A 144,179-nucleotide genomic window follows, 5' to 3' on the forward strand; every position below is an offset into this window, starting at 1 on the left:
AAACTTAAACATAAGAAAGGAAATTCAATTTCAATAATAAGAAAACAAATAAGAATTAAAACTACATTGATCTCCTGGATGGATGTTTCAAGAATTTCAGTTGTGAAAGGGTAAGTTATGGGCTAACATGAGTCTGTTGGATTTGGGAACTGAGTAGTCACTGCTGACTTCGGTAACAGCAGTTTCTGAAATATGATGAAAGGAAAAGGCCAAAGGGTTGAATAAGGGTGGGAAAGAAAGATGGGCAGAGTCGTAGTCTACTCTGAGGAATCTGGCTGTGAAGAAAAAGTATGCAATCAAGCAGGTTTAGAAAAGGCACAGAGACAAGGAAAGGGTTTTCTCCTTTAAATTTTAATGTTAGATGTGAACATATTTGTAGACTAGAGTACAAGAGCTATGAGACAAAAGTTCAATTTGTGGTAATAATCGTTAGGAAATTCAGATCAACCTCTCTATGAAGACTAGAAAAGTTAGACCCAAAATAATCTGCTTAAAGAGCTAACAAAACATGGAAGATTATGCAGCCAAAATCTGATAGAAGATGGCAACTCAGAAAGGTGATCGCAGTTTTTCCAGTACGGACATCCATAATTCCAGGAGAGTGAGAGGCTGAGAACCTGACCAGAATTTCTAGACTCTTACAACTAGATGCAAAATAGAATCTAGGTACCACTGAAGTTAAGGGTGTCTGGTAACTCCTAAGGGTTTAAGTAGGAAACTAGAAGGACATCATGTTAGGAGTAAGAGATAAGTTAAATTGACCTGCATTGCCAATACTTTAAGCCACCTGCCAGAAACTTAAATTGTCCCTAGATGAAGGCAGCACCATCGTGGCCTCAAATTATTTCTATTTATTTTAAATAAAATGTGAAAAATGTCATCAAAATAGGGAGACAATCAAGGAGACATGACAATAGAAACAAAATCCAAGAGAAACAGACATGGGAAAAAATTAAATAAGATAATGAAGTAATCATCAGAAATAGACTTTTAAATAACTATTCTTAATATTTTGAAAGATAGAGCAGATAAGGAGATTTAAGGTTGAGAATTATGGCAGAGAAAATGAAATTAAAAATAGAAATTTTAGGCCTGAAAAATGCAGTAATCACAGTTAAGATTTCAATAAATGAGTTTAACAACATTTTAGACACAACTGAAGAGAGAATGAATTAGAAGACAGATTTTGATAACTTTGTCTAGAAAGGTGCTAAGAGTGCAAAATAACTTTAGATTTTTATATGTCAAGGATGTTTTTATCTCTAGATTAACTCCCTAATAATAAAAAAAAATATATAACTACAAAATTAGTAGAGAGGAGAAAGCAGAATAATAAAAAAAATTTTAAGAGAGAAAAAGTATATAATTGATGATACAAATATGTGGAGCAAATAGTAAGATACTAGTGTTAAAAAAAATATCGACAAACTATATTAAACGTAAATGGAGACTAAATGATTCAATAAAAATGCAAAAATCGATAGACTAAATTTTTAACCCTTTTCCTGTTTAGAAAAAAGTATTGCAGCTAGCTGCCAGCGTTCATTTAACATCATGTGTAGGAATGCCACGTTCTCTAGGATTTGGCATTTTTAGCTATCAAACTACTAAAAATAGAATGCTATAAATAGAATTATGTCATTTGTTTAAAAAGACTAGCAACATACTAGAGCAATGTGAAAATAACAGTAAAAGTGAAATATTTTATGGTAAACTTTAGGGGTTAGTTTAGAACTATAATCTGAAAATTATCTCAGGATACACACTGCAGCCGCAAGTACTCTCAGGGCAAATGAGAAATGAGTTAAAAACACACGTGCTTTTTACAAAAGACATACCCAACATATTAGGATACAAAAACATTAAGAGTAGAAACAGAAAAAGTATTTCATGCAAACGCTGACTAAAATGGAGCTGATTTAGAAACAGTAGTATCAATTGGGCTTAAAGGAAAAAATCATTAGTAAAGATAAATGGGAATATTTGATAATGATAAAATATTTGATTCACCAAAAATACAACAATCTTAAGTTTTGGATAGGTAGGTAGGTAGGTAGATAGATAGATAGATAGATAGATAGATAGATAGATAGATAGATAGATAGATAGATATAGATAGGTTGTATGTATAACAAAATCACAAAATACGTAAAGCAAAAATGAACAGAGCTAAAGGAGAAGGAGACAAATTCACAATCACAGTGGGAGATTTTTAGCACGTCTCTGAGTAAGTGAGAGAATACTCACATATAAAACTACTGTACCAACAAATGCATTCTTTTCAAAAACCAGATAGGGGTTGAAACGATACGAGGAGAGCCCTGTGACAGCAGATGCCTCAGCCACATGGGACCTCGCGGCTCCCTTAAATATGCCAGTCTTTCACATTTTCCGCTTTGTGTTCTCTATTACTTGAATGCCCTACCCTTCCGTAACTGGTGAATTCTTACTAATTTTTTTTTTTAAAGACTCAGTTCAAGTGTAATTTCCCTCTTTTGGACTTTTACAGAACTTGAATTATATTACAGCACATTGCAGTAAAGGATTTATTTTGACCTTGTACCATACACTCTTTGAAGGAAGGCACTGTGGCTTAAAGGTAGACACACATAGAGCAGTTCTTGATGTGTAGAAGTTCTCTAAGTATGTAGTGAAATATTTGCTGGATCATAATCAACACTCTTTCTCCCTTTTGCCCTCTATTTTCAGAGTAAACATACACCTGCAATACGTTCCATACATAGCCTTGATTAAAGCTAAGGTGACAGAATTTTTAGAAATATTTAGAAATGTGAAGTCCCTGTGAGTGCCTGGAGTATGTGGAAATGCCTGGCTGCTTTATGAAACCAAGGTTACAGCCCAAATGCCAGTCAATATAAAATGTGAAGGTTGAATAATTAGAAAATTAGTTAATTGTATCATTTAAAAGTTTTTATTGTCAAGGCTTACTATTTAAGTAAGGCCTCCTGCTTTTGACAGAAAACAATTAATTATGATTAATAGTTCTCAAAAATGTGTTTTCAAGGTTTGAAAAGCTGACATGAAATGAAATGTGTCACAGTTTGTCAGCTGCTCTGTGTGTAACTTGGTTCTATGATTTTAGCCCACAAAGAAGAGAATATTCTCTTTTGGTTAGCTCACTCAGGAGTATTTCAACAGTAAGTGAGCTATTTAGATCTTAGAAAATGATGGCAGTCCTATCTTCTTTCGAAATAGTCTAGGGAAATAATAAAAACAAAATAGCAAGTTATAAAATGATACCTTCACTTTTTTTGCTACAACTTACCTCATTTGTAATCATTAAAGTGAGTCATTTTTTAAATTGTTTTCTTTCTACTGTATCTGCTCACTGTATCCCAAGGTAAGTACATGGCAAGATTTGTAGTTTTGTGCTTAAAAATGTTTGACTGAATGAATAAATGAGTAAATGAACCTCACTCTATATTACCATAAAAGACCTTGATTTGAAATCAGAAAAATGGAAAGATAAATAAATGTTCTCTCCCACCCCCCCAAAACAAATATAAACAATAACAGTTATAATATCATTAACTAGGATATGAACTTTTGTTCCCAATTTTATTTTTGAATGCTTTTCATTTTTCTAATCCAAATTTTGAACATGGCAAGTATCAAAGCCAAAAACTTCTATACCAATCAGTCATAAATCTCCATTAAATTTTTATTTTTTTGGAGAAGAGTTTATCTCCTCCTTACTCTATCATTGAAATTTTAAATATCCAAAGAAAAACTGGTTAAATTTTCAGAACTAAAAGATCTGAGAACTAGAAAAAAACAGACTTCAACTTGTTTATTTTCCTAAGACTTGTGAAATTCAATCCCAGCTGCAAAGTGAAAAGCTTTTTCACACTTTATGCTGTCTGGACATGTAGGTATAATCTTTTAGTAAAATAAATAGAGAATTAATTCTCTTGATTGGTATATAAACATTAGGCTACTTTTTTTTATGTGCTGCAGGAGATATTTCAAGCTATTTGTCTTTTCAAGCTTTGCAAATGTAAAATACATTAATATAGGTTACCCAGTCTATTACAAATTCACCTCACTGTCTATTAACATATTTCAGCTCTAACTTAATGGCACTTCTACCTGTATTATTTATTTTTCATTATCTCATAATCTAGGACTCTCTGCTGAAACTCTATAAAATACAACTATCAGTTCCAAACTCAGGGATATCCATCTGTTGGGACATGGATTATGTCATCAAGTTATTTCAGTGGGCTGAAGTAACTGCCACTCAATTGTAGTGTGAATCTCCCACCTGAGCCTATTCAGCCATAATACATGATTTAAAATTTCTGTATTCATTTTAGATTGCCTCTAGCACCAACTCAAACTAACTTACCCAGGTACCATGCATTTTTAGTTACTTAGCCAGTAAAGTGGCAGCCTAGGTCTCCTGTATATTTTCCTCGAAATAAGGCTTTACAAACCACAATTTTCCCAAAGAGAGTTCACACTGAACTGAAGACAAAAATTTCACATTTTATCAATCTCAGGTCTGAATGTCATCTGTCAAAGTTAATTGTCTTTCTTCTCACCTTTCTCCTTGTTAAGGATTCCAGTAAAATATGTATGAGGTGAAACCACAGAACAAACATGGTAGCCTAGAAAGTTTTAGTGTCTTAGAGTTGGCTTAGAGTCAGGACAAAAAGCAATAGACTATAGGCTTGAAATTACTGGGTTTTACCACAGCATCTTTTACAATGTTAGTAAATTAGAAAAACCTAACTGTCCAGCAATAGGGGACAGAGTTAAATAGATAATACTCCGTCAATTCACTAGACTGTTATGTAATCATTAAAACTGATGATAACGTACCTATCTTTATTGACCTAAAAGGCAAGTTATGAAATGTTTTATTAACTATGTATATATAAAAAATTAAGGAATGTTATTAATGGTGATCATTTCTAGGTTAGAAAATTTCATGTGAACGTTTTTTATTTTACTTGTCTGCATTACCGATTTTTATTTTTATTAAAAATGAACACATAAAATTTTGCTTCCAGCCATGATGGATATATAGAGGTTAAATTTTCCCTCCCACTGTAAATAACTGAAAAACTAGACAAAATATATAATATAATGGTTTCAGTCTTTGGAAAACAGGCAGGGCAAGACAGTAATTCTCGAGAGGAGGAAAACAAATGAAGTGAAATTAACACAGTCTCAGCTGACTGCTTAGAATGAGCTTCTACTTTGCAAAATAAGAAAGAGGAACCTAAACCAAATCTGGCAGTATCCCTCAGTTACAGAGATAAAGTTGCAAATTTGAGGAGCAGAAGGTGGGTAGACCTTGCAAGCCGAGGACTAGAGATAAAAGAATGGCAGAGAGTAATCTCCAAAGAAGTGGCTATTCCTCCAGAGTCTTCAGCTCAGTGCTAGTGAACACATGCCATGAGGAAACTACTTGAAGTCAGGAAAAGAATCATGAGAAAGGAGAGTCACACCAAGATAGAAACTGTTCTTGTTCCCAACAACCAGAGTGGGAAAACCTCAGAATGTACAGGTATTGGTTTTAGTACTTAGGAGGATATTATCTCAGTGGTAAGGCCAAATCAACCCAAGACTGTTGTTCTCCGGCCTATCAAAGTGTGCAAACAAGATTCAGAAGGATCGCTCTTTTTCTAGGTACCTAAACTGCATCCCAAAACAAAGCTCAAAGAATTAAAAAAGAATTTAGTATCCAACAGAATAAATTCATAATGTCTATTCAGAAATTAGGAGGCAAGTTTAGAAGCAGGTGGGAAAAAAGAACTGTAATTAGTATAAAACTCAGTTTTTAGAAAAGACACAGAAGAGACAAACCTGATAGGATCAGTAGACAAAGAGATTTAAAAAAATTGTAAATGTACTCCATACATTCACAAAGATAGAGGAAAGTATAGGCATGTTAAGGGAAATATAAAGATAAAAAGGGACACGAATTGGATTTCTAGAATTGAAAATAAAATGTCTGAGATAAAAAATTCATTGGTTGGCATTAACGGCTAATAATTGTGATAAAATCAAATCATTAAAAATAATTAATTTGAAAGAAGGCAGAAAAAAGAAAAAAAGGGAACAAAGAATAGATAGAATAAATTAAAACTATAGCAGAACAGTAGATTGATACACACACAAATTAGTACTCATATTCAAGGTATATGCTTTAAACAACTCAATAAGAAGGTAGACATTATCAGATTGGATTTTTAAAAGCTTGCCTATAAAATACCTGTTTTAATTTAACAAATAAGTTAAAAGTAAATGCATGAAAATTGTTATTATGATATTAATATTTACCAAAAAAAAGTTGAAGTAGCTACATTAAAATTAGGCGAAGTAAATTTCAGAGTAAAGAATACTACCAAAGACAAAGAAGATCATTTCATGGTGATAAAGAGATTGATTCATTAAGAGGTGATTCATTATTTAGCTAGCAACACAGCTTCCTAAAGGAAAACTGATAGAACTGAAAAAAGAAGTAGACGAATCAGCAATCATAGCCAAAGATTTCAGCATCTTTTTCTCAATAATTAATTGGCTAAGTGGGCAGATAAACCAATAATATTGAAGATTTTAACAATATTGGGAAACAATTGGACCTGACATTTATAGAACCTTATAACAACCAATAGTAGAACGTACACTATTATCAATTGCACATAGGACATTCACTGAGATAGGACATATCAGAGCCATAAAAAACTCCCTCCAAATTGTAAAGTATTGAAATTATTAAAAGTATCTTTTCTGATCAAAATAGAATTAAATTAGAAACCAGTAACAGAAATATATCTGGAAATTTCTCAAATATTGGAAAATAAATTACCTACTTCTAAATAACTCATGAGTCAAGGAAATTATGATATATTTTGAATTGAGTGAAAATTGAAATATTACATTAAAAATTATGGGGGATGCAGTTATTCAGTGCTTAAAGGAATTTTATAACACTAAATGCTTATATTAGAAATGAAGAAAAAATTTAAATCAGTGACCTCTCTATCCCCTATGAACATAGACATATATTTTAACAAGATGTTAATGAATAAATTGCAACAATATATATAAAAGGATAATATATCATAACCACATAGAGGTTATCTCAGATATTCAGGGTTGATTTAATATGTAATTCATTATATTAACAGACTAACACAATATAATTCACCATATCAAGAGTTGAAAGAAGATAAAATCACACGATTACAATAGATGTAGAAAAAACATTTGACGAAATCCAACACTTATTTATAATTAAAAAAAAAACTCTCAACAAACACAAAGGAGGGGAATTTCCTTGATCTGAAAAAGGCATCTAGGCAAAGTCTACAACTATATTACACTTAAAATTGAAAGCCTGGTTTCTTTCCTCATGAGACTGGGAATTAGTTAATAATGTCTATTCTTACCATTTCTAGTCCATCGTGCATTGCTGGTCTTAGCCAGTGCAACAGAAAAGAAAAAGAAATTAAAAATATTCATATCAGAAAGTAAAAAAATAAGTTGAATTTTTATTTACTATCCATAAACAAAAAAATTGAAATTAAAAAACAATACCATCAAAAATAGAAAATAAATTGATAAGGGACTTGCAAAACATGCACACTAAAAACCTCAAAATTTCATGGTGAAAAATAAAAGGCCAAAATAAATAGAAAGATATAGCATATTCATTAGTCAGAACACTCAATAGTCTTAGGATGCCAGTTTTACCCAAATCGATCCATAGATTTATCACAATTTCAATCAAGATCCCAGCATGCTTTCTACAGGAATTCGCATGCTGATTCTAAAATTTACACGTAAATAAAAAATATTTAGAAGAACCAGAATTGTTCCGAAAAAGAAAAGCAAAGTAAAGAACTGACATCACCTGATTTCAAGACTTATAAAGCAACCAGTAATTAAGACAATGCTGTATTGGCATAATGCTATTTGCATGGATCAGAGGAACAGAATATAGTCAGATGTCAATCTACACAGATATGAACAATTGATTTTCAAAACAAGTGGCAAAGCAATTCAATAAGGAAAGAGTATCTTTTCAATAAATGGCTCTAAAATAATTAGGTATCCATATGCAAATTATGAACTTTGATCCTTTCCTTATATCACATACGGAAATTAATTCAAAATAGATCTTAGACCTAACTGTTACACCTAAAACTATAAAACTTGTGCCAAAAAAAAAAAAAAAGAAGAAAATTAATGACTTTGGTTTTGGCAAAGATATCTTATACATGACACAAACCCCTACAAACTATAAAAGAACAAAACATTAACAAATAAGGCTTTATCAAAATTAAAAAGTTTTGTTTTTTAAAGACACTGTTGTAGAAATGAAAAGCAAGCCAAAGACTGGGAGAAAAATGTATGCAAACATACATATGACAAAAGATTTGCATTTATAATATATAAAGAACTTTTTAAAATAAATAATAAGACAACAGAACTAAAAAAAAATAGGTAAAGTTTTGAACAGATACTTTACCTAAGGAGATAATCATATTATAAGTAAAAAGATGAAAAGATGCTTAATCTCATTAGTCATGTGGGGAATGCAAATCAAAAATCACCCTAAAATGTGACTACAATAAAATTAAAAATACTGTGATAGGCAGAATTTTAAGATGACCCCTAGTCGTCCTTGACCTTGTATAATGCCTGAGTATAACTTCTTCCCTTTGACTAAGATGAAATGTTATTCCTGTGGTGGAAGGACTTCCATGGATGTAAGTTCCCAAGTCAGTTGACCTCATGATAAGGAGATTATCTAAAGGAGCCTGACCTAGTCACATGAGCCCTTTAAATTTGAATCTAGAGGTCAGTATGGGGAAGTTAGAGAGATCAGAAGCAAGAAAGGAATGTAGTCACATGTCAGGGAACACAAGCAGCTGGTAGGAGTTAAGAGCAGCCCATGGCTGACAGCCAGCCAGGACATGGGGACCTCAAGCCTACCTCTTCTACAACATCAGGAAACCAAGCAATTCTGCCACACCCTGTGGGCTTAGAAGAGGAACTTGACCTCCAGATCAGAATGCAAGCTAGATGACGTTTTAATTTCAACCTTGTGAGAATCTGAGACTTGAATCCCAACACATGGGCCTTGACTTCTGGCCTACAAGACTGAGCTAATAACTGTAGTTATTTTAAGCCACTAAGTTTCTGGAAATTTGTCACGCTGCAATAGAAAATTAATACACTGACTATTCCACGTGTCTGCAGACGTGTGGAACAATTGGAACTCTCAGACACTGCGGGCAGGAATGTGGAAAGAAAAATCACTGAGGAAAACGGGTTGGCAGTTTCTTCAAAAGCTAAACACCCACCGACCATAAGACACAGCTCATCTATGCTTGGTGTTTACCCAAGAAAAATAAAAACATATCCCCCACAAAGACTTGTACACAATTGTTCATAGCAGATTTATTTTCAATAGCCACAAGCTTGAAACAACTAAAATATCTATCAACAGGTAAATGGATGAACAAATTGTGGTATGAAAGGAATGCTGCTCAGGAATAAAATTGAGTGAAATATAAAAAATGTGAATAAATCTCAAATAATTTTTTAAGGGAAAGAAATCAGACAAGAAAGGACAGTGTACTATATAGGTATATACTATTTGATTCAATTTATGTAAAATCCTAGAAAATAAAAGATAATCTACGATGACAGAAGGTGGACCAGTCATTCATAGGCAATAAAGGAAGATGGAAATGGATTACACGGGATGAGGAAGAAAATGTTGGAGTGAAAGATATGTTCATTATCTTGATTGTGGTGATCATGTCATGGGCACGTATATATGCGCCAAAGTTTGTCAAATTGTAAGCTTTAAATCATTATGGATTGCTGTATAACAATTATACTTCAATAAAGCTAAAATTTTAACGACAGGTATTGTCTATACAATAAAATACAAATAGGGAGAAGAGTTTATGGTCTCCCGTTCCATCTAGGTCTTTTTCTAATGAGTTGTGTGAGCTCAGGCAAGTAACAGTACATCTCCAGTCTCAATAGTCTATTCTGTAAAATGGGTTGGTAGGATGAGATGATATTTAAGAATCTTTTTTGGTGAATCTGTAATAACATCAACTATCTTCTACTGTATGTTTATTAAGTACCAAGCACTATGCTCACTTCATGTCATGAGATGTGACTCAGAAAAATCGATGCCTGTTCCAAGATTGTCAAGTGAGTCAATGGAAGATTCAGGGTCAAACAGTTCTGCCTGAGTCACGCACAGTCTGAGCTTTCAGCCTATCTATCCTACATCTATAAATGCAATTGTCTGACCACTATTCACTTCCTAGTAACCTTTCTTTCAGTTTAACTTTGATATGCTTTATTACCTATCATTTGACCTAACCAGTCTCCTCCTATTTGCTATCTTTTCCCATGGTTTAACACCAGTGTAGATAATTTGTCATGCGATTTGCAGAATTAAGCAGCACAGTTCTTAATAATGTTAATGTGAGTCATTGAGCAGAACTACATCCATTGTGCTGAGAATTTATACTAGGTACAATTTCATCACTAACTTAACAGCTCACAAATTACAAGGGTTTAATATAATTCTGAACCTCACTTTCTATTTTCTATCATTACCTTTTCACTCAAGAAAAAGGAAAGAAAAAATCCATTGTATATAGGAAAATGCATAATTCCTTCTCTTATGAAATTTAACTTCACTTGAAAGAAGAGATGATATCAATCCCTGAAGAGGCCTCACATACGAGAGATCAGTTATAAGCTTTCTCTATCTTTTGCTTGCATATATTTCTTGAGAGAGCATGTATGTATTATATGTAATCAAATGAAAAATACTGTGCTAATTAATTAGCTAATTAAGTTAGCTTATGAAATAAGAAAATAAGCTCATTGGAAGATTTGATCACCATACACCAGCCCTGGCCCCTCGTCCTGTCTCACGCAGGCACATCGCTGCTGAATGTGTACCAACGTGGAGAGCGAGCCGGTTAACGATAACCTCGGCTTCAGGGTAAGAGTTGTTCTTTATTCCCGTTACGGTTTTACACCCTTTGTGATGGGTCCAAAACAAAGGCTTCAAGAGGTCTGTGGAGGAAAGTAGCACCAAACAAATTCCGTAGACACAGCACAGGACGAGGAAACTACCCAGGTCTTCCATCTACCTTCCGAGTTTCCTCTACCTATGTTTTGTCTTTCTTTTCCTGCATTGTATGATTCTCTTACTTCTTAATGAATAAGAAACTAGAGACTAAAGAAACGCAAAAATCGGGGTTTGTGTCTTCCACTCTCTCCATTCTTTTCGTTCCAAGTTGCTCTCAGGATGAGCGGGTCCCAGATGCTCACCAGTAAAAGGCTTCATTCAGTCCGTCACCTGGTGTTCTTTAACCTCGAGCTGTCTTGAATCAAGTGTGCTGTGCAAGTGATGCTGGAAAGCCTTTGCAATTCGGAAACATATTTACGTTAATTTTATTATTTTCTATATTGGAAGACATATATCTTTTTCTGTCACTTTTAAGAATAGCTCTATCAAATACAGTTGATAAAGTACATACATTTAAAGCGTACAGTAATTTCTGAAATAGAGACAGGTGGTGAAACCATCACCACGAACAAGATAATGAACATCTTCATCACCTGCAAAAGCAAAACATATTTATGAGTTTATTTTTCCCTTTGACAACTTGTTCCCAACCCACCTTCTCAGGCTTGTCGTCTGCGTGAGAAGATTCTGGCCCTGGTCATCTGCAGGTCAGATTTAGCCCACAAATGCCATTTGTTTTACTATTACATAGTCTTAAAATTTTAAATCAGTTCTCGAAAATTAGAAATTAATAGATTCTATATTTAAAAAATCAGATTTCCATTTTTTCTTCTTTTTTTTTTTGAAAGCCCCATTTCTGTCAAGTCTGAGCTGACATGTCAGATGGCATCCACCTGTTTGTCACAGCCGTGCAGGTACCAGCGTCTCTAGACAGACAAGACACACCTCTCCAGCTTGCCTCAGTCCCCACAAGACTTGCTTTACTTATTGATGCCATTTGTCTGGCTTTTGATTTTACCACTCCCGCCACTCAATTTTCTTTCTATCCCAATGCAAGCATGCATCCGTCTCCTTGAACACCGTAACTTTTCTTATTTCTGTACTGTAATTCTTGCAAAGCGGCCTGCCGTTTTCTGCCTAGCCGGAGCAACAGTTAGCCTTTAGCTCTGCTCGTCTTATTTTAAATCTCATTAGGAAGGATAAATGGCTCCTGCGGCGTTCTCCTCACCGTTATTACAGAGCGCATCACACTGCTAGTCTTCCGCACATCTGGCCCTCCTGCAAGTCTGTGAGTTCCTCAAATCCAGGACAGACATTTTTGTTTTTGCTTTTGGCTCCTCAGCATTCAACCCAGTGCCCTACACAAGGCAGAGACTGGGAATAACTTGTTTTAATGTCAAATTTAATTGATTCTTTAAAATACAATGCATTATTTTATCCTGTTCTAGAGAAAAAAAATCCCATAAAAACTCCAAATAAAAAAAAAGACTAAATATTTTATCTGTAATTCCAATTTTAAAATTTTATATGTATTCGATTATATATCTATTTCATATATGTGCATATATACTTTTATATGTTTGATATATTTCGTACACACAAATATAGATATATGAGCTATAGTTTTGCTGCCCGTTGACTGAGTTAGTTGCAATAATCACTGGGCCTCACACGTGGAATCATTGAAACAGAGAGATCATCTGGTTCATAGGTGGGACATTTTATAATCTAATTTTCCACATTTTGTAAGGTGTAAGGTTTTACTCACACATATAAGATTGATCCTTTCATGTATGAGCACAGAAAAGCATAGCACATATGTACGTAGAACTTTTCTAATTGGGAGATTCTTATCAGGAAGTTTGTGGACAAGTTCTTTTATTAAAAAATAAAATCCTGTCTAGTTTTCCTACATTTTGGTAAATCCCTGACTAGAATCCATCCATCCTATTTCTGACCAGAAACCATATTTATATTGGATCACATACAAAATTTTTTTGAAAAAAAAATTTCCATGCTACGAATCCTATCCATAGATTAAAATTGTTGGGGTTCAGTGCCATTTCTCAGTAGCAGGCATGAAAAACAAACAAACAAAAGCCTGACTTTTTCTTTGCAATTCAATTCTTGTTAAAAAAGCATTTTGTGACTGCCTATCAAGTTCAAAGGCTCTGTGTGTCAGGGCATCAGGACTCACACACACACACACACACACTCTCTCTCCCTCTCTCTCTCTCTCTCTCTTTCTCTTTCTCTCTCTCATATTTATGGAAGATCTCAAGGGTAGTTTTAAATTAGTAAAAGGGTACCGAAACCGCATGGAAAATAAGCCATCTCTACAGCCTAGAAAATCCGGTCCCCAAGGCTATTTTTGTAGCATGTTCCAGATTTATGTGACCATATAAACCTGAGCACATTTTATTATTTAAGTAAAGTTCGTTACGTTTGTTTTGCTTCCAACTTGGTGAGCTCACTGAAGATGTAGACCAGCATCCCGACACCTCAGTGAATCAGGTTGTATTTAAAAACTGGCCAGCGGATCCAAGTAACAGCAAGAGAAAGCAGAGCTAAGACCCACAGGGTGAGCGCACCAAACTCTTTTCCTGTCTTTTTCACAGCTCTAATGGATGGTAATAATTTTCTCTTTCCCTGCTGATAATAAATTTATGCTTTTTTTTTTTTCTACCAGCATGTGAATGTTTCCAGAGTTTTCTCAGCTCAGCTTTGATAAAATTAGCCTTTGGAGAAAGGCAATAGAGCTCTCTGCTCTAGACCCTCAGCAATGGACACCCTTGGGGACTGGCTTCCAAGGTATGAAGCAAAGACCAGCCTTGAGACCCTTAGCAAAGCCGAGTAGTCCCTACATAGGGCAAAGACACCAAGGCTACAGTGAAGGAGCAAAAAGGCAAGCGAATGACAGACAGCATCCTCTGCTGAGGAGGTGCCAGGGTGCGTCAGGAAGCCAATGATGCAGCGGCGAATGGTTCATCTGGGTTTTGACACGGGGCAGCTTGATTGGCCATTGTGCTTCCAGCAGGGAGCCAACACTGACCAACGAACCTTCTCGGGCACCATCTCTCCAAGAGCAGCCAGACCGCCCCTCGGGTCTGCATTGTTAGTACCTGGCCGCATGGACCTGCGCATGCTCATCGTAATGACGTCAGACTGAAATGGTACCGTGTTCTGTGGTTGGGAGAGGACGTTTGAAGCGGGGGTTGTGCAGGAGTGGGAAGGCAAACGTGACATTGTAGACGGTTTAAACATCATACCTGAAGAATTGGAATTTTTATCGTACATAGGTCATAGGAAACTATTAGTTATTGTAGCATGAACACACCCGCGGCCCCCCCCCGTGGGGGATGTTTCCTGGTTCAAGCTATTTCATTTTGAATCAAAGGGCATTCTTGTGACACCGTCTTAGATGGATAAATATTAAGTATGGAGCTTGTTTTTTTATTTAAATTTTTTAATTTTTTTAAATTAAAAATTTTTTTTCCATTACAGTTGACATTCAATATTAGTGTCCAGTGGTACATAGCACAGTGGTTAGGCATTTATATAATCCAGGAAGTGATCCCCTGTGGGGTTTGTTTTTTGCGGTCACCTGATCGTGTCAGTGTGTGATCCGCAGGGGTGGGGGACTGGGGACGACAGCAGGAGGGCAAGAATCAAGACATTTCCAGATTTAAAAGGACCTCTGCTCTCCTGCTAGTTGGCCATCTCCAGTCTCGACAGCTAACAAGTAGAGTATCACTGACGGATCGCAGCTGAGAGATTCCTGCCTGGGTATGCTGGCAAGCTCACCGGGCATGAAAGAACCTTCGAGTAAATAGCCATCATTGAGAACTCCTCGCTGGAAAAGTTAAAATACTGATGAATACAATTCTATAACTGAAGAAACCCTGAGCTGAAACTACTCACAATGATAATTTGAGGTTTAATTAATTGATGACTGAAGTACTTTGGAAACACAAAGGGCTATATAAATGCTAAATATTATTAAATGTTAATAGCCATGTTCTCAAATAACACCGATATTAATTTAAATTCCTAAACCTTATTATCGGAATGAATGCATGCTAATGAGGCTTTCCTAATAAATATTTTGTTTATGATATATTCGGAGTGGTATTACTTATCTCGCTAGAGCAAGTATAAATTACAGCATATGGCAAAAGGGTTGCTACCTTTTCTTCATGATAATTAAAATGGAAATGTAGAGAAATATAATGAATATATTAGGGGGAAAAAAAAAATCTTTGCGTTGGCACCACTATGACCCAGCCAGTGATTCCATTTTTAATTCACATAGTGGGTCCAGTATTTTGTTTGCCTTTTTTTGCCTTCTTAGACTCACCTAACATTACTAAATACATGTTTAAGTTTTGAACAAATTGGTTTAAAAGCCAATTTTTCAAGGAATTTTCTGAAAATCTCATGTCTTCGAGATCCCTGGAGATACCCTGGCACACTTTCAATCAGGCTTGGGGATTCCTTTCCATACTGCTTCTTTCTCCTCTGGAATGGCTGACAAGCCACTGTGGTCGCCATGCAGATGGGAGGTGGGGTTGCCTCGCTCTTCATTCCTGGCATGGAATGCTTCTTGGGGCATTGAATCACTTGTGTTTCAATTAGTGACGATCCGAGCGAAATCCTCAGGTAAAACGCATTCACGCATTGATTCACACCTGGTGTTTTCAAACTGCTGTGGCTCTTTCTATTTAGGATACAGTTGGCTTAGTCCAGACTCCCTGTTTAGAAGTCTAAAATTATACATACTCTGGAGTCACAGGAAACAGAAAACTTTTAATCCTCTTCTTACTAGAAGGGTGCTATACTTTGCATGCATTATTTAATTCAATCCTCACAAAAAGTCTATGAAGCAGGTAATGATATTATCCCATTTAAAAAAATAAAAAGCCCAAATGTACACATTTATTTAGTTTGATAGCTCTCTAAGGATTTTGAACAGCCTGATTTTGAAAATAAATAATATTGACACTCTTTAGCTTTGGTTTAGAACAATCCATTTATAATTTAAAATAAAATAATTTTATTATATGTTTGTAAAGGTGCTTTATAAATTAGGTATAGTAAACTTTTCCTGTCTTTTTTGAGCAAATACTTTTCTAATTTTTCTTCTAATTCTAAATTTTTTCAAAATATTGAAGTTAAAAAAGAACATATTATAGTTATTCATATCTGGCCATATTTTCCTTTGGGATCTCTTCCATTGTTTCTGAGTTTAGAAAACCTTTCTCCATCCAAAGGTCAGAAAACTATCTGAAAGTAATTTTTTTCTAGCTCTTGAATTACTTGAAATTTTTGAACTTTTTTTCACAATTAAGTCATTAATCTACCTGAAATTTATGATAATATATAGTATATATAGCTAAACTCCGAATAGACTTTTTTTTTCCCCAAAGGATTAACCATTATTTTTAGAATTTATATAAAGCATGATTAGGGCTTAATAAAGAAATGAGGCTTATCTATGCTCCAATAATACTTATCTGTGTAAAGTATCTCTAAATTGCATTTGACCAGCGTGTTTTTGTAGCACAGAATATGTCTTCCTGAAACATAGTCTTTCTCTAAATAGCTGCCCAGGCTTGGGGTGCTTGGTTAAGCCTGTGGGAGAGGCATGTGTGAAACCTGCAGGAGAGGCATGTGTGTTCTTAAGTCATTAGCTTGAATGTGTGAATTGCTTGGATGTGAGCAGCAGAAATGTCTGCCCTTCAAGACCAAGAACCTTGACCTTGTAGGTGTTCCTATCATGCTTAAAGTCGCGTACTGATATAGATACCTGAGGAAAGCCCCCAGATGGTATGCTAGCAATTCATCCACCCATCATGGGGCTACAGGATAGATGGTCTTTATATCCATGCCACTTAATGCAGCCAGAATATTGGCTACCATCTAGTCAAATAGGAAACGGACTCTGTTGCCTTTGGGAAATTGAATACTTCCCAAACAGTGGCAATTTTAAGGCCTCTAGATAATAGGCTTACTATTGAACTTTAATAGAAAAAAATATGCTGATTTCTGGAATTATAGCTGAGAGGAGAGGAAAGAGAAATAAATGTACATCACATCGCATCTAGCAGCCAGCAGCATTGATAATGGGTGGTAACACTCTGGGCACTCACTCTGTGTTTGCACTAAAAAACACATTTTACATGTGTTTTTTGGTCGACCTTCACAATAATTCTAGGAAGGAGTGACTATGACTGCTGGGAATAATTTATCTTCGTTTTACAGACACCTACCTAGGAAGTGGAGAACTGAGTATTTGAACTTGATTCTAGAGTGTTAACTTAATCATTTTATTGCCTGTTTGAATTAGGTACAATAAGTACTTGATAAGATTTTGAATAAATAAGTAAATGAATAAGTTAATTATTGGAAAAGCATGTAAAATGATATGATTTACATGTAGAAAGATTTACTCATTTAATATAACTTATAAAATTTATTTCAACAACTTTAAAAATATTTTGGTATTCAGTAAAAATACATTTTTGGAGATAGAATAATTAAGTAAACACAGAGAAACATCTCCCAGAAAATACCATGTACTATCCTTATAGTTTAATAACGATTATGAAGAATATAATTTAGTTTAATCTGTTCATTTACAGATTTTTAAATATAGATTATGAAAAGCTACATGACAATAAAGAAACTGAACTTACTCTTAGAAATGGTCATGAAATTTAGCTCCTGAAAACAGTCGATAATTCGTATTGGGTTTTCTCTTATTACATTTATGTATACTTTCAAAGAAATAAAGGCCTATGAGAAATACAACCCAAAAAGTCTTCATAGAAACAAATTATCTATAACCTTTCATACTGGAAGACTAATCAAAAAGTAAAGGCTGATAATCTTAAAGCAATATGTATAATTCTACATAATTTAAATATTTTCAGTTTCTATTTGTAAAAATATAGCATGTAAACAATAATTATGTAAACAAATAATTAGTAAATTCCACAGGTAATAATTGAAGAAGAGTTAGCTCTATTTACATAACCTAAAAAACTTTCAAGGAGTATAAAATTATGATACAAAATACAATGTCATTAGATTTTTATAAATTCAAATTTTACAAAACATCAATTTTACATTATATAAATAATTTAGAAAATTAAAACAAAAAGAAAACAAAGGGCCATTATCTTACTGTTTATTATTTGTCTATAAACATCACAGATTTGCAGACTGGGGATAACAGTAAAGAATATAAGTAAATCTACAGAAAAGTTAAGGTCCCTAGCATGGTAGATGACATTGGACAGAGAGATACAGATATGAGAAAAATATTAAAGATCGAAAGCATCATGATAAATAATGACAAATAATCTCGACAGAGTGGTGATGGGTTAGTGATGCCACCATCTGATTATCAAGAAAGTAAAGGTCACAGCATCCTGACTAAAGTGTTTAAGCACAGCATAAGCAAAGCATTTTTCCATATTAGCATAGCATTTTTCTCAACATATAATACATTGAAGAAGCCACAAAACTTTAAAGGTGCTGTATGAAAAGAAAGATGCATGAGATGAATAATGTGTCTAAGAAAACTGTCATGTTATTAAAATCTTGGCCACATTCTTCTTTCTGCTCTTCTATTTTTCCTAAAATTTATGTAGCGAAATGTGTTTTGGCTAATAATTTAAAAGAATAAATGTGTCTTTTCATATAAATTATTAGTCTTTTACATCATTATAAAGAAAATGACACAGTTGAACTCTAAAATTAAATTTAAAAAATTCCTAACCCAAGTCTTTCTAATCAATTGTAGTATTTCATTTATTCATTCATTTACTCATTCAAAAATTTTGTTAAGGATATACAATGTGCCAGATTTTACTGTATCCTTGGGGTAGAAATTTACATAAGACAAAATTCCTGTCATCCAGGAGTCACAGTTTACTAGGGAAAATAGACATAAAGTAATCAGAATAAACTAAGCATAATTAAAGATGCTGCCTTAGACCCAATTATAAAACAATGCAGGTGTGGACAGTTCCATTTAGATACTCCAAGGAAGGGTCTACAGAGGGGAAGGCCATTGAGCTGGATAGGAATGATGTGTTAATCATTGACCATGGTTGAAAGATTTCCAACAGCTGGAACACCATACTCAGCCTTGTGGCAGGAGGCAGAAGGGTGTGGAGGAGGCAGGAGGACTATAAGGTGCTCTTTGTGGCCTGAACAAAAGGTATATTTAGGAGAGTGTTGAGCAGCAATGGTAGAGAGACAGGCTGCTTAAAGAATACTCATGGCTTCCACTCCCATCACAACCTACCCACTTCAAAGGAGCAAATGAATTAGAAACGTTTGCAGAAAAGTTTGGGGGTCTTAGTGCCAGGTGCTGGAGGATTTCCTGATCTGGGCCATAGGGGCCATGTAAAGCAAGAACTGCATTGCTACACCCGCTTGGGAGAGGGCTCGCCATCTTTCTTCTGCCATGCCCTTCCGTTGCTCGCTCCCTTCCAGCACTTGGCATATGCTTCTTTACACGTAGCTAGAGTGCAAAGGGTCTTGGGGCTACTTATCTTTGGCAGGAGGCTTGGCTCTCTGCCTCTCCATTGCCTCCCTTCTCACCAGACTGGAGGTCTTGATGGACACAGGGCACATTTCTTTTGTAAAGAAATGCTCCCCTTGACCACCCCATCCCTCTCCTCTCAGTGCCCCTTAACCCTTGCAGAAATGTAAGCAGAAGATAGAAGAGATTTGGGAAAGGGAGTTCAGCCCACCTAACCGGGGCAACAGGGTCCTCCCTGGCTCCCTACCATCCAGCCCAGTTCTCCAATTACCACATTAGTGTTGGGGCCAGAGTCCCTGCTAGTGTAAAATGTGCTTTTGTATTATACTGATCTCTATTCATGTATTTCTCCCTGGGAAGCTCTCAGAGAGTGGTGGTCATGATTCAGAACTTGGATGCTCATAAGTGTCCTATCATACAATATCTGTCTGTCTTTTTTTTCTATGCATGTGCCCCAAGCAAAGGCAATGTCATAATGGCTTATATGTCATTCTGGATGGCTTATATAAGTGTCCACTAAAAAGCTTTTAGGACACATGATCAGAAAAGAGTTTCTAAAAGGGCATTTGGGCAGCTGTAATGATTGTGAGGAGTGGCAGGGTAGGGTAACGATGCAAAAGGCAGAGAACTAGGTAAAAGATGGTAAGGGAAAAGAGGATGAAGGAAGACACATTTCAGTCTGACTACTGGATGATACTACACACCAGCTAGAGAAGTTGTTCAATATGGAGAAAGACAATGTGATATTTTGAAGGTGAACAGCTTGGGCTGCCTCTAGGAAATAAATATGCTGACCTTCAGTTAGAGAATTCTATGCAAGGTTCTGGTCCTTGTGAGAGAGATCTAAGCATATGGGGTGTCATTGAGGCCATACATTTAGGTGACCTCGACCAGGGAGGGTATTTGGAATACAAAATCCACAGAGCTGAGAATGGAAATGTTGGAAACATACTTGTAAGGCGAGTAGAGAGAGAGGAAGAGAGTCAAGTAAAGAAGACTGAGAGCAATTTTCCAAGATATAAAATTCTTCTAGAATTTCTCTATGATATTAGACCAGGGATCAGAAAACTATGGCTAGTATGGCAAATCCAGCCTGTCGACCATTTTTGTAAAATAAATATATAAGTTGTTTTGGAACACAGCCACATCCATTCATCTGCATATCGCCTACAGCTGTTTTCACACTGCTACCACAGAGCTGAGTAGTTGTTTAGTTGTGATACAAGCTGTGTGGCCTGTGAAGGAGCCTGAAATATTTATGGCCCTTTACAGAAATCTCACAGACTCCTACTTAGACCACAGAGGCATGACATAGTCATTATTTCTACGAAATGTCATCTATAGAAAGAGCAAAAGGGTCTTTAAGATCTTGTCTATCTCTGTCGATCTTTGCAACTATTAGGAGAACAAAACTCTGATCGTTATAAAATCAGTTCCAGTGTAGACAGGAAACAACAAATGGGAAAAAAACCCCACATGATATTTCATCAAGATGGATGGCATCCTCACTGATCAATGTCCCATTACAAGAAAAAATAAAGAGAATCTAATCTTCGGTTTGGAAGCATTCATTCAACTTGTGGCAACTATGCTTGGAGATGCTAAAACATTGAGGGAGGGCGGTGTCAGAAAACACTGAATGCCCACAGAAATGTCAGAGCAAGAGACTAAGAACGTTCAAAAGATGCCTATATAGAGAAATTCAGGAACTAGGGAAAAAAACCGGCCGTGAAATTAATATATGCATATCTAAAGGCACAGATTACTTCTTGAAAGACAAAAAACTGGTGAGAAGATTGAAGACAGTCGCTGTGGACAGAGGCCTGAATCGAGCTAGCAGCTAAACAGTGTAGGAAACCCTCACGGCCATCTTCCCCGAGGTCCGGCTTCCCAGTGATGCGTTTAACCATCGGGTACCAATAAAAATAGTGGATGCTGTTAGGAGAAACGATGACTATTTGCACATTACGTCTGAAATAGCTAAACTTTCCTATTTAATATCAATATCTAAAGGTATTCGGAGCAACATTTGTAAGTTTAAGAGAAACAAAATAATCTGGGAAAGGCTCAGGAAAATTAACGGGAACTCAAGGAGCGGGACTTGAACTTTAGCCCCTCTTCTCCCACATCTGCTGTAAATACCTACTCTTAGAAGGTGGTATTATTGGTTGGGAGGAAAGAATCCTAATGAATTCATTCTGTTGAGAACCTTTATGTAATCATATATTTTATCATATATTTTATCACACCATAAAGGAATAAGTAGGTGTTTTCTTAGTGTGTCTTCCTGACAAGGGTGGCTATGGGATTTTCAAGACAATGCGAAATGAAAATGTGGGGCTCCTTGTTCAAAGACGGGGGTGAGGGTGGGGGAAGTGCCATTTAAGTTCCTAAAATATATAGTTTTCTCTGTTTTCCATGATCTGTCTCTCAACTTGTCATGACAATTTTTTTTTGTTATTTAATGTTTTTCTAAGTAAAGAAAAATTAAAATTTTAAATCATTACCATGTACTGTTTATCTTCATAGTGTGCATTACCAGTTTTAAATGTAAATATAAGAGCATTTAAATAGTGTGTGAAATCGCTTAAATTACAAAAATCGTATTACATATGTATTTTGTTCTTACCAGGAAAGGAGAAATTCTGCACAAAACAAAATCAACCGTTTTTATTTCACTTTTTTGATATATACGCATATTCTACAAAACTCTACCCTCACCTTGCTGATGAGGAAGGAAGGATGGAAAGGGAAGGGGACTATGGGTTTCCTTGTTCTTCTGTTACCACATGTAGTTGGCTAACATAAGGAATTAACACATGTAAGAAGAATACGACAGAGTTCCTGGGTGGTTCGTGTTTCTTAGAAACCACCATCACCTTCTCTCCATGTTTGAAGCAAGCTCCGATCTCTTCAGAACTGTCAGCATTCTGACACTTAAATACTCATAGGCATAACAGGCTGAATGTACTCACGTTGAATCTCCTCCAACTCCCACCCACCACGGGTCTGCTGGAATTCTGTGCTCATGGAACGTTGTGGATGCTCTGTGTCAAAGGCAGACGTGCATATTACTCTGTGAGTCCCCTGCTCATGCACGAGCTGCATTGTCCCAGTGGGCTTCACTTATAAAACACAAGTTCAAAGATAAAATTATGAAGAATTGGAACAGTAACAGGAGAGCATTAAGCTATGTGGGGCCGTCCTAAGTGGGTGCCCTGTGGCACTGTAGAGGTCATATGTCCTAAGAGACCAGCTGCGTTTCAGGGTTTCAGCGAGACTCCTACTCATACAAGTCGGTGTCCTGTCACCTCTAGGGGCAGCCAGTAGCAGCAGGAGCTGATTATACATGGTCTTCAGATCATTCTAAGCCTCACACTCAGTTTCTGCTCAGTCCACATCCTGCTGCAGCCATGACAGTACGTAGCCTCCCCCAGGCTCACGGCCGCTCTCTGCTCAGTCCTAGCAGCTCATTCAGTCACCTAACTGACCTTCCGAAATATGATTTGTTTCTTGCTCAAGTGGGTCTGATGAGGGAGAGGCCAGGCATTCAGAACACCCAGCTGTCAAACATCAACGAGGCTTTTTCTGTCCTCAGGAGCTCAGTTCCTCCAAAGAGAGGTGCAGCCCCGTGCCTGGCCCTGAAACCAAGAAGTGCAGGGCTACGCGGGCACTTTGTCACTCCTGTCCCACCCAGCTGGACTTCGTTCTGTCGGGATGCAGTGCTGCTTTTGTAAATGCACACATGCTGAGCGCTCAGATGACAGAGCCTGTGAAGGTGGCTATTTTCCCACCAGGCTCCTCGAATCTCCCACAAACACCCATGTTTGGTTCACTTTGTATTAGATACATCACAGGCCTCAAACCCCATCCGAACTCAGAACATTGTTCCTCCTGGACTTTAAGTGTCTAGGATTTACCCATATTGTCACTTCCCTCTTCTAGGGGACCAGAATATGCCATCCCAGATATGCCCTTTTGGCATAAGGATTATTTTGAGCTGCTGGCAAATGAAAATCAATAGATGCAGAATAACCCCTTCCTGGAGATTCCCTATCTAACTAAGAGCAGAAACTTCTGAAAAGTGGAGACCGCCATAAAACTCATCTCCGGGGGCAGTTTTACAGCCATGGGGAGAAGAAAAAAAAGTTGCCGTTGAGATGGACCCGCACAAACAAACCTTGCTCCATTCCTTTCCCCAAGGTAGTTACCTTTCTACAGTTTGCCTCCCTGGGAACCCTAAAACCCTTTGCTTTGTTCATCATCCAAGATTCCAACCACCCCTTTGAGTCAGTCTTCGTGAGGTTTCTCCCATGAGATGTGCAACGCACGCATCAATAAACTATTTTTCCCTTATGAATCTGTCTTTTGTCAGTCTAATTTTACAGTGATTCAGCTGGAGAACCAAGGATGGGGAAAAATAAAAAAGAATATTTTTCTTACCGTTTGCTTTCTCCTAGATCACCTAACCTAGTGCCTTTGAATATGCCCGTGTGCAAGTGTGTGCCACGGCCCAGGCACGAGGGGAACAAGGCAGGTCCTTCACTCCGAAACATTTGTTGAATTGTCAAATGCCTGTCACGTGATCATAAGTCCATCTTCTTTGAGTCTCGTCCTGCACAAGGGTCATCTACTCTGTAATCCAGTTATTTATATACAGTCTAGCATCAGTCAGGATGAAGTATGAAGGTAAAATTCTAATTTCATTAGAACCACAAAATACCCTGCTATTTTGTATTTTCAATAACAAGCTCGTAAAAGGCAAGAACTCTGGCCTTCTGCAACTACTCATTCAGTGGTCTTCCCATTCCAGTACTGACACTAACGCTCTTAAAAAAGAAAATGTTCACACAGTTGGCTGGGGCGAGTAGGAAGTGGGATTGAAGACAAGAAAAGAAAAAAAAAAAAGAAAGAAAGAAAGTTTATTGCCGTAGCTAGAGTTTCAGTACAGATTCATTAGTACAAATGAACTACCTCCTTGGTCAACTGAACTGAGCTTAATCACTATCAAATAATTCAGTGCCGACAGACACGATGAACCAGATGACCTTGTTCCTTGTATTCCATTTCTGGATTTTTATGAGACTTTTCCACCTCACTGGAAAGTCATCTTAGTCAATCAATTTTACGTGTTCGGTTTGGATCACTTTCCTTTGGTAGATTAAGATCCAAGTACACTTTTGTGTTTTTAACTATATTAATTGCTTGATCAACTCCCATTTCTGAGAGGCTCAGTGAAATGCTTCATGCTCGCATCTCTGCTTCTCTGAAAAGCGGTTTCTCTGCGTTTTTCTTTGTATGTTAACCCTGCACTTGCCATGCAAATCATACAAATTTTGCTCTCTGGCACTAGTAAATTACATTTATATTCGAATTCCATTAGAAGCTTTCATGCATGTTTGAGTTTGTTTATGTTGTTTTTTTTAATGATCAAACAAGTTTGATCTAAAATCTGTTCCTGATTCAATGGCAAATAAGTTTTATCTTTACAAAATAATTTCTAACTAATTCAAAATGGGAAAAGAGGAGGGGAAAAGTGCTCCCCAAATTAAAACTATTTTTTTTTTAATTTTAGGAACAAAAGAATTTCTAGAATTGATAAAGTTTTAATTAATAATCACCAATCACCAATGAGAAAATAATATATACAAAATCATTTGTGTATTTGCAATTCCTATACCAAAGCTCGCAATGTTGACCCTTTAAAAAAAAAAAAAACATGTTTTTGTAAGGGTAAAACAAACAATCAAATAGTTCCAAATGGATCTGAATATTCAAGAGTCCATGCAATCAACAAGAATTGACCTCAATCTTGCCATGAATAAAATACCATTCCCTCGTATATATGTAGACCTTTTAAAGCAGGTAACAAAGCATGGTATTAAGTGGAAATGAACAAATTCTTTCTGAAGAATTATAAGTAATGAGACTACAAAAACAATCCATCAATTTGGTACAATATTTCTAGGTATGTTAAATATATTTTTAATATTCTAAAACATCGCACAATTAAGAATTAATTGATTTACTAAAGCATTTTAAAATTTCATATTCTCTTACTAAAGAATACAAATTACTTCGGAGATCTCTCCCTACAGTAATGACTGTTCACTTGAGAAGAAAAACAAAGAACATTAAAAACATAATTGGCCTCAGATGATAATTTGAGATTTCATAAAACTCCAGTTATGTAGGGCTCCATTTTTATTAAGTACTTATGTCCTACCTCTAATTTCTCAAATTCCTAATAAATGAACATACATCACATATTAAAAACTACCCGTCGTGTTTCCTTTTGTCCCATTCAGGTTTTCCAGGCCACTGCACTCTAACTAAACTGGACTAGCTGTTGGTCCCCAAACATCTCTACACTTCTAACCTCATGCTTTGGTTTGTATATTTCCAGCTTCCTAAAATAGACTCCCCAGGATCAATGCCTACCATCATTAATTCTATGTCTGCCTTTCATATCTCAACACAAACACCAGCTTCTCTGTGAAGTTGTCCCTAAAAGTGTTGTCTCTCATCTATGAAAACCTACATTAAAAATATTCCGAAATGTAACATTAACAAAAAATATAAAAACATAGGCTTTGACATCAGACGTAGATGTAAACTGTAGCAGAGCACTGGCTGTTTGTCCTTGGGCAAACTACCTGAACGCTGAGACTCTGTTTTCTCATCTGTAGGAGAGGAAGAACAATATTCTTATTACTGTAGTGAGCATCAGTGAGGTGATTTATGTAGAGCTTTTGGTCCAGAGTCAGTCCAGTAGAGAGGGTTCAAGTTTAGAAGCTGTTGTTATTATTACTCCTTACATTTCATTCGTGAGACATTGTTTTAGTTGGGAGAGGACAAGTCTATTTCTCTTAGATGGTTATGGTAAGCAAATGTCATGTTTTCTTTTTTTTTCCATCACAATGTATAATACCATGTTATAGTGCTTAATAAATGTTTATTAATTGACAGTTTATTTTGTACTTTAAATGACTATAATTAGAAAAAAAAGAAGAAAAAAAGAAATCCAATCATTCCTCTTTCTCACCTAAATGTGTGTGTGTATGTGTGTGTGTATGTGAATGTTTCTAAAGATTGGTCATTTCATCAATAAACAAAATATAATTAGACATGTCGGTATCTTAATGCATCAGCTAGAAAATAACTCAAAACAAGTTTTCTTAGTAATAACTTCTTAACAATTTAATCTAGTCAATGATATTTAGCTCAGTATCAAGTTTTCAAGCTTTTTTTAGCTTTGGAAAATTATAATTTCTGAGTAACTAAAACTTGAGAAATAAGAAGACATCTTGCTAGCATAATTTGTAAAGCATTCAGTGTTTAAATTTTTTTTTTTTTTAAAAAATTAGCCTTTGAGTGAAACTTAAAACACGTTTGTCAAAAGCTAGCAGCCAAAACACAGGAAAGCAATTTATCCAAAATTAGATTGCTTTGAAATCCTAAAGTTAATGGAATCAAGGGAGAGAAAAGGTGGCGAGATAATTTGGCATCGTTAAAACCTTCAACTTAGATGGAAGATAATCTAAGTTAACTATGTGAACATTAATTCATGTCTTAAAATACTCCAAACAATTGGGAGCTGTTAGGAAAAATATTCCAAGAAAAAGAAGAGTGTAGAGCAATTTTTGCATCTGTCTTTTAGAAGGATAATTGAGAAGCCCATTGAAATCCTTTTCTGGTGAATCTGCTTTTAACTTACAAAAAAATTGACTGAAAATCCAAGTCTACAAAGAGAAAATGAGTTAATACTAATATCAGCACAAGTCTAATTTGTAGAATAACTTGATAAATACTGATTTTTTAAAAAAAAGTTCGAGTCATAGAAATATATCTCTGGGTATTACTTAGGGATTTTGGAATGACAGATAGAAATGGCTCAGCAGTAAAACTCAAAAGAGTTCAGAAGTAAAACCAGGGGATTAGGCCATAAGGCTGCCTCATAGAATCTGCGTCATTTACTTATAATTTCATTCTTCATTTTATTTATATTATTCATATTCACACATATAAAATGTGTCCTAAGAAGTATGACCTTTGCCACAACAACAATAACAAAACTCAATTATGAATTCTGCTTTACTTAAATAGGAATGAGTGGTAATCATGTTTATTATGATAGGTCTCCTTGTGCTTAGTATTTAACATTTTTTAAGTCGGATAATTCCGGTGGAGTGATTTGTCCTTTGGAACCCTAAGAAACCAGAAAAGTGTAAATTAAATGTACCAGTATCCAAAGAGATAGCATTTATAGTTTTTGAAAAGAATAATATTATTTGTTAGAGATCTTGTTCGGTCATTTATAAATAGCCACCTTTGTAAAGCAAGAAATAACCTTGTTTAAAAAAACCACTGACATTGTTGTTCTATTGTCACCTGCTGGTAATTGAAAATGTGTTTCTGTCAGTTCTACCTAAGATGGAATGTAATTCCTTCTAAGATCTTGATCTTAAATTGGTAGCACGAAAGCCAAAGAGGAAAAGCAAGAAGTCTTTACTTGTTCTTTGCACGAGTAATTTTGTTCTGCCCTTTCTGATAATGTGAGTTATTATTCTTACTGACTCTTGGAAGGCAGCAATAGGCTTCTATTTTTTTTTTTTTTTACAGCTCTCAGCTCTGTTTTACTCAATTGATATGGAAGTGGGTTTCTGCCTGGCTTTGGAACACATATTTGTAATGTTTATTTTAAAATAAAATCCAGATTGCTTTGTTAGAACAAACATCTACTCACAGTAAATAGCTAAATCCTTGCCACACTCTCCTCAGCTTCATTTTTTTTTTTTTCTGCAAGACCACAAACTTGTTCTAGAACCTGTGTAACCTGAGTGTAAAGTTGAACAACGATTACAGGAAATTAGTCTTAGTTTCAAACTCGGGGATCCAGAATAATTTAGACTCGACTTGGATAACGATGTTTCACAATGATCACGCTCTGTGATGCTTATCTATATTTCAAGGAATGCAAACAGAATTTTAATTACACTTGTAACACCGCCTGAGGTAATCGTATCACAGAAAATACTGAAGAGCTCTTCTGAAATTCTTTTTTTTTCCCCATTCGAGGGAATGCAGAGGACAGATGGAAATGAGTCAAATTCTTTCTTAATCATGAGAGAATTTGAAAAATAAGCTGATTTAGAAGAGATTATACCTTCTCATCAACCAAGTACAAGGAGTCACTTAATCTTGGAATAAATTTGTGAGGTCACATAAGCAAGTCTTTGTACTAGAACAACAATTCCATCTATATTATTCTGGATAGAGGTCACCTTGACTCTGTTAAACACTTCCAGAAACTGGGAGCTTCCTACTTAGCAAAGTAGACCAGCTCAACCATTTATAGAGCTCTAAATGTTCAAGATTTCTCTGTATCAAGGCAAAAAATTACCCTCCCTTAGTCTTTCTTTTTATTGTTCTTTGTGCTGTCCTGTGGAATAAATGGAGTGAATCTAATTAACTCCTGCTTCAGAGAATAGTCTTTCAAATATTTGAAGATACCTACCAGGACCAGGGGTGTGGTTCTGTGGTTCATCAGTATTCATTGATTTCTTTTGATTTTCTGAACACTGTAGGGGGCCAGAGATGGGGTTAGCACCTTCTTTTTCTTTTTTAACTATAATAAAGGAGTCTTTTAAAAAGGATACTCTTCCATTGCTTTTGTATAAACTCTTTGCTAAATTATCATGCCTGCGTTAGCACTTCAATATACATGATATTTTATATCTAAATATATATGCACTTTGATGTCTCAAATTTGTAATTATTAGGCAGATAAGCACTTTGACGTTTTAACAAAAGACCATCTTGATGATAGCATGTATGAAATAAGCACACTTACAGTGTTAAAAACTAGAATCTTATATGCCATAGCTTATTGACTTAAGTGTCGGTTCTGTGGCATATGGATGTGGGAAACATAAATCTGAAGCTAAACCATTACGTGTTCAACTATTTCAAAGTAGTATGATAAATAAGAAGCAGCACTTATCTGCATACTCATTTATCTAGCTGTTAGTATAAGGAAGTGGGTGGGTGTTAGACCTGTAATATGTCATTCTCAAAAATTCAAATAAATTTTCAGTGCATGGTTGGGAAGTCTTCTTGGTGAATTTATTTGCTGAGGCATTCTGACATCAGCATGTTGTCGTAGGTGAATAAATGAACTAACTGAGCCTGCAGACACTTCTGAAACCCGAGAAACCCTTTCATGCTATGCACCTAGGAGACATGGGTGTGTGGGGGGGCGGGCATGGGGAGGGGGATTCAGCGATAGTTTGAACTTGAAAAGATCAAAAGGAAACTCTAAATTCCAGATTGTGATAGGTGGGTATGCATTCATCAGACTACTCGATCAACGCATTTCACTGTATATAAACCAGACTTCAACTGGAAAATAAAGGGAAAAAGCAAATAAATTGTAAAGGAAACTATCTGAGACCACATTACAATATCTGAATGCGGCTTTGCTTCTTTCCAGGTGAATCATCATGACGTGGTTTTCCAAATGTTCATATCTGAAGACTGAAATCCCCAAGATAGGAGCAGGGAAAGGAGGAAACTTTAATTTATTAGGGCCCTTCCACACATTAGGAGGATGAAACTTGATTTTGTGGCTGCAGCGGTGCATAAATCCCATAAAGCTAGTCAGCCATTGGCTAATGGCCTAAAATCCCTAAAGCATCAGTTAGAGCCCGAGAAAGAAGCCCCATTTAACTGGGCATCTAAGATGCTTTACTGATAAAGCAGGACCAACGGCTCCATCTGAGGCATTGCAGCAGAGAGTTCCCCTGAAACTGATGGGATCCCCATACTTTTATTAGCCTTTCTTACAAAGCGTCCGTTTAATGAAGCTTCGGGCAGGAATTAACTTTTCTTTTTCTTCCCCCCTTTGGTGCCCAAAGAACGTCTATCTCATTAAGGTCACTCACTTAAAAGGATTTTCCTGACCGCCCCTCAAAAGCATCAACAAAACAGAGGTCTCGGTTTCTTGCCTCGATAGAATGGTGCAATCTCAAATGGGAGAGCCCGAGAAACACTGCGTGAAGAGCACAGAAAATATGCAGAACCTAGCCTTTCCTGGACCAACTGTACATAAAGTCTCATAAAAATTAAGGATTATAGAAAACATTCAGTCGAGATAAAGCAGGAAGGGCAAGGGCAACAATTGTCTTCCATATAAAACTGTAAATAAAAAATTCCCAGATGGTACACATATCTAAGATAGTCTCTTTCTTCGATGTTACTTAAAATATGAGGTCAAAAACATACTAACATTAGTATTTTCATTAGGTTACCCAATCAGAATTTGGGAGAGCAGAATGTTAATATTAATTTAGCATCATTACAAGTACATGGCTTGCTCTTTATCCACCTAAAGGTTATAGCCAAAAGGTTAGAAAATTAAGAAATAATCAATGATCAGTCATCAAAGTATGTATTTAAATGTGCAAAATAGAAAAAAAATCTATGACAAAATCCTTACTTTAAAGATATTATGATCTAGTTAGGAGAATAAAAGTAACACTCATAGCCAACCTTTAAATGATAACAAGATAAGTAGTGCTAAATAATCTGGTATAAAGTATACATGCTAAGGTGACGGAAATTCTAAGAAAGGAGGTATTGGGATGGACTACAGTTGTCAAAGAGGGTATCGCAGAGGACCAAGGCTCTAAAAAACCTATGAGGATAGCAAGATCGGCATTGGCGAGAATGAGGAAAAGGGTATTTATCTGGGTAGCTTTCTGAGGTGGTAGTGAAGGGGCAAAGTTTATCGATGCTATGGAACAGTGGGAGGTCTAGATATTTTAGAGAAAAAATGATAGGAAGGTGGAGGGTCTTCAATGCCAAGGATCCGGTTTACTGTGAGAAGTAATAGTTAACTCGGGAAGATTTTTGAGTAGGACAGAAATAGAATGGCCATAGGGGAAGGAGGCAAAACAGAGTAGTAGGACAAGTCCTAGGCTAAAATCCCAAAATCTGCACGGCGCCCTCTGTCTGTGTCTCATGACCAGCATCCCGCAGGAAGAGCTACCTAACACCTTGGCATTGAGCAATGCACATACAGGATGTAGAAGTGTTTGATGACCTATAAATCATCATAAACAAATAAGGTGGTGGTGTTTTAATATTACTCTGAGAATAGTGTTGACGGGAATCGAGTAGAGAGGCAGTTGTTAAGTATTCACGGGTGAGGGAACAAGAACCTGGACTGTATTTATTAATGACTCAAGGTGGAACTCAGGACTTAAATATAAGAGCTGAAATTATTTAATCCTGCTATATTCTAACTTCTGATTTCCATCTAATGGGGTAAATAGCTTTTCTAATTTACTAGTCTCAAAATATACTTCAGGTCATAAATGTGTGACTCTGTATTAGCTGATATTTTATATAAAAATATCGTTTGTCATAATTTGCTCAATTATTGCTGAACCAAACACCGCATAACTAACACTCAGTAACACGTTAAACGATGACAACTGCGATTATGCCTAACAAAAATACTTATGCTAACGAGGTCTTAAAATGAGCTAAAATGCCTACCAAATAGTGATAAGTTAATAATGCTCTAGTTTTGTTTTGTTTTGTTTTGTTTTTTCATTTGGAGGAGGGAAGTGGGAAAATTTCCAAATTTAGGTTGCTCATCAGACATGGCATGGGAAGAGATGAAGCATCTTTTAAGGTTCTTCTACCTGACCAGCCAAGAAAATTGAGATGATTATAAGACCTTATAAAAAGAAAGTGAACATTTTATCCCTAAAAGAAAACCAACAAAGACTACTTTTAAAAATTCCATTAATAAACAGAGATAAACAAAGTTTTGTTTCAAATCCACATAAACTGCAGTGAGGTTGATAGTTAGGAATATAATTTGATGGCCTCTGTATATTTGTATGTGCAACGTTAGCAGCAAAAAGAAAAAAAAATCGGATGTGTCTATTTTCTCCTTACTCGAGAGAACCCTATGAATTTAAGGCTAGCAAAGTCTATCACACAAGCTTGTGATAGCAATAAGAGATAAGGGCATGAGGAAAGGACGGCCTTCCTGTAAAAAGCGCCTTCGAAATTTCTCGTCCCACGAAACTGATAAAAACTCTACATGCGGAGCACATGGAGAATGCTGAGGGCTGAAACGAGATTGCTCCCCAAACAGAGTGATATCCGGGAGGGTCGGTTTGCAATAAAGAATGAGGTAAGGTGAGCAAGCCGGATAGCAGAGACGTGTCCTTAGTGGAAAAGTAGCACAGGTAAAACTTCTCAGAGCTTCGTCAACGGGGACCTGTTCCCGAAGCAATTACTAAGAGGCAAACCAGTGAGGCGGGCTCCTCAGTGAGGCTCGACCTTTTTCTTTCAGAACCTTTTCAATTTTCTGCTCTATGATTCTTGGTACTTATTTACACACCAATGGTGTGGGTTGAATTACATCCCCCAAAAAGACGTGTTGAAGTTCTAACCCCTGGTACCTTTATGAGTGTGACCTTCTTTGAAAACCAGAGTCTTTACACATGTAATTAATACACAAGTAAGGATGAAGTCACACTAGAGTGGGGTGAGTCCTTAATCTAATATGAATGGTGTTTTTATGAGAAGAGATAAGATGCAGAGAGACACAGGGAGAGAACTCCATGTGATGATGAAGGCAGAGATTTTACTGATGAGTCAATAAGCCAAGAAACACCAAGGGTGTCTGGAAACTCCAGAAGCTAAGAGAAGGGCACGGAGCAGATTCTCCTCTAGAACCTTCAGAGAGAGCATGGCCCTACAGATGCCTCATGTTTGGACTTCTGGGCTTCCTCTCTAACTCTCAGAAAATGCATTTTGATTGTTTTAAGCCACCCAGTTTGCAGCTCTCTGCTACCGCAGCCCTGGGAAGCTAATACAGCAAACCATGCTTTATTATTAATCGCGTTGTGTAAATGTCTCGTTTTCCTCAATGAGATGGTAACCTCTGTGAAGGCAGGGTCCTCATACTTGTCTCTCCTTATCCATCCCGTGATCCCAAGTGCCTATTATCCATCCCCCGATCCCAAGCGCCTGGCTCACCGTTACAACAGAAACCAAGCCCGTCACTGTAACCACTAACACCAGGCAGTGTTCCCAAGTGCGAAGCGAAGACGGCTGAACAGGTGGCAAATGGGTGCTCAAACCTGCTGGATGCTAATTGCCAAATGGATGAAGCCTCTGGAGTGTATTTGTCCTAAGGCAAATTGCTGTATATTTTACTTGATAATTGTTTTCTAATGATTTCTATGTTGCTTGCTTCCATAAAATATTTTACTTGAGTGACACAACTAACAAGCATAAAACAGGACAATTAAAACAAAATGGAAAATGTCGGAGAAGAAAAAGGCAGGATAAGGAAAACTCTAGTTTTCGGCAATGAGTTAATTATTACAATTGAGTACTAAATATACCTCTGAGCTTACTGGCAGCCAAGGAAAAAAAAGTTTTATGGTTGGTGTTGGCAAAAAGGGAAAACAGTTAACTCCATCTGAAAAGCAGAATTTTCTCTTAATGAAATCTATAAAACTTGTACGTGAATCCTGCATGGAACCTTTTATGTGAACTTAATATATTATTCAAGAAATTAAATCATTGGTTTCTTTAATCACTATTTTGTGAGAGACATTGACATAGTTTGCAAACAAACATTTCCTAAGTAACTCCTGAAAAGACATCAAGGATATTATGGATTTAGTCATTGATTCATCCCACGGAACTTTCAGGACCCTGAAATGTATCAGGCCCTGTACAAGGTGCTGAGATCTACATTCAGTCCTCAAAGAACGCCCTGATTAGGGAAGACAACTCCTAAGAAAGACATAATAAAATGTGAAAGGTACAATAGTTAAAACAACGGATAGATTACTGAGCAACATGAAACTTGGCCCCAGCCCGTAGCATTAGAATGTGATTTAAAATAAAAATCTATCTGAGCTAACACTGCACAGTCCAGTTGCAATTCCTCCTGGTAAGCTGGCAGTCCTGGGAGAGATCTAGAGAACAAAGTAGAGGTTGGAAATTAATGGCTTATGGGCCTAATCCAAAAAGCAGATGTGTTTTGTTTTGCTCACACAGTAGTTGAGCATTTTTTGGTCCACTTAAACTTTTAAAATTATTTAAAGATTGAGTTTCTGGCTTCTTTGAAAATCAGAAGACCTGGACCACACAGCAGTTGATTGTCTAAGGTTGGAAAACTACTGCCTTGTCGTACTTGTGGGGAGCAGATTCACTCAATGGGAAAATTCTTCAACAAGCTCCATGTTAAAACTCTTGTTTTCTCAGAAGTGAATCATGTTTATAGATCAGAGATATGCAAGTTGCGCAGTTGTCATTCTGTTGTAAAAAAAAGTTTAAGACTACGTTTTTATTGTTATCTGAGTGGAATGTCAAGCAGCTGTTTACCAAAATGAACTCCCAGGCTACTTGCGAGATATGCATATCTTATTTTTCTTTCAAAAAGTGAGGTTCGATGTGTTCCAACAACTGAATGAACAAGTGTTTCAAACTCCAGAGTTATGTAGCACCTAATGTGACAAGTGGATCTGAAATCAGAAAGAACAGTAATGATGAAAATCACCACTTATTGAGCATTGAATAATGTATCAGGCATTGTGTTTCATGCTTTATCTACGTTTTCTCATTTAATTTTTACAACGTTTGTGGTCTAAGTTATCATCGTCATTCTACCAGCAAGGGCCTGAGGCTCAGAAATTCAACAACTCACCCAAAGACATGGAGCCGGTAAATGGCAAAGCTGGAATTCAAATCTGAGTCTGTCTGACACCAAAACCTGAACTCTTAGATACTGGATTGTACTCTCCCTAAAAGCAAAGTTCACCACAAAATGACAGTACACATAAATGAAATATATATGTGTGTATGTATGTACACAATACACACTTAGTATGTGTGTCCAATATTTTAACAATTATGACAGACATCTTGTCTAAAATATACTCAGAAGTATATGTTTGATGAGATGTTGCAAAGTAAAAGGAATTATTAGATTCCAGTTACAAACGGCTTGGCAATCTACAGGACTGTGTATCAATGAGAAAAGGTCCAATTATTTAGAAGACAGTACTGGGAAAACTGGTGTCTTATATTGAAAACAATAAAAATTCCTACAGATTACATGCAGATTAAAATAATAAGAATAGCACACTTAACGCCTATTATAGCGACAAAATTAGAAAGCTGGACAAAGCCAAGTGAGGGTGTGGAAATAGAGCGATCTTATCTGCATATTGGAATCACCTAGAAAACCTAAAGCACTATAGCTGCCTCAGGTCCACCCCCAAGATTCTGATTTAGTGAATAAGATTTATAGCAGGAGTTTAAAATCCCCCCACAAGAGTCTAATATGCAGCCAGGCTTGAGCACCACTGAGATTAAGAGAAAAAAAAAAAACTTTCAGGGGATACCGGGGGATGTGCAGCCATACTAGAGAACAATTGGCAGTACTTAAATTAGGTTTACACAAACCTTATGATCCAGCTCCTGAATACACACCCCAGAGAAGTTCTCACAGTGGCCTAGAAAACACACGTGCAATGATGTCCATCTCAGTGTGGCAATACTATGACTGGAAACAATCTTCTCATTTGTCGCAGAGGGGAATGGATACCCAGTGCACACATTTAGCAGGAGGTTCCATACGAGTGTCTGGCATAGAGGGAAGATGCCTGGTTATGATATAGAGAGTCATCAGTATATAGGCGTCATATAAGGCCACAGGGCTTAACGAGATCACTTAGGGTGTAGAGAGATAAGAGAGGCAAAGCCCACGCCTTAGATACTCCTACCTTTAGGGAGAAGCTATGAAGGAGCTAACAAGGGGGATTAAATGGAGTGGCTGATGAAGAGGGAGAAAAGGGGGACGTGGTGGCAGGGAAGCCTAGAGAAGCAGAGAGTGGGCGACCACGTCACCTGATACCTAGATGTTCAGCAGGCTATGCCTCAGGCAAGATGCAGGTTATCCCTCACCTTGATAAGAGCTGCTTCTATTTCATGGTGGAGACAAAGGGCAATTAAAATGGACAGAGAAGAAAATGAGAGGTGAGGATAGAAGGCAATGAGTTGATCCTTTTAAGGAATTTGCTAGGAAAGTAAAAGACAGGATAATATCTAAATGTCTAGAAAGAGATGTGCAAAAGGTAAATCTCGTTTCAAAAGATAGTTATTATTAAGACACGATTGACAAGCCTGCGGAAGGAACTAGTAATGTCGATTTGATTAAAGTTGCAAGAAAGGAAGGGAGTGAGGTTCTAGAGAGCATGTGAGGGGACAGATTCCAGCACACATGTTTAGGGCGGGCTACATGGCTGCAGACACAGGTCGGTTGGTGGAATTGGGGATGAGAAGTAATAACTATTTGTTTCCCTTTCTTCGGAGAGTATAAAATACAGCCATCCACCTAAAGTGAAAGAATCAGAGTGTTGGAGATTTGATAAAGATAATTATTGCTGTTGGCCGGATCATTTCTACTATAATAGATGTTACAGATTAGATGCTATTTTCCTAAGAAATCTCTTAGCTGCTGTAACAACTGCCACATTATGTTGTCCTTCTGTTTACTTACCTCTCGCCACTTCCTCAATCAGAGTCCAGGTTTAGAGTTTGAACCCAGCGCCTGGCTTGGTGTTCTTCACAAACGTTTGTTAAGTGAGTCATTGCGTGTACGGAAAGGCCCTGTGTCAACAGAGTTGATACTTTAAGTAGATTCCAAGGCATAAATGATTGTTTTCAACCAAGTCTACAAGTACCTTCTCAAGGAAGGAAGTGACTATAAGCTAATTATTAAACAAAGAGTAATACTGTTATCTAGATTAGAAATTTAAGTATAGTAGCTCCTAGAACAATCCCACAAGTTGTTTTTAAATAATCAGAGAAATGATTTTATACTAACAAATACTTGCCTTTAAAAATCAGAGAGTTGTTAATAGAGAAATGACTTACAAAGACACATTCTTCCCAGTGCAGACTTTGAAGGGAGAAGATCTCAGCAAAATCAATGCCTCTCAGATTTAATCAGTGAGATGATACTTAGAATGAAATAGCTTCAGAAATATATTATTTTGTTCTAAACCTCTCTGGGTTCTATGTGCTCTCGTTAGACTACTTCCCCCCCTCCCCCCCCGCCCCCCAAGAAGCTATATTAAGATTTAGAGGAATAAATTCTCATTACATGTCTCAGCTCTAATTTTTCAATAACTGACATCAGTGTAGCTGACGCTCAGACACAGTTTTCCTGAAAATGTAGCATTCCTTCATTTCACTTCAGCCTGAACAACTATTTTTTAGTTATTTGTAGTGAAGGTCCGCTGGTGATAAATTCTCCTAGCCCTAGTTGATCTGCAAATTTCTTTAATTTTTCTTAACGTATGAAGGATATTTTTGCTAGACATATAATTTGGGGTTGACAGTTCCTCTTCTTTTCCCCCAGCTCCTTGAGGAGATCATTCCACTGTGTTCTGGCCATCCCTATTGTGTTATTCTATATGGGATATATCTTTCATCTCTGGCCTTTTTGAAGCTTTTCTCCTTATCCTTAGTGTCCACTAGTTTGGCTATGATGTGCTAGGATGTGATATGGGTTTCTTGGTCTTTTTGCATCTAGTCTGCCTGGGATTCACTCAGCTTCTTCATCTATTTCATCATATTTATAAAACTGTGGCTATTTTTAAAAATATTTTTCTCTACTTTTCTCTATTTTTGGGACTCCAAGTACACTTTTCATTGTTATCTTTTTCCTTTTTTACTGTTTGTTTAGATAATTGCTATTGATCAATCAGTAAGCTAGCTGACTGATTCTTTTGCCATCACCAATGTATCAATTTTTAATTATATTTTCAGTTCTAGAAATTACAATTAGTTATTTCTCTAATAACTTTATTGAGGTGTAGTTTATATAGAATAAAATTCACTCATTTTAACTATACAAGGTGATGATTTTTTAAATAAGTTTACAAAGTTGTGTAACTATCACCACAAGCTAATTTTAGAACATTTTCATCATCTGTTAAATGGGATCATATTACATGTGGTCTCTTGTCTCTGGCCTCTTTGACTTACCATAGTGTTCTTGAGGTTCATTTATGTTGTGTGTGTATCAATACTTCATTTCTTTTGATTGCTAAATAGAAGCCAATGAATAGACCACATTTCATTTATCCCTTCTCAACTTGGTGGACATTTGATTGTTTCCATTTTTTGTCGATTATGAATAATACTGCTATGGTCCTTCATGTACAGCTCTTCTTATGGGCATATGTTTTTGTTTCTATTGACTAGATTCTTAGGAGTAGAAGTGCTGAGCCATATGATAAATCTACTTTTAACATTTTTAAAAAATTGTAACACTCTTTTCCATAGTTACTATATCACTTTCTGGTCCCATTCACATGTATGAAGGCTATAGTTTCTCTTTATCCTATCAAACACTTGTTATTATCTGTTTTTTTTTTAATTATGATTCGTGTGGATGTGAAGTGATATCTATTGTGGTTTTAATATGCATTTCCCTAATAACTAATAATATTGAGCATCTTTTCACGTGCTTAATGAGCATTTTTTAATATGTTCCTATCTTTCAACCATTTTTAATTGGGATATTTGTCTTCTTATTATTGAGGTATAAGAGGTTTTTTTAAAAATGTATTTTGTGTACAGGTCTTTTATCAGATATATAATTTGCAAATATTTTTCTCCTCTAGGTCTGTGGCTTACTTTTTTCTGTCTTAATAATATGTACAAGTTTTCTTGATTACGTCTACTTTATCAATAGTTTTCTGATATTGCTTGCGAGTTTGGTGTCATGTCTAAGACATTTTGCCTAATTCTAGGTCATGAAGATTTTCCCTTAGTTTTCTTCTAAGAGTTTAATCTTACTTTTAGATCTATGATCTATTTTAAATTAATTTGTGTGAATTCTCACATGTGTATATCCAAATTGTCTCAGCATCATTTGTTGCAAAGGCCGTCCTTTCTTCATTGAATTGCCTTAACATGTTTGTTGAAAATCAATTGACCATAAAAGGAAAGGTGTAATTCTGGACTCAATTTTGTTCCATTTATCTAGATGTGCATTCATATGCCAGTACTCTACTCTCTCTATTGTAGTAAGTTCTGAAAGTGGGAACTGTTAGTACTCCGTATTTGTTCTTTTTAAATATTTTTAATAGTTTTAAAAATAGTTTTTGTTTTTCTGATGCAATTTTCTGTTTGTTCATCATAAGCTATCTGTATGTTCTTGAGCATGATTGTATTAGCTGCTTTATGACTCTTGTCTGATAATTACAGGATCTCAGAGTTGATCCCCATGACTTCCTTTCCTTTTAAGTACAAGTCATATTTTCTATTTCTTTGTATGTCAGCTAATTTTGAACTGTGGGTTGGATATGTTCATGCTACATGTGGAAACCTTGGATTCTGTTATACTCTTTAACAAATAACTGTAGAAATAATAATAAAATTAGAAAATCACTCTTTGCAACTCCTAATAAGTAATCGATTGAGGTACCAGTCTTTAATGCATGATATATCCATTGGAGTAGGAAAGTTGCATAGAATCTATATATAGGCCCACAGATTTTTTGCTAATTACGAAATTAAAAATCTACAGTGAAATGATCTTAATTCCTAACTCAAGTGAGCAAACTAGTGTCACCAACAATAAGGGACAGTATTCTATTGTATGCTTCCTGATACGATGTGAAGCACACAGCTTAATATAAATCTAATTGAAACTTTAGCCAGCTAATAGAAAATACAACAGAGCAAAGCAAGTTAAAATATCAGGAAGAAACAATAAAACAAATTCAAAATACAGTACATTCTACAAGACAATTGGTCAGGACTCATCAGAGTTAATTTTTTTAAGTTAAATAATTCGGGGACCTCTTCTAGAAAAAATAGACCAAATGTGGTGTAAGAACTTTGATTGGAACTAGATTCCAAAAACCAGCTTTAGAAATCATTTTTAAAACAAATCAATTGAAATTGGTATAGGGAAGTTTATATAATATTAAGATTTTGTTGTTGTTAATTTTATCAAGTATAAATAATGATAATTTGTTGATATAAAAAGTTTTTCTTCTTTTTGGAGAGGCAAACTATACCACACCATTTTCAAGTGGTTCAGAAAAATATAGAGACAGAGATTGATAATCTGTCTAAATAAATCATATGTAAAATCAGGTACATAATAGCTGAATCTAGGCGATGGGTATATGAGTGTTCATTGTAATGTTAACTTTACTATATGTTTGAAAATTTTCTCAACAAAAGATCAAATTAAAACACCCCTTGCCTACCCAACAGATTATCAGACTTCTGGGTAGAAACAGATCCCAACACATTTCTGCTAATCTGCCTCCTACCAAAATTTTGTCATTTTCTTTTGCTTTGGAAAAAATGCAAGACAGTTTCCATACCACTATCTGCCTGTATCTCTCATACCTGGGAATTCTTTCTTTACCCAGATATAACATCAGATAGAGAAAAAAAAAATTGAGATGGGGCAAAAGGCAGAAGCTTCCATTGTCTCTGAGGCCTTCCATTGCAGTGGATGATGAAGAGCTGAGCTTATCTCCCAGATCTGGGTGCAAACATCCAATCCAGCGTCTGCAGCATCCTTGACCTGATAAGGCACAGCCCAAGCTTATGCTGACCCCCGAATGTGACAGCATTATTCCAACTCAGCAGTTCGAAGAGAGCTCCTTTTGAGGGTATTCTATTAGTGATTCCGTCTTGCCACTGCCCACGGAGGTCTTTTGCATCCCACCCCTCCACCTCATTTCCGAAATAAAAGCTGTCGAATAGTTCAATCGGCTTCATTAGGTGTCTGGTGTCAAGAACTATTATAATCTCTGCTGTGATTTGATGATATTCCCTCGCTTTGTTATTTTTCAGCTCCTAATTGCACCCTATACTTTTGACATCTCTATTGGACTGATGTTAATGTCAACTTGTCCTGATTCATGTGCTCTATTGAAATCTGGTACTGAGGCAGTGGAAATATGAAGCGGCTGAGGACTTTTTGAAGTGCTCTGCCTACGAGCCTTTCTTTTTGACTTCTGTAGCACCGAGAAGTAATTTTATTTTCGAGAAAAGAATAAAGGCGTATGAGTTTGAAATTTTACATGATGTTAAAAGTGCACCAACTAATGTTCAATTTAGAAAGGGAAGAGGCATGAAAGGTAGTGCAGTAATACTTGATAGTAAGTTTTGGGAAAAATTAAAATAACTTAAAAAAATGTACACTCAAACACATCCTGAAAATGCAAACAGGTTCAAAGAAGAAAATAAAAATCAGCCATAAACAAACCCTTGTTTGTTATCTTTTGGCTATACAACTTTAAAGATTTTTTTTGCACACAGATATCTACTTTTTTAGTTTTTATAAAGTGCAATGAGACAATCAGCATTTATTTTACATCCTGCTTTATATATACATCATATGCCACTGACTTCTTGTCATTACATTAAATATATGCTTATATTTTTATAGTCTTGTTATATTCCATTCTTTAACAATTTGTTTAAATAATCCCCTACTTATGAAAATGTATATTATTTGAAAAATGTTTCCTTAATGGCATCATGTGTATAAAAACCCACTGTTCCAACCTGAGCCAACCACTTTGACAGTCACATCTCTAGTTCTACTTTGGAAAATTCCAGCCTCCTGCCTCCCAAGATGACAAATAAATGTAAATGTCCTTCAACAGATAAATTTGGGAAACATGAGTAACAAAGCAAACAATTTTTATTACTCATGAATTCTTGAAGTTCTTAATATCGCTGTAATTCTTTATAATCTATAAGAGAAAAATGTGGCGATCACCCTTTCCCAAACTCATCTCCTTACAGAGCAGTTTAAGGGCATAGTATTCCATGGAAAACCCTTAAAGAAACTGTGTTCCATCTACTGCCATGCTGCTCTGAACAAGTTTGATCCCATCTAATCTTGGAAGTTAAGCAGGGTATGGCCTGGTTAGTGCTTGGATGGGAGACCACCTAGGAAGACCAGGTGCTGTAGGCATAAAAAATAAAATAATAAGGGATTGTAAGCTGACAAGGTCCTTGCAACCTGTGAGATCAACCAAAGATTGCCTCACCTAAAAGGGAAAAAGTAAAGAAGAAAAGAAACAGTATTTCGATCCTCTGTAATTATTATCTTTCATCAATTTCTGTTTGGGTGTTCTGCTACCAATTTAAAGTCAACATTTTCCCCCAACATATTTAGTATATTTATAATTATTAATTAATTTTAAAAAAACAATTCAATTCACTTCAATAAAGGAGACATTTATGGTATATTTACTATATGCCAGGTATTGTATTAAGTGGTAGAGATAAGAATATCTGGAAGAACCAAGCCCATGAGCTTCTTTATCATTGGGCCCAAAGAACAATTAATAGTTTTAGTGGACACTTAGTGTTTTGCTGTCCCAGTTCTGACCAATCAGACAGTCATAATCTCCTAAGCACAGACTCAATTCAAGCCAGTCAGATGTCATCTGGGGCTATTGTGACTGCTGAGAAAGAAGTACCCACTCCTTCCTCTGGATTTGAACTTGGGTAAAGCTGATTTGAGAGGTGCTGGGTCTCAGGATCAAGTCCAATGGATAAATGCTTAGCCAAAAGATAAAGGTTAGGTTCCAGTGAGCTGAATGCAACTGTTCTTGATCCACGTGGAGTTTAGTTATATGAGCAAATTCGGGTGACTTACATCCCAAAGGGTCCTTGCTCATATAATATTGTGTTTCTTCCCTTGTGAAAAATCATTCAAAATATGTTAGGAAACTTTGTTGGCTGAGCATAAATATAATTTGGTATAAATGAATTCTTTTTTGATGATTTAGAAAAACACACAGTGAATTCTAAATGTTGTTTTTTAACTAAATCTTTGATCTCAGTTTGTTTCCTTATGATTGACCTATTTTTCTTTCAAGTGAAAGTACAATGAATTATGATTAATTGAAAGTTTCATTTAGGTTTGGTTTTAGTCGATCAGGCCCTTACTATATATATATAAAGCCATTCTAGTAAATGACCAAATAACCTAGATAAGTTTAAGCAATACTTGTTTCTCCAAAATTGAGGGGATTATTATTACATGATCCTACATGAACTATGTTTGTTTCACTGAAGCCTGAAGAAATCTACTTTTAGGTTATACCAGAGAAGTCTCTGATTTGGAACCCAGATTAAACTAGGGTCCCCCAATATGATCTTAATAACATTTTCATTGATTGCTTATATATTCCTACCATCCTGAGGATCCTTCTGAGTGAGAACTCTCTCCCCCACCTGGGATCTGCCAAATTTCTTTCCCAATCAGTGATAACATTTCTAATCTCATCCACAGAGTGAATTTTCCTTGATCTTGCTGCTCAAATCTTAGATCCTTGGGCTGTTTCTCTCTCCCAAGTTCAAACCCAGCATCTCTAGCAATGGTATGCTATTGCTGAAGTTTAGCCTGGCCTTTTGCAGAGAGATTGGTCTAGCAAATTTTCAATAATAAAAAAAATAATCAGTTGTGATAGATGTCAGCGCGGAGGACATAGACCTGCAAGTTTTAATGGTATTATTCAAACAGCTGTAATAAGTATATAATTATGTTATGTAAGTCTATAATATTATCTGGGTAAATCAAATGATGGCATCTTTTTAGGTATGACAACCAGCTGAAAACGCCCCCTGATGCATGTGCCCAGAGAAGGCTCAGAATGCCACGCTTCTTCTCTACTAGTTTTATTTAGGCTACAAGAGTTGCCTTCGAGAGATAGATACTAAAATAAAATAAATAATCCCCGTCCCCCAACACACACACACACACACACACACACTCCATGTCTTTTTATCTTTCTCCTTTTCTGATTCATGATGGAAAGACGCGGAACTTTTGTGTGAGGACAAACTAGCCCTGAGCCTTGATGTTCATAAAACCATATTGATTTGATTTCCCAGAATGAAAAAACATGCAGTAATCTTTTTGTCCTGTTCACCAATTTACAAGAAAAAAATAATGTGTAGGTTTCTGGTCTGAATTTGACTGTCTTCAAAACTGTATATACTTCATGTGCTCGTTGGCTCTATGAGGTCTGAATATCAGAATCGAGACCAATGGCCTCTCTGGAACAATAGGAAAAGAAAAAGTGGTTTTGCTGATGGGCTATTTCTTTAAGACAGAATTTCCCAAAGTATACTCTATGGGATGTTAGCTTTTGGTTTGATCAGGAATCAAAGGGAACAACAATACCTATAAAATAGAGGACAAAATAGAACTTGCAATAAAAGCAGAACGGCATAGCAAAGGGAACACAGAAATATACGAGGGGATGCTCGGGGTTGCTTAGGAAATTTTAACACGATCTTTTTTTCCCTTTAGAAACTCGACAGTGCACTAACTGAGCCTGGTGAGAAGCCGTGGCCTTATTGTTGCATGAAAGTTATATTTGAGGATAGAGTTGGGCATGGTATGATTTCAAAAGGTTGTAGAAACACAGTCCTTATCAACAGTGAAAGGCTAATTTTTCCAAAAATTTTGCTCCTATTTCCATTTACTAACATAAAAGTTGTGCCTTGTGTTAGCAGGCTAAAATTCTTTTTAAAAAGTGGGTATAAATTAGTTTATAAATGTAACATTGTCTGTCTAAAACAGTTAGTAAAATAATGTTACATATGTACATCATTACCGATTAATACTTTAATTCGCTCATTTGCGATGTCTGAAACACTATTTACTGAAATTGATAAGCTGACAAAGAGCAGAACTAATATACAATAGGTCCAACCATGGACAAATCTGAATTAATACTGATCAATTCAATCAATGCATGGGAACCTGAGATTAAATTAAATTGAACGAGTAAATGCCTACTTGGATTAGTTTACATAAGAGGATAAGTTTATTTGGTAGTCGTCGATATCCTATTTTTCATGCAAATCATCAGCTTATTTTCAGTGTCTGTCTTCCGTCTTTAGCCCACGTAGGAGATGGAAGTGGCTAGGTGGATGGGGAAACACAGGTGGAGCACAGGCATCGATCAGAGATTAGAAGAAACTGCCTCCTCAGTTCAGAAGGGAAATACGTCAAGTGCTCATCACGCTTCATGAGCCATCGCGCCTAGATTGGTGGAAGATGCTGGTATCAAAGTTTTAGTGGAATAATCTCAGTCACATGCTTGATTGGCTCTATTCAATGAGCCTGCTCAGTCGTTTAGTTTGCTTGACCCTAGACAGATGACTTACAGTGTATTGGACAGGTGTGGGCACGATTGTGCTTCCGAAAGCAAATAACACTGTGAGAAGCTTTTCTTGAAGTTTGATTATATACCACGTGCCTCCTCAGTGTTGATCAGGTATCTCTCCCCTTTGTGCTAAAAACTTCCTTCTGGGTATAGATAAGATGTGGTTCCATAGGGTGGCCTCTAGTTTTTGGTTAGTTACTGAGAAAAATCAGTGTTTTAGTAGAAAAAGCGTGGGAATTGTCATCGCAAGAACTGAACTTACAAACATTTCAACTTGCGCAAGTCACTTAGCTTGAGCTTCAGATTCCTCATGGGTAATTTCAGGCTAATAGCAACATCTTTCCAGGTTTTGTACAGATCAAATTAAGACATGCACTTGAAATGTCTTTGTAAACTGGGAAGCGAGCCAGGCATTTTGTTTTTGTTAGTTAAAACACTTTAACTTGCTTATCACTCATAGGCATTTACATATGGCATATTTTAATATAAAATAAGTTGCTGAAAATCAACTAATGCAATACTAAAGTTATATTTAAGTTTAATCTTCAAGATTTCAAATACTTGAAATACGTTATTGAATTACGTTCTGTAGAAACACAGGAAAGAATGAGCATATTGGTGAAGTGTGAGACACAGGGCCAGAATTCTTTTCTACATCTTAATAATAAAATAGCTGCAAAATCCAGGAAAGCCAAATAAGAGGAGTTTTCTGACTGCGAACACTTTTTTGGAAAAGGCACAAAGTCCTCAGTGTTACAGTATTTATAGTGTTATAAAAGTAAAGTTATTTAAAACTTTGCCATAGTTGAAAAACTGCCATATGTATAGACAACTCCTCTGGCATTAAACCTGTTTCCTTTTTTCCTCCCCCTGCAAAAGAAGATATTTAGTGATTTTAAAGAGGTTTCGCCTGGTTGAAATCTTCTGTACAATACTTGCTTAATGAGCTGATTAACAACTGTTACCGAGAATTAATGAATCAAATCACAGTGGTAATCACCATATTGCAAATGGCTGTGTTGTAACAGGTTATGATGGAGCCATTCATTTTACAGTGACGACTCTTTTGTATAATGAAGGTATCTGAACAGATTGTATCCCAGGTCTCATTGAAGGAACTCCCATAATGTTTTGGAGACAGGAAAGTCTTTTGGAATTCCCTCAACAGTAAGCAACAAAAGACTCTATTAGTAGAATATTATTCTATTAAGCACAGGAAGCATTTTGATCTTAAATAATTATTCAGAGTGCTTTAAAAATCTATTTTAGCCTTCATATATTTATCATAATCCAAACACAGAGAAATCGTGCCATCTGATTAGGCATCTGCTTTAACGTAATTTGCAGTGGAATGGCAGATAAAACATAAATGGCTGCTGCAAGGGGATTTTAGTTTTGACAATTTGCTGTTTGTCAGATAGCTTCCAGTTCAAAATATTTAATAAAATAATTTTTTTTTTTTGCACTTAAGGTAGTTCTTGAAATCTCGTAGTCTTGAGTTCTGAATTCCGTTAGAGAATGCTTTAATAATGAATAGGTATCTCAATAAAGCTATTATAAAAATAACGAATAACTATGATTCTGTTATATAGGCAGCAGATAATGTGTTGTCATGTGCTAATATTGAAATTAGAGATATAACTAACTGATTTTGTGTAGTTGGTTTTCTAAATATTTATTTAAAAACTAGAATTACTCATTAGTCTATGTAAGCTACATCATTCCCTTTGCAGTATAGCCTCATGATTCAAGTGTTTAAGAAAATAATTCAAATGGCTTATCAATCTCATGTTGGGGAAAAATGGCTAAATGGATTAAAATATCATTCCTTAATTATTCTATTCAAACTAGATATGCAGGTTAAATAGAGTTTAGAAGGAAATTAATCAAATTCAGAATATGTTTAAACAACTTTACCATTTATAATTTATTCTAAGAAACATAAGATTATGTAATAAAAATTGCACAGAAGCCTGGATCTCAACTTGGATTTATTGGGGAGGACTCACGTATAGTGTAAGTTTTCCAGTTGAAGGTCAATTCATTTCGGCTGGCTACAAGTCCCACATATACAGATTTTTAAATAACTATACTCGTTTACTATACAGATATTACTTCTAATGGGCTTTCAATAGGCTTTATGTAAATGAGGCAGCCAACACACTTATTGCTTAAACATACCAAATACTGAGTAAGCATTGTCTGTTAAAAAAGAAACGAGAAGCTAATATGTGGCAATTATAAGCCTACTACATTATTTCTAATTCTCGCGAGAAGCCTGTAATCTAGAAAGTATTTCATTTTACAGATACAGAAACTAAGTTTCACTAAAAATTCTAAAAAGTATAATTGATATGCTTAGGAAATAAAATGGAATCATATACAGAATGCTCAGTTAAAATCAGAGAAGACAGGAGGGGAAAGAGGAGAAAAAGGAAACAAACAAAGAATAACAAAGTTAAAAGCATGGTGGATCAACTACATCAATGCTCGCTTTAAACAAGAACGTTGTAGATGCACCGACTAAGAGAGACATTGGTCCTTAGAGCGAATTAAAAAACAAAATCCAGCTATATGTTGTCAACAGGAAACCAGTTTCTCATATTTTCCTAGCTTTGGGTAACCCTGACGGTTTTGAGAAGTCAAGTGGCATTTCCTCATAGCATAGTCAAGGTACAGTCCATCAACCTGACTCACTGCTGCAGATGCCAGCAGCCTTCATCACCTGCCTGATTGCGATGATTCTCACGGGCAGTGGGGCTGGGAATGCTAGCCTCTGAGGGTCTGCCTTGTCTCCCCTGTTTGCCAAACCATAGTGGCACGTCTCCTCTCATTCTTTCTGTTAATCCAATCATTTCAAACACCAGTTCGAAGTCTTCAAATTTGCAAAGATTTTTGTCACCTGCAGCCAGGGCCAGCTTCTGTGTATATGTGGCCTGTGTAGTAACAGAACTCCTCCCTTAAAAGAGCCCATGCTCAGTTGAACACACTGTTGACTCTGTTTTGGAATTCTTGACAATTTCTGAATGAGGGACCCAGTAGATTATACAGGTGGTCCTGACTAGCACGACCCTATGGCATTTCTCCTCTTTGAACTCCTAGTCAATTCAGTTGCTATTATCACATGCTCACTTGTAGCCTCCTCTTAAATTCTTAGGTCTCTGTTCTCTCTTCTAAATGAATTACAAAATTCTTAACATCTGTGCTCTAATTCATTGTTGTATTCTATCGGCATTCAGTCCAGAGTTTGAATGTAATAGGTGCTCAATAAATGTTTGCATACTGTTGGGCTGTTGCGCTAATATTTAACTCAGTGGAAACAGTGTCATTCAGAATAAAATGTCCTGTAAATCACAGTGCAGAAGTAGACAATCCTGAGGCATCACTAAAAATCTGAGGATTCCACAGGGAGCAATTAACACAGAACGATGATCTTCATGAAATTCAATCAGGGGGCGTACAAAAAAAAGTGAATTAACACATGACTTGCACATAAGAATTTTAAATGTGTGCATTGCGTCAAGAACTGGATAAGCGGTTCCTTCTCTCTGAAGCCTTCCCCTTGTCACTGCGGAGGAGAAATAGGGCTTGTCCTACTGTGCACACTCCTAGCGCCCTCCAGTGTCTGCTCTACGGCTCCGTGGTCTTCCCAAAGCAGTGTGTAGGAATCAGCTAGAAGACTGGCCCCATCTGTACTTGATGTGATGCAGGTCAGGTGTCAGCATTTCAGGTGACGCCTGTACCGTAGTCGGTAGTTCTCATGATGATGATGAGATGATGAGTCGGGTTATGATTCTCAAAGGAAGACTGAGGGAATCTGCATTTGGGCAAGTGGTTTACGTAATTCTCACGATCAGGAAAGTTTGGGACGTGCTGCCCCAGCAACAGGCCATGCTGGGGGATGTTTCTTGCTAGAACAGAATACGGCCGCTTGCGTTCTAAAGGGGTCTCCATTTCGGGGTGGGCTTCTCAGGTCACCAAACCTTTCCTCGCTGTGCTGCTCCTTCGGCTGCCACAACCACTGGCCACAACACGTTGCGGTTCGCAGGCATGTATTGGGCCCGACGTCGTTTACATTACTATTCTGTCCTCATCTGCTGACCTGTCCACAGTAATTCACGTTGAACCTTAGAGCTGTTTCATTTTCTTCAGATATGATCAAATATTGCATTCTCTCAATCTCACTAGACCTTTTCCCCGAGGCTCTGCGGGCCTCCGGGCCTGTGCTTTGAAAGTTTTGCCCAGCTGCTCCGAGCCAACCTCATCCAGCTCTCATTAATGGGGTTAGAAGGGTTGGGGCTCAGCATTTATCACAAGCACCTTGAAAGACATTTGTATCAATGTCAGTACATTTTTTTCATTGCAGATCTATATTATTTCGGTTCTACCACCTGGCTTTTTTATAGGCTGAACTGAGGACTTAACCAACATTTCTTACTTTGTCTGTAGTGGAAAATTTTGTTGACGCTTCAACAGATTTACAAATTATCTTCAAAACATACCTCTTTTTTTTAAACTAAGAACTCTCTGCATTTACCAGTTCAAAACTATACGGAGAAGAAAGAGCATGAAGCAGCCACGTGGCCCAGCCATCAAATGAGAAAGCATATGATTGGCTAACCTTGTGCCTCCAGGTGCCCACCCACTGGCGCGCTATGTCTGGGGACAGAGCAAGAAACAGTCCCCCAAGGACACGGGAAGGCAGTCCGGAGACAAGTGGCACAGCTGATGAAGGCTCTGGTGGCCGGCCAGCAATCAGCCACACGGTGGTTTGGTTGCACAGACACCTCATGTTGACTACATAGCAAGAATGAGGAGGCAGGAGGGGCTGGGAGTGGCAATAGCTCTTCACCGAAGGGCTGATGATGCCCGAATCGGTGTGGGGGAGGGGCGGGAGGGAGCAGGGGAGCATCAGCAAGCGATCTTTTCAGGACCCATTCCTTACGCCAGAAGAAGTAACAGCAGTCATTCAGTGGCTTCTCAGTATAAAAAATGACTTTACGCACCAAAATTTCAAAAATAAAAAAAAAAGATAATTTAGAATCCGTTGCCCCTTTCGTAGCTAAGCAAGTTATAAATTATAGTGCTTCATAATGTAGCCATTTTATTTCCCAGTGATTCTGGTTCTTTGCGTGTATATTTATCCAATTGTCCATTCACTTACGTTTATAACTACAGGGTCTCGCTCTGGGTTTTAGAAATGAAAAGCACTAAAAAAGTCAAAGCAACAATCAATTCTTTAAAATCCAGATTCGCCCTGCTTGGAGTCGCATCAAGATAGCTGCATGATTATCCAGAACAGCACTGACCTAGAGACCGTGGTGACTTCCCATGGCAACGGAAATTGTGATGTTTCCCTTTGCTTTGTGTGGGGCTCAGTCAGCGAAGATGTACTCCAGGTGAGTGAGCCTCATTCAGAGTGAGGTGGCTGGAGTCTGTTTTGGTCTGTACGTAGATAAGGACTGTGAATTCACCTTGAGAATAAATAAAACCAGCTCATCTGAACTTATATTTATCTCTCACAATAAGAGGAAGTTACCCTACTTAATGGGAAGGAATTGTCTTTCCTGCTCAAGCATGATGATGGCTTATAGACCTCAAAACCTGCTTTCTGATCGAATTTTAATCATTTTTAAGCCACTAAAAGAATCACGGATCCTATTTTTCTCCTAGTGTCTGCCTCAGTCTGTGCTAAGAATCATCACGGCAGATTTCCGAAAGAGATCACATGAGCTGTGCAACTAGGACCGAACTCGATATTTATAGTAAAGCCCCCTGCACCATCCAGATTCCAAAACACCTGCTACGTCTTTTCATTTGTGAGTTTCAAGCCACTAACATACATTCAATCTAACTTTTACAGATTGCGCAAAAGAATGCCTGCAAATCTGGGCTGCAATTAAATGAGAAGAGTAAGCAGTGTGATTTTGATCATCTCCTGGCCTCTCTTCCTTGCTTACTGTGTCTACACATGTGTGTTGAGCACCTGCTGTGGGCCGGGCATTAACCAGAGTCTTGAAACCATCTGAGGAAAGAGCAGACACACCCCCTCCCCTCACACAGGTACAGTACCAGTGACGAGAGGGAAGCAGAAGCCAGCCAGCAATTGCAGTGGCTTCTGTTGTGTGCTCTGATGAGATGAGTTCAGAATGTTCTAGAAGCACAAAGAAAAGGCACCACTACGCGCTGGTCAAGGAAGGCCTCCTGAGCCTAATGTGTGTGGGAACTAGAAAGAGTTCAGCGAATTTCAGGCACCCTAAACTCAGCAGCGAGGGTCATCTATTCCCTTAGCTACGGACTTAAAAAAAAAAAAAATCCTATTAGAAACCAAATAAGGTGAAGATTACAGGGAAACCTCTTTGTCCTATTTTTGCAAGTTCTTATGAATCTATAATTACTTCAAATTAAAAAGTGAAGGAAAAAAAAACACGAATAGCACAGAAAAGGTAACACTTAAGGAAATATCTTAAAACAGCCTGGTTTTGTCCAGATCTGACTTTGGGGGTTTGTGACCACTGAAGCCAACAGGGTCGCCAATCAGAAGGGCCTTATGACAAAAAAGAACCCAGAATAGTGTTAAACTAGGTACCCAAAGGCACATGTTTATTTCTGCCTGCCGTAGTTGTATTCGGGGCTGACTCTTTCAACACAGAATTATTTAAAAAGAAACTCTGAGAAACTATAATTATTCCTCATAATGATACCTGTGGCTTGTTTTTGTAATATATATTTCACTTTTATAAGTGAAACGTTATATAATTGGATTGTTAATTAGCCAGTAATAGCTACCTTCCGCCATCCTGGTCATGGCCATGTAACTTTTCATGTATTTTCTATAATGGGAAAGGTTTACTGTAAACAGAGAAGGTTCCTTTTAGAAGTTCCCTTTGGAGATGTTAGTGATTTTATAGAAAGAAGAGATGCATGGCAGGCGCATAACGGTGGTGGGAGGAGGGGTTGGTGAGAGAGGAGAAGATGGGAAAGAGATGAGGAGAACGAGAAAGGGCTCTCCCCAGGAGAGAAGGTGTCTAGAGATGGCTTCTCAGGGGAGGCGACGTTTCATAGAGAACCGGATGGGGTGAGGGAACAAGTTCCCAGCCCCGGTAGCTAGAGCAGCAGAGGAGCCAGTGTGCCTGGGGCACAGTGGGAGGACAGGTGAGAGTGTGGCGGGGAATGAGCTCAGAGGTGTCCCAGAGACCTGGAGGACCTCGGCTTTATTCTAATTCACGTGTTGAGACATGGGGTTGTAGATAGGTGCTTTTGACTTATCGCCTCTAGTAAGCTAAAAAAAAATACCCACAAAGACGTTGAGTCCTACTCCCTGGATCCAGTAAATGTCATCTTTTAAGGAAAAAGTGTCTTTGCAGATGGCATTGGGGGTCTTGAAATGGAGGGACTGCCATGGATTGTCTAGTAGGTCCTAAGTGCTATAACAAGTGTTCTTTTTAAAATAATTTTTATATTTCAATTAGAGTCGCATGCACTCTTTCATTAGTTTCAGGCATACAACATGGTGATAGGCTATTTACACACATTCCAAAGTGTTCCCCCCCAAGTAATCTAGTACTCACCTTATTATTTACAATATTACGGACCGTATTACCTATGCTGTACTTTACATCCCCATGACTATTTACAAGTGTCTTTATGAGAGAAGCAGAGGGAGATTGCTCACACGCAGAGGAGGAGGAGGCAATGTGACCAAAGGGACGTGGAGACTGGAGTGCTGTGGCCACAAGCAAAGGAGTGCCGGCAAGCCCGGCAGCTGGAAGAGGCGAGCGATGGCTTCTCTCCTAGAGCCTCCGGAGGCAACACAGCCCTGGCAACTCCTCGATTTCAGCCCAGGGATACTTATCTTGAACTTCTGGCCTCCAGAACTGTGAGAGAATTAATTCTGTTGTTGTAAACCACTACGTTTGTGGTCATTTGTTACAGCAGCGATAGGACATTAACACATCGGCGTATGGATGATATTATTTAAAGACATACACTAGATGAGATCACCAAAAAAAAAAAAAAAAAAAAGGTGTAGATGGAGAAGAGAAGCTATCAGAAAGTGAGCTCCGGGGCAGCAAACATTTAGAAACCAGAGAGGAAGAACTGAGATGAACTGACAAATGACTTTCCAGATGTGCGTGATACCATATGCGTGGAATGGGAAAATGGTCAAACAGAACTAAATCAACAAAACAGAGGTGGTCATAAAACCCTAACTTCTTTAGGAACTTACGGAACTCTGGGGAAATGCACAGACTCCCCCCAAATTATGTGCAATGAAATTAAATCAATCTCATATATCCTAAAGAGTACGTCATTCTCGCCAACATCTTAGAGACACGAGGGTGCCAATATCTTGTTTTCTTTTCGTGACGGATGTGTGTATAAATTTGTATAATCCAAAACATTTATACCCAGTTTGAAAAAAAAAGCATAAGGAAAATGATCCATTATAGTTGGTTGGATTCTATCTCAAGAATTAATTAGAGCCTATAGAATATGTTTTTAAATATTGGGTTTAAGTCGTCGTTTGAGATGGGAGTTAGGATGATGTAATTGATCTGACAGCTTCGTGCATGTCATCATTTGATTTACGATTGAGCAGACAGTAATCTCTGACAAATCTAATCTTCACCAAGAAAATACAAGTCTTTTTGCCTGAGTCAACGGAGACTTCCTTAAACTTGGATAACGCATCATGTCACTTTCAGTAATTTGGGTTGATGTTTTCTTTGTGCAAAGCAAAATTAAATGATGAAATACGCAGTTCTTGTATGAAAGAATGTGCTTAGGAACAAAATGCCACGAATAAAAATCAAATGAGTAGAAATCTAAATTAAAGGAGTCAAATTACTTCAACAGAAATAAGGGATGAAGTGATGGGGGCTTCGGGTCCGTCCATCTGAGCAAAACTGAATGTTTTGTTTAAGATAATCAGTAACTTATGATGTAGGAAACCCATACAGATTCCTGGTATCAAAACGTTTAATCAAAACAGACACCAACAGGAATGACATGCTGGATCCACGTGACAGTGTCAAATTGTTAAATTTATCCTTTTGCTTCTTTCCCTTCATCCATACTCCTTTTCTCTGCTTCCTTCTCCCAAAAGGTCCCTTTAGCACAGACAAATGAGGCAAGTCAATAACATACACAACATCCACCCAAACGGACAGGAAATATCAAGCCAATTCCAAGCCGGGTGGACAGCAGCTGTGGTCTTGCCTGTGAAATTAGTTCATCGGTGGCTTCTGGGCCGTGAAACATCAGAACTCTTTCATTTACACGTCCCTATAAACAAGGAAAAATGTGGACGTAGGTGAAAACCTGTCTGCTGAGATTTTAGCATCTAAGTCTGTGTGTATATTGCGCAAGAGAGAGGAAGAGGAAGAGAAAGGGAGAGAGAAGATACTTCTCAGTATATCTTGAGGATTTTTAAAGCAGGCAGCAATGAAACAGATTGACCTTTTATTACCTCCGAATTGAGACAGCTTCCTCCCTTTAAAGCTTCAATTATATTGCAGGTTTTTATGATTTGGGAAGACACCATGGTAACTTAGGCAATGAACCCAAACCGGGCTGTCTGATATGTCGAACTGTGTACCATACACTTCTGCGGCTTTACCAACCTGGCATCAGAAATTACCCAATTGCGTGTTTTTAGATTACTTTTCCAAATGCAGTTAGTATCCATGGCTTATAGGAAATACTAGATCAGATGAGAAGAAAAAAAAACATACTTATATGTAAATTATAGATTAATATACTTGAAATATGTATTTTAAATTTTGAAGGAAAACCTCAGAGTTTTATCAGAAATTGAACCATTTATGATTCTACTGGTGATATCTGCATTCAGGAAGGGTTTAGTTGTCTAAAATTTTGCTATGTTATTGGTCGTGGAAATTTTTATGACAAGAAAAAGTGTTCACAATAAAGTTGACGTGGGAAACAGGTTATAAAAACAGTAGATGTTATGAGTCCAATTTTATTTACTTACACTCATATGTTTATATATGCTTACACATACACTAAAAAGACAGATATGAAAGAGTTACAGTCGTTATCTCTGAATGTTAGCATTACCAAAGATTTTCTTTTCCATGCTTTTGTTTGTTTTATCTGGCAGTATGAAATTTAAAGTGCCTGCATGCACACGTGTACGTGCGCGCGCGCGCACACACACACACACACACACACACACACTTCCCAACTCATTTGGAAAGAAAATAACTCCAAGTTTCAGTGATATTAGAAAAATGAGGATAGGACTTACCTACAATTAAAAAAATTCTTTAGATGACATACATTAAACGACTATTTTCAGGGAAAACAAGGGTGTGATCTTTGAAAGAATGGAAACACGTAAAGTAAGCCCAACGCTAACCTCAGCTTTCTTCCTAGGAGTTCTTTGAAAATCCAAGAACTGAAGCCCAAACAGAAAGTAGTGGTCTCTCTGGGTGGAGGAAACAGGGGTCAGTATTGAGGAAGGTGAGACAGCTGTTGAGGGGCAGGTTCCCAGAGAGAAAGAAGCCATGCAGAGCAGGAACCCCGAAAAGTTACGTGGGGGCCTTTGAATCTTTAGCCAAACGCTAAGCTTAGCATGTGCGGAATGTTAAGATCCAGTGGAGAACAGTTTCTGGAAGACAATCACCTAGGGGAGGAAAAAAAAAAAAAAAAAAAAGATGTAGCATTTGGACAATGCTGGGAGATGTAAGCTTCCAAGTAGCCAGAGTGGAGACCGAGAGATCAGAAAGGCTGTCCCTTAAGAGTAGGGCTGCAAGGGACACAGCCGCAGAGCAAAGCCCCAAACCAAATCCCAGCTGGGTAAAAGCATGCCAGATAAAAAGGCGACACATCTGTCTTTTTACGAGACCCAAACTGACATACCTGTTTTTAAATTCATTGATCTTTGTTCATGGGCGTTTGTTTGTAAACGAGGGGTAAGCAATAAATTCATAGAATAAAAAAATGCACGGACGAGGCACAACTAAGTATTTGACTTGATTAAATTTACAGCATATGTATTTTTAAAAGGTCGTATATCCAGAAAATATAAAAAATGCTAATAACTCAGTATTTAAAAAGACGAAATGATCTTGCAAAATGGGCAAAAGATTTAAACAGGCACTTCAAGAAGAAAGATATACAAATGGTCAGTAAGCACATAAATATGTGATCAAAATTATTAGTTTCCAGAGAAATTTAAATTAAAACCATAACCAGATACCACTAAAAACTTATTAGCATGACTGCTATTAAAATACCACATGTGAGTAAGCGCAGGACTGGAACTCTGCTACGCGGATGGTAGGGGGGTACGATGGCCATTTCGGAAAACAATTTGACAGTTTCTTTAAAAAATATGTACACTATGACCCAGTAATTCTATTCTTACATATTTTCTCGAAAGAAATAAAAATACATGTCCATAGGAATTCTTGTACAAGAATGTTTATAGATGCTTTTGTCATACCAGTCAAAAAAAAAAAAAAGTCTATCGACAGATGGATGAGTAAAAACTCTGCGGTATAGTAATAAAACGAAGAGCTAATTATTAATAAAAAGGAATCGACTACTGACACACACAATATCACGGATGATTCTCAAGAATATTACGCTGAGTGAAAGAAGCCAGACACGAAGGAAGTACAGATTGAGATTCCATTTATATTAGTCCAAACCAGTGAAATCAATGCATAGTGGAAAAAAAAAATATCAGAAAAGTGGCTGCTTTTCAGTGGGAAGGGGCATGAGTTAATGTTAAGAGAAGCTGGTTATTTTCTGTATTATTTACACAGGTGTACGCCCACAGGAAAACAAATTGAATTATACCCCTCGAATTTGTGCATTTCTCTCTGAGCATATAGCTATGTTACCTTTAAAAGGAACTGTAAAATAAAAATGAAATTCTTATTAGTAGATTTATTTCTGTTGTATAATGGGTTAGCGGTTCTGAAACTACTTTTTGTATTTTCTCGACTTAAAAAAAATGAGTGCTTATATTAAAAAGAATGAGAGACTGGTTTCTCGCTGTGGGAGTGCGGATTTTAAATTTGAAAGTACAGGATGTATGCAGTGGTGTCAAATTGGAACTGAAGGCATCAGTATGAATTCCTGATTATAAAGAGACAATTATAGCTAGGTGTAGGTGTGTGTGCATGTGTGTACAAATTTCCTGAATCGCATTCATTTTCTGAGTCTTCCTAATAGAAAGACCTGGAAACAATGAGTTGCCCGTGACAATGAGCATACTTGATGCTGAGATCTTGGTTCTCAAATACGATCCTCTTCTGAAAGGTACAAGGGCTCCTTAATTAATAGACTGAGTCCAAGGATGGAGCAGGGAAGGACAAAAAAATCTGGAAATTTCTTCGTGCCACCAAGTTAAGAAAGGGCTCAAAGAATTGACAATCTGGAACAATTTAAGAATCTAAATAAATAATGATAGTAATGGATCATAAGTCACTGAATAAAAAACTCAGGAATCCATTCTCATACAAATAATAAGTGAATAAACAAATCAGCAAATGAGGAAGGCAAAAGCAAGCATCTTCTTACAGTAGAATGTCAATTTATAAATATTAAAGGGATGATAGATTAAAAGAATCATCGATTGATGGACGCTACAACAGTTAAGTGAAGGTTTCATGAGGAACAGGATATTTACACAGTCTCGAGGTATCTTCCCACAAATTATTTATTATCACCCAAAGGAAAAAGGTTATGTTTTTAGTATAGAAACATGCCGGTTACCACTTTACCCAAGCAAGCTAAGTTATCGTCAGTAATATGGGGACCAATGGACATCATCTGTCTCCTGATATTAGTCACTGAGAAGATCACAACACTTCAGGGGGTATTCCTGACCAAAAAAAAAAAAAAATACATAATCATAATATTATGTATGATGCAAGGTGCTCCTCCGAAGGGCTGGCCTGTGTCTTAGAGGAGACCTTCCACACCTCTCTACTCAGATTCCCTCACTTCTTCCTCCGACTCAAAGCCCTTCGTTGGAATCGTGGGAACATGTCTCGAGAGGACTGCCTTTTCCTTCTCCTCCTACAGAAAACAGGTCCGAATCACCTGGAGAATGCTTAATAGCAAGGGAGAGTTCTCATCTACGGCAGCATGCAATAGTAGTAGAAAAATCCTATACTCCGAAGAGTTCCTGACCCCCCCACCCCACCCCACCCCACACACATACTGGCTTTACCCTCAATCCTGACAAAATGGCACAACAGCCACTGGCCTGCAGGGTTGATCCAGTTTCAAACAAACCTGCTACGGAAGCGAGTAACTTGAGACGTTCATCTCTCTTGAAAAGTAAGTGCTAGGTGGAGAGCCAGAGGAGAGAGACAGCGATCAGGGGGATTGTTTCATAAACTATATAAATGTCTAACGAAGCACTGTATACTTGAAACTAATAATAATTTTTTTTTAAAGTACGTTTTAAATTTCTCATTTTAGCTTAGGGAAATGCCATTTTTGAGAGTGTGCTTTTGCCCAAATGGAAGCTTTAGGGAACTATAACTCTTAGGAGACTGTTTTACAGACAAAACGTATATAAATATTATTAAAAGCAAATAATGATACCACGTGGAAGAGTAGGTGAGGTCTCGCAGGATTTCACTTGCGTCGGGTTTTTATAGGAGGTTTTAAAGCCCACAAGCAAACTCAGCTCTGGCCAAGTCCTGTGTCTGGGCGTCACTAGGGACCGGCTGACTGTGGCTGTGTGCCTTGGCTGGGTGCATGCGGGTTCGATGTGCCGAGGGGTCTCCCTGTAAGAAACGGCCGCAGGGGAGCTGGCGCTCCAGCTGGTGCGGTGGCTGGTTCTACATGAGTGCGGCCTTTGTGACTCATTTACAAGCACTTGCCCACTGAGATTTAAATCCCGAGGTGCTGAATCTGAGGACTAAAATAAGGACGAACTAGCGGAGCTGACTCACTCGAACGAAGGGGTCTATTAACCTATTTATTCATAAGGCAGAAAACAGTTGTCTTTCAAATGATGTCACTACAATAGGTATTTCTGTGTGCGTGTGTGTGTGTGTGTGTATCATATTATAATTTAGTTTTCCTTCCTCGATTACGTTACTTATCTTTGATTTCCTCCAAAATGTTGTCATAAATTCAAGTGGACTATCAACCCGCATATAAAATTTGTGGGATTACATGAATTATATTAGTTGCTCATCTAATTAATTTCATGTAAATGAGTAAATTAGTATATTTAAAGTGTAAGATCTAGAACTTAATAAATGTAGAGTATCAATATTATTATTATTAGTACTACTAACTACTACCAAAAAAAGAGACAGTTTAAACAACTAGAGCCTCTCCAAGAAAAAGAAGTACTCCATGAGCACAATGGTTTTATTCCTTCCGATTGCTAAGATTTCCCCGCGGTTCTGAGTAGTTGGGGGTGGGAAGGACAACGACTTCGAAAGAGAAAGGGCTTTGCTGAACTACAGCAAAGAATTCTTAGAGGAGCAGAGGAACAGATAGATGGCTGGGAAGGCAATGGATAAGATAGTTTCCCGTATCGGCCTTCAGGTGGCGCTATAATCCCTTCAGAACCGAGTTCCTGTCCAGCTGGTCCTAGCTCTGAGCTGGAGAAGAGTGTGAGAGGAAGAGGGAAAAAAGGTGTGGCGAAAGGAGGGGAGAAGTGAGAAGTATTCATCTGGTGGGAAATATTAACAAATTGTATGTCTGAGACTTGGGGGGAGTGTCTGTAAACAGAAAGAGGAAATGTGTATATGCAAGGAGAGAGAAGGGTTCTGTAACATGTATGAGTAAAACGGTCTTTTTTCTGATTGAGGCAAAATGAGTTTTTTTGGAGAGAAAATGTTGGTGTTGCTTGTCTGAGGTTTCACGTGTTGGAGCTGGCAGGTAGAGCCCTGTGAGCAAAATAATGCACGGCTGAATTTCTATGCTCACGCGACTAAGTAGCACTGGCGAGCATCTCTCTCTCTAACCTCTGTGCAAACCAATATTACACACAAATGAATATATAACTACACAAACAGCCTCTTTCTTTTCTACCTTCTTGCCCACTTGCCTATCCTGAAAGGAGGGATGGATCAGCCATTTTTAAAATCCATTTCAAGAGGGATTGTCACAATTACCTATTCAGTTGGTCTGTGTCATCAAGTGTAAATGAGTCTGTGATGAGAAAAGCCAAAGCTCTGTTTTATTAGTCCTAATTTTGATTTTGATTTTCAGATGCCTAATTGGCTTTTACTTTTGATACTTTAGACAAAAGCGAAGTCAACCGCTGCTGATCTCTTGGTTTTCCTGCGGCGAGTGTAATTGGACTCTCTTTAGCAGTGGCGCGACTGTTTGCATAGATGTGACAGAGCAATGAAGATGGCTAGACTTAAAAGAAATCTCTTAATATATTTGTGATTAACCGGCACCTACAATAAGAAATTACAGAGAAATAGAAATCGACAGAAAAGATTGACATGGTAGGACACAGAAGAAAAAGGCAAACAAATACCCGAGCTTGCGATCTGCCGTCAACTTGTTTGATAAATAAGTGAGGCAGAGAAAGAATTTCCGCCCTTAGTTTTACACAGTTTGTACTCTTCTAGCTCTGACCTTTGTGCAGGGCCACACATCTGATGCTAAAGGAGCAAATTTACGAATTATGGAAAACAAGAGGTGACTCGGAGAACTTGCGTTAGGAATAGGCAGCCCTGTTCTCTTTCCCTCTGTTGAAGATAAAATTCTCCCGTAGTGTCTTCTTTCCTACAGAGTTTTGAAGATATATATCTTCATTTTCTTGACAATTTTGTTCATCCACTTATCAGCCAAAACATTGCTCAAAAGAAAGCCATTCTGCCTGAAGGATAGCAGAGCTAATTGTCTGAATAAAAAAATTATAGCCAAAATCACACTACGGTTAATTAATATCATAAACTAACCTTTAGGTTGATATCTTTGAGGGAAAAGTGAAATGTAGCCAAACTCGTTAAAGGAGGAATACAAGACCTTGAAAATAAGAAAATTAGTAAAGACTGACTAAATAGATATGAGTTCTGTGAAGCACAAGGCCTCTAAAGTAACCCACCACTTGCCTAAATGGTCATAAACACTCCTACTTTTGAAGAGGATGATGCATAAAAAGAGTGAGTCTTCTTAACATTAACCCTTTGTTTCTTTAATTATAATAATATTGTCTTTTTTATTTTTTTTTTTGAGAATTTAATGGGCCAAGTGCTAAATTTTACACACGCAATCTCTTTAATGTTTTCAGCTTCACTCAGGTATAATTGACAAATAAAATTGTAAACTACTTAAGTGTACAACACGATGATTTGATACATGTATACATTGTAAAAGGATTCTCCAGCAAGTCACTATATCCACCAATTCACTGATTTACCAAGTTTGACTGGTTTTTTTTTTCAGATTCTGCATATAAGTGATACTACGCAATTTCTGTTTTCTCTGACTTATTTCAGTTATACCCTTCAGTTTCATCCACGTTGTTGCAAATGACAGAATTTTTTTCTATTTAACGGCTGAACATCATTGACATATATACCACATTTTCTTTATCTATTCATCCATCAACAGACGCTTAGATTGTTCCCATACCTTGGTACGTTGAATTATGCTCCAATGATCACGGGGGTGCAGATGTCTCTTCAAGGTAATGATTTTGTTTCCTTTGTATACATATCCAGAAATGGGATTCCTAGATCACGTGGCAGGTCATTTCTTGAGGTCATTTCCATAGCAGCTGTAGCAGTTCTATTCTCATAAACAGTACACAAGAGTTTCCTTTTCTCCACGTTTTTGTCAGCAATTATCTCTTGTTTTCTTTTTTGATAGTAGACATCCTGATAGGTATGAGGTGATGTCTCATTGTGGTATACACCTGATCTCATGCAGTCTTTCTGAGAACTCTTTGAGGTACTTACAGATAAGAAACTGAACCACAAAGAACTAAAGGAAGTTCCTCAAAGCCAATTAGATAGAATTAGAATTCATACCCAGGCCAAAACCAGAATTCATAACCAATGCGGCCTCTCGTCTCTAAGCCTTATATTCCAAGAGAGCTTAACTTTACAGTCTGGGCCCAAATACCTGGTTTCCTATCATGCAGTCAGTCATGTTAGAATTTAGGAAGACCGGAATTTTAGGGTCTCAGCGTAGCTTTGTTCTCATAATAAGCCTAGCGATTGTTGTGTTTTGTCACGGCAAGGTGGGTACGGCTTCTTCTCTTTCTTTGCTTTCCTTACCTGAGACTTTTATTATCAATATATTTATCCTAGACCAGCTGCAATTCTCGTCCTCTCTGCATCACGTCTTTATTGCATCTGTGACACCTCTGTGCTTCAGGCCCACAGTGGGTAGGAAATACTCCCTCGCCTGCAAAGATACATGGACTTTTCACTCATTAATTCTACGGCACTTTAAATGACCTGCCCGTGTCTGTGGCCTTTGAAACATGGCTCCATTAGATTTGTGTAAGGGCCAAACTTTGATTATGGACTTTGAAAAAGTCAAAATCTATAATTAGACTGAAATAAAACCTGGGGGTTTCTAAAGTCTCTATGGAGAAAACCACAAATCTATTAACTTGTTCCATTTAGTTTTGACTCCGCCGGTAATATTTATAGAGAGGTCATTCTGCTCACGAAACTGTCTACTAGGAGTCTGAATCATGATTTCTAATAATGGTGGGTTTCAAACACTCTAAATCCTGTGAGAATAATCAGGTGATTTCAAAACATTTATTAGCACAACAAAATGTTTGCGAGATATCGAGAATTTCCATCCTATGTATTAACATCAAGCTCTTACAGCATAGTCAGTCAATACGATATATTATATTAAACTTTCTTGTTTGCTTGTATAATTATGAATTACCTGGCAACACATAAATCATAAGTGCTCCCTATTTTGACACTGGCTGTAAAACTCCAGGATTGACCGGCTCAGCAAGGGTCCTCAGGCCTTGACTGCAAATTTATGACCATGTGATCTTGTGGTCCACCTGGATTTCAGTGTCTCTGATTCTGAGTGGAGTTTAACTTGTGGCCCTGTAAACAAAAGATTGAGGACTAAGATAATACTATAGGAAATATATTCTGGAGTTTTCCACCCAGGAAATGGCCTCATGTCTGTCCCCACGATGTCTAAACGTAGGTATGATTTAGTCTGGTCGCCGGCAGCACTCTGCCAAGGCCGCGGGGGTAATCACATGTAATCTCAGTGTCTGGAAGTAAGCTCTAAGTCTTGTTCCTGGTCTTCTTCCTCCTCTCCTTGGATGATATGACCAGATGGCCATCTTCTGTGTTACGTTAATGATTCCAAAATGAGAAGCGGAACTTATTAATGAGTTTTAACTACTAAAGTTCGGTAACAACTGTCATTAAAACTGTTGAGTTTTGATGTTATGTTATGTTCATTATGTTTATCATGTTGTTTTATGTTATGACCAAACCGATGCTTAGAGGAATAAAAAGATTTGCTCACAGTAACGAGGGTACTACATAATAATCCGATTTAGATTTTAAGCCCAGTCTACATCTCTCTGAAGCCCATAGTGGTTCCTCTGCTAAATCAAATGCTTCAGGATAGTCTCAGGCTTTAAAAAAAAATTGTTTTACTACATATATATCCATGGCTAGTTTTTGAGCTTTTACAAAATAGTACCATACAATATGGAAGCTTAAGTAACTTGCTTTATTTCAATATTATGTTTCCAAGTTTCATCCGGATTGTTGCATATAGCTATCATTTATTGAATTTTTAGTCCTGTTTAATATTTCATCACATGACTATAACACAATTTTATGTTCTCAATTCCTTGCTGATTCCCCCCTCCCAAATTTTACTGTGAAGAACAATGATTTTAGAACATTTTTATAAATATCCATTCAAGTCACATGTGCAAGTATTTTTCTAGGTCATATACCTAGGAATGAAATTACTGGGTCAAAGGGTACGCATCTATATAACTTTGAAAAGATATACCAAATTGCTTTCCCAAGCGGGTATACCAATTTACACTCATACCAGCTGTGTGTAAGCATTCCAACTGTTCCACGTCCTTGCCAACACATACTTTGTATTTTTAAGACTTCTTAATTTCCTTTTTCTACGGTAAAAAGTGATTTCTTCTTCTGTGAGATGCCTGCTCATATTACTTGCCTATTTTTTTCTTTTGGGTTGTCTTTTTATTAGTGTTTTTCTAAATTACTTCTTCATATATTTGGGGGACAAATTCTTAAACATTTCCGTTGGAAAATATCTTCTAGTCTGCGGCACGTTCTCACAGATACACAGTGATCATTTGACGTCTCAGCCTTACCTCATATTTTCCTCTTTGCTTTTATATTTTGAGACCATATTTTTCTTAGTCATTTGGCCAGCAAAGGCCAGACCCAGGCTGCCTTCTGTTCTGAAAGTTCTCTCACTCCTTCCTGTCATTTATTTGATGAACTTTTCTCTGGTCACATCTTCCTTTTGTCCCCTGAGTCCCATAAGCTACACTAAAACCTGTGGCCTTGAATAATCCAAGCCTTTTTTTTGATGCCCTAGCCACCAGGCCCCACTGAGAAGGCAATTCAGCACTGTGAGAGATGGGGGACACCCCTTACAGAGTTCTCAGTCGGTAGACTGATTTCCACGATGTCGCCCCTGGAGCACTATCCTCTGAGAACAGACCATTTTTTTCTATAATTTTCGTTGGTGCTGCTCATGACTCAAAAAAATACAAAACTGTCCTCTTCCCAGGAAACGAAATGGTTGAACTCAATAAGCAAAAACTGTCTCAAACAAACAAACAAAATAAACCCTGCTGCCTTTTGAGGTAAAATGTGCTTTCCAGCACTTTTACATCATTTAGCTCCTTCCTGCTTCATTGCATGGGAGTTCCATTCGTGCTTGAGATCATTTGCCCTTGCTTCTCTACATACTTTTCCCTCTGCTTGAATGTCCTTTGAGTTAGCTAGTTTAAAATTTTTCTCTTTTTGTGTGCCTGGATTGTATCAGCTTGATTTACCTCACACACAAAAACCCGAGAAAACACCACAGGTGGTTAAGCACTTAATAAATAAACGCTTCTTTATAGTGATAAAAATACACTAACATATTTAACAGCATTAGGTTTTCATAGGTTCTGAAAGTCCTTTCTGAACCATGAATAAAAGAAAACAAATAATTAAGTCTAAAGAAATATTAACCTTTTATAAGATGGTGGTAAAACTAACAAATCTGTGTGCTCTCTGCCAATGTGCAATTTTCTATTATCCAACAGGTCTTTCTTTTGTTCCTCTGGCTAACTGCAGACTTCTGCGGGCACGTCGCTATGATGGGCCGCTCTTACCTGTGCATCGCTGACACTCTCCCACCTGCTCTGGGTTCTCCCATTGAGGTGGCACCTGTGCAGGTGAAAGAGTTGTGTGGCTAAGACCGAGGAAAGCGATCCCGCCCTCTGGTCCTGGCCCGAGAAGAGATGCACCTGGGGAAGGCTGGTAGCGATGCCCCTCCGTGTCTTGAGAAAGGAACAGATGAGTTTTCAATGTCCCAGGTGTGTCTCACTCTCCTGATCTTACCACTGTCAGGATTTAGACATGTACTTTGTTTAATATGAAAATTCTGGGAAAAGGACTCATCCTACGTGTAGGCCTGTTGAGGTTTCAGAATAACTGGGTCTCAATTATATGCTTCACTCCAAAAGAAAGGGGGGAAGGAAGAGGGGAGAGGGAGGGACTGAGGGTGGAAGAGAGAAGGGGAAGTGAGGAAGAGGGAAGAAGGGAAAGGAGGGAGGAGATAGAGAAACAAAGAAAGTGCAAGTCTCTTATAAAAGTAAGTGGCTGCCTAGAATTTCAATTGGTACTTAATCCTTTCAGTCTGAGATCCCGATTTGTTTAAAAATGAAAATATCACATGCTGTTTGGTTAAATAACTCTTTATTGTCATGTCATTCACCCTTTAATATGACAAAGGAATTAGAAATCCTGTTTGGGTAGGGGATGAAGAAAGAGTTGGGGACACTGGGCAGCTGAGACTTGAGCAGAGGAAGGACAGAATGAAATGGTGAGATCGGCAAAGACGCACCTCCCCCCCATTCACACAGGGACTCCAGTCTATTACCTTTGCATTATCTCTGGGCTGAATGTTTACCTCTTCATTTTCTAGGACTGTCCATGCCATGACAGCAGCCACAATCTTTCCCTTATGCTTGAACCTCTCATTTCCTCGCACACTTTTTACACTAACAGATACTCTGATGCACACTAGAGGTGGGTGTTGTATAGTGGTGGCCTTTGTAGACTGACAGACCTGGATTTGAGTCAAAGCTTTGCCAAGTACTAGTTGTTAAGGCCTTGGTTTGCATAAGTATCCCAAGCCCTGGTTTGCCCATCTGTTTAATGGATGATTCTTAGGCCCGCGTCACAAGAGGGGTTTAAGAAATTTATGCACATAAAGTACTTACCACAGTGCTTGGCACATAGAGAGACCCCAGTAAATGTTTGCTGTTATTTACATAAACAGTATCAACAAATAAAAAAGATAATGACCTAAGGAGGATTTTATTTTGACATCTGAGCTAGATAGTATTCTGGAATCTGCTGTCTGTCTTGGTCACTAGTCTATTGTGAACCTGAACACTAGACCTTTTCTCTCCGCGAGCCTCCCCTGACTCCTCACGTATAAAATGAAGGGATTTTGTGGGAGGTCTAGTCTACTTCTAAAAGTTTATTGCTCTCTGTCCTCTCTTATTCTTTTCTTCTAAATATGACATACGCTTCCAAATGACAAACTGAGGATTAAAAAAGTTGCACAATATGATAAAATTGTCAATAGCCTTTCCATGTTAAACCTCGTGAAATAGAGACTCACACTAGAAATGTATGCTTCCGAGGGGTGGGAAATTTTGCTCATTTTGTTCACTAATAAATCCTCAGTACCTGGAATATTTGTGGCACATAGTAGATGCTTAGAAAATATTTATTGAGTGAAAAATATTAAATCCTATAAAAATAGGCATTTCAGAAAGGACAGTAACTGTCATTTTTAAAGACCTTTTATATTTTGGTAATCGAAGACATCCAGTTAAAACAGTGGCATGTAATTTGTCACCTGTTAAACTGGCAGTTGTTAAAAAATAACAGTACTCATATCATTGGTGAGTGATACAGAAATGATCACCATAACTCTGTCATACTATAATATTTCTAGAATTCGATGTCTTAAAAATGTGTGCATAAAAAAGTGTGCATATGCTTTGACCTGGTGATTCACAACCAGAGATGTATCTTGAGGACATAATTAAGGGTATTCAGAGGTTCAGCCAGAGGAATACTGTTCACACTATCAACGTTTGAAAACAACCAAAACGTTAAACTCTATAGGCAATTTGTTAAATAAAAGACAATACGATCTTTTAATGAAATACAAATTAGCCATTAAACACATTTCAAATAAATATTTATTGACAAAAATGCTCACAATAAACATAGTAAAAGGCAAATTGTGACCTAATATGCGCAGTATAATTCCTTATAAAAATCGATACAGATCTAAAGAAAAGATTCCTTTGGTTCATATCTACAAAATGATAGACTCTTATTGTGTGTGTGTGTGTGTGTGTGTGTGTGTGCACACGCATGTGTCTAGACTGTTCTTTGCTCATTTAGACTCTTACGCTATCATTCGCGTGGCTAAATTAATCAGACTTTAAGCTCCTTCAGGGCAGGGTTTACACTTTTCTTCATCTTTTAGGGGATCTTGTACCCTTTTGGCTGCTTAATGACAATTCACTGCTCTGAACTGAGTCAAGTGCAATTTTCAACCCTTACTCTCATTAACCGTCCCTATAAATCAATTCAAACAGTCCTAAGAGTCATAAGAGTATCTCCCAAGGTTTCCTTTTTTATCGTAATCCAGTCCTAGTGGACACTTGGGGACATTGCCTCATGCACTCGGCACATGTGTAGAAGCAGAAAGGTGTTTATTTTGCGTTGCTCCAGGGTGGCCGAACTGAATGACGGGAAGGAGTGTTCAGCTCACCTAAAGAAGAACTTTCTAACAGTCACAGATGATCATCACTAGGAGATGGCTGGATAATAAGTTTATAAACTCCTTTTCTCTAGAGCTACCCAAGTTGAGGAGGAAAAATAGCCCCGGCATGTGGACTCAACACTGAGACTAGGTGACCTTGAACAGTTTCTCCAAATCTAATTGTGCCTCACTTCTCTTAGGCCTCATCTGCTAAGAAATCAAAGGTAAGGGAAAGTATACGGATGAGTGTTTTGTTTGGGTCAATGCTGCACATGGCTTACCTTTAAATTCCAGACCCAGAACCCCCTTCCCAAGGCACCGTGCCATCTTTCCCTCCTTGTAGTGGGCACCTCTCTCATTGTGCACCTGTGAAGAATGCTTTCTTTCCTTTCTCCAGACCTGAGATGAGCATGAGCTGCCATCTATTGAATTCTTTAATTATTATTTTTGTGCTCTATTATATTTCTGAGCATTATGGCAAGTGGGTAAGCATTTGATAGTAATTATTTCACTTTTTACTCCCAAAACCACCCAAGGAGGTAGAATTAGACACATGAAAAAACTGAGGCCAATGAAGTTAGAATCATGCACTGACGGTCATGCCCCTAGTAAAAGCAAAGACAGATTTTAAACCCACTTAGGTATGAGTTCAAAACAATGGACATAGGAATATCCCACGGTGGTGGATGAATGCCATCAGGATCTTCAGGAGCTGTGTTGCACACTGAGCTCTGCCCCTGTTTCTGGGTCCCATCCATGTCCCCTCTCGGCCTCCCCTATACCGCAGCCCAACACCAACTCTCCTCTCTACCGCTGATGCTCTTCTTGCTGCAGGCATCAGAGGTCTCCAAGTGCTGCTGCCCAGTGTGTTCCTTGGAATTCCCAGCTGCCAGGAGCATCCACAGTTGTCTAACCCATACTGACTCTCTGAGGGGCCCTGGGAAGCTGAGGCTCGTGGACTGTGGATTGGGCGCTCGATGCCACTCTGTTGTCCCTTCTTGTTGTAGGACTTTCAGCAAACCTCCAGCCAAAACCTTCGGCTGCACCTTCTTCCGCAGGCAACCCCTGAAGGACTTCAGTGTCACCCAGCATTCTCTGAGGCAGGAGACCTTCGTCACTAAGACACCGGGGTTCACTTTAGGAATTCCTTACTTTTTCGTGCTTTCACAACTGCACATTGCCTTGCTGTCTGGCTGTTCTCAGGTTTCTGCCCTGTGAGCACTCTGTGTTCATCCGCTCACATTTTCTTCGCTGGGACAGCCCGGCTCTCTTCTGCCGGGAACTTCTGCCCTTTCTTTTACTCTGTATGCAGTCCCAGAATCCTGGGCCGCGGCACACAAAGATATGCTTGGTTTATCTATCACAGCCAGAGGAGCCTGGAGGATGCTCATTTCATAGCTAACGCTGGACGGAGAAACTTGTTTATAAATATTGATGGATACTGATGTCTTGTTACTGGGTACTTTCGAGGAGACTGCATAACTTCCCTCTAGGTGTTTTTTAGGTGTTTTTTTTTTTTTTTATAGTGATCTCATGAAATTAATGCAACAGATTTTCTATAATACTGCTTATACCCATACCACAAACCATAAAGAAAAACGTCCAAAGAACATCTTTAAGAAGCATGAAACCGAAAAGTAACTTAAGGAATTCTAATTTGGTTTGACCACCATTTTGGAGTATATAACATGCGGCCCTCCCTACTTATCTCCTCAGTTGATGCACTTTTGCAGCGTTGTTTCTCTATGTTCTTTTTGCTCATCTGCACTTATAATGGTCTCTGAAATCAGGCATGTCGTGCGCCATGCTTTCTAGCACAATGTCATGTTCAGATACATGTGCAAGGTATCCTTTTCAGGATCTCAGTTGGATTAGCAGATATCTTTTTGGTCTTGTGACAAACAGGGTGGTTAATATCTGTGTCTTTTCCCGAATACCAGTACCTGATATTGCACAATACATCCAAAAGTTCATTTATTTATCGTTTTCTCTTCCTAACTCACACCAAAGTGTAACTCTGTAAAAGCAAAACATTTCCTGTTTTATTTGCTGGTATAAACTTATTGCCCAGGAAAGTAGACTATCGTGAATGACTCATGTTTATCAAAGTAACACAAATGTTTCACATCAAAAAATATAAAGTTATACACACATACACACACACACATATATAAACAACTGTTTAAAACAGATGAAGGCTATAAAGAGTCATTTTTGCAAATGCAAATACTTAATTAGTTTATATGCAGATGTTCTATCCCATTAGCAATTAAAGAAATACAACTCTTTTTAAAAATACCATGTAACACTCACCCGACTGGCAAAAGTTTAAAACTCTGACCATATAACAGGATATTGGGCAAGGGAACCTCTAATACTCTGGTGATACAAATTTAATCTGGAACACCCACTTTAGACAGTAACTTATCATCGTCTTGCAAAGTTTACCTTGTACATACTTCATGTAGTCGAGACCATCATGTCCTCCCTTCTTCCCTTGACCAGCCCTTGAGGTGAGCTGCAGCTTAGATGAACAGGCACCAGACACGCTGACGGCTTCTTAAGCATCTCCCAGGAGTTGGCTCAGCCCGCACTTGGATCAGGCTGGAAGTACCAAGGTGTTCATTTCTCCCAGAGCAACCCTGAATGGTGAGGACAGGAAGTGATGGATAAATAATCTTGCTTTCTCACCCCTTGGCCGGACAATTTTGAGGGAGGTCCAACATTCTCTTGAAGGTCCCCCATGGAATTGCGTCGTGGTTGCCTGTAGCAGTAACCACTCATTAATACACCATTTATTGGCATTCCTTCTTTCCCTCATTTCCTCTCGCCCTTGCCATGCTTCCAGAACAACCGCTCGGATAAACTCCTGCGCACAAATTCTTCTCTCAGGATCTGAATTTGGCGGGATCCAACCTAAAGCACCCTATGATCTAGCAGATCTGCTCCTAGATAAATACCCTAGAGAAATTCGTGCATGATAGTACCAACAGAGAGTTCTAACACTGTTTATTTGTGATAAAAAAAAAATTAGTAACAACTAAGCACCCATTAATAGAAGACTGGATAAATACATTGGGATATACATTGCGATATATTCATCTAATGAAATACCATACATAAGTAAAAATTAGTGAACTGTAGTCATATGATTGACTTCAGCAAGTTTTAGAAACATAATATTTAGTGAGAAAGCTGCTGAGAGCACATATAGTATTTTTATTAAACTCAAAAACAAGGAAATTAAACAGTATACTGGCAAGGGTTTATAAATAAATGTAGTGGAATCTTAAAGAAAAGCAGAAGATTGATACTAAACCAAAATTTAGGTCAGAAGTTACCTTGAAAACTGTAAGCAACAAACGAACAAGACAAACAAAAAAATACCTCATAGACACAGACAACAGCTTAGTGGTTACCATAGGGAAGGGGGTGAAACGTGGTGACGGAAGGTAATTTCACTTTGGGTGGTGAACACACAAGGCAACATACCTATGGTGTATTGTTGAACCGTACACTCGAAACCTATATAGTTTTATTAACCAATGGCACCTCAATAAATTCAATTAGAAAAAAAGGAGGCAGGGGAGTGGGTTGGGGAAGGAGCCTATAAAACCACTGCGTAGGTTGTATTTCTTAGGCTAGGTGGTGGGTTCATGGGTGCTTGTTTTTATATCACGCTGCGTGGCTCCTATGTTAATTTAAAAAATGGAAAAAAAAACTAACGATATTTCAGATACAATAAAAACATTTATTAAATCTTGCATTTTGCTTTGTGGAAGGTATGTGACAAAACGCTATGCTAAAATGCATCAATTAGTTGAGGGATATGATTATTACACCCAAAGGCTTCATATATTTTCATGGATTTTTTTTTTTGTTCATGTTTTATGTCTGTGAAATCTGTAACATGTATAAAGACTCCTTCATAGGGAAAATCTACTTTAAACATTTCCTTAGGTTTCTTTGAGTAGAATTTCAGTATAACTTAAATTTCACAGATTGGGAACTAACCTATTCTATAGATATTCTAGTAAGTGATAACACATCCAAATTAGTGATAATGCATTTTGATGTCTTATATTTCTTAGTCCCAGGTGATATCAACCTACCTTTGTCATGCTCAGGATTTGTGTGACATTACACACCATGTGTATTACTAAAACTCTGCAGAGCAAAATAACTTACACATGAAAGGTACACCTTGGCAATGAATTTTCTTTTTTTAACTTAAAAGTACATGGTGATAGACTAGGTATTTATATACCTTGTAGATAAAAATCTCTATCCTTTTATCATAGCTATAAATTACTGAGCCATATTTAATGAAAAATCATCTGGTCTAACTTTCTAAATTTAAATCAACTTAGAAAATTTGCAATTCTATATGATGAGAATGAAGCCCAATGCTGCATACAAAAGCAGGTGGCTGAAATTACAAGGGAATTATGTAGAAATGACAGATACGATGTGAAGGAAAGACTACACGTGTGATCTTTTTCCAAAATATCATCGCCATTTATAAAAAGCCACCAAGCAAGCCGATTAATAAATAGTAAATTAAAATGTTTCTTTTGAAATCATGTATCCTACAATGATGAGATAGGATGTGCATAAAATAAAGATATGGAGCTTACTTAAAAAATCTACCTAGTGACTTCCTTGTTTCTGCACAAATAGTTATACAGTGATTAATATGGATTGCGAATCTCGGATTTGTGATCTTAATAGTGATGATAGAGCCAAGAAAATTGCTTAGAAAGCACATATGTCCACATTGACTTTGTACAAGATAATCACTGTAGACCTGTCCTGTCTAATTTCTATAAGGATGGAAAAATGAAAACATGACCAGTAGTTGCAAACATAGAGATGCCTGTCTCCTTTGAGAAGTACACACATGGGGCTAAAGATTGCACTGGATAGATCAGGATACCTTTTTAATTTTTCCTTTGTATTTCAGATAGATACATATTGATTTTTGTCTAAGAGAGAAAAGCTTTAGATTTAGTATTTCTTTCCTACCGTATTTATGACCCTTCAAAAGGATATTTTTGATGTTAGAAAAGAAAGACAAAACAAAGGAAGAAAAATTGCTTTGATGTAGGAAAATCTTTTGTTCTATATACCACATCTGTACTAATAAGTGCCAAAAAGTTTGGAAAATGGAAAGAAAGATGACTTTTATTGTGTACTTACGTGATTCCAGGAATTGTAAGACAACGACTAAATTTCTTTTCTTTTTATAAAACTCTTCTGAATCCGGAAGCAACATGATATTAATAAAAATGTCTTGCATTCACATGAAGCTTTTATAATTCATTAAGCAGTTCTTCTTACCTAAGGAGAAGGAAACCAACATTCATTGTATGCCGACTACAAGCAGTTCAGGGGCATGGAGATTTTATACATAAAAAATTTACTCCTCATAATACATTTAAGAGGTGGGTATTATTTCTCCTAATTTCAGATGAGGAAACAGAAATATTAAAAAATGTGAGGGGTTGTCTAAAGACATGTTCCGAAAGTGTTGAAGCTGAGTTTCTAATTCAGAACTTGTCCTCCAGGATAGCCTTTATCTTGCGTGGGCTATTCCTCAGTCATGAGGTGGCTATTAAGATCTCCAACATCTGCATCTTATAAAAAGGCAACACTGCAAGGTTTTGCTGTCCAAGTATTTGTGCTTAGCATCGAAAGCACCCAAGAAGATTGACTCACTCCATTCTATGCATACCTACAGCAAAAGACACAAATGTGACTTTTAAGAAGGAAATGCCCTTTATTTTTCATTGCAGATGAGGCTCCTTTCTCTTTAGGTAATGACAATGACTCATAAGAAAGTTATTCCAACCAGTACAAAGCCCATGATGGTAGAAACGATCAGAGACTAGGCCCAAAAGAGAAACACTAATAATAATGAGAAAAACAACTAGATTTTATCACTGAAAATATGAAAGAATTTGAGACAAAGGGAATCCACAGAGTTCTTTTTAAAGTAATAACTGAAAACAAATGAGCCTAGAAAAATAGAGGACAAAGTTTGATATTTCAGGGGTTGGGTTCCCATCTTGGGTGAATTCTTTTACAAATTCATACTGCTGCTCATAACCTTCAAATATTGATTGGAATGAGCTTTGAAAAGACTTTACTCACTTGTTCAACCACGATCCATAATGTACTTAATTTGGCACAACTCAAAGACTATTTCCTGTACTAAAAAGAAAAACCAGGAAAATATCCTTTTTCATAAGATGATAGCACCAAAATGACATTGAGAAATCCTGCAGCAAGACAGGTCTGTTTGTTCCTGGAATGTACCTAGGTTTCCTACTTGGTAACATGGATTCCTTTCTCTTTATATTTGGATTTTCCTAACATGGAAGTTTCTAGAAAGTAAACTGAAATGATTCTAAAAACATTCCCTTTCACATTTTCCTGAATTTAACCTCAGGACTGCACCATAGAACTCAAGTTTATGTAAGTATTTAAATGTTATCTATGCTGCCAAGTACACACCACATTTTGAAAGAAACAACTGGAACATTTTTTCACTGCTCATCTGTTTGATGAACCATACTTCAACTGAAGGAGACGGAGTGGTATGAAATGATGAAAGACAGGAACCACAGAGGCTGAAAAGTGACCTAGAAATCTTAATTTTAGCAATCATAGCTGTAGCTGAATTCAAGTTTACAGCAGCAGGGGTGAAATTATAGCACAAATTACCATGCTAGGCCAGAGAAATTATTCTCTGCTGCACGGTTATTAAGTGATAGATAAATAAATAACACTGTCGGACTGATTGACAAAATATAAGTGACCTAAAAGCTAAAAGGGGCACCATGCAAATAGCACTGTGTAATCACTAGGCATTTTAAACTGAAATGAGATTTGTCACAGAAGAGAAATCTTAAAATGGTGTCTGCTTGAGCCATCGCTAAAGTCACTCATAGGAGTCCTTAATCCCAAGGAATGTGTAACTTAAACAGCCATATATTGGACATTTTTTTTCATTTTTGAAGAAGACCACTAACAATCCATGGTGAATAAAGCCATGCGCCAGAATTGTTTTTTGAATACTGTATTTCAGCAGTTTCAAGAGGCTTCCTCCCACACGCACTTTAATATGTCTGATAGCCATTGATTTCTTAGCCTCGATGAAATGTGGTTATAACGACAACATGCATGTGTTCTTCCAGCTCTTCCCTCTTGCCAGTTCAAGTATGGGAAACTAATTAGCATTAAAGATAAAATTTTCTGCCACCCAAGACAGCATGTCCATGTGTTGCACCTGGTGCTCAACCTCCACAGGCTTTGCTGGCTGACGGAGCTCTCTGTCCCAGACAACCTTGCAATGCAATGACATGGCGATCTGTGGTAGGAAATGGAACTGATATTCACTTTTTAAAACGCTGCTCCCTGGGCTGTGAGAATAATCACCTGAAAAAGCACCCAGTTGGTACTGTTGAACAATCTGTTTCTCCTTTTTTTTAACTTTTTTTTTAAAAAGTTAAATTTATTGGGGGTAACATTGGTTAATAACAATATATAAATTTCAGGTGTATATGTTTCCTTCTTAAATTTTCTGATTTTCAAAACTGTCTAATAATACTAAATCTTCACAGATGAGGTAGCCTCTGAATTTAACCAATGTCTCTTTAATTTAGCTTATTGATAAAAAATGATTTAGATACTCGGAAGTTATAATATTCCCTACAATCTCTGTTTTCCCAAAGCTGGTCAGATAGGGACAAAAGACAGATCCATATGTATTCAAAATGGCACAGCATTTACAACAGTAAAATAAAAAGTGGTAGCTCAAAGATTAGTCCCCTGCACTATAGAATGGGTGCATTTAATGAAGCAAAGCTTCGGTAATGGCTCTTTCTGGGAGCTAAAACCTTCACTTCCGGTAGGAGCGTTGAGGCTCACGTCTTACAGCTTTACCATTCCAGAATCAGGAGCAGTTGGAATAGTTCATTAATTTGTCAAATTGAAGAAGTTCCAAAAACTCAAAATTACCAGTTGTACCAACTCTAATAAAATATTAAACTGATGTTTTAAAAAAACAACTCTCTGAAGGACAAGATATGGGACAAAATGATATTTGTTGAATCTTCTTCATTAACTACAGAATACAAATTATCTTCCATGGCCTGGTCCAATTTCCCTTCCCCTGCCCTCCAAAGACAGGCACATAGTACAGGTGAGGATGTGTCTGGACGAAACGATGTGCCCAAGGTCACCCAGAGGCAGCAGCCTAGAGAGCAGGGTGAGGATGGCGGCATGTCTCTGACTCTGGGCCTAGTACTTCTGATTGTGATATCAAGTTGGGAGCTGGAAATGCATACCAATTTTGTCCACATGAAAAATGTGGAATATTTGAGCAACTTGTGCATTTGTTCTCTCCGTGCTGTTTCTTGTATAATCAAGAATAGAGCTTAATAATTTATAACTTTCAGCCTCACTTTAAATTCCTCTTGTTATTTTTTTATTATTTGCCAACAAATTGTCTTCTCAACGAAACGTTTAAATGCATTTTCCTGAGAAATTATAGCTCATTGTTTGTGTCAACTTCTTCCCTTCTCCAGGAAAAGGTTCAGTTTGCTACTGGGAATAACACAATTTCACTCAGGTTCTGGAAACCCATAGTGATAGACAATGCCGCAGAGGACAGCCCTGGGACAGCCCCTCCTCCCCGTCCCCCTCCCGCCCGCTGTATGTGTCCGATATTTGACACACAAGCTTGGCCAAGCACGATTTAGGGCTTGAAATACTATACTTACATTGCTTATTTAGTATAAAAATCTAGACTTTTAAAAATTAGTTTTGAATTAACTGTTGAGGACAAGTCTTAGTAGAACTTATAAACTAATAGAAGATTGTCTTGAGGGCTGTTTCTACTTCTGTATTGAGTTCCCTCCTTCTTTGCTTTATAGTAACCCCAGTCCTCTCAAATTTCCAAATGCCTTTATTCTTTCTGTGATTGACCCCGTCTCCTACTGAATTAGCTAGAATATCACCCCTGAAATCAATGTTTAGAAACCCTTTGCCTTGTTCTCTTAGAGTTTTGATTTCCTACTAGCTAATTGGACAGATTCAGCAGTTATAACAGCATAACACTGGATGACATACACTCTTATATATTATAGTTATGTTTTACGTTTGAGTTTATAGATCTGAAACTTAGAGGACTATAGATCGTGTCTAGTGCAAACTTCTTCTCTGCAGGTGACACACTAGGACCAGGGCACTTGCCTTAAGTTGTGACCTTAATATAGAACCTTCATAGTAGGTTGTAAGTTTGTAAGAACAGTGACAGTGGGCCTGGAACATTTTGGAACCTTCCACCCTACCATGGAAGCAGTTGAATGATCACCAGTTTGGCCAGTAAGTTAAAAGAAGGATATCATTGCAGAAGACCACAAAGATTCTAATTGCACCAGACTTGGTTCATAGGTTTCAGTAACTCTATTTTCTATACCTCTCAAACATTTTTTCCCCAAATATTATGTTTCACAATCTCAATAAGCATGTAAATGTCCCTGAAAATAGAACATTTTTAGCATTCATCCACCAGTCCCAAACTGGCCCTTAGATTTAGAAGTTTGTTTATTTGTGTATCTATCAAAACAATACATGCATACAGTTTAGAAAGGAAGCCAGAAAGAACACAAATAGCACTAAAATCTGATAGCAAATATTGAGTCAGCTCTGTGTCACTCTTCCTCAAGTCTAAATTTTATTCCCTAGAAGCATGTTTGTAATATTGTTGCTATCGTATAATCTATTTATTTTTGACATTACTATTGACTTCTTGTTTTACCGGAAGAGGGAAAAAATCATCTCTCTCCAATTACCTATCTTTTCATCTAAAAAAATTACATTACCATTTGGGTTGAAACATTGTTAAAGATTTAGTTTATTTTGACCTCGAAACATAGTTTTCCATTGATCCAAGTAGTATATGATTACCACTTATTCTTCCTCCTGGTCCGGTTCTCCCTTGCTGTGTTTGCTTCTTGCCTTCCCTTTCTTCTTGCTTCCTCTTACCCTACTGGAGTTAGCAGTTACTTCATTTTTTTTCCAGTTTTCTATATGCCCATTGGAATTATTTCCCAATATATCTGTTAAATGACTATTAAAAATTTGTCTCTGAATATCTTTTATCAGCTTTTATTTTTTCATTTAATAAATTAATATGCTCTTTTATTTCTATTCCAATATCAATGAGTAATTGGAAACTCCCTGGATTGTTACTATTTCTTGAGTCTCTTTATAGCCTTTGCTTATTTTGGTCTCTGCCTGTTAGGTTGGAGTCTTCCCTATAATCCATGATTATCTTGCTTGTCATTTATATTAAAGAAGAGGCCTTAAAAAGATAACTGGAAAAGCCTGTTTACATGAACAGGGTTTGTTATCAGTGAGCCGTGCTCTGGAGTGATAAAAACACAAGCTGGTATTTTCACGAAGGCATGTAAATGTCGATTTCTGTGGGTCTGCTCAGGCAAATCAGTTTCTCCAAAGAAGAATCCTTGCTACCCATTGTGAAAACCCCAACCATAACAGGACTGGATATCCCCAAATCCAGAATCTACTTTGGTTCATTTTTTTTCCAGAGCATAAAGTTATGGTCTGCTGCAGTGTGTAGGGAGTTTTTGTTACTGGCTGTGTGAAAGGGGATCTATCTAACCATTTATGGGTATCTAACCCATTCCTTACATAGACACCAGTTGGCGCTTCTAGATTCAGCTTTGAATCTCCCACCACTTTTCAGTTCACCTGGTTCTTGACATACCTGAGCCTTTCTGTGACACTGTAGGGTACATTGTCTTGATTTTTCTTCTGCAAAAATGTAGGGTTTCATGTGTTTTGTTCTGCTATGTCAATTACTAATCTTCAATATCTTCTCCAAATTTGGTGATATCTCTTAATAGCCCTTGGCTCCATATCCATACTCTCTGTTCTTGAGAGTTTATTATTTTTTAAAAATTCTCTACTTATTATTTTAGTTGAGTTTCATGAAAGAATACAAATTAAGACATGTGCTCACTTGACAATCTTTTACTGGCAGTCCCAACATGTATTTTTAATTGCCTAAAAAGTCTCCAGCGGTATCTGTTTTTTTGCATGAGCTTTTAGCAACTTGTATAGCAATGTGTCCTGATAGTAACTTGTGTGATTGTAGGCAACTGATAACTTACTGTGTTAGAATAATATCAAATTATTTGTGATTATAAACAGTGCTATATGTTTTGGATGTTTTTGTTTGATTTTTATATTTAGAATAAGGACTAAAGTAGCAGTTAAAAAATTTTAGTGATTCTACTTTGAAATAAATTTTTTAATTACTCGTATTTTAGATTTTCGAATCATTTTAAAGATATGCTAAAATAACAAGATAATTTATTTAGCCACAATACTAATTGATATGAATGATAATTATTTCCAGTACTATGCAAAAAAAAATGGAAATAAACAGAAAATAAAACTTATTCACAAATAAAGTAAGTTAAGGAGGCTTTTGTGCAAAAATATAATATGCCTACTAACACTGATCACCAATTTGAAAGTCTGGATTTGTCAAAGCAGTCTAATTGTTCTCACATTGATTTGATAAATAAAAAGTATTTAATTGTTCTCACATTGATTTGATAAATAAAAAGTATTATAAATTCGAACTTAAAAAATCTTTCCTGGGCAATGAAAGCAAAAGAAGAAAAAGGAAAAAAAAATATTTGAGAGCTACATGATGATCTCTAAATCCCATTCTGCACTACAATGCTATCATTGTAAATCTCTAAAATTACTGTTTTACCTCATCTGTAAAATTGCAATAATCATACCTGCTCTCCCAGAATTGTGAATATCAAATTAGGTACCGTATGAAGGACTACAAATTCCTTTAGCTATATAATTTATTATTATTAATCAAATCTCTGGAAATGATAAGTAAAAAGTCTATGAAATTTATCCCAATTTACAATTCCCTCCTTCTCCTAATAACATTTCTATACAGAGTTGTCCTTATATGTGTTCTTATCATTTTTAATCCTAGCTCAAATAGTTATGTAGCCCTATAAACATGGTTAAATTGTTTGCTGTCAAGAGCTGCCTCCCATATAAGAAGCTCATGAGATATAATTATCAATTATCAAATTGCTAACAGTGGTGCCATTCCTTTGCTAGATTTCAGAGGAAACTGAACCCAGAAGGTGGAAGTCTTATGTCATTTCAGCTGAGCTCCTTTATATCATACATTTAGGGGGGATGCTAAGAATATAGTCATACACAAAATGTTTATGAAATACAGCTTCCAATTTCACTCCAATCTAGTTTTTAAACTAATATCTGTAACCTCAAAACTCTCCCTACAAGAGTATGGAAGATCAGAAGTATTCATTCAGTGAATATTTTATGGCCTTTCATGAATCTGCCAGAATTTCTGAGCATGTATGAATTCATTTCATATTTTCTTTGTCAGTTCCTTATGAGAAGAAAAATGGTACTAGAACTTCTTTTGGTCCATGAGAGTCTAAATAAAATTTGCTAGAGGAAGAAAAACTTGTAGAGACAATATCACCTTCATTTCTGAGAGTCAATTAAAATCTCATACAAACGTATGCAAGCTATTGTCATTACACTGTAAATACATGCACTATAACAACAAAAATAATTAAGTCCACTGTCAAAAAAATTCTAAAACATGCTATCCCGTTATGAGAAAGTGTCCCTTATGGTGTCTGTCTAGGCTAACGTTTCACCTAGATCTTTTCTAGCTTAACACCATTTTATTCTTCCTTCTGTCCTTGCATTTTGAGGTGCGTTGACTCTGTGATGTAATGACAGGCAGATCGGATCTTTCCTTAATTGCCAGTGACATGTCAAGTACGAAAAATGAGTAAGCAATCTTCACCGAACTACAACCTTTAAGCACTATGTTTATAATGGAAATGTATAAAATGAACACGGTAACTGTAGTTGGCATTTTTAAAAAAGACAATGAAATTTCTAACTTCTGTGAGCTGCCTGCTTTTCGGAAAAGTAAGTAGGAAAAATGCCAGTGCAAGTGACATGTGTCACTGAACTAGAATACTCTACTCCACGTGTAGCCTCTTAACGTCTGTTTTACACGACAAGTATGCATCAATTTCAGAAGCCCAATGTTACATTTTAAAGACATTCCTGAAAAGCTTTTCATTATTAAGCCCAAAATAGAAAAGAGGAGATTCCGCTAAGTGGTTTGATATTTAGAAAAAACATCTGCTCTTCATACACAGAACCAAATCATTCACAACCATGAAGAGGTTTTAACTCTGGCATGGAATTCTACAAACTCTATCTTACTTAACACAGAAGTTGAAGATGGGCTCTCAGGTTAATATTAATTTACTGTATCACTAATGGTAATTAAGTAGACGATTAAAAGGCACTCAGGACTACACTAGACATTTTATTTGGGCGTTTCTTTTTCGGTTTTGTGATGCAAAAGATATATCAGGTTATTTCAGTGTTTATTATAGGCATTTTTATTACATACGTGTGTGTAGGTACCCATCACCAGGATTAGATAAACTTAATTCTAGAAAATTAAATAACACTTACATATAGTGTTTCTTACTATAGAACATCATTAGAGCAAGACACGAGCCTCATTTAACATGCTTTTAGCTCCTCAAAAGTGAGTCTCAACTTTAATTGATAGACAAATGGACACACACACACACACACACATATATATACATATATATTTTTTTTTTTACCTAAAATGTGAACCTCATTTAAAACTGATCTAAAAATTGACCACATGGTCTCTATTGTTGTGATGGATGCCCTGTTACCTCACAACACACTCTTTTCCAGTTTGGACAACTCTAAGCATTTAAAATATATTTACTATTAAAAGTCTTTCTCACAAAGGCTTGTGAATTTAGCTCCTTGTTTTCGTCCTCCTTTCTTCCTTTCCTGATATTCTTTATCCAAATATAATTTGAATTTTTTTTTTTTTTTTTTTTTAGAAATAACTACTGGAAGTTAGGCGACTAAATAAGAGTGAAAAAAAAATGGAAGAAGGGGAAATAAGGTGAACCTTGAGGTTAAGTAAGTCAGAGAAAAGCAGGGCACAGGGCTTCCATAGCACAGGGAGGCTGCGATTGGGCTCTGAGCTTCTGTGCTTCTGGAACTAATGGGAAAACATGATCAAATACTTGATTCGCAGACTGTGTTGAATAAGTAAAGCATTTGCCCAGAAAAATTATAATTACTTAGGTACTGAGGCCTGAGAAACATCACTTTAAAGTGTGCACTATAGCACCCTTAAATGAAATGGGGGCGGGGCAAAACGGGTTGCTGCGGCATCACGAATGTCACAGAATGTGACCCCAAATCTTAATGACTGTTTTCTCCCTTCCGTTTTTATCTGCAGTTCCAGTAGGATTGACTGAACTCAATAAATGCCACTGAGTGGCTGGTCAGTTGCCAGGTCTCACATCTACAATGAGCTCCAACTCAAATACAATGAATGATTAAGAAAGTCAGACAAGCGCACTCGGGTTTTCTCCTTAGTATAAGAAAAACTGTTGCTAAGCAGCTAGACCTCAGATTCCAAACTTTGTTAGACCACCCAAATGGGAAATACTGGTGACTTCCAGACCGAGGAACTTTTGAGGCCTCCTGGTAGATTTTAAGAAATAAAGCGGCATCTCAATTGCTCTGTGGCTTGTTAGAGGGACAGGACAAGTGGCTGTTTGTCTTAGGTTCTACAGTCATGAGCATCTTTCGATTTATGATTGTCAGAGTATCTTCAAAAGACATGATAAATACAATTGTTATATTGGTGTGTATTTGTTAAAAGCATTAACTAATTAAATAGAAACATTTAAAATATACCATAGTTTTTGTGACTCTCTTGGCTCTTCATTTCTCACTATTTTGTAAGCTTCAAGGAAATACTTTTGACTTTTCTGAACCAATGAGAAATCTGATATAACTGCAAAGATTTAGAAGTACTTTACATGATTTCCCCCAGCAGCTTGAATTCCAAGATTACAGCTACAGTATTAAGCTAGTCATAAATAAAGTGACTTGGCCTAGAATGGGAATGTTCATATCAGTTTAGAGAACATAGTACAGACCAAGCAATGATGTGGTGGTTAGACTTCAAAATGATCCCCAATGAGCCCTACAGTCCCCTTCAAGCATTACCAGGGTCAATCTGTGTGACAAATGTCATATGGATAAAGTTATGAAGTAATGGTATGTCATTTCTGAAGATAAGTTATAAAAAGATTGCAGCTTCTTCCTTTGTCTGCCTCACTCTCTCCTCACTCACTCTGGTAGGGAGCAAGCTAACATATTGTGAGCAGCCCTGTGGATAATGCTACCAGATGAGAAACTGAGGCTCCCTCTCTAACAGACCATAATAAAGCGAGGTCTGCCAACAACCACATAAGTGAGTTTGAAAGCAGATGTTTTGACCTCAACTGAGTCATGAGATGACTGCAGTCTTATGAGCAACCCTGAGTCAAAATACCCTGGCTAAGCTGGCATAACCACTAAAACATCTCTATAAAAAGATCTGATTAAAATAATAGATAAATTAAAATGTTATGTTACAAAATGTTCAAAATAAACAGAAAGAAGGTAGAAAATGGGGGAAAGGAGAACAAAACAATAATGAACAAACATAAAACAAGTAATAAAATGTTATAATTGAATCAAAACACACGAATATATATGTTAAATGTGAATGGTCAGAAAATAAGAATTAAAACACAGATTATCAAGTGGATAAAAACAAAGGTCTAGCTATATGTGGGCCCCGAGAAACTGATTTGAAATATAAGGACATAGGTAGGTAAAACGTAAAAGGATGGGAAAAGATATACCATGCAAATACTAAGCAAAAGGAAGGTTGAGTGATCACATTAATATCAGACAAGGTAGACTTCAGAGCAAAGAAAATTAGAGACAGAGAGGGTTATTGCATAATAATAGGTGTTAATCAGGAAAACATACCAATCGTATATATATATATACACCTAACAACAGAGCTCAGAACATGTAAAGCAAAAACTGACAGAATTAAAAGAATTTAGATGTCTCTAAATTGACACTCCTTTCACAGTAATCTATAGACATAAGAGAGAAAATCATCAGTCACAGGAGAAATGAATATTACCATTGGCCAATAGTATCTAATTGACATTATAGAATATTCTACCCAACAACAGCTATACCAAGAGACAAAGAAGGACCAGTAATTCCACTTCTGGATATTTATCCAAAGAAACTCAAAACACTAATTCAAAAAGACATATGCATCCATATGTCCATATGGTCATTGCAGTATTATTTACAATAACTAATATTGGAGGCAACCTAAGTATACATCAGTAAATGAATGGATAAAGAAGAAGTGAGATATGTATATAATGGAATACTTCTCAGCCGTTAAAAAAAAAAAAAGAAATCTTGCCATCTCCAATAACATGGAAGGGCCTAGAGGGTATTATGCTAAGTGAAATAAGTCAGACAGAGAAAGACAAGTACCATATGATTCCATTCATATGTGGAATCTAATAAACAATAAATAAACAAGCAAAATGGAAACAAACTCATAGATACAGAGACTATTTTGATGGTTGTCAGATGGGAGGGGCATTGATAAGGCTGGGTGTAGAAGGGGAAAGGATTAAGAAGTACAAATTGGTAGTTGGAGATGTAAAGCATAGCATAAAGAATATTGTCAATAATATTGTAATAACTATGTATGTTGCCAGATGAGTACTGTGTTTATTGGGGCGATCACTTTGCAAATTATATAAATGTTTAATCACTATGTTGTACACCTGAAACTAACATAATGTTATATGTCAAGTGCAAACAAAAAATAAAAAAATATTTTAAAAATACATTTATCATAGTTCCCAAACAAATGAAAGGCTTTTGTGTATAAATCTAAGGAAATTTGTGGAGGATATGTATGCTAAAAACATAATATTTTACTAAAGCAATCAGAAAATGCCTAAATAAATAAAGAGACATACCTTTTTCATGAATTGGAAGATACAACATAATAAAGATGTTCATTCTTCCCAAATTTGTCTACAAATTTGATGTAATTCCCAATAGAATTTCTTTCCAATATAGAAATGTTGATTCTAAAATTTATGTGTAAAGTGAAAGAACTAGAATAGCCAAAGCAATTTTGGAAAAGGAGAATAAAGTTGGGGAATCAGATTACTCTGTAAGACTTACTACAAACCTAAGTAAATAAGACAGTGGGAAATTGGCAAGGGGATAGCCCATAGATCAGTGGAACAGAATGTAGAGTCTAGATTTAGACTCATAGCAATGTGGCCGATTGATTTTTGACAAAAGTGCAAATGTTATTTAACAGAGGATAGTCTTTTCAACAAATTAAATTGGAAATCAAAATTGGGTATGTAAATTATATGCAAAAGAATGAACCTTCACTTAAACTTCACATTTTATGGAAAATTTGACTTAAAATAGGTCAGAAATGGACACCTAGAGCTTAATATTATAAAAGATTTAGAATAAAACATAGGAGAAAATCTTTCTAATCTTGATTTAGGCAAAAGTTCTTAGACATGAAACAAAAACACAATAATATATCATAATGTAATTGATAAATTGGACTCGAAATGAAATATTTTCCTGTGTGGAAGCAACTACTAAGAAAATTTTTTAAAAACCCTCAAAACTGAAAGTAATATTTGAAAATCATATATCTGACGAAGGATAGATATTGGTATGATTTTGCCTAATAGCTTTATGTTGCTCAAAGAGCATTTTGTTCTGAATGGATCACTTTCTGTTTAAAAATAATTTTTGTGAACTATATATAACATATGTAATAATATAGAGATATAGATTATATAGGTGTATGTGTATTTAAGTATAAGAAAAACAAGAAATGTGAATGGCATTATCTTAACGGTGGGCTTACTTGTAGGGAGCATATAAAGGGGAAAAGGGAAGCCTTTCATATTTTTCTAATTTAAGAAAATACTGCCCATTCCAAATCTAAGTATGCACAGTTATCATTTTTTTAACATGAAAGAAAAGGCAAAATTATGCACATCGAATGTTAACATTGGTTCTCTTAGTCTGATAAAGAGAGAATAAATATTACCTTCTTCTTTGTGCTTTTCTGTGTTGCCAAAATTTCTATACTAAATAAATATAACTTTGAAGACATTATTAACATTATTATTGAATTAAAAACTACATTTATGCCATATACTTTTATTATAAAACACCTCCACTACTATTAAAAATTAAGTTTATTTTGCAAATTCTACTCTATACGTATTCTCATCCTAAACTTTTTTTTATTAGATAAACCTAATCTTCTAAAGTATCAAAAAGGCTTACAGAAACATTAGAGGTTTTTCCCAAACATGAACTGAGTAGAAATGTCTTCCTAACACCTAAAATATCACTTTTACCATTTCCATTCCCTCACTAATAGATCCAAGCCCGCCCTCCTCCCCAACAGTCCAGCTATTGTGGTTCACAGCTACACAGCTCTTAATATGGTCATGTGGTCAGGACATGCTGAGCTAGGGTTTTACAAAGAGCAACATCCAATCTCAGTGCCTTAAAGGAACACATGTGGACTTGTTGCTCATGCTACCTGGTTATGCTACACGCCCATCAATGGTTTCCTAGAATTCTGCTCTAACTTCCCTTCACTCAGGAACCCAGACTGAGGAAGGCTCCGTCTCTGTGCTTCACATTTGCTGGAGAAAGGGAGCGTCATTTTAAATACTCCACCTGGAAGTTACCTGAGTGACTTTCTATCATGTTTCATGGGTTAAAGGCAGTCAAATGACCATATCTAACCTCAGAGGGGTGGAATAATCAAATCTCACCATTAGCTCTGAAGGAGAAGGGCCAAAAAGGCTTGATGAACAGAAATAATGCCAACCTGGTCAGAATCACAGGCTAAGTAAAAGATGCCATCAGTAAGAGTTCAATGAATTTGGCCCATTAGACTTACATTTTTCACATAGCAATTCAAGTTGCACGGTAAAAAAAATATTTACACTTCTTCTAGTGCCCCCAAACTGTTGTTCTTAGAAAAGGAACTTGACAGATACTAGTTCATTTTTTTTTTAAAGAAAGAAAGAAAGGAAGAAAGAAAGGAAGAGAAAGAAAGAAAGAAAGAAAGAAAGAAAGAAAGAAAGAAAGAAAGAAAGAAAGAAAGAAAGAAAGAAAGAAAGAAAGAAAGAAAAAGAAAAAAGAGAAACCTTAAAGTGATTGTCTGTTTTCAGGCACTACCAAGTAAAGGTAAAAAAGTGTTAGAGAAAAAAAGATAATCACTAGGCTTAACCAGAGTACTGTCATTAGCAAGATTTTTTAGAGTATTTTCATTATTCTAGTTTATTTCCCTAGCTGTATTTATTCACTTTACCAAAGTATTTTTGAACGCCTATTAAGAGCTGTGGATTTTGCCAGGCATGGATGACCCAATGTCAATCCTTTGAACTCTTCTGATCAATGCTAATATTTAAGCTCCATCAGTATATAAGGTGTAATCCAAATCTGCCTGGAAATGTGCAGAAGCTAGCTTTATTTTGCAATTTTAAAGCTGGGTTGCTTTAGCATAGTTTCCATGCCTGGGGAATTTGCTATATGACTGGAACATAGCTCATTGAGGTTTAATTAGCACTTGCCTCAGAAACTTAAAATTCAGAACCAATATTTATGAAAATGTGTGTGATCTCAGAAGTTAAGAAGCTATGGTTTTTGTCCTTGAAAGTAAGTTCTATCTTTTCTTAAAGTGTTGATGGTAAATCATTATGCATTCCCTCCTTCCTGGCCACTCCACTACTCACCACCACTTTAGAATTTCCATTTCTATACACCATCCTCATGGTCACGCTCACCCGTCTCTGGAGAAAAGACCTCTGATTTCAGCTGTGAGGAAACTATGTTTTCTAATCCCCCAAGAACCTATAGAAGACCAGAGCTCTTTACTTACATCTAAGAAATAGATGTGTTGCACATTCGCAAACATCAGAGAAATCAATTGCTCAAAAGAGGTTCGCATTTTCAATAGTCTACACTATGGCCACTTAAAACCGGTGCATTTTAGGTGTAACAAGATCACTTTTGAAAACGCTCCACAGTCCAGTTTTGAAATCGATCATTAATACAATAGTTAAATCCTGGCATTTGGGGGATAATTTTTCTTTAAAAAAAAAAAAGATCATCCATTGAATTTTTAAAAAAAGATATAATGGAGAATAATGTGTATCTAATTATTAATGTACTATAGAAATTAGCTTTTATATTGCAATTTATATTGCAATTACCTTCTTTGTGTTATAAAGCAGAACAATACAGAGAACTTCTTTATTAATGCCTAATAGCATGGTAATTTAAAATATTCAAGTTTCTTTAATAAGAGTGTATGAAATGTTACTTAATTTGACAAGATTAATTATACAATTAATTTAAGACTGCTCTCAATTAAATTAGTAAAAACTCTTAAGCTTGCTGTTTTTGAAAAGAGTGCTGGAACCTAAGATGAAGCGAAATACCTATTAAGCATGATATTAATTAGACTAAGATGGAATAATGCATGTTTTGTTAATATAAAAGGGCATTGTCAGAGAGTTGGTAAAGAGGCATTAATTCATTACTTTAATAATCATGATACCCTAACCCTCTAAACAATTTGGAAGGGTCTTCAACAATACTGGAAAACACAGTGGCTTCAGATAGAGCTCGGAAGTACTTGAGACAATAATAGAACTCTCCCGGTGGTCCAGACGCCAAGCATTTGAAGTTCTGTTTAGATAAAAGAGTACTGCCAAGGGGCACTGACTGACGGTCAGAATGCCTGCAATGTGACATTATCTTGATGAATTCACCGTGGTCCAGGGGCTAATCCTCAGCTTTTCAGGTTCAAAGACTTAAGTGTGTCGCAGTCTCAGGGTTACTCAGATCCAAGTCAACTGAGAGATACTAATTAAACTCATAATTCACTGAACTATAATCACAAAATCCTCATTTATACATTCACAGTGGAGAAATCTACCTTTTGGGGGGCCTGAGGGCCCCATTCCTGTATTTACAGTGAGCTCTTTCATGATATCAGAGTACCTGGGAAATAGTTTCAGTGATGTCCTTTGGTGTACAAAGAAGTGTTGAGTGTAAATCATTCAGGCCATGACCGAGTCAAAAGCATCATTCCTACTCCACCTCATAAAATACCTCTCTAGTAACTAGAACGTTCCTGTTGCTCAAATTTTCTATACATCTGTCTCTGCATCCCCAAACCTGGGCCCTCTCCATGGGGCTGGATTCTGTGCTAATTCTATGGCTAAAGGACAAAAGAATGGAGGTTAAGGCACAGGTCATAGTGTCTGGTTGGCCACACTGTGCCAGCCAAGTAGCAAGGGGGTGGGGGTGGCTAAAAAATTGAGAGAAAACACATTGATCTGGGTAAAATTAAGTCGTATCCTGGGCTGAGAATTATCATGAATATTTTATGTAACTTTGCATGCTTTATAGTCAGTGTCGAATTTATTAATTCAAGTCTCATACTTCTGGGGGAACCAGAAGCACTGAGCATATTGACCTCTATGGTTCCCTGAGCTGGGGTTAGGGTTGGGAGAAACACGGGGTCTCTATTAACTTATAAGGAAGAAGGAGGAACTCGTGTCTTTGAGCCAACGCTGAACTGCATCAGGGCTATCGGGGAAGAGGACAGCCTGGATGCATCCCCTAATCCAGCTGAGTTTCAGCTCTTCTTTGACTCTAGATGAGGGAGCCATCGAACGCTACACAAAATGCAACAAGGGATCTCGCTGGAGAAGACTCGTGGAGGCAGATGACACATAATAGGACTACCACGGATTTTCCCCGGACGACACATAAGAATGAGGGGAAGATCTGCAGGTAAAGCAAAAGGAAAAAGGAAAAGAGAGAGGAAAAAATATTTTCTTGTGAAAGTTCGAATGAATCACATGGGCATCTTGGCTTCTAAATGCAGATTGACTCTAATTTACAAATAATAATCAGAATTTCTGGTGAAAACAACTATGGAAATAATTTCTCCTAAACTCATCATTTTCAGATGAGTGTTCAGAGAAAAGGAAGTTGTATGCAAATCAACCTCACACAATTAGTGGGTGAGCTGGAGCGCAAGCCTGGGTTTTTGATACAGAATCCAAAGCACTTTTATATTATATTTTATCATTTACTAACTCCTGTAAAGTTGCAAACTATAAATTACTTTAAATAGACAATCTCCTAAATTCCAAAACCACTGAAAAAATATTCTTTTAATTCATATAACGCATATTCAAAAGGTAGTTGTCCCATCGCGATGATTATTACAGAAACTGTATCTTTCATTTTTTTGAGTTTTTACTATGTGCCTGTCATCACTCTAAAGATAGGTCACTTTCCTGTTGATTTCCACTGTAAATTGGGAATTCATTTCCTCCAAAACAAGTGATGCTTCTAAGACACCTAAAATAAAATTAAGATTCCTAACATACAGTAAAAAGAACATTATATTAGTATTCACAGTCTACATGCACTTAACTCTTCTAGTCAGCCTTCATTTAAATACTTCGCAGGTATTTAAAAGTGAACTGATTAAAATGCACTACACATGTATTAAAATTTCCATCTCACAGAGAGTTCTTGCTGACTCCACCCGAGTGGAATGCTTAAGTAAAAACAATATAACCATCTTTAATTAAAATTTAATAGGAAATAAAAAGAGGTTTTTTAAATGAAGTTGCTTATCCATCATCTATCTATCTATCTATCTATCTATCTATCTATCTATCATCTATCTACCTATCATCATCTATAAACGTCTGTTGACCTTAATCAGTATTTTACATGCATACACATACACATACACACTCACACACACTTGCTTCTGATCAAACCAGTCATGATCCTCTCAAGTGTCCAGAGAGCAGTCCTTTCTGAGAATAATGGGTTACCTACAGGGACATTAAATATTTAGCAGCAACCCGCCAAGATACTGTTGCCTACGGATGTTTAATGGGGTTAAACAGGAAGTGCCATGATGTTACACAAATATAGCATTTGTTTTCAGGAAAGACTCTAAGCAGGAATTTACTCTTTCTATCAAAAGCCATGTAAAGAGTCTTTACAGTGCCACAAGGTAGAGAAAGGCATGGCTTCCTCAGGACAAAGCAGCCCCCAGGGGAAGGAGGGACTGGTGTTTACTACTATCAGGCTCACTGTATATCCTTCATAGTTTGACGTTCACATGTATCATGTGCATAATGGGGCACTTACATTTATAATGGAAGCCTCTTCGAAAGCTGATTTCAAACACCCCTGAAAAATGTTCTTTTAATTCATATGCTACATAATCAATGAATGGTTGTCCCAAGGTTATGGTCATTATGTAAATAATAGCATGAGTTTAGCGAATGCTTACCGTGTGCCTGGCATCATTTATTCTAAGCACTTTTTGTATATTTTATTTAATTTCCACAACAACCCTATGTGGTAGGTGTTACGGTCATCTCCATTTTATAAAAGAGACAATTCTACCTAAGTTATGCACTGTGCTCAAGATTATTCAACTAGAAAGTGGTGGAACTCCTTTCAAAATCAGATAGTCTACTTCAAATTCTAAATTCTTAACCACTATGCACCAGCAGAAAGCCACCCGCAGACTCATGCAAAGACACACATTTCTTTAATATAGGAAAAGGAGATGAGAATACATGTGGGCACAAATAGCTACAGAGAGCAAAGCGTCCAAGGGCATACTCCCAAGTTCTAGGGTAAACGCATCTTGCCACTAAGTCCCTATAAGGATCCTGTTTGGCCCTTTAAGAAGCGCTAGTCTACACACTGTCTCTGGGATCTTCAAAATCTGCTATCAACTGGCAACTCTGTTGGAGATTCTGACTAACAGCTTGCCTTTTCATTAGGTACAGTTAGGTGGTTATGACCCCAGCATATTCCTGACATTAATCAGAGGTTGTTTCACAGGTGAAGTACCCGCTAGAAGGCCCAGGGATCGGGATCCTTGAGATCTATCTATTCCTGGGTCCTACAAAAAATAATCTATGAAACTGTATTGCTATGTATTGGCAAGACAGTAGGTTAGACTAATTCATTTGCCCAGGAACATAAAACTAAACGTTTGCATTGTCCAACATTGGGCTGCATCAAAATAACAAATGATCATATCACACTCTTTCGAGGTTGCCCCAAAATAGCTAAAATAAAGAATGTTAAGTTTGGGAATACCAGTATTTAGAACATTTACCTAAGCATTTCTCTTTTAACATTATCATCAATCCTCCTTCTAGAAATCTATATCAAAGATCAACTGTCAAAAATATGAAATGATTTATGGATAAGATTATTCACTGTGATATTATTTGTAATAGTGAAAGAAAGGAAACAACATGAATGTCCCATCAATATGTTGCTGATTCAATAAGTTCTGATACAACTTATTCTGCGAATGATAAAATATCTATACACCAATGTACAATGAATGAATGATAAAATCTAGATGTACCAATATATTGTTAAGGAAAGAAAGAAAAATGCACAAAGCTGTAATTCAGGGGCTAAGGTAGGGGGAAACATACACACATAAAAACACATTTTCTTATATTTGTGCATTTTCTTATATTTATTTAGTACAAAGGAGCACTAAAATATCACACACACACACACACACACAAAAAACCTGATACAAATGACTACCTATTCGAGGAGGCAGGAAGCAGATAGGAGGAACTTGATTAAAAGTGAGACTTTTCTGAAAATAACTTATTACATCTTTTTTTTTTTTGGCTTAAAAAGCTTGACATGCACTGAACATATTATTAACCTATAATAATTAACGTATAAAAACAGCACATATGTAAAGGCACAATTTTACATTTTGACTAATTGAACCACATCATAATCAAGATAACATATTCATCAACCTACAAAGTCTTCTCCTGTCCCTTTGTAATTCCCCCCCACCCCAATTTCTTCCCCTGCTCTGATCTTTCCTCCTCCATCCATTCACCTATAGTCTCCAGAGAACGATCGCTCTGCTTTCTTTCACTATAGATCAGTTTTCATTTTCTAAAATCGCCCAAAAATGGAATCCTACAACATGTAATTCATTCTCTCGGGCTTCTTTCATTCAGTGTAATTATTTTCAGATTCATTCATACTGTCGCATATATTCATAGTTTATTCTTTCCTATTGCAGAGTAATATTCCGTTGTATAGAAATATCACAATTTGTTTATAATTTCTCTGCCTGCTGGGCATTTTCTGACTCTCCCCTTCTCCCTGAAATTGGCTCTTGCAAATAAAGCTGCTATGAACTTTCACATGGAAGTTTTCTATGGACAGACATTTATTTCTCTTGAGTAAATACTAAAGAGTAGAATATGAGATCACATGGTAAGTCTATGTCGAACTTTTTAAGAAACTGTGAAATGTTTTACAGAGTCATTGTACTGCTTGACACTAACAATAACAGTGTGTGAGAGTTTCAGTTCCTCTATATTCTGCCAATACTTGGATTGTCACTTTTTAATTTTAGATGTTCTCATAGGTGTTTAATGTCATATGGTTCTAATTTGCATTTCTCAAATGACTAATCATATTGATAATGTTTTCATGTACTTACTTGGAAAACTTTTTTTTTTTTGGTAAAGTATCTATTTTAATCTTTTGCCCATCTCTCAATTAGATCGTTCTATTTCTTATTACTGAGTTTTTGAAGAGCTTTTATATATTCTGGACACGAGTCCCTTATTAGATATGTGTTATCCAAATATTTCCCCCTGCTTTTATGCTATTATTGTCATATATTTCACTTTACATATGTTATAAATCCTACATTACATATTATTTTTGTTTAAATAGTGAATTATCTTTTTAAAAGCTTTTATGCATAAAGATAAATATAATAAACATTAATTAACCATGGAGTTACCATTTTCAGTATTTTTTGTCCCTTTTTTACTGACCCCATTTTCATCTGGTCTTATTTTCCTTCTGTCCAAAAGAGTTCTTTTAACATTTTGGTGGTGTGTTCTACTGGAGATGAATTCTGAAAATCCATCTGACTGAAAAAAATGTTTATTTTTCTCTTGTTTTTGAAAAATATTTTGGTTGAATATAAAATTGTGGATTGACAGTTTCCCTCCTCAGTATTTTAAATTAGTTGTTCCGTTGCCTTCTTAAATGCATTGTTTCAGGTGAGAAATCCGCTCTTATCCTTTCCTTTGTTCCTCTACACATGGCCTTTTATTTTGGGGGGAGGGGGTTTCCTTTAAGATCTTTTTGTCATTAGTTTTGTGTTTTATAATTATAATGTGCCTTGTTATAGTCTTCTTTGCGTTTCTTGTTCTCGGACTTCATTGAGCTTCTAGAATATGCAGGTTTATAACTGTCATCAAATTTACAAAATATCTGTCTATTACTTCTTTAACTATTATTTCTAAATCCCTCTCTCTTTTCTTCCTCAATAACTCCACTATATTTATATTAGTCTGCTGAAGTTGTTCCACTGATCACTCATATTTAATTTATTTCCTCTATGTATTTCATTTGTTATGGATTCTACTACTATGTTTAACTCACTAATTTTTTTCTGCAATGTCTAACTTGACATTAATTTCATCCAGTGTACTTTAAATATAAAATATTGACATTTTTATCCTTAGCAATTCAAAGTGGGTCTTAAAATGTTTTCTATGCCATCCATTAACTTTTTAAACCTATGATGGAACATACTTAAAATATCTTTATTAAAGTTCTTGACTGCTAATTTTAACATCTTTGTCATTTTCACATCAGTTTCAATTGCATTTTTTTTCTGACAGATTATATGTTCCTACTTGTTTGCATGCCTGGTAACTTTTGACTGGATGCCAAAAATTGTGACTTTTACATTTTGGGGTGCTTGATATCTTTGCATTTTTACAGATATCCTTAAACTTTGTTCTGGGATACTGTTAAATTACTTGAAAAAAGTTTGATCCTTTGCATCTTGCTTTTTAAGATTATTAGGCAGAGCTAGACCAGAGTTTAGTTTAGGACTAATTATTCCCAACTACTGAGGCAAGATTCTTTAGAGTACTCTAATGTCCTGTGCATTTTGAGGTCCTGCAGGCTGGTTGGGAATAGGCCTTGTTTGCTTTAGAGATTGTTGACTCTAATCCTTTGGATGGTTGTATCCCAGGCTTGCATAATGTTTCCCACACTCACACACGGGCCAACATTCTGTTGATTCCTTAGAGGGGGATCCTCTGTAGATATCAGGGGTCTCTCTTCACACAGCTCTCTTGTCTTCCATACTCTGTACTAAAATATCAAGCTACTTAGGTCTTCCTGGGTTCATAGCTCTCTTTCATTAACTGAGGAAGTCTGTCACACTCTGCCTATGTTACCCCATTTTAGGCAGTGAGCTTGGGCAATCATCGAGCTCAACTCATTTGTTTTCTGTCTCTCAGGGATCAATGTCCTAAAATGTCTGATATCCAGTATCTTGAAAGCATTCTTTTTATGTTTTGTTTATTGCTTAGTTGTTTCAGGATGAAAGTGAATCTAGTTCCTGTTTCTCTAACTTTGCCAGAACCAGAGTTTTCTGTTATGTAGTTTAGCCTATTAAAAGAGTATGAAATTCAAAAGACAAAAGCAGTCTCTTAAAATTGATAAAAAACTGAGATAAATGAGGATAATTATACATTCAATTAATGTCATAGAAAATACTTATTCCAAGTCGCTTTAAAGCCCACAAGTTGTTTGTATATCCTTATTAGTATATATTTTAGAAACTCACATAGATACGAAAAATCTTAGACTTTTTTTGGAAATGTAATTGTTAATGATAATTAAGCTAATATTGTTTAATTGAAGTATATATAATAGGATACTACAAATAAAAAATTAAGTTGATATGGTTAGTAAAAAAAGTTTTTAGCATGAAGGAAAAGAGATATATTTATTAAAAAGTAGAATTTTTATAATATTTACTTAGAGATGAAAATAGTAAAATAAACTTAATTGATTTTTTTTTAAATACTTATTTCCTAGCTTTGTTGATTTAGAGGCCTAGAAAAAAAGAACAATTCAGTAGCAATTAGCATGCCAATGACCGAAATTTTGGATTTTAAATACCCTTTCTTTCTAAAAGAACCTGGGCTCCTTGGAAGAATGGCTGATCCCTTCGGGTTTGAGCAGGTAAAATTCAAGGTGGGCCTGGGACCTTTAATTATGCCCCGAAGCAGGGAGGCTTTCAAGCAGCAACAAGTCATGTAAAAAATAAATTTAAGGCCTCCCATTAGCCAAAGTTGGAACAGTTTCAACATCAATAAGAATAATAAACACTGAAACTATGCAAAAACCCTGTGAGTTCAGGTTAAAAAAAAAGGAGAGAGAAAGAAAGCAATTAAAAAAAAAATACCTACAATTATATACTAATAAGAAATAAATAGGGCACTAACTCTTTGCTCTTAATTCTAGGAAAGAACTAAACATTTATTATACTTTTTCCTATGTAGACTGTATTTGTAAATAACTAATAGAAGGTAAAGTCTTCTTCACAGTAATCTTCCAACTAACTGTAATCCTAGACTTGTTGAAACCAGATAACATACATGCAAATTAGGGTTAGGTTACCCTTTATTAATGGCATAAATATAAATATGGACTGAATAAGACCAAATGAGGTTTTTATCTGGTTATTCTCATAAAAATGCCACATACCATCTGTCAAAATGAAAATGTGGCTATTACAAATAGGCAAGGCATATTAAACCTATGAATCTGATTTCTCTTTCTATGTTGTTGTAACCATTCGTGGGTAATCATAATAGCTAATCTATGTTTCAGCACATTGGGGGTGAAGAAAGATGATGGTGTACTTCATAGCACTTAAAAACAAACAAACAAACAAACAAAAAAACACTTATTAGGAGGTCCTGAGCAGAACTATGCCTTTCCCATGGGTTTCGAGCAATAGTGGCTCTAGCCAACTTGGTAACCAAACCAAACCAAATCAAATAAAACTAAACAAAACAAAATAAAATGATTGCGTATACATTTGATATAAGTAAGATAAAAATGAGAGAATAAAGAGTAGAAATGTATTTTGAACATAACCTAATCATATTTGGAGAAAGTATTGTAGCGAAGTTCTAATTGAAGTAAAAATCAGATGTAGAAAAAAATTAATAAATTTTGAAAAGACAAGGAGGAGAAAAATGGCAAACACAAAACGTCTTTCCAGAAAATTCCTTGCAATACAGCAATATAAGAGTGTTTCCATCACAGAGATTTTGAAAAGCCAGCTGCAAATCAGCTGTGTGACTAGTCTGAGGAAGTTACTTGGGCCTCAGTATTCTCGCCTATCATATAAGGCCATCAATTGCATCTACAACACAAGGTAGTTGAGAGGATTAATGAGTTGATGTGAGCAAGTACTTAAAATAAAGAATGTCCCACGTGAATTTCGGAAAAAAAAATCTTAGCTGAGATTATTCTTTTGATTTAAGATTTTGCAAAAGCCTAACAACTTGCGGGTATGTCTGGGTGAAACTGTACATTACTCATTCACACCTTAGGGGCTGGAGTATTAAACAAACAAATGAGTCCCTAAAGGTGGGGAGAAAGCCTCTTGGGGAAGAAAGTGATAGGGAAAGGGTAGACTTGGGAAATGTGACAGCTGCAAATATGAGCGATATTTTTGTGTTAAAGATAAAAAAAAATGACCTCCTTTGTAATTTTGCTGATAGCCAGCCTAATTTTCAGTTTCATAAGACACCATATTCTGTGCAACACCAATGATAAACAGGAAAAGCAGTTCCTGGTTATAGCTAGATTGCTGGTCAGATAATTTGAAGAAAGAACTCCTTCTGACTTCTTGTCACTAGGTCTTAACATCTCTCTGTGTTTCAAAATTAATCTCTTGCATGCCTCTAGTTTTGTAAGAAAAAAGTCAGGTCACCTTTATTGCTACATTTCCTATTTAATTTACTGCTGACTCTCCTTCTCCTCTGTTTGTTCCCTAGAGTATAACCGAATGCAAGATTTTATTCTTTGATGTTTTCATATTAACCAGTTATAATCATGAATTTCTGCAAGAATTTGCCGTTGATGCACAATGGGTATCATTGATTGTAAGGATGATCTTAAATAGAGAGTTTTGATAGTTCCAAAAAAAGATGTTATTGAACAGAAATGATAGTTGTAGACTGAAGGGCAGGAAACCATGTTACTCTAGATAAGAACAGACGGCAGATTACTTAGATACGCAGTCTATTCTCTCCACAGTCCCTGATGACTTGCCGACAAGGAACTCTAAGTATTGGTGAAAATCATCCTAAGCCTAATAGCTGCCATTTTTAAGAATTCCTAGTGAGATGTCCTATGCCAAGAAAGAAATGTGATAATCTATCATGCTTCTTAAAAATAAATAAATAAAAGTCAGAGGAAAGAGAACCCAAAGAATTATTAGCTAATAATTTCTAGACTGAAAAGACTATATAATTAATCATCCAAAAATCAATTTGAAAACATCTACAGAAGAACAGGTTGCTGGCATTGTTATGAACTGGTCTAGACTGATCTAATCTTCTCCTATGACAGAATGGCAGGGCCGCTGGATTAAGGAAAAATAATGGACATAATCTATCTTGACTTTAGCAAAGTGTAGATCCTGGCTCATATGACATACTCATTAATAATTTCAGCATGGTATTCTACATCAGTGTTCTCTTCCCCATACTTTGATACAGGTTTCTGTTGGTCCCTGTAGCTTCTTTAGATAGTTTATTTCTATATCCTTGAGACCAGACGTTGGGTCCTAAGAGTGTCCTGCATTTGCTCAAGCTGTGCCCTCTGGTGGGAGGTCCTGTTCTACCTCATCACTTCCTCAGACATGACATTTAACTCCGACTTCTGAGTTTCAACACAAATGTCACTAAGTCTCCTTGAATCACCCACTATTTCCCATGTGCTCCTCCAGCTTTGTTTAGCCTTCTATACTCAATTAGAGATTCATATGCTCTTGACTGTATCAACTGTTTAAAAATCATGCCATCTGTAGGGAGATAATTAATGTGTCAGTTTTGGTTACTGGCTCTGTATTGGTAGATGAATTCTGTGGATATGGTTTAATAAGAAGACTCTAAAATGTTTTAAATGGTATGGAAGCAAATTAACAAGAGATAAAAATATATAACAACACATTTAATTATATCAAGTAGAAGCAGCACAGATTCATATTGGTTAAGAACACAGGCTCTAGAACCTGTTTGGGTTTGAGTCCTCATGCTACCCTACCAGCTGTGTGTCCTTGGATAACTTACGTAGCCTCTTTGTGCTACGGTTTACTTATCCACACCCTGCTTCCCACGGCATGCCTCCTCTCTTTGCTCACTCCACAAGCTCCTTGAATTGGGACTACGTCAATGTCACCCAATAAACATTGAATGAATGAATAGACAGATGGGTAAATGGACAAAAGAAAACTATTAGCATCCGTCTCAGCTAGGCCACCCCATTACAAAGTGTTTAAATTGGTTTGGTTTGATGGGACTTTCACTATATTATGAAATAATCCCAGTTTAGATGTTCATTAATGTTGGAAATTGATCATTGGATATCATTATAAAATTATTTCGATATATATGTTTGAGGAGATTTTTGAATCGTATTTGTCTCTAAGTTTAAGAACCACCATCGTAATGTATAGCCATTTCTCAAAGAGGTTGTAGGGGCCACATAGAACAGAGATGCCCCTTACCAAGAGAAATTTGGTTTGGGCTTTTCTTCGTGTTTACAATTAAAAGCAGTTTTCACCGAGTAGCCTGTTTTAGTTATGCTTGTTTTAGAGCCTCTCATTTTTTTTTTTTTTTTTTTTTTTCTGGTAGACTAGAGGTACTGCTTTAATAAATGCGAACCAAAGTGCACTTTTCTACGTTTGAAATTTAAAAGCCGAAGGTGAATTAAAGAATCTTTGTGGTTGTTGTGGTCCCTGCAGGTTACAAACTTGGTAAAAGGCTTTGGCCTTGGACATGCGGCTACCCTCCCATGAAGGAAAGGACCATCTCCTTATATGAGTGAGTTTATCCTCTGCAGTGGGATGTGGCTCCATCAGTTAGCATCAGGGCCATTACTTCCAGGAGTGGGAACAGCCCAACGTTGGGGACGTCAGAGAGCAGGATCCGATCTGGGTTGCTTTGCTCGCATTTGGTTCCCACTTCCCCTTCCCCACTCACCTTGTATTTAGGTGGATTCTTTTCCGTAGATTTGCACGGGGCTGGAAACAGACATTCACAAATACATTTCCAGGAGGACTCAAGTGTTTCTAGTACTTCCAGAATAAAGGCTGCAGAGAGTACAAGGAGTCTGATGGAAAAGTGAATCCTCAGGATTCTCGAGCACGCGTTTTAAGACTCAGAACAAAGACAGATTGGAATTAACGTTTGGAAACAAAGGGTTTTCCCTCACCCCCCCCCCCCATCTAACTTAAATCTCTTCTTATTCAGCATTCTTTCAGGCACAGAAAAGGGAGTCTAGGCCTCTCACAGGGAGGTCCCCCTGCTCATGGTGATCGCTGCATGTAGTTGAGAATCAAAATCAAACATTACAGGAGCAGTTGGGGTGGTTGGGGGGTGGGGCTTGTAGCTTACCTAGTTGATCAGAAGGCCAGTGGTGAGGTTCTAGCCAGAAGCAGAGATAGCAACAGGAAGCAAGGCTGGGACAGAGTGAATTTGGGTAGAACTGCTGCGCCTGGGCTCAGGAGGGTCAGAGACAGCGGAAGTGAGAGGATTCTGAGACGCACTTCAGAGGGGGCGTGGGGTAGCCCTCCAGCAGGAAGCTGTGCCCAAAGATCTGAAATACCTCTGTGCCCACCCCACCCACCCCTGCACTGACTATACAGGGCTTACTTACTAACATTACCACATATACTCGTTTCTAAATTTGAGAACAAATACATCAGATTGAAAAAAACTAATATTTTCCAAATATGTTAGCCGGAGGTGGTAGATATGAAACTCTGATGAATCTAGTCTTTTGACAACAACTTATAACAGTGATGAGAAGGCCAAGAGTACGAACTCACCCCGTGCTATGTTTTTATTGATCAGCTTGGAACTGAGCTGCATGCTCTGCATACTGCAAGTCGACTCTAAACAGAGCAGAGTTGCTGCTGTATCGCATGCGGGAGGCACACGCGAGGTTTAGGGTCGTGCTCACGGGATGTGAGAGCATCTCAGACTCACCCCACCGTGTTCCTTTAGTGCCCTCCGTGGGCTCCTGTGAAGCCAGGGAGGCTCGCTAGGAGACCAGGGGGGAAATAATGTGATAACTTTTCAAAACTTACAACAACTTTTAGAGCGATCACTTAAGAGTAGGAAGCAGAACACGATGGTTGCATGGGAAAGGCTCCACTAGTGACTAGCTATGTGGCCTTGGGAAGACGCTTAACCTCTCTGCGCCTCGCAACACCTCCCTCAGAATGTAGCTGTGAGGATTCAATGAGAAAAGCCTTGTCAAGTGCTTAGCATGGTGCTTGGTATTTAGGACGTTCTCAATAAACAGTACTATTTTTAAGAGTTGAAGATCACTGGAGGGTTTAATAAAAGCAATTCGCAATTTGTAGTGTTTTCACAATAGCACATAATATAATAGAGGAAAAAGGGAGGAGGAGAAATAAATTTTTTTCCCTCCCTGAGAATGTCCGATACCTCTACCTTCGAAAACAGAGAAATTGAGGGATGTGACTTTTGGTCTAATCAGTACTAAAAAGTATTGAGATCCACAGAAATAAAAATGTGCACACACAAAAATAAGTGAACTAGTACTTCTTTAACTTTCAAGAGATTTTTGTGAGACATGTTGAAGTGAAGAGGAAAGCAGAAGATTTTCTAAGTAACCTCGCTAGCGAAGGTTTCCTAAGTTCTTCAAACTCTGAAAAAGAGAATGAGATATCATTGAAACTTTCCATCTAATTCAAGAACTATTTCAGAAAGAAAAATGAGTAGGCAAGCCATTTTTACATTAGTCAATTAAAAAGAAAAAATTGTCGAAAAGTCTAGCCGCCCTCTTTGAAGTATTTTATTTTTGCAGCATAGAACTAGGATGTTGGAATGCATTTCCCCTGCCTGTGTAGGCAGGGTCTTGTCACAGAAGGTTATTGCAAACCAGTTTTTGTCTTTTGAGAGCACTCGCTTTTCTTCCACTGATGCTGGTAGTTGACAGCGAGCATGTTTTAAAAGTTTTTATTCATGTATTTATTTTTAACTCTTTATTTTTAAAATAATAATAGATTGATTTGAAGTTGCAAAGAGAGTGAGAGGGAGGTTCAGTTTCCCAGTCTCTCTGAATGGTTACATCTCACATAATGTTGCTGCGATAGCAAAACAATAGTTTTATTTTTAATAGAAATTCACTAGAGGAATCTCAGAAAACCTCCCAACTACACACATGGCCACACACACATGCACTCACACACACACACGCACACATACACACACGCACACACGCGCACACACCAGCTATTGTGTCTAAGAGCTTCAGCCGGGGGGCGACTTTAATCACTAGCAGCCTACTCACTGAAAGGGAAGGAGGCTGGGAAGTCTCTGACAGCTGGAAGGGAGAGGATTCTGAGATGCACTGGGGGGTGGGGGTAGGAGGGGAGGTAGCCCTCTGACAGTGACAGCAGTGACAGCAGTCCTGCTTAAAACCAGATCAAGCCCAAGGGGCTGAGACAAATGGAAGAATAATCTGGAGTCACAACCGAGACCCCTGTATCAAAGTCTTCAACTCTCAGTAACAAGCAAAACAACCTGACAGATTGGAAGAACATTTATATCATATATAGATTTTCACCCATTAGTCCTCTTCATTCTTACAGAGAAAATGGCACAATGGCTCTGTGGTTCTTAAGGGGTTTGGGTCCTTAAATTCCACCAGAAAATACAGTACAAATGCAATACTTCTCTGTCTGCTTGTTTTATATCTTTGTGATCTTTACTATGGATACTCTGTGAGGACAAAATATTTTTTAGGCCATGATTTGAAAAGGGAAATGCATTAATGAAAAAATTAAGTAATCTGGAGCCACAGTTGGCTGGAGGCAATGGGATGAAATGCAGCGGATGGTACAATCGCTGATGCTTCTCCATCCGGTGGTCTTGCTAGACATCACTAATCAAGTACGGCATCGTTTCCCAAGATACCATTTCATATGGAGTTCCAGGCAGCTACCACTAGCTGATTACACTTGGCATTAGCAATGGAACCTAATAAGGCGTTATTGGTGATAAAGGAAGCTTTCCCTGAGAAGGCAGTTTTGAAAGCAATTTGACGGAATTGAAGGAAGATTGGACAAAAGAGGACAGTCAAACGTTTCATGAACAGATTGTAATCGTATTAATCATCTTAGAATGTTTGTTCATAGATATATTCCTGGGACCTAACAAGGTGTGTTGTATAATTTACTCTTAGTGCATTTTTGGCCGAATTAATAAGTGAATAGTTTTTTGTTTGTTTGTCTGTTTGTTTATTTGTTTGATTGATTGATTTTTGGCCATCAATGAATAACACAGAAGGCAGGCAGCTGATTCTGTGAAACAGATTTTCATAAGAGGTTAGCCCCTTAAAGGCTAAGATGTAGTGTGGGTTTGGTCCTTAGTTCTATGTCCAAAAATATAATTCTATTATTTGCAGTTTCTGTACCATTGTTTTCCCAGTCACAAAACTTTGAAACATTTTGCTTTGCCTTCCTCCTAGACATGATCAATTAGATTCTAGGTCTTACTGCACAATAAATCTTATTTTCATAATTTCAAATTGAATATGTCTGCCTGCACTGAAATTATACCACATAATGTCTTACTTGCTACATTAGCTTCTTAAAGTTTCAATAAGCTTGATTTTCTCTTTGCTTAAAACTATTCTGTGTCCTATTAAAATATGAACACTATAAAAACAAAGTTATTGTTTTATTGTTACAAAAAAATTTTAAGTATTCTAGAATTTTTTAAAAAATAATATGTAAAACGGTAACAATAATTCTTAATTTCATCAACCAAAAATGATTGATGTGAGTCTGTTGATTTATATCCTAATAGCATTTTTCTTGCTAAATGTTTTTCTTTCACAAAAATGTGTTGTATTAGCCATATTCCTTTTAATATGCTCTACCATACCTAAAATATAATAGTTTTCCATAACATTTTTTCAGTGACATTATTGTCTGAATGGTATTTCTTCTCATAGATAATGACTGGCTTATTAACCATTCCCTTACTAATAGACATTTCATTTCATACAATTAGGAACAGTGAAATAAGTACCGTTGTTACATTATTACAATGAGCAAACTGTCCAATGAATTCCTTAGAAAAATTTCTACAAGATTTTTGCATAATTTCAAGAGATGAAAACATTTCAGTTTTTAAATACATATTAGTCTACAGCCATGCTACCCTGAGCAAGCCCGATCTCATCTGATCTTGGAAGCTAAGCAAGGTTAGTACTTGAATAGGAGACCATCAAGGAAGACCAGGTGCTGTAGGCTTAACAAAATAATAATAATAAGGAAATGTAAGCTGACAAGCTCCTTGCAATCTTTGAGGTTAGTCAAGTTTGCCTCGCCTAGAAAAAATAAAATAAAAAAATAAATACATATTGTCACATTGTCTGTCAGAGAAGTCATATCAACTTAAACTCCCACCAGCAAAATGTGAAGAATTGGCAATTCAGTAGATAAACAACAGATTAGATATACTTGAAGAAAAACCTGATAAAATGAAAAATAAAATTGAGGTATTTACCCAAAATACAAAGCACAACGTAAAATATAGAAAATATTTAAGACAGGTTAAAGGGTATGGAAGATAGAATTAAAAATTCATAATCTAACAAGAGTTTCTAAGGAGATAATAATGAAGAATTGGAAGAGGTAATATTCTAAGATGCAGTGCTGAAAATTTTCCAAAGTCAATGAAAGATATGAATCATCAGATTAAAGATCACAATCAGTCCTGAAGAGGATAAATAAATCCCAAACAGTGAAAGGAAAATACTGAAAATAACCAGAGACAAGGCAATTTATCTTGAATGGACTAGAAACTAGCATGACTTAAGCCTTATCAACAGAAACAACACAGATACAAAAATAACGGAATCATATACTCGAAGGTTTGAGGAACACTGGATTCTATACTTAGCAAAACTATTATTCAAAATTTTTTTCAGACAAAAAAAAATGTGTGCGACTATTATAATCTAAAGGTTTTTTTAGCAAAAGAAAAGAAAATAAATGAGGAATAAAAGAGTAATATTTCAGGAAAAATATTGAACTTGGAAAATTTGTATGCATGTGGGTAAATACAAGCAAATATTGATTAACTAAAACAATAATAATGGTAATGATTACCTTTGGAAGTTAAAAATGCAGAATATAACTAAAATACCAGAGATTAACATTTAAGAAGGGAGAAGAGTATTTGGAATTAAAACTTTCTGAAGTATTTTTATTGTTCAGAAACCTAGCAGACATATTGTTTATATTAAACTTTTTAAATTCAAATTGACAGGTTAAAATTTTCAGCATAATTTCTAGATTAAATGAAATAGAAAATAACTTAGAAAGAAAAGGGCGGGGCGGGGGGGGGGAAGAATATAAAAAAACCCAAGATAAATCCTGTAAAATTAAATATGTGCATATTTTAGGACAAGTAATTCTACCCTTGAAAACTTGTATGCAAATATAAACAAACAAATAATACAACAATTTCATTAAAACACTGCAGTAGTAAGAAAACTGACAATTAAGTGGATAAACTTATAGCTTATTCATGAGAGGAAATACTATATGCAATGAAAATAAATGAACTATATGTAGATATATTTCATAGCTAACTACCCAAAATATTGAGTAAAATGATAAGAAAATGTAGAGTAGGGCACTATTTTTGTAAAATTTTCAGAGAGAATCGTACTGTATCCTACATATGGTATGGAAAAAGTAAAGTATGGAATATGAAAAAGAATGTACTTTTTAGCATCAGAATGCAAGTTCCCACTGAGAATGGAACAAAAGAATTGGCTGAAGCTTTAGCTACATAAAACACTTTGTTTCTTATAAAAACGCCAATTTGAAAGAAGTACGATTAATATTGTTAAATCTGGTTTGGTGGATACATGGGTATCTTATATAGTATTTCTGTACTTTGCTGTATATTTTAATCAATTCAGACTTTAACATTTAAAAGAAACTTCATATTCAAATTACATAAATTAGATAAATGTTTTTAAACAGGTTGCTTGAAACAGTTTGCTACTCAAAACTACTTAGCCAAACTTACACATCAAAAGCAAATAATATCCTTTTTAATGTAATTTGGCTAAAGACTAAAATAAACACTTCTTCCAATGATACTCCAATTGTTCAAAAACAACCTTAAAAATTTATCTTTTCTAATTTCCTAAAACACTTTGCTGTGATGAATTGCCATGAAAACAATATTATTTTATTCAGATTGTGTGTATTACTGTGTGAACACCAATCACCATTTCTGAGATGTGAGTTGTGCTCAGGCTCTGAATAGACGGACACCCAGCACTCAACGCTGAGCAGGACACAGTCCCTGCCCTCATGAGGTGTATAGTCTACAAGTCTCCAAATAACTGCAAACTGTTCTGGACACGAAATTCACCCTAAAGGGGAAACTACGAGCCATTGCGGGGCGAGGAGAGGGAGTAGTATAGTTTCACGTATGAGCAAAGAATCGGAAAAAAAGTGTGTAAACATGAAATAGTCCAAAAGTCCAAAGAATAAAAGGAAAGAAATTTTGAGGTTTATGAAGATTGCAAGGGTAGAATGAAACAAGACAAAAATAAACCAAAACCTATGATGTGTAGGGCTTAGAATTCAGAAAGAGACCTATAGAGAGGCAGACAGACAAAGAGATACGCAGAGAGATTGTCACAGAGACACTAAGTGATGGCAGTAGCTAAGGCTCAGTGCAGAAGGAAACAAAATGCGAAGAGCTTTCAAAGGCCATCTCTAAGAAGCACAGCGACGAGAGCGAGAAAGACCGAAAAGAAGGATGATCTGCATGATAGCTTTTGAATTCTACTTCTACCTCAATGAAATGGCAGATCTATAACCCAGCAATTGTAAATGCCATTTACTTTGTACTATATCCAGCCTTCTAATGCCAATTATGTATGCTGAATTCTTTGACATATGCAGAGCTCAAAAGGACAAATTTCTAACACTCTCTTAAGAGAACTCATTAGCACTTTATCCTTTGGATCCATGACCATCCGGCACAAGACCGAGCATCCTTCATAAGGAAGACAGCCATTTTTAACTCAGTGTCTGGGAGTCTGTTTCAGAACAAGATGGAAACTGCCCGAAAGCTTCAGTTAAAACAATGTAATGAATGTTATAGCAGATCTTGGATATCGTCATTTGTCACATGTTTATTCCCCAAGGATATCTGCAATAAAATTTTAGAGTATTCAAGATAAATGCTCTGGAGTACACAGGGTGGTGATTGAGAGCACAGGCACCCGACTCAGACAGAACCGGGCTTAAACACTGCCTGGGCTCACTTTCCACTCAGAGTCTCGGTGTCTGCATCTTTTAAATATAGCAATACCTCCTTGTACAGTTTGGGGAAAATAGGTTGCATAAGTAAAAGGCTTGGCGCTGTCCAGCTAGAGTTGGCGCTCTGTCTCTGCTTGCAGGGGTCTCACTGACAGCAGTGGCAGTCATGTAAATGTGCTATGGAGGTTAGCAGTGATCGCCATTCTCCTACATGCCTCACTTTGCTGTGATAGTCCAGCTCCATGCAGCTCACCTCCATGGGGGAGGCTTCCCTGACCTTCAGCATATACCTGGTCCCTCTGCCACAGGCTCAAGTTTAAACTTGACTTTCTATCTGTATTTGACACATGCTGACTCCTTGTTATGACTAAATGCCTTTGGACTTAGCACCTAGAGCTGAAACTGACAACATTATCGTTCGATAAGAGCAGCTTTCAGTAAGAAACTGAACCACAGATTCCTGAATGATAAATGAACAATAATTACTAACAACGATTAAACTTATAATTGTTTCCCAAAAAAACTTTGTGCATCTGTTTCTGCAACAGATATGCTCAGAAGTGGAATCCAGGACACGCTCTCCTTAGGTAGGGTTTGAATTAAGTTTCAGGCTCATCTTGCTCTGTACAGCGAACATCTCTGATTTCATCCGGTATGTGTTTATCTCACAGAAAGTAGTCTTATTTCTCTAATAAAAAGAGAAGTGTTGGGGAAAAGAACAGGAACATGTAGCAAATGTAGTTTCAGAAAGATAGAAAAGAGAAGTGGAACTTCTCATTCACCCAGATATCAGCCATCTGCACACCTACAGCTGAATTGTTTTTTTATGTCACAATTGTAGTCCTTAGAATAAGGTAGCAAATGACAGTTACTACAGCAACCGTGAGAAAGAACAGGGTATAGGATATACCGTGAAGGTAGAAATGCTCGATTGGGACCATTGATGACACAGGGAATAAATAAATGACGGCGATGAGATATCTAACCAGGGTATCCTCCTCATCATCCACCCTCTACATTCTAGTTTCCTGAATTCAGTACAGTGGAGGAAATTTTGAATACTAATTGCTATGTCATAATAAAAAGAAATCACATAATACTAAATGACAATGCAGAAAAACAACTTCATTTGGCTGAGGAGCTCAACCTGAGTGCTTCTGAAAAAAGACTCTGTACCTGAAGTTTACCCCCAAAAGCTTCTGATCCCAAGTAATTCTAGGGGTTAGTGAAGGTAGAGAATCACAATCTCAACTCCCCTTACAAAACACCATTAATTGGTATCGGTGAACTGATTTTGAGGAAACATGCCCTTTTCTCAGTAGGTTATAAGAAGAGATTTTCTTGCTTTGATGTATTAATGTTCTAAGCAACAAGGAAGAAATGCCTCGTGTTCTCTACCATCAAGAGAGGCAAAGAGCTCTGGAGAATAAATTTCACCTTTAAAAAAGGTCTGTACATGAAGGAACGTATGGAGGTGGAGGAGAGAGTTGGCGTTGTCGGATTAGAACCATGTACAGAGCGTGAATTTGTGGCATTGCCTTCTCCCCCCAAAAAGCTGAATAGAAACGTTCTGGCATGTCTGATTGCAAACCCAAGCCACCTCCCTCATGCCAGGGCCATCGGTGCTCCTGGCAGCTGACCAGGGTCTTCCCTAGGATTCTGAAATGACGAGAGAAGCCGGGTCGTTGCTGCCACCTTAGCGAACAGCTAGTGCCCCACCCCATTTGCTCTCAGATTCAACTGACTTCACATGTCACTGGGACTCAGAGGCGCCTGCATCAGGGCCCCTGACATTTCAGAAGTACTGGGTCTAAGCAGAGGAAGAACTAGTAGATATGAATTCATCTTTGACCGATATTCCCTGGGCTCCAAAAATTATTTATTTATTTTTTTAATCAGATAATGAGGATATCTGATGGTTCCCAAATTGAACTTTGCCCTCTCGTCTGAGTGGAGTTTAAGAGAACTCTAAGTCACTTTTGTAATAGATTTATTTGCCAGAGGAGAAAAACCTATTCTTTCCGCACTCTTAGGAGACCTCCTGAGATCCTATTTTCCAACTTTTCATTGGGTTTTTCAAGCTATCTTTTGAAGGGTGTGTGATGTTTTTCCAGTATTAAAATTAGCTATTGGCTAATTGGCCATTTGCCTATCTATGAAGAGGAGATTCTGATTTCTTTGTCACTAATAATATTACTGGTGTTTTATTGAATCATATTTGAGAGTTCACAGAGATGAGGTACAGAAGTGCAAGCAGATCTTTAACATAGTATCACAAATATTCTATTGGTCAAGTATTTATGTAATCAAGTAAGGAAACATAACGCCTACGTTAGGTTTTTAATTCACCAATATGCTATAGCTTTATTCAACGAAAAACTGTTCCATGCTGGGTTACCAATAAAATATGAATTGTAGGTAATCATCTCATCATAGTTAAGTTCTTTATATTTTAAAAATATGAATCCTACCTCCAGGAAAGCTGCTAATTTCAAAGAGGAGTCTTTCTGATGACTCTTGAAAGTGTGGTTATTCTCAAATGCCCTGGAGAAAGCAAACAGCTGTTGAATCCTATGCAGAACTGTGGGTTCAAAAATCAGTACTTAGAATTTCCATTTTAGCCCAGCAGGGCCACCCAAGTGACATTTCCGGGGAATAGAATCAACTTCCAGTAAATTAGCAAACTCGCACCACAAATGGAAATATTCAATTGAATATTTATAAGAAATAAAAAATTGAAGGTATATTGAAAAGGGACTAGCTTTTATTGTCAAAATGGGTAATGCTTCAAGCTAATAGTTTAAAACTCAGGACGCTGTCAAGAGGGGAGAGCAATTAACATTTTATGAGTAGCTGCGCAAGAGTGTTTGTTATTATGAAAGGAAAATAAAAGAAAAAGAAAAAGAAACTCTCCTCAAGAGCTCTTTTGTTCATTTCGATTTCCAAAATGGCAGAGATTTCTGTGGTGTCGGTGGCACGATGGAAAGAGCGCCCAGCTAAGAGTCAGGGAACCTGAACTTGGCCCGTGGCCGCTCAGTCTTCATTCCCTTCTCTGTATGTAACAAGAGACGGGAGCTGGGGTAGGTGTTTCTCACACGTGTCTTGGTCACATGCCCAGCCTCTTCCTTGAAAACTCTGATTCAGTGGGCCTGCGGGATCCACTTGAACTTTCTGGGGGTTAAATCTCACAAGTGCAGCGATTAGCTGAGGTCAAAGGAAGGTCTGGGTCAGAGTGTGAAAGGACTAGCGGTGCTGGAAATCACGAAAAATGATGTCATATTCGAAGAGGCCGTAGGGAGCCCCACGGAGCCTGAGTCACATACAGAAGTCCGTATGGCGCATTTCTGAAGAGATACACCTAAGCTGGAAGCTTCTGGCGTGACTTGGAGGCACTAACAAACTGTTCGGCCTCTACCTTCCCTCGTCGGTAAGGGCATCTCTGCTTAGACAATTTTAGATGTTATAATTCACTGAATTATACCATTTGAATTGTAACATTTGAAATGTTATAATTCACATAATTCACTAAATCATATTTAAAAACATATTTTAATTACACATCTAACACTATGTATTAGAACCTGGTGGCTCTGCTTTTGCTCCCAGTTTCTATATCCGTTCATGCCACTGCCATCCTCCCTGTCGCCCAGTTTCAAAAGCCTATGTCCGGTCATGGCCTAGCCCGTCAATTGCTTTACATCTCACCTCACATTTATCTCGGTCACTCATCCCCTGCTTCCCACAGCCTGCTCACAATTATCTAAATTATTGCAACGGCCTTTTCTCTGGTTTCTCAAGCTCCAGTTTCTTTTTCTTAAATTAATTCTGCAGCGCTGGTCAAATTAACATTTCTGATTTATAGTTCTCATCCTGTTAGCTGCTTTTACAAATTTATGCTTTCGATTAATTCTTTCTGTGTAATGACATCAAAATTTCTTAGCCAGAGTTGGAAGACTCTCAATAATTTGAACTCAGGATAGCATTCCAAATGATCTTATGTATTTGTTCATATTCTACGATTGGGTCAGACTAGAACTGGTCCTATGTCATGTACATGAACCCATGCTTCCTGTATCTGATTTGGTGTACTCTGTTTCTGAATCTCTATCCATTTTCATTTATCAAAATAACAGTAATAATAATGATAATAATAGAAGAAATAAAACTACATAATTCTATTTTTCTAAGTTATTTCAATTTTACATAGTCTTTTTCTCTTACTTTTATATATACATATGTCTTTTCATAAATAGAGCCAATTTTACATATATTTTACATTCTAGTTATAATCCTTTTCCATTTGGCCACATAATCTTCACAGTTTTCATTTTAATAGTTGCCTAATTTTCCATCCAGCCAATGTTCCATAATTCTATTAACCATTCTTCCATCACTTGTTAGACATGTTGATTGTTTCTAATTTTTAGCTATTATAAATAATGTTGCAATCTTCACCTATTATAAGTAATGAAGCAATTAATAGCTCTATGCATAACATTCTCTTTTGGCTTTATTACCTCTGTATAACTTTCCAGGAATGAGTGAAATCAAAATATAAAATTTTTCTGGTTTTCTTAAGTACATTGACAAATTAATTTCTAAAACATTCATACCAATTTATACTATTACCAATAATATATATGAGTATGTTATTTTTACTGCAAATTGTTGGATCAAAAAAACTATACCTTATTAATGTATTAATTTTTATATATTTGGTACTAGGAAATATAAATTTTTCATAGTTTAATTGTTGTATTTTCTTCTTATGTAGAGTGCCTGTTTACATAATGCTGGCTAAATTTGCAATTTCCCAAAGCAAATGTCATGAGCCATGTTAGTCTTGCTTTCCACTCTGTAGTCAAGCTCAGCACTGGTCCTGGTGCAGCATATATTTGTACTATAAATAAACAACTATTTTTTGAGTTCTTATATCTTTTTAACAATTCATATGAGCTCTTTATAGACTATGGCCATTAAGCTTTATTCACAATTAAAGTAAACACTTTTCATTTTCTTTTAATACTGTTTTAGAAAACAAAAAATTGTGGCAGAAACAAATGATGTTTTCTTTGTGCATTCTTATACTGCCTTAAAACCTAAAAGTTGTACTCCGTGGAAGTGAGAACATATAAATTAAATTTTTGTTTGTTTTTCTATTTTTCCTTATAGTTTCCTTTTGGGGATAAACTCTTGCCATTTTCTCTAGGCCTATCCTAAATGCACCTTTCCCTGAGTTCTGCCTTGGTGTTAGGCTATGTACCCCCAACCACAGCCACCATTGGCTTATAACTGAAGCCTTCAATTTGGAGCCCACAGAGAACCTCAGTTCTGCTCCCGCGTGTGGGGGCATTTTTCCCAAAGCAGGAGGGATTTACATAAATCCAGCTAACACTTTGAGATTTCAGATTATGTCAACATTGCTGCTATTTTTGCCATAAACCTTTATTCCAACTATAGCAGATCTTCTACTACGGTCCCATACTGAGGTATCATGTTTTAATATGATTATTTTTTGATAGGAGGAAATTTTGATAGGACTATCTTGATAAGACCAAGAAAGAACAAATCATTAAATTATAGGTACATTTCAATTACTAATAAAGACTGTGTGCCAGACACTCTGGATCCATCCATAAGCCCCACTCTACCTGTGCATCCCCAAGCTAATCTCTTATGCTTTCCATCCCTGAGAGTCACAGAAAAATCAAAATAATGATTAGATTTAAAAATCTAGCTTTGTCATGTCCATTCTCATCTCAATAATTGAATTTATGTTTGTGTTTCTATCTTTGAAGTCTTTCTGGTGTCATAATCCAAGTGGGTCTAGAAAGGTTCTTCTGATTCTTGTCAGTGTCCCGTGCCTCAGGCTTACCTGAACCGAATGGCTTGCCTACCAGTTCACACAGTGCCCCCTCCTGAGTCCCTGTCATAGGCGTCTGACTACTGCATCTTGGAGAGTTCCAGCTGACATTTTCAGCCTCTCCGCTGGAACTCCCTTGCGACTTCTTCCATTGTGCGTGTCCATTGCCATCCCTTGTTTTTTCTGACTTGCCAGGATAGCCACGTTTTAACCAACTCCACCCTGAGATATGGCTGCGTCTTTCTTGAAGTTTTCCTTGTAATTATTTCATTACATTATTTCACTGCTATCCTGCCCTCCAGGGAGCTCCAATTCATTGTTTAATTCTCATTCTTCTCAACCTTTATGATGCTGGCCCAACTTATGTTATATTGGTGTTACTTTTATTATGGCTTAGTTCATCTCCAATAGATTGCAAGATCCTAGAAAGCAAGAGCCATGCTATCCCATATTTGCATTTTCCTAAATCCCATTGATTTACCTATGCTTTCACACAAAAAAATGTTTTTTAAAATTATATACTAATTTTGTCCCACCATCCTTCTCTGAGCTATCTCTTCGTACCTCAAAACCCCTCTGCTTCAGTCAAGAATAGCTATGAAATACTACTGAATCTTTATTTGTACTGAGTCTCTAAAAGAGTAAGAAACATCAAAACAAAAAAACAAAACAACTTCCTTTCTATTTCTGTAAAACTTATGCTTCTTCCCAGGCATCTCTTTTCTTTGAGGCATTTTCCCACCTAACCTTAGAGCTGCTTCCTCATTTAATGTTCCCTTTCCACTCACATTAGTTCAGTCCTTTTATCTCTTTGCTCTGTGAACAGAGTAAGTCTAAGTAGATGCAAGAAAAAACTTCACGAAGGTAGTGCTGATGAGCTATGTTTTTGGTTATTTTTGTTTGTTTGTTTGTTGTTTGTTTTGAATTTTTTGCTTTGTTTTGTTTTTAGTGGTAGGGATAAATTTACATTGATCTGTTCATGCCACTTCATGGTATTATTTTAGTTCGTGAATCTGCAAAATAGCTGGGCACAAGTAATGTTACATGGTTTGCTCATAAGGTAGGGAAAGTCAGCTGACTCATGGGAAAACAATAAATAATGTTGCTTCATTATCTCAAAGTTGACAAAACTATTATTTTTACCAAGAAAAATTCTCCCCTGTTAACATAACATCTGTTTTATGTATTTCAGAGAATTCTCAATTGCAAACAATGGACAACCCATTTAGTTTTATTTCTGTGCACGTACTTACCGGGGATTCAGATAAGTAATAATCTTATATTTATTGTGCTCATGTAATGTGTGCATAAGCATTAGATATTATTACTTATTCTTGGTAAATGTTAGTGCTGCTGATTTGGTTACTTTCAGTGATATTTCCAAAGCCATATAGATCTAAACAAACACTGAAATTGTTTTCTTCTTGCTATGCACATAGCCCACACAGGCAGCGAAGAGAGAGACCTTACAAAATGTAGGCATATTGTTCCGTAACTTCTACCCACATTGGACAAATGTTCATTAAAATCCTTTAAAAGTGACAGGATTACACTCCCAGTATTAGCAAAATGAGATAATGTCTTCACAGCAAAACAAACATTTAGATAAATAAGAAAAGCAAGAACTGAGCGGCAGAGTTGAAATAGAGATTTATTCTATTCACCCTTGGTCTCAAGTGACATGTTTCAAGGGAAACAGCAATTCTGTTCTGTCCTCTTACTCATAAAATGCCTGTGTGGTCTTGAACTGTTTATCGTGTCTTGTTGAGAAGGAAGTTTTAATTTCAATAGGAAGAGGAGCACTAACCCTAGGGAGTGAGTGCCAATCGTAAAGGTAAACTTGAATTAAAAAAAATCAGGGCCAAATAGTGATACCCATCAAATTCTTCGTCAGATGGAAAACCTTTATCCACTTGAATATGAGTATTGGAGCGACAGCTTCAGGAAGCTGGCAGAGCTGGGATGCAAATCCACATCTGTCTCCCTGACTCCTGCTCTTCCAGGTTACACTGCACTGCTTTTTGCTGTATACATGCATAAAGAGTTTGACCCAGTCTGCCTCAAAAAGCTGAACTCGACATGGAGGTTTTGACATATTCTCATCTTAGAGCAATGACGTGTTCTTTTGCCGAATGAGTTTCCTTAGGAATTAACATTTATATCTTCCGATAAGACACTCCAGGGTGCATATTACGGACGAGCAATGATGTGCCTTTGCAGTTAATGGCGCTCAGTCAAAACTACCAGGGCATGCCATTATTAGGTCATAATACCCACCCTGGAGTGTCTTACAGCTTAATTGTTCCCTCTTCCATTCCAGAAACCAGTAAAAGACATATTTTACTAATGTTTCTGCTTTGTTAATAAGTTCAGAATGAATGAACACATGTGTTCTGCTTGCGCTATCTATCAAACATGTATCCAGAAATAAATCTAGGTCACATAATCCACAAATCCAACTTGCATATTTTGCTACAAAAAGTTTGGCATGGTTCTGATACTTCTGAAAGTGAAGATTTAGCATGCAACACCTGTCTAAATATTCAGACAATGAACACTCATGAGACTTCCCCTTCTGCCAATTCCCTCAGCATTTAGATCTCGATCATCATCTGTTTTTCTGTTGAAAATTTTCATCAAGAGAGTTGCATTTTAATCTGGACTACAGTCCACAGTAGACTAGTCTCAATTTTTGGACTCCATAGCCAGTTATGTCTTAATAAGTATTTACACTTCGGTTTTTTCACTTACATGCACCAAAACTCTTCAAGCAAAACAGAAAATCCATTATGCCACTTCAGGTTCAGACCCTTCTACCATAAAGTCATACTTTCATTACAACAGCATTTTAAATAATAAGCAAAAGACTGAGAAGTTACGGGAAGAAACAGCTGACCCAGGTATGTGTGGTTCTAAGGTATGACTGCCTAGCAATAGAGAGCACTGGCTGTTCAGTTAAGCTTGATATCAGATCCCATGATAAGGTGTTGCTACTTAGGTTCTTTCACAATTATATGTAGTAGTATTACGTAGTGTAGGAGGCCGAATCCTTATCACTACTTAGGAAGTACTTGGTGAAGGTAGTAGAAATTTGAGGCCCCAGATCAATGAAACAAATGTAGCTGAGGAGCCAACTAAGGGAAACGTCTCTTGGAATGTTTGTGGTGGAGAGAAATTGATTTTGAGTGCAGTTGTATAATCTAGTTCCTTACCTTCAGAATGATAGGTAGCATATAACAAGTAAAGAGATTGACTTAATAATTTTAAAACTTTCCACAAAGCTCAGTTCCCAGATGGCCTCACTGGAAACTCTACCGAACATTTAAAGATGAATTAATATCAATCCTTCAGAAGCTCTTCCAAAAGATTGAAATGGAGGGAATACTTTTCAACATATTCTATGAGGCATGTATTATTACTCTGATGTTAAAACCAGACAAAAAGACATCACAAGAAAACTACAGACCAATATCCCTTATGACTATAGATGCAAAAATCCACATGAAAGTACTACCGAACTAAATCCAGCAACATATAAAGAAGTTTGTACACCATGACCAACTGTGATTTATCCAAAGCAAATTACGAAGTTGGATTATCATTGGGAAACAATTATGTAATATATCACATTGACAAAATAAAGAAAAAACACCACATGATCATTTTGTTAGACATAGAAAATTCAACACCCCAAAAATGATAAAACCACTCAAGAAACTAGGAATAGAAAGGAATTTACTCAATCTAATAAAAGCCATCTACAAAAACTCACAGCTGATATCATACTTCATGACAAAAGACTGAATGATTTCTCCGTAAGAGCAAAAACAAGACAAAGACATCTGCTCTTGCCATTTCCATTCAACATTGTACTAGAAGTTCTAGCCAGGGCGATTAGGCAAGATAAAAAAAAATTAACGACATCTAGATTTTAAAGGAAGATGTAAAACTATCTCTATCCATAAGCGACATGATCACGTATATAGAACATCCTAAGGAGTACACTAAAAATCCACTAGAAGAAATAAACAAGTATAGCAAGGTTTCAGGATGCAAGATTAATATATGAAAGTTAATTGTACTTCTATATATTGGCAATGAACAATTCAAAAATGAAAATTAAAAAATTTCATTTACAATAACCAATAACACCAAAAAGAATAGAATACTTAGGCTTTATATTTATAGATAAGTTTAGTATATATTGTATAAGATATAATATAATACATATATTATACATTATATAATTATATAACATATATAATATATAAATTTATTACATGTGCACTTATAATAAATTTAACAAGAATTGCAATACTTGCATTTTTTAACTATTTTTAAAATTATGAACACAAAATACTGTTGAAAGAAAATATAAAGACTTTGATATAAGACAATATCAAATTACCCTACAGTACCCTACAGTTTTAACAATTTACACCAAAATACCAGCTGGCCTTTTTTTTTTTTTCTAAAATACATATGGTAATGCAAGGGAGCCACAATATCCAAAACAATCTTGAAAAGAATAAAGATGAAGGACTCATATTTTCCAATTTTGAAACTTCCTAGGAAGCTACAGGAATCAAAACTCTGTAGCACTGGTATAAGGATAGACATATAAATCAATAAAAAAGAATTAAGAGTCCAGAAATAAACATTTATAGTTGATTTTCAACAACTGTTCCAAGATAATTCAGTATAGAAAAATTATCTTTCTAACACATTACTCTGGTACAACTGGGTATCCACATGCAGAAGAATGAAGTTGAACCTCTACTTCACACCATACACAAAATTTACCTCAAAATGAACTATAAAACTCTTAGAAGAAAACAAATGAGTCAATCTTTGTGATCTTGGATCAATTAATACCTTCTTAGATATAATACCAAAGCATAGGCAACAAAAGAAAAAAAGAGATAAATTGGACTGCATCAAAATTTAGAACTTTTGTGCTTCAAAGGACACTGTGGAGTAAGTGAAAAGACAACCCAAAGAGCAGGGCAAAATACTTGAAAATCATGTAGCTGACCAGAGACTTATATCTAGAATATATGAAGATCTCTTACAACTCAGCAATAAGGACAACTTAAAATATTGGCAAAGACCTGAATAGACATTTTTTTCAAAGAAAATATACAAATGGTCAACAAGCACATGAAAAGATAATCAACGTCATTAGTCATTAGGGAACTACGAACCAAAGCCACAAGAGATACCACTTCGCACAAAGTGAGATAACCAAAATCAAAAAGACAGACAGTAACAAGTGTTAGTGAGGATGTGGAGAAATTGGAATGATACGTTGCCGATGGGAATGTAAAATGGTGCAGTCACTTTGGAAAACAGATTGGCAGTTTCTCAAAATGTTAAACGAAGATTTCTCATTTGAACCCACAAGTCTACTGTGAAGTTCATAGCCCCACAAAAGTGAAATGATATGTCTACACGAAAATTTGCATATGAATATTCAAAGCAGAATTATTCAAACTAGACAAAAGTTGGAAGAAAACCTCTTGTCTGTCAACTGATGAATGGTATTAAATAATAAGTGAATATCCACACAATAAAATATTATTTAACAACAAAAAAATGAAGTACTGATATCGACTACAACATAGATGAACTTAAAAACATCTGCTAAGTGAAAGAAACCCTTCACAAAAAGTTACATATTATATGATTCCATTTACATGAAATGTCCAGAATTGGCAAACCTATAGAGACAGAAAATAGATTGGAGATTGCCCAGGGCTACAGAGGGTAGAATATGAGGTTGCCTGTTAATGAGTGTGGTGCAGAGCTTCTTTTTGGGGTGATAAAAATATTCTAACCTTAGATTTTGGTGATGGTGCAATGATGATAAACATCTCTGAATATACTAAAAATGGCTGAATTGTACACTTTAAATGGGGGAATATTATGGCATATAAATTATATCTCAGTAAAGTTATTTAAAAAACGAAACAAGAAAACTGAGGAGTACAATGAAATAAAATCAAAGGCTATCAGCAATATAGAGGCCTAGAAATAATCAGGTAAATTGAAAACAGAAAGTAAGAATTTATATATGAAGAAGAATGGGAAGAATTACTTCCGACAAAATTAAATCTGAAATATTTTTATGGTTTGGTGAAAAAAACCCCATATCTTCTTTTTCTAAACTGAACAAAATGGAAAACAATTAAAAACCCTAGGGAAACAAAAAGCTATAGATAGAACATAATGATTACAATATATAGAAAACTAAGAAATGTTATAATTTCAAGTAATTAACAAATATGGAGAAAGATAATCCATTTAAGCTTGACACATGGAATATTTTTATTCAAAAGGCTAAGCCTAATAACCTAGGATTTTAGTAGTTTCCTATAAGTGACTTGACATAGATCTATAATAAATTATATTTGTATAACTATGTTATTACAACTTTGTAAATTATGTTAGTTTTCAGTTTATTGAATTAACCCAGAAGACTGACTTACATGTACAGACTAAATGTGAATGTATACAATTTGACACTATTGGCATTACTTTCCTCTTTGTCTTACGTAGTAGAGAAACAAGAGACTCTGTATTAAGGTAACAAATAAGGAATCAGAAGAAAAAATATATTGTTTTAAAATTTAAAAGTAAGAAAAGAAAAACTGAATCTGATTTTTTAAAATTTCCAAAAGTTATGAAGCAGGTTTGAATAAGATATCCTTATTTGCTGTTTGGAGTTTATAAAACAAGAAGCGTAGGTTAAAACATATTGAAAACATATTATTTAGGATTACTAAGTTTAAAAATATAAATGAAAATTAAAATGGTTGCCTCTGAAAAGCACGACAGGGGTGAGGGATGAGTAATTATACTTTTCATTTATTGAGTTGATGTAACATTAGAAGTTTTAAGGATCATGAACTTGTGTTAGAAAAGTAAGAGTATTAGCAACAATATTAAATTGAGGTCTTCAAAAAATAAACTAGAAAAACACGAGGAATCATTTAAAATTAAATCTGAAACAAAATCAAAATGGACTCATTAGAAAACTATGGCTTATGAAGTTCCCAAGTCTGTCTGCCACACTTTGCTCTTATCATTTGAGTTCTAAAGATCACATGTTCCACACAACAGGAACATGAGGAAAAAGGTGCCATCTTGGATGGGTCTCGTTAGAGCATTTTCACAGGACTGAGCCACATAGCAACGAGGTTCTGGCACCCCGGGCTTCGGGGGATTCTGGCCACATGCTCAGTAATAAGCAATATGGCGAAGCTGGTTTTAGAGGGCCCCAGGTTCTCTCTGAATTCAGCCCATGAAGAATTCTCTTTTCATTGAGATTCTTCTCTCATCACGGTTATCAGTCCAACCATCAATAGCACTGAACCCTTTTATCGGCCCCACTTGGTAATTATAAAATATCTGCAATTATACAATATGCTAATTCTTAGACATCTACGAACAGCTTAATCAACTGAGTGCATTTTATTATTTCTAGTCTAAAAACATTATGGGCTCACATGAAGTCTCTGAGATCAGTAAATTATTCTAGATCGTAAAACGGCTGCCAAACCAGTCAGAAGTTTTATTTGGATTTATTAGGCTTGCTACATTATTTAGCCAGCAAGACTAAGGAAAACAACAGACACAAAGAGGCATCCTGGAGTCACACTGTGAAGCCTGATTGGTTCCCATGAATTTCAGAGGGAAGAAGGCATCTAAATTCAGGAGGAACCTGATCACTTGAAACCGTCACTGTCAAGTTGATAGTAATGTTAAGCCACGTTCTTGAGGCACCTGAACTTCTTATACGCCTTATTTCCCATGTCATAATATCAGTATTTGGTCGTGTGTGTATGTGTGTGTGTGGTAGATGACTAGATATCTTTGTTGTATAGGTATGTATTTGCACATGTGTTGTATATGTCTTCAACTACTCTACTGAGAAAGAAAGGAATATTTTCTTCATGCCCATTAGGACTTTCAGGGATATACCACATCTGAACATCCCAAAATAGAGCAAGAGATGAAGTCCTCTGTCAGTATTTATATTTAAATGTGTTCAGCAAGAACTCTACATTCCAAAACATAAGGCAAAGTTTTTACTCATCCCCAAATTAAATCCCACTACGTCCAAATTTTTACAAAGTCTTTTATACCCCACCCTCACCTCCTGATTTGAATTTTTAAAAACTGAGGAGTCTTTGGAGAAAAAATATTCCCACAACACATCTTCAAACAATGTCAGTTTGGATGCTTATGAAGATCATCTGATAAAATAGGTTTAAAACATTTAAAAAATAATAATTTTAATATAGATTTAGCCATTACTCTTGGAGGCATTCTCTCCTAGATTCTAATGCTAGATGTTGTTTTAATAAGTCAATTAAACTGCATTTTGAAAAGTAACACACACAGTAGTTAGGTTGCATGGATCGTGAAAATGTTCTCATAGCCTAATGTGGGAAATTTTTCCTGATGGTCCCGTCAAGGTATTTGTAACCCCAGGGAAACTTCCGTCAGCACACACCTGGAGGAAGGGAACGCTCTGTTTTAAAAATGGTACTTGGAAGCGAAGTCGATGAGCCCTACAGCAAAGCTTCTCAAATTTTAACACGCATGCTCATCATCCTTGAATTTTGTTAAAAATGGAGGCTCTGATTCAGGGCCTGTTATGTTTCCTGCCGAGCCAGGGCCTACAGTGGGGTCTCTGGATCCTGCTTTCAATAGCAAGACCCAAGAACACTTTGTGAGGTGACGCAAAAATCAGTGCTAATGAAGTTGGAGGCCTTGATCGCCAGTGTCTACTGTGCAGGTGAACAGCTGGGTGAATTATTCTCCTGCAACATGGATGTGGAAGAGAAATGTGCGCGCGTGCGCGCACACACACACACACACACACACTCCTAACGTCTGAATTTTAAATATGTAAATATGATTAACTCTAAATTAAAGAACTCTAGAAAACGTTTGATTATTCAGTCCACATTTCCGAATGTTTATATCGATTTCAGTTGTCTGGAATATTGTTGCGTGGGGTACAGGCAGACTGCTTGCGATTCATGGTCATATGGATGGCAGTTCTCCCCGAAATTTCCTGCTCTGCTTAACAGATCTAAGAAACAGAGCCAGATTAGAATTTCTTTTTGAAGATGAACTTTTTGAACTGGAATAAAATGGGAATGTTTAGATTTCTTCTGGTCGGTGATTAAATAGGATTAAATAGAATGGATTCATTTCTGCCACAGAATAAAAGTAGCATATATTTTAAAAAATAAGATGTCGAGGTGGTATGTGGTAGGCCAGATTTTCAATCGTACGTGATGGAAGAGAATAAACAAGTCCTACTGCTAAGCTGTGTAAATAGTAGGACCAGAACTCAGATAGGACATGGGTCTGTGCCTCAGAAGAGAAACCCATAATAAGAAAGGCATTTTTTTAAAGGAAGCAAATAAATAGGAAAGTAACAGACTAGTTATAGCAAAATGGAAAGAAATCCTTCCAAGTATATTTTCAAATAACTTCAAAATGCTTTTAGAAAGAAATTTCAACTCAGGACCTCTACACTACCCTCAAAAGTATCTTTCCATACTGGGTCTCTATTTTGTTGGAGAGAGTTATTTCCAACAGCAAATTCTTTCCTTATTTTCTAAAACATCTCCACATGATAGAATAAAATGTACTATGGCTATAATAATTACCCGAAAATCTAACTCTACATTTACTGCATAAAGGAGATGTGTAAATGTTATTATTTAAAATCATTTTGCCTCAGCTATGAACCAGGTTAATGGGCCTAGTCATAGAAATAAAAGTAAAAATATTAATGTGGTTTTATATTATATTTTGTTTCAACAATGAAATCAATTTAAATTGAAATACTCTGCTGCAGAAAGGATCAAAGGCCACATAATTTTGGTTTTGTATTTTTATTAACACTGAAAATAGATTTTTAACAAAATTTTAAGTGTTAGAATGCTTAAATTGGAGTAGAAGCAGATATTTGCCTAAAAACAAATATATCATTTGGAAAAAATAAAATAAAATGACAAAAAATCAATTAGATGAGGGGAAGGGGGTTGGGAAATGAATGTTAATGTAAAAATTATCTTTAAAGAATAGTGATATCATGGTTGGTATTGTAAAAATTCCTTTGTTATAATCACTCCATTTTTGTTCTTAATATGATTCCAAAAAATGCATTAAATCTAGAGATGTAACTAGATGAACTTAAAACCATGTGTTAATGAGCCTAAAATGGTTAAACAACAAAACATCAGGCAGCATGGTTCAGATTTTAAGGGGACCCAGACACTTTCATATTATTTATGGTTAATTATCTATAGAATCATAGTTAAATATATAGTTTTTATTCTATAGTTTAGGATGAAATCTCAATCTTGCTATTGTAAAAATCCTAAATTTAAATATTTATTAATACACATGGACTTAATTGATTCCAAGAGATAATTAGTTTTAATATACTAGTCTCCAAAAAGATATTAACAGATCATTATTAGAAGAGAAAACACAAAGAACTAATAAATCTGAAAACATTCATCTTTACTATTAATGAAGAGTAATATTAAAAACAAAAATGAAATAGTTTGCCAGTTGGACCCCTTTCTACATAATTAGTAGGAGTATAAATTGGTGTAAGCTTTTTAGAACCATTTGTCAATATATATAAAGAGTCTCGAAGATGGATATAGCCTTTGGCTTAGTAATGATGCTTCCAAAAATCTGTTTTAATAAAATAATTTTAGGTGTAAATAAAATTTATGAACAAAAATATTTAACACAAGATTATTTCATCAACCATAAAAAATTGGAAATAATTCAAACGTCAATACTAAGTTATGAGTTAAATAAGTTATGTTCTATCTATAAAGTAGGCCTTTTTACACTGATTATGCTTTTGAAAAACTTTAATCACATAAGAAAATGACAGAAAGAAAACTATACATTTAAAATATATAGCATATCCATGAGTATATATTAATAATTATATAGAAAAGAAAGTATATATATACCCATTATAGGTTGGGCCTTGAATTATAACGGTTTGGTATTTCCCCACGATAAGGTACTGCACTAACATTTTTCGATAATAAGGCTTTCTACTAGGCCTTTTTCAGTAACTTTCAGAACCTAGTTCTCCAAATTTCTTCAACTGTTCAGTAGCTAATATTGAATTCATAGATGAAACATTTATAATTCTCTGCCGATGACACTAAAATCACCGGTCAGTCATGGGGGAAGGCCCTATAAGAACGAATTTGGTTTGTGTGCTTCTCCTTACATTTTTACATCCTGATCTCACAGAGCTCGGGGTGCCCATGAGTCACCATTACTTTCAGGCCTGGCTCTATTGCTGATTGCTTGCAAAAGTCCTGCAGCTAAGAAGAGACCCTAGAGAAACATTCTAGTCAGGCAGGCACCATAATGTAAAACCACCGTTAAGGACTTGGCTTGAAATCCAACTTCCTGGTTTGGCTTATAACAAGAAGCTTGCAACGTAATGCCACTGCTTTCATGAAAGATGGCAAAAGAACTATTAATGACACTAATTAAGATGTGTGAATATCATTTAGATACTCCTCCTTGTTGCTTTCCAAGTATAAGCTATGTTACCTAACACATTAATTGGTAATGATACAAGTGCATATCTTTCAACTACAAGGTCAGTTTTTAAAGCAGGGCTTTTATTATTAATGAGTTCCAAGTTCCTACACAATCCACATAGAGATTCCATTAACAAACCTCACTGCGCTCCTCTTTAACCCCATTACAGCCATATTCCTTCTCACCCACCCCGAATATTACAGTATCATCAGTTAAGGCATTTTAAACCTTTTTCCAGCCTTCCATATACACTCAGAACCTATTGGTTTAATTGTTTGTGTTTTTAAGTAAACCCATTTCCTGGTCTTTTTGACCAGACATACAAAATCCAAAGGCTATTTATTCGAAATCTACTAATCACCTATCCAGCATGTCTACCTAAGTAAGTTTTGTGTCTTTAAAGTAAAACCTAGTATAGAAAACAAAAGAATATTAAAGTATAGCCCCTACTAATATAATGCCCTGCTTATTTCCTTAGAAATCTAAATGACTTAGACTAGTAGAGCCAGGAGAAAATTGTAGCCCGAATAACTCATGTTACGGCTGAGAAAAGGGAGGTTCAGAAAGTCGGTCTTTGCACCAGCGAACCAATGTCACATGCTCAGGGTGAGAGGACTCTGGCCGTAGCCAGTTGTCTCTTTCAGATCCAACAAAGATTAAGGAGAGAGCCTCTTAAGCGTCAGATCTCTCTTATGCCTGTTTTCTGCTTAATCTTATTAATGTCTGTGAATGTCAATCAGACAACAGGAACCTATATTTATGCGGCACTTGGTAGCAGTCAAGTGCGCTCGCATTTATGATTTCATATAATTCTCATAATGGTCATGTGAAGTGTGTATTATTACCCCATCTTCTAATTGCATCTCTAAGATGTTCCTTTGGATGCGATCACATATGAGAGACGACTTGCAGAGGGACACAACTCTTGGGTGTTTTTCCCTCCCCTCCCAAACTTTTATCGTGATTCCTTTATTGTTCGGTAGCATTGAAACTTCAGAAATCTGAGGCCTTCCTAATGTATTCCTTCTTCTTTTCCCCCCATGTGAGATGTTTTTAGGGCATTTTGTTTGTCTTCACATTTAAATATCATCCTCACTTGTCTATTTTTATTCATTGTTATCTGAGTTCATTGGATCTGAAAATATAGGTCTTCGATCCAAGAAACTTATCATCGCTAAAAGTTTATTAGTGCTTTAGTTTTGTCCTTTCCTTTCTCTAAGCTCATTAGTTATATTTAGGTTAGCTTCCCCCCCCCCGATATTACATCTATCTTCTCTCATTATTTTGTTTCTACTTATTGCTTTTCCTCAGCATTCTGAGAAAGCTTTTCAAAATTATGACTCATGTTATCGTTTCCACTTTCCACAGCATCACTTCTGTTCTTTACTCTTTCCAACATGGATTCCCATTCTAGGATCACTACTCCTTCTTACCTCATCTGCTCCTTCTGACCTCAACACAGTGTCTTCGTATCCCTGCAGTTCCTAATTCATGGAGCTCATAATTTTTCTATCCTATGGAAGATACAAAGCAATTTATCACATTTAAAAATTTTCATGAAGTCATTTCCAGAGATATTTCTAAGGATGATATACCAATGACTCCATGTTGCATATTTCCCTTCTTTTTTTCTAAAATGAGAAGACGTTTCACAGTTTTTGTTTGTCACTAGACAGAGCTTCTACTTTATCCTTGTTCTGCCTGTTTAGAGTTCAAGAAAAGTTAGTAGGAGAATAATAGTCTAATAGAACCCTCCCTGTCTCTGATCTAAACCAAGAGTATTGACTGATAAGGTCAGTGCTTAGCCCTGTTTTTAATGTCTAGATCTGTGTTTCACATTTGCACAGTAAGGATGGGTGGGGAGAGAGTCAAAAGCATATAGTGTTTGGGAGGAAATGTGTGGCTTGAATAAAGCATGTTTCATATGATCATTGTTTTCTATGCTCAAAACTAAATTCTGTAAAGCTTGACAAAATCGTGGTTGGGAGGTGATTAGAATAGATTTAAGTGGCGTAGACTAAATCATCTCAGAAAACACTGGGATAGTGTTGTTGAGCTAAAGAACATAGAGAAATGGAATGACTTTTCAAGTGTCTCTCCATCTGCTTTGCTTTATTAATTGTAACTAAGCTTCCCAGGTCCAGACACCACTGTCCATATTTTTCTCTTTCTTCTTCTCCATGAAGTCTAATAAATGGCTTAAAAGTAAATTTCTTTTTCTTTTCATTTTAATAATTTTTTATGTTTTACTTACAGTTGGCACACAATATTATATTCATTTCAAGTGTCTAATACAGTGAATATATATATAGATATAAAACTTATGATCACCTGCAATAAATCTAGTACCCATCTGACACCATACATAGTTATTATAATATTATTGACTATAATCCCTATGCCACCTTTTCCACCCAGCCCCGCAACTCCTCTCCCATCTGGCAACCATCAAAATGCTCTCTGTACCTGTAAGTTTGTTTCTGTTTTGCTTGTTCATTCATCCTATTCTCTAGATTTCACATATAAGTAAAATAAGTAAAATGGTATGACATCTGTCTTTCTCAGACTTACTCTACTCAGCACAATACCCTCTAGGTCCATCCTTGTTGTTGTAGATGGCAAGATTTCTTTTTTTTTTTTTTAATTGGCTGAGAAATATTTCATCGTATATATGTGCCACCTCTTTTCCATTCAACCATTGATGGACACCCAGGTCGTCTCCACATCTTGTCTATTGTAAATAATACTGTAATGGACATACAAATGTACATGTCCCTTCTAAGTAATGTTTCGACTTTCCTCAAATAAATCTCCAGAAGTAGGATTATCAGGTCTTTCTTCACCTCTTGTTATAGTCTCTGTTTTAAAGTCTATTTTTGTCTGGCTTACGTGTTGCTACCTCGGCTTTGTTTTTTTATTTCTATTTTCATATAATATCATTTTCCATCTGTTTACTTATAAGTTTCTAATAGAGTATCGGTGCAGATAGTTCAGGCCTCCTCAAATTAAAACAAAAAAAGGAAGAAAGAAAAGAAAAGCAAAAAAAAAAAAAAAAAAGACACCTGTGCAGCTCAGATAGACAGATAAATCTCAGGTTGAAATTTCAGATTCAGAAGGCAGAGTCAAGATGCAGGCAGTGGAGGAGGAATGAGGCTCCAGCCTGTCTTCTCATGGAGACAGATTTGCTCCTCCAAGCAGCAAAATCTGGGCGTGCTTCTAATTATACTTGTCTATTCCTCTGCATAGGTTTTGTGGTTGGTGGAATTTTCTCCAAAATTCTGGCTGTTAATGGAATGTCAGTCTCGGTGTTCCATTTTCTTGGAGAATTTTCATCCTTTCTGATTCTTCAAAAGTATTTTGGAAGGAGTGAGAAGAAGCTGCCTCAGGAACTGTGAGCCACATGCCATGTTGGTTCTAATTTTAGTCCTGAATCACTCAATTCAGTTGTGCAGATAAATGAATTGTCACAAACTATTTACAGAACCAAATTGAGAATGCCACACTCTCATCCTCACCTTACAATTCAGAATCAGATCTGCTCAGGAGCAAATCTGGTATTCGTTGTTTCTTCTTTGGGAAGAAATCATGACAATATGCTAACTTTCCATATACATTAATCTAAGACTTACTTCTAATTAGGCAATAACTACAAATTAAAGGAATTCAAAGCATCACTGCACAAGCAGGGGTTTCCTTCTAAGCTGGAGACCCTGTGGGAATTTTAACCCAGACTATGTGATAGACACCCTAGCTTTCCTGGAAGAAACCTGGATCTGCCCTTTTAGTGAATTTGATCATTTTATTTACGCAATTGCACTTTAAACTCTCTTTTATTCTGACCATGACTAAAATAATAAATATAAAATTAATCCATAAATCGTATTGGTAAAAATTATATGTACCTCTTGATTTCAGCAAACACTTGGCCAGATCTTGCAAGTTATTCCAGGCTCGGTTAGGTGAATTTATGCTAAGGCCCTCAGTCGTAAGCAAGTCTGAAGTTAGCCAGGCCGAGGACACCAGCAGTGCTGGACAATACCTGTGCTGACAGCATAGGAGGCACAATTTTCCGAATTGATGAATGCCATGCCATCGGGGGACATGAGAAACATTGAATGGTAGAGTCATTCTTCACATCTTCAGAGATGAAATCCAAACAGGTAAATACTAACCACCTGCACAGGTGTGGTGTAGAAGGAACATGACTGCAGAGCATCATGTGGTCAGGTACTTGGGGGTTGACTGGTTGCAACGCACCAGCTGTTGATACTGTTCCGTGATTGCAAGGCAAATGGGTGAATAGATTTCCATGATAAAGACGCTGAGAAACTTGTTCTCCTCTTCACGGCTCAGATCTCAGTAGGAACATTGGGCTCCGCCCTGGGTGCTGCTCAAAACAGTGAAGAATTAGAATGAGAGTCATAAGAAAGAAAGATCCCAGAAACCAAAATGGTGAGGAAGAGGTGAAAGTTCAGTCATACTCGGATTCATGCTTCCTAGAGGGTAGAACAAAATAACTTGTATGATTCCTTGAAATTCTTAAATTCTAAGACTTTAGAATTATCTTATTGATTCACTAGTTTTTCTTCACTCTGCTTTCTACCAAGTAGTTTTTTTTTTCTGAAGAGAAAACATAGCAGTAAAAACGTCCAAACAATATTTCTCAAAGTCTAGTAATTCTCACAAAGTTGTCAAACTAGAAAGCCTGAGCAGAAAAACCTAACAAATGGTTCAGAATTCGCTGGTTACAAAATTGCTAACTGTGGAGGACTATATTTATTTGTTTGTTTGTTTTCTAGGAAGGAAGCTTTTATGTGTTCAAGCCATTTCATAAATAGAAAGAACAATCTATCACTCACCTTCTCTCCTCCTTTCTTCCTGTCACGACAATAAAGAACTAACCCCAAATCCGAAAAGTGTTTTGTGGGCACATTTCATTGTACATTTTCATCTTCCCACCACTCAAAGAGCTGTTGCTATCGACACTTCAAATGCAAAAAAAGCAGAGAATTGCCCAAGAAAAACCTGAAAAATGAACAAAATTAAACCCACTCCTCCACGGTATCTTTCTCTTAACTTGAAAAATATTCTGAGTATTTATTATACAAGAATCGCTTCTGATAATATGGTCCTGGAACTCTGTATTCAATTTTTTTTTCCATAGAGGTAATAATTATATAAAATTTCTAGGTCTACAACAATCTCAGAAGATAATGTGTGCTGTCTTTGTCTTTAATCTTACACACCTCAGACCAATGAGAAGCTGTTGTTATGGATCTTCAGTGATGCTCCGACAAATTCGAATGCTGGGAAAATTCTTACTAATGAATAAGCCAAACCATCCATGATTTGGCTTTGAATGCATTTTCCTTTGAACCCGTTTTCTACTTTCTACTTCTCCTTGATGAACGTGAACTACAAATAATGAAGCCCCTTGCAAGCAGATCTTCACATACTTACTTGACTGGAGGAGGGGGCCCCACCTGGGGAAAGCATGGACAGAAGCAATTCTCTGCCACAGATGCTCAGGCCTGAAGTTATTTTCAAAGTTACCTAAGACGATTTCGTTTTCCTCATGTGGTAGGTAGAATAACGTCTCCCTGAATGTGTCCATGTCCTAATTCCCAGAACTTGTGAATATGTTAGCTTACATGACTTTACAGATAGGATTAAGGATAAGGACTTGAGATAAAAAATTATCTTACCTTATTCAGGTGGGCCCCATCTAATCACATTAATCTTTAAAATTAGAAAACTCTTCCTGGCCGTGGTCATAAAAAGAGATGCGCCAACAGAAGCAGAGTTAGAGAAATGTCATGTTTTTGGCTTTGAAGTTGGAGAAAGAAGGACAGAGGCCAAGGAATTGAAGTGGCATCTGGAAGCTGGATGGGCCGCCAGAAGGAATGCACCCTGTTGCCATCTTGATTTTAGCCCAGTGACATCCATGTCAGACTTGTACAACTATAAGATAATAGACTGACATTTTTTAAATTACTAAGTTTTGGTAATTTGATGTGGCGGCAATAGAAGCCATTCGTTAAAAACAGTAGAACCCACACATTGAAAATTTGAAGTCAAAGTGATTTCTCCCAAGAGTGCCAATCTGGAGCTTGGACCCACACCTTCTGACTTTCAATCCAGTTCTAATTCTGATTCTGCTCTTAATTTTTTTAGTAGTTGGGAGAAAAGAATAATCAGCTTCTACTTCTCCTTATTCGATTATTCAAACCGAAATTGATTTTTAAGACTTAATTTTACACAGATTTCCTTCTGCCGACAAAAAATAAATTAAAGGTATGGTTTGAGGAATAGAATGTTACTCTAAGTTAGCCATTGCTTTCTTCACTCTGAAAAAACCGAGCTTAGTAATGGGAACTTTTCACTTCGCCTTATTCTGCTGTCTAACACTGTTCCTACCTGTTCTATTCTAGCTCCTTATTTTAGGCCTCTCATCTCCTTTCTTCCATACATTCTCAGAGGAAGCATTGATACTCATTTATCTTTCTATTCCCAGGGTCTAGGATAATTTTTGATATATCTAATTACTTAGTAAATGTTTGTTAAATAAATTATCAAGTATGGCATTTACTAATTTAACCAGTGCTACTTAGTGATCCCCTTATGCTGAGCAAGAAGAATGTAAAAATAGGTAGGAAATAACTGCCACATTTATCAAAAGCATGTAGACCAATGGGTGAGACAGATACTTCACCAAATAATCAAAGTGCAACACAATTAAGCTCTTGTGGGGATCAGAGCATTGCTGTGAAAACACAGGGGTGGGAAACGTGCTTTCTACCTGGGAATGAAGGGTCTCTTTTTGATCAGGGACAGCCCTGGAATAAACAGCTAATATTTCAAAGCTATTCCACAGCACTGCCCAAGAATTCTTTGTTCTTCGAATCATGTCTTTGATTGCTGTTAATTTGGTCAATCAGAGTCCTAATTAGCATCCGTCAGGGGAAACTGTTCAAGTCATCTCCTTGGGACTTCACAGAGTCATGGAAGGGAACAATCAAAGGGCCCCTGAGGATGCTACTCCTGACTATCAAGATATACCTCTTCCAGGTACTTCAAATGGCTCCTGGGAAATAGTGGGACAAAATGTGTCTCATCATTTTTCCATCTAGGGATTTACCTTTGCTCTAGGTTTTTACCACCTTGCGATGAATTTATTTACCTTCAGAGAGTGTGGTTCTCAACCAGAGAGGTTTGGGCATGGGCTGGGAAAGGAGCACATGTGTGTGGAGATTCCCTTCCCCACCACAGGACATCTGCAATGTCTAGAGACGTTTTTGACTGTCATAACTTAGGAAGTCCTACTGGCCTCTAGTGGTGTCTAGTGGCTAGAGGCCAGAGATGTTGCCAAACATCCTGTAGTCCACGGGACAGCCTCACGCAACAAAGAATTATCCACCCCAAACGTCACGAATGCTGAGGCTAAGAAACCCTTTCCTACGATTTATGCACTACTATAGAAACAGAATCAAATTAGTATATTTGTTAATATGCCTATTTAGTTAATGATATTTATTTACAAAACTAACAACCTGATTCAAAGAAAATTGACTTTCGGTTTGCACTGTAGATTTTTCAACAAATCACCAAAGTATAAAAATGACATATTTTATGTTTTTCTAATATCACCTAGTTTGGGAGATTACCAGGAGCCTAAGTACGGGACAGTTCACTGAATGGACTCTCCCAAGGGGTTACAGTTACTCAAAGGCAAGAGGCTTATTGATTTTAAAACTTAACTCCTCTTCACAGTATTCAACATGTGACACCTGGCTGCATTCTGGATAACTATTTTGCTAAAACGAAATCTGTATTACTAGCTCTGAATTAAAGACTCAGCTAATGAAAGAGGAGAGCAATGTACCGAGGGTTTCTCTCTCTCTCTTTCTTTTTTAAAATGACATACTTAGTAACAAGGAAGCCTCATTCCAGAATAAAATGTCAAACCTAAAGTGAAATATTATCTATAATAAATGAGGCTCCTTGAGATTATTTTGTAGCGCATTTTCTCAGGTAATAAAGTCGTTGTGTTTTGCATGGCTTTATTCTTTCAGGCAGAGGAAAAGGGAGGGGGAGCGTGTTGGTATTTCGTGTTTTGCTTTTTTTTTTTTTTTTTGATGAGTTTCTTTCCATTCTTCTTATGCCAATTGTAATGTTTTACGACTATTCATGACTTAGACAATGGTGCTTTAGGCAGTCAATAGCAATTATGCTTGTCGGGGAGAACATATAATTCAAATTAAACCAATATAGATTTTTCCCCTTTACTTTAATGTTTAGTTACCCAGTTAGATTTAAGAGGAGTATATAACATTTAATAAATGATGTTCACTAAAATCTAACTGACATTTCAAAGTAGTTTGGTTTTTCGTTGTTGTTGTTAATACAGAAGAATAAGACAAAATATTACTTCACTTAAAAGTTATCCCATGTCAGCTAAAGTTAAATATTTCAAGTTTATTCATTATGTGATTCATTCACACCTGATGCCTGAAAATGCAAACTCTGTATTCTAGCCAGCAAGTATATGCAAAAATTAGAAAGCGGTAGGCATCTAAATAATTCATCTTAATGAACAATAAATTCATACACGGTTTAGGTTAGTAGCTCTTAAGTTTAACAAAAGTCATTCTAAAGACTATGGTAGATGTTATGGACTGAATCATATTTTCTTCATCCACTCAAATTCATGTATTGAAGCCCTAACCCGCAGTGCGACCTATATTTGGAGATCGGGCCTTAACAGAGGTAATTAAAGTTAAATAAGGTTATAACAGTGAGCCCCTAATTTAATAGGACTGGTGTCCTTATGAGAGACACCAGACAGCTCCCTCCATGTGTGCTCAGAAAGGCCACGTGAAGACATAGTGAGAACACAGTTTGCAAGTCAAAGAGAGAGGCGTCACTGTAAATCAACCCTTAATCTTGGAGAACATAGAATAGAGCCACCCGGTTGTTTAAGCCGCTCAGTTTGTGTTATTGTATTATGGCAACTTGAACAGATGAATCAGCTAGCCGTCACTAGCATCGACCACGGTGATCTTTTTCACTGAGTTTCAGACTTTTTAAACTCTGGATGAGTGACCGGTGGCCTTTCGGAAAACCGTCAGGTACATTTCTCCTGAAACAAGGACATCAGTGCCTCCCGAAGTCCAAGGTTCTGCCCAGCAAGGCTCATTATGAAACATTTCTATTTTCACCCAATGCACAGGAAGCATTTCACCAGGAAGAACTAGGAACTATATAAACGCGTTTAAATTTAAATCATTAGAGACCTTAAGTTATCTGTTTCGACTCCCTCCTTAATGCCTGGGAGGGACTTAATCCAGAGGAAAGACCGTGGGCCTCCATGCCAGTGACTTGAGTGTGAATCTTGGCTCCAACGCTGGGGAGCTGGCTGGTCTGGGGCTGGCAGCTTAGCTCTCTGAGTCTCAGTGTCTTCATCGATAAAGGGGAATGCGACAATAATAATAACGTTGACCGTTAATAATAATCTGTTGATCATTAGAATCTTGTGGGAAGTAGAGATGATGACCATAGGTACCCACACAGTAACTAGAAACATAACAAGGGCCATGGAGGGTGTTCTTATTGTGATGATGTTGAAAACGATGCATGAACATCTCTATACCTAAGAAAGACAGAGGCTGGAGAACTGCAGGGTCTGTTCAGAGGTGTCCCCCAAAAGACAGTTGCACTAAATTTAAGGGGTTATGATAAAAAAAGAAAAAGAATAAACTTTGGATAATTTAGAAAACTTTGAAGAGCTGAGAGTCTGGGTTATACCATAACAGGTACTCTAAAATACTCTACATTTTCCTGCTTTGAATGTCCCTGGTGCAACCCCGTGCTCTTGAGGTTGGGAGAGTGGGAACATGGGGCTGTTTTATTCATTTTTTTCTTTGTTTTTAGCCTCACAATATATTTTTTTCTCAGACACGTGGCCCAGACCAGTATGCTCAATGTGTTGACAAATGTTTAGATCCTACATTTATTGAAAAACAAATTCGGTTGGATTTTCACATAGACTGAATATGAGATAGAAAAATAAAAAGTAGTTAAGGAGTATGCCACGCACTTTGGCCAGAACACCTAAAAGGACCAAGTGATCTTAAAATGAGATGGGGAGGGTAGGTCTTAAATGTTCTCACCATGCACGCACACATAATACACACACACACACACACACAGAGGCGCACACAGGCACACACATACACGCACAAGTAACTATGTAAGGTGGTGGATGTGTTAATTAACTGGCTTGTAGAAGTCATTTCACAATGTATGTGTATAATAAATTATCACGTTGTACACCTTAGACTGCCACACTGTACAAGTAAAATATATATAATTTTAATTTGTCAAGTATACCTCAATTAGCTGAAAAACACAAACTGAGAGGGGGAAGGTTTGAGGAGGAAGATCCGGGTATCAGTTTGGGATGTGGTAAGTTAAAATCATGTTGTTTAAAAATTAAAAATGCTTTGGAAGTACTACAACAACGTGAAAGCAGAGGGAGGATGGACACGCTGAGATTCGCAGGAGGTAAGTCTGCCAGGCCTGGGGGTCATGCTGAGGTCGTAGACACGACCCTGTACACAACAGGCTTGTAATACGGAAGAACAAAGAGTTTAGGGGATTAATTTACAGGAGTATTTTCTTCGAGACCAGACTATTAGCTTCCTGATGGCTTATATGTTTTTTTATTGTTGTTGTTATGTTGTTTGATAATCCCTAGGAAAGATTTCTATGAGAGAATAAATTTAGTGACATACGTTTCTCCTTCTCTCTCTCTCTCTCTCTCTCTCTCTCTCTCTCTCTCTCTTTTCTGTCTTGGTCAAACTGCATGACTCTTTGCATTTCTTCACTCAAAAGACATCACAAATTATCTCAGAGGGATATGGCAAGAATTACATTTCTCAGTTTTATCACTTCATCTAATATTGTGAATGTATTCTTAAATACTAAATGACAATAATTCCACCAACATATTTGACCTACTTATAGATTGAGATCATGTGAAACTGTGCGAGAAATTGAACAGTTATAGAGGTAAGCAATGGGGTAGGGATGAAGAGAATTAAATTGATCAGGACAGACTCAGGATTCAGATACAACCTACCTTAATCCTGCAGTCCACATACATTTGATGGATTCTCACTCCTCTTGGGATAATGGTGGGGATCCCTAAGAATTCTGATGACATTTTCATTCACTTGGAGAAATTCTAATGCATTTTGAAGAAATCAAATAATAATAGTTTATTAGTTCAATAAAAGTCATGCTCTTCCAGCTATCATGCTTGGATCTTGATCCTAGATGACACCTCTTTTTCTCACCTGTTGGGGAAATCCAAATATTGAGCCATTAGCAAGAATTGGGCAACAGTATATTTAAGAAGAGAAACAACCTACATTTTCAATTTATAATGTATTTTCATGTATTCACATTACAATGGATAATAAACAAATTGGGGTCATTAGCAGTATAGTATCACACCATAAATATAAGGATAAGGTTTTGAGGAAGTTTTAAAAAATAATAAAATTAGTAGTATTATTTAACTTATAAAATAAAAGATGCCAAGGGTTCATCTTTAACTTCTTCCCTCTCATTCTGACCTCTGAGCAGTCAGCAACTTTTTTTTTTGCATTCTAATTTACAACATCTTTTTTGTCTATAAAAAATAAATCTTAAGAGTAAGGTTTCTCCAGACAAACAGAACCAATAGGTTACAGATCTATCTGTCTATCACCTATCTATCTATATCTATCACCTATCTATCTCTATAAAGAGAGTTAAGAAATTGACTCATGCAATTGTGGAGACTAGCAAATCCAAAACTTATATGGAAGACCAACAGGCTGGAGACTAAGACAGAACTTTTATGCTACAGTCTTGAGATAGAATTTCTTCTCCAAAAAACCTCAGTGTTAATTTTTAAGGCCTTCAACTGATTGAATGAGGCCAACCCATATCATCAAGGGCAACCTCCTCTACTTAAAGTCAACTGATTGTAGATGTCAATCATATCTATAAAACATCATCATAGAAAAATCTAGATTATTGTTTAATTCAATAATTAAGTACTAATTATAGCCTAAACAATTCGACACATAAAACTAACACCACGATTCCTCTTTAGACCACTTAGTTATACTTCCCACTGCTTCTAAAACCAAATCCAGTCTTTAAAACATATTATTCAAGGTCTTTCTTAATTTAACCAGACTTTGTCTTTCCACTTCCATCTTCCTTTACATTCATTCATTCATATATTACTCACTTATCATTTTAGCTGGACACCTCTACCAAACCCAAGTTGAACATCATATTTGACCACATGACTTGCTTTAGCCAATGAGATATCAGCAAAACTGGTATGGGCCAAAAGCTATAAACACATTGCATGGTTCTTGGATCTGTAGCTATTCCCACTGCCATGAGATTAACAAGTTCCAGAGAGAGGCTGCCCTGTCGGCTTGGGTCCTGGAGTAAAGAGCAAGACTAAAGTAAATTTAAAAAAAGAAAGGGGAGAGAGATTGAGAGAGTCATGTATTATGAGTAAGAAACACGTCTATTTTCTTATAAGCCTCTGAGATTTTTGTATTGTTTGCAACCTCAGAATAATTTAATGACAGCTGATTGATACAAGCAGGCACTCATGTATTTGATGAATGAAAACGAAAGAATGGATGAAGTTGAAGTTCACTCCTCCCGAAATGCCCTTTCTTGCCATTTTCTGCCTATCGAAATTCCATTTACCCTTCAAAGAATAGCTCAATAGCCATCTTCTGCTGTTTCTCACTGCAATGGATATCTCTCTGTTCAAAATCTTTTCTGCATTTAAGATTCTTTCCTTCCAATAGGTATCCAGGAGGAACATTACTGGTGAAATAAAGGCATCACTGTTTGTGTCTCTAAATACTTTAATTCATCTTTGATTTCTAGTAATTTGTTTGTTTTCCAAGTGAGTTGTTCCCTCCCCAGCCATGCCTTTATTGATCTCCCACACAACGATCATCGGTGCTCAGTAAATATATGTAGTTGGTGAAGTCAAAATATTATCAGGAAAATAATATGAACTTATAGATGATGGCATCCAGCTATCTTTTAGGGAACGACTCAAGAGGCGTGGGTTAAATACAAAGGAAACGTATAATAATGATACAATAGTGGATTGTAGAAAAATTCTGAAGTCACACTCAAGTGTCAAAAATTTGAGCATACTTTCCTTGATGAGAAGGCTAGATATGGCTCTCAGTAAAGTTTCCATTGACTACATAAGCAGTGCCAGGGACTATATGAACATTACCTCATGCCATATTCCAGCAATCCTATTTTAATATATGAGGAAACTGATGTTTAGAAAGGTTAGATTATTTTTCTATGGTTACTCTCTAGAAAGTACTAGAGCCAGACATGAAACTCAGGGATGCCTCAGTCCAGAGCTCAAAATTTAACCATACTGCTTATCTAAAGAGAAGGTTTGGAAAGATCTTTTTGAGATTTAAGCTTTCCACACAGTAATTTCTCTCAGCAGAAAGCTTGCCCTAACCATGGTATTCACTAACGTACCAAAAGATGTTGCCCTTGACCCAGTTATTTTACTTGAATGTAAGACATGGAAGAAATAGTCCCCAGCATTATGTCCTGGAAAGTGACTCTATTAAGAAAAGCAGATTAGTGGTTGACTGGAACTGGGCTTGGGAACACAGAGTAACTGAAAACAAGCATTAAGGACTTCTTTGGGGTAATAAAAATGTTATAAAATTGGATTGTGGTGATGTGTAAAACTCTAAAAATTTACTTTAAAAAATTGTTTAATTATATACGTAAGAAGGGTAAGTTTTGTGATATGTGAGTTACATCATCACAGAGCTTTAGATAAAGATACACTAACAGGTCAAAAATATATAGAATAAAATAAAATATAAATAAATATATAGTAAAACTATATATATATATATATAATAAACACATCAATAAGCAAAGATTGCATGCTTTTTCCAAATACCACTGAGCAGTAGCCTTATAATTTTAATAATAAATATGATAATCACGAATTATTTGTATTCAGTTCAAGTCATACAATCAAATGTTTCCCTTATCCTACTGTGTAGTTAATAAAGCCAACTCTTCTGAATTTTCTCTCACAGACTGAATTTCTCTAATTTAAGACAATGAATTAGTTTATTTTGTGGCATTACGGGATCATGAGTGCTGTTTCAATTATCTGTGCTTATGGAAGGCGCAAGCAAACTGAGCATTTTATACCTGTGCCTAATTTCCACCCCCCATTTTAGACAGTAAAAGTGCTGCCTTACAGAGAGTGTTCATATAGAAAATCCATCCTACTTTTGCCTGTACTCACCTGTCTGCTACACATCCTATTGTTTAAATGTCATAGCCAGAAAAATGCTATGTGCTTCACTAGCTGACAGTCCACCTATATTTCAGTGACAACATTTTTTAACATTTCTCATAACGATGCACTATAAAAAATCCATATCTCTCTAGCCAGGGCCAGTATGAGCCATGTGAGTCTTAGGCAATAAATTGAGTGCTTCTTAAGTGATATTTATTAAATATTTTTTCAACTGTTATTTAGAAGAAAGGCTGAAAGCTAGGGAGAGAATAAAAGAACAAAGAACTTTTTCACTTCACCATTAGTTTTTTAGATCTCAGGTCGAACTTACATACCTAACTCATTATAAAAATATATTTCATGTTTTAAAAGTCTGCAACCGATCTAATCACATCGTTATGTCTTTACGTTCAATTGTGTGATCAGCTACTGGTATAGAGCTTACACATGGGGAAGTTACACTCAATCAGTAGCTCAATAATGTTTTCTTTCCAACTACTAGTCTATGAGGGGGACTTTAGCTAAATAACTTTCACCACCTTGTTATATTTCCAAATGCAGTGCCCCTGGTAAGCAGGCCTTCCCTACTAGTTATCCCACAAAACCTTCTAGCCTTTATCTCAACTCCAGATATCTATATATTTTTTTTAATTTTTCAATTTTTTTCCAAGTTTTATTGAACTATAATTAACATATAACATTATATTAGGTTCGTGTGTACAGCATGATAATTTGATAGATGTATATTTTGCTAAGTGATCACCGCAACAAGTTTAGTAAACATTCATCATCTTATATAGTTACAAATTTTTTTGTGTGATAAGAACTTTGAAGATCTACTCTGTCAGCAACTTTCAAATATACAATACAGTATTGATCACTATCGCCATTGTGTTGTACGTTACATCCCCAGAACTTAAAACTGGAAATTTGTACCACTTTGACCCATTTTCCTCACTCCTCCCCGCCGCCACTCACCTCTGGTAAACACCAACCCATTCTCCATACGGTATTTGTCTTTCTCTCTGATTTATTTCAGTTAGCATAATGCCCTCGAGCTTCGTTCATGTTGTTGCAAATGGTAGGATTTCCTTCCTTTGCTGGTGGAGAGCATTCCATTGCTAACATATAACATATCTTCTTTATTCCATTATCCATTCAGGCACACTTAGGTTGCTTTCGTGTCTTGGCTATTATAAATAATGCTGCAATAAATGTGGGGGTGCAGCTATCTCCTCAAGACAATGATTTGGTTTCCTTAGGTTATATACCTAGAAGTGAGGTCACTGGATCACATAGTAGTTTTATTTTTAATTTTTTTTTTTTTTTGAGGGACCTCCAAACCATTCCCCATAGCGGCTGGACCAATTTATATTCCCACCAATAGTGCACAAGAGTTCCCTTTTCTCCAGGGCCCCCATTAGCTGTCCCATGGATCTGGTCCTTATCTCAGTGCTAATTATATTAGACTGTGTTTCCTTATAAACAAAATTTCCTGTAAATCAAATAGAAAGTGAGATAAAATATAATAACAACCCTTTACCAAATCTTGACTTCTTGTTTCCGTGACTCTGCTGAGTAGTGAAATTTCCAAAAGGCAAATAAAAGAAAGGGAAAGTAAAGCAAAGGATCTGGGAAGAGAATCTGTACTCCAGTGGTTAAATATTCTTTTGGTGGTAATAAAATATTTTCCTGCTGTGGGTGTTTTGTGTTAACATCTATGGATACTGTATCATTTCTTACAGGAGGCAGTCCGAGTGTTTCCGTTGAAAACAGGACTACATACAAGACAATTCTGAACAAAAATGACTTTTGAAGAAAATTACCAAATTAAGCTATAAGTTCAATTACCATGTTCCAATATATTTATTATCTTTATACTCAAATGTAATATCAGCTGTTTTTAAAATATTATCCATTTGTGACAAAATCCAGACGATTTTCATTTTGCAGCATTTTTCTGTCCTTGTATTATATCAAGCGCTATGTGAAGTTTCATGTTTAATAACATGTTGTAACACATGTCAATATGATCCAGAACTGAAATGACACTTAGTTCCAAATCATTTAGTCCCTTTGTTGTAGTTGCAGGTTGACCTAATCGAACAGATTCTGCAGGTCAACTTGACTGCATCACAGCTTCTGAAAAGCTGACCCACTTATTTCTGTAAAAGGGAAAGTTTGAAACCTGAGAGTATGTAATACTTCCCTGAGAGAAATTAAAAAGATCTAGTTTCTAGAATAGTAAATGCATTGAGGTCTTTCCATTGTTTCGACATTTTAGGTTGTAATTCTGAGTTTCAATTTCTGTCACTGTCTATCCACCATTAAGCTATGCAGGAAAGCTGCATATAGGATAAACTATGAGTCATTAAAGCTGTTTAATTTTTTTTTTAAGGGAGAATGCAAGAAACAAAAACATTCTGAAAAGAACCCTTATTTGTTTTAGTTTGTGGGTAACGTCTTCATTTACTTGAAAAATATTCTTTACTCTTTAGTCTGATGTTCCCGATTATCTACCTTAAAGCAATGACGAAAAGGCAAGAACCAATTTGCAAAATCTATTCTATGCGTCAATCAAAACTTTAAAGAATGTAGTTTTATGATAAAGTTTTCATTAGCATCAATATAATTTATAAATGTCATTTCTTAAGGAAAAAAATATGATTTTAAAAATCTAGGAATTCATATATTTAGAAAATGGCAATTGATAGTATGAGGAAGGAAACGTGCCAGTGCTATGAGAGCTACGCACACAAACATTTCAGTAAACACATCTGTTCACGCACTTCTAAACTTACGAAAGCTCTGAATTTTTTAAGTGATATGATGCGAAAGAGGCAAGAAGTATATATTAGGATGCCCAGGTCTTTTAAACATGTAATTTAAAGCATTTCCTTCTAGCAATCATTTTCTTTAATTGCTTGCTGAGCAATCTGGGATTGCTTAGAGACTGTTTTTATGTCTTTAGATAACAAAGATCTCTTTTCTCAGCATATTTTAGAATGCCCTAAGTAGGGTTGTATAATTTTAAGTACTTCGTATGATTCCAACTCATAAGCGATGATTGGATGCTGATTTTTGAAATGCAGGTCAATTCAGTATTGAAAACTAAACATTGTTCAAAGGAAAAAGAGAAATGTTTGTAGCACTGACAAATAACGTAATGAGATTAGAGGATTCAGATGAGTCTGTGTCTTCTCCATTACTTAGTGCTAATGTAAAATGATAAACAGATTTCCTTTAAAAAATTGAATGTCGCATCTTAACATTATCCAAAGAGCTAATGATACATCCTGTACTCCAAAAGTAGAACAAGGAAAATCAAATTCACCAAAATCAAAATAGGTCTCTCATCACACACAAAAATAAAAATTCCAAAAGAAATCCACAAATAAACTCAAAATGCATGTGGTGGGGGTTAACATTGCAAAATATATCATTTCTCATTTATCAAGTATTCCTTTCACTTTTAAATGTGTTTGAAATTTCCTAAAATAAAAAATACATTAAAAATGACAAAGGAGTAAAATCAATAATATACAAATATGTCACACAAACTGGTAAAAATGGCAATAAAAGGCATGAAAATATAATTCCCAAAAATAAGAAATTGAAATAGTCAATAATCATATGAAAACTCTGAGCTTCAATAGTAATCAAAATAACATAAGTTAAATAACTTTGTTCCCTTTATTGGCAAACAAAAAAAGTAAGTTTTACATAATATTTATTGTCATACATTTGGGAAAACACAAATTTTGGA

At 36.5% G+C, this 144,179-nt stretch overlaps 3 long non-coding RNA genes and 1 pseudogene across 3 annotated transcripts; 1 reads left to right on the forward strand and 3 right to left on the reverse strand.

The window, feature by feature from the left end:
* Positions 1-9,980: 9,980 nt before the first annotated feature.
* Positions 9,981-12,503, reverse strand: LOC107514802. The gene is made up of 2 exons (XR_001597878.2): positions 11,562-12,503; positions 9,981-11,443 (listed from the first exon to the last, which is right to left on the reverse strand). It is a non-coding gene; the product is annotated as an uncharacterized LOC107514802 (long non-coding RNA).
* A 19,460-nt stretch (positions 12,504-31,963) lies between these two features.
* On the reverse strand, positions 31,964-63,933 carry LOC107514797. Its single transcript, XR_001597870.2, has 3 exons — positions 62,486-63,933; positions 37,207-37,316; positions 31,964-36,310 (listed from the first exon to the last, which is right to left on the reverse strand). It is a non-coding gene; the product is annotated as an uncharacterized LOC107514797 (long non-coding RNA).
* LOC118605289 lies at positions 42,551-42,669 on the forward strand (annotated as a pseudogene).
* A 9-nt stretch (positions 63,934-63,942) lies between the features above and the next one.
* Positions 63,943-101,763, reverse strand: LOC107519835. The gene is made up of 3 exons (XR_004951428.1): positions 101,614-101,763; positions 101,200-101,376; positions 63,943-71,550 (listed from the first exon to the last, which is right to left on the reverse strand). It is a non-coding gene; the product is annotated as an uncharacterized LOC107519835 (long non-coding RNA).
* Positions 101,764-144,179: the final 42,416 nt, after the last annotated feature.

The sequence above is a fragment of the Rousettus aegyptiacus genome, unplaced genomic scaffold (assembly GCF_014176215.1).
Source record: "Rousettus aegyptiacus isolate mRouAeg1 unplaced genomic scaffold, mRouAeg1.p scaffold_m13_p_1, whole genome shotgun sequence".
In the NCBI taxonomy this organism is placed as follows: domain Eukaryota; kingdom Metazoa; phylum Chordata; class Mammalia; order Chiroptera; family Pteropodidae; genus Rousettus; species Rousettus aegyptiacus.